The sequence below is a fragment of the Mesoplodon bidens genome (assembly GCF_964165515.1).
Source record: "Mesoplodon bidens genome assembly, chromosome: X".
In the NCBI taxonomy this organism is placed as follows: domain Eukaryota; kingdom Metazoa; phylum Chordata; class Mammalia; order Artiodactyla; family Ziphiidae; genus Mesoplodon; species Mesoplodon bidens.
In genome coordinates this window covers 1105906-1219777 of record NC_138163.1, presented here as the reverse complement: position 1 = coordinate 1219777, position 113872 = coordinate 1105906, and the positions used below count along the sequence as shown (strand labels likewise).

The 113872-nt window shown below is 59.0% G+C and overlaps 3 protein-coding genes across 8 annotated transcripts; 2 read left to right on the top strand and 1 right to left on the bottom strand.

Annotated features, from left to right (window-relative positions):
• Positions 1–2522: 2522 nt before the first annotated feature.
• On the top strand, positions 2523–17281 carry BGN (biglycan). The gene is made up of 8 exons (XM_081221882.1): positions 2523–2712; positions 12094–12353; positions 12628–12740; positions 13319–13532; positions 14110–14220; positions 14484–14577; positions 14672–14810; positions 16116–17281. The coding sequence occupies exons 2-8, from the start codon at positions 12113–12115 to the stop codon at positions 16311–16313; spliced, it is 1110 nt and encodes a 369-aa protein (XP_081078008.1). The 5' UTR covers positions 2523–2712; positions 12094–12112; the 3' UTR covers positions 16314–17281.
• Positions 17282–44073: 26792 nt separating this feature from the next.
• On the top strand, positions 44074–85502 carry ATP2B3 (ATPase plasma membrane Ca2+ transporting 3; the record flags this gene model as incomplete). Of its 5 annotated transcripts, XM_081221432.1 has the most annotated exons (21): positions 44074–44281; positions 48209–48406; positions 48589–48846; positions 49246–49371; positions 49496–49621; positions 52733–52774; positions 54331–54495; positions 54861–55075; positions 55719–55961; positions 56335–56576; positions 59105–59339; positions 63882–64061; positions 64193–64280; positions 64896–65002; positions 65300–65491; positions 67018–67231; positions 67966–68177; positions 69090–69197; positions 70259–70441; positions 74996–75082; positions 85182–85502. In XM_081221432.1, the coding sequence occupies 21 exons, from the start codon at positions 44074–44076 to the stop codon at positions 85500–85502; spliced, it is 3750 nt and encodes a 1249-aa protein (XP_081077558.1). The 5 variants fall into 5 exon arrangements, with proteins under 5 accessions (XP_081077558.1, XP_081077561.1, XP_081077560.1 ...); XM_081221435.1 differs by lacking the exon at positions 74996–75082; XM_081221434.1 differs by lacking the exon at positions 74996–75082 and having other exon boundaries at positions 49496–49672.
• A 6804-nt stretch (positions 85503–92306) lies between these two features.
• CCNQ (cyclin Q) lies at positions 92307–102802 on the bottom strand. Of its 2 annotated transcripts, none has more exons than XM_081221462.1 (5): positions 102567–102802; positions 99434–99617; positions 97820–97952; positions 96368–96595; positions 92307–92795 (listed from the first exon to the last, which is right to left on the bottom strand). In XM_081221462.1, exons 1-5 carry the CDS (start codon positions 102682–102684, stop codon positions 92706–92708), a joined length of 753 nt encoding a protein of 250 aa, XP_081077588.1. In that variant the 5' UTR covers positions 102685–102802; the 3' UTR covers positions 92307–92705. The 2 variants fall into 2 exon arrangements, with proteins under 2 accessions (XP_081077588.1, XP_081077589.1); XM_081221463.1 differs by having other exon boundaries at positions 92307–92735.
• Between the last annotated feature and the right edge of the window lie 11070 nt (positions 102803–113872).

Sequence of the window (113872 nt, the reverse complement as noted above, 5' to 3'; positions counted from 1 at the left end):
AGCCTTCCAGGCGCAAGAACCGTATTTACGGACATATTGCCCCAGACGTACCCCCAAACTGTGGGAAAGAGCTCCAAGGCGCACGGTGTCGCCTCACCACTGCCCTCAAGTTGCTCCCTCCAGGAACGTGCCCGGCCCACCACTCGGCCTTCCCACCTCATTGCATCCCTGCTCCCCACGCCCTCCACACCTGGCCCTGGGCTCTGCCTTCCACCGACAACGTCCCTCTTCCCTACTTGTCTGCTCTAAGTCATCTCCTCCAGGAACTGTTCCTGAGCCTCTGGTGCTGTGTGAGGCCCTGGTGTGCCCCAGTCCCCTCCTCACAGAGGGGACCTTACTCAGTAAGCGACTTGGCTCCCTGGGCAATGGGCATGCCTTGTGCCCATTTCTTTTCATTTGAACATTTTTTAAACAGCTTTATGGAGATAAAATTTACATACCATACAATTCACCTATTTAATGTGTACAGTTCAATGGTTTTTATTTAGTATATTCACAGAGGGGGCAACATCGTTATAGTCAATTTTAGCACATTTTCATCACGTCCAAAAGAAAACTCATACCTTTAGCTGTCACCACTCTATCCACCACCATCCCCCCTGGCCCTAAGAAACCACGAATCTACTTTTTGTCCCTGTAGATTTGCCTGTTCTAGACGTTTCATGCAGAATCATGCAATATGTGGTCTTTTTCAACTAACTTCTTTCGTGGAGCACAGTGTTTTATACGTGGTTTGGATCCTCTTTCTCCTCCTCCCCAGCTGTGACAGGGGATGCTGAAGCTCAGTGGGGCGACCCAGAGATGTTTGAATATGTCGCCAATAAACAGTAAAAAACAAACAAACAAGCAAAACCGACTCCCTGTGCCTGGAAGGGCACATGTTCTCTCCAGTCTCCTGCTCGCAACCATTTGTAACCGCCTCACCCAGGAAAACAAGAAGGAGTCGGAGTTCCCGACCTGGCCCTGCTTTTCTTACTTCTCCCTTTTCTGTGGCCCAGCCTGGAAGCTTCTTGCAGGCAGGCAGCTTGATCAGGCCACCACTGTGTCCCAGGTCTGACCAGGGATCCCTGAACTGACGCTGGTGAACAGAAGAGGGGTCTGGGCCCAGCCACTCCCCGTGGCAGAACTTTCTAGACCCTTACCTGCCTGATGGCCTGAAGCTGAGCACCAAAAGACTAAACAACAGCTGGCCGGGTGGACGGGACCCTCAGGCCTCACCCCTGTTCTCCTTTCATTGGCCCCGCCTCTCCCTGGCCTGTCCTCGGCCTCTGCCCTGTTGAGCTTTTTCTCTTTCTATGCATTTTTCTTTTCTTCTCAGTGGGGTTCTGTCCTGTCTTGTGTTGCCTGCCTTGGTTTCTTCCCTGTTCTCCTTTGCAGATCTCAGTGTTGCTCCCTGCCTCAGTTTCCCGCCCCGTCTAAACCCTCACCTTTGTCTCCCCAAAACTGCTCTTGCAGGAGTCTCCCCATGACCGAGGCTGGGTACACGGGCCAGGGGAGGAATGGGGCCCCACCCAACAGGAAGGAGGAGTCGTGCTACAGCCCTGGGCTCATCTGGGCCCTCGGGAAGTGGCTGAGCTTCCAGTGATGGCGTGGATGTCATGGCTGATGCCGGCCTCTTCCTGGGACGCTTGGTGGGCTGACTCAGTTACCCCTGTAAGTGGCCAGCACAGGGCTCAGCCCCGAGGAAGTGGCCAGCCTCAGAGCAGTTATTGCACCCTAGGGGACCTGCTCACATGGAGCAAGAAGGATGACTCGCTGGCTCCTCCTCTCTGAATCAGCTTCTCTGAGCCTCAGCTCGGGGCAGGCAAGCTGGGGAGGACCCCCAGTATCTGTGCTGCGTCCTGCCAGCCCCCAGCTGAGTCCCATCCTGAGATCACACAGATAGGACCGCTTCCTCTTTTTTAGGGAAAAGAGGCTGCAGTGGGCTGGGAGGTGGGGCGCCCAGAGTGCCCGGGAGCCTAGATCAAGCCCTTCCAGAAATCCACAACAGCTGCCACCCTCATCCCTTTCCAGGCTGGGAAGTTCTGAGAAGGCTCAGGACCAAATTCCGGGGTCCCCTCACTGGACTAGCAATCAGAGGCCACCTCCCCCTGGTCTCCCTTCCATTTCTGCCCTCTCGCTGTCCTCTGCCCGCCCTAACACCCGCAAGCCAGCTCCCGCCCCTCTCTGGGCCTCAGTGTCCCCATCCGGATAGTGGAAAGTTTGAATATCTGAGGCTGCGCCTGCCCAGAGACGCCAAGGGTCCTTGTGTGAGTTAGACCGTGTGTCCCTTCACTGTGTGCCCCAGGGTGCAGAGGGGGGGCAGGCAGAGTGGGGGGAGTCCTGGGGGGCGCAAGGGGGAGGGGTGCAGCTAGCCCAGCCGTCTACAAGAAAATTACTCCCTCTGAAGCTGCCAGGGGGGCCGGGAAGCCTGCCCCCTCCCTCCCTTCCTCCCTCCCTCTGTCCCTCCCTCTCCACGCCACCAGCCCCCTCCCTCCTTTCCTCCCTCCCCGCCCCCTCCCCGCCGTCCCCTCCCGTCGTCGGCACGCCCGCCCAGCCTTTAGCCTCCCTGCCGCCGCCGCTGCCGCCGCCGCCTCTGTCTCCCTCTCTCCACGAACTGCCCAGGAGTGAGCAGCTGCTCTCCGACGACCCGACAGACCGACAGACGCACGGACTGCCCGACCCTCAAGACTGCCAACCAGCCAGCCTGTGCCCGCCGCTTCCCCTCCTCAGGTAGGGTCCCCCACCTCCACAAGCCCCGCAGTGTCTCCGCTGTTCCTCTCGCTGCCTCACCCCTGGGTCCGCTGCCCCCTCACTGTCCTCGAGATGCCCGCGACCCTGCCAACCCCATGCTCACCCTCCTTGTCCCTCCTCCAGTTCCCCCGCTGCCCCCTCGCCGCCCTCTCCCGCCCCTAGGCTGCTTGTGGATTCCCACTGCACGGCTGCAGGCTCCTGGTCCGCGCCCCTTCGTCGCCACCCTGCGGCCCCCTGGGTCCTTGTCCCATTTCTGCCTCTTCTCCCTGCTGTCCCCCAGGCACCTTCTACATCCCCTTCCTTCACCCCTCTGACCTTACTCAGCTGTGCTCCACATCTGCCCTCTCTGCCTCGCCCCTCGGGGTTCTTCCCCTTGGCCGCTACCCCAGAGCGTCATCCAGCCATGGCTGAGCGGCTGGGACCCTGGCTCTGCCAATGGCCCCCTTAGTTCACTGCAAGTCCCAGGTGCACTTTGCACTTGGCCCTGGTTAGGAGGACCTCTGGGCGCCTGCCCAAGCTCGTCACTGGGGAGTGGTCCCCACTGCCTGGGGCTAGTCCACGGCGTGGGCTCAGAGACTTGGTTTCCCAGGCACACCCCAGGCACCCTGCCCAGATATTCCTTGCTTACCCACAGGCTAATGCCGTGCCTCCACCTCCTCCTGGGCGAGGTGTGGGTCCACAGAGTCCTGGCTGGGGGGGGGGGTCCCTGGGCGGGACTGCCTGGGCAGCTCAGTCCTCTCTGTCCCCAGAGCCCCCCCTTGGATTGAGGTTCCAAAGTGAGGTGCAGAAGGACACTCAGGCGACTGTGCTGTTAGCCAGGCAGGCTTGGCCTGGGGCCCCGGAGGGCTTCTGGAGACCATGGGTAGATGTGAGGACACCATCATCCCAGGATGGGCACCTTTAGGAAGGGGTGAGGTTCAAGAGCTCCCAGGCTAGTTGCTTTGTCCCCCAAAGGCAGCCCCCCGCTGGTGCCTGGGGGCGTCTCAGGAATGGAGGGAGAACTACGGTTCTGAAACAAAGGTAGCAACAAGGTTGCCCTCCAGAGCCGTTTGGGAGGGGAGGCGTGGCCCCTGCTGGTCCCACTCCCACCCCATCCATTGTACAGAGGGGGCAACTGAGGCCCAGAGAGGGGCAGGAACCTGCCCACAGTGGCACAGCCAGTCAGGGGCAGAACTGGGGCCAGGACTCAGAGCTCCTAACTGACAAACCCCGGCTATTGACCCCATAGCATCCAGGGAGCCCGCAAAGTCACTTGCATGTTGACGATGATAGCTTATGGTCAAGTGCAGTGCGTGGGGATTGGAGTGAGAGGGGGCAGGCCCACGGGCCATGTCCCGCAAGCTCTCAAGGTGGTTGGCATGCTGAGGGAACTGCCCAGGGACCCAGGAGAGGAACAAGGGAGAATGGAGCCCTCTGGGTGTGCCACTGAGTATGCTGGAAGGCTGGGGGATGGGAACAGCACCTCTCTGCTCCATGGATGGGGCGGGGCTGGGGCCTGGGCACCGGTTGGTGAGAGCTTCCAGAGTCGCTCCGCTGAGTGGAGCAGAAGGCTCGGGGTCCTCCAGGGCAGGGTGCTGGGTGGGGCAGGCAGGGCAGACCACCTCGCTCAGGCCAGGGAGATTGTTCTCACACAGCTGAAGTCTTCGTAAGGGCCACTCAGGTTGCCGATTCGGTGGCCAGTCCTGCCCTCTGGGGGCTCCTGCTTCTGTGCCCTCGCCCCTCCCTGGCCGGCCAGCTCTCCACGAGGTAGAGACTGACTGAGATTGAGACCAGCTGGAGATGCTCAGGCCCCCCTCGGTGCCAGCAAGGAAGGTGCCCAGGAATGTGCACCCAGGGCTGCGGGATGGTGAGGAGGGAGAGTGCATGGCCACCACCGCCATCCACATCCTGGGAAGGCTGGCGGTTCGGCAGAGGCGCCTTTCTGTGGAACTTCCGGTGTCCGGCTGCCGTGGGCCAGCGTGGGTGAGCCTCTGAGGGCAGTTCTCTGTGCGTGCATCGAAAGGAAGCCATAGTACTGTCTCCAAGCCGCCAAGACCGGGCAGTGGGAAGAAGGCCGGGAGCAGGGAGGGCCCCCATGGTGAGGCAGCGAGCAGCTGAGTGGTGCCCTGGCCACCCCGGCTGGCCCACCGACCAGCCCACCTTCACGTCCCAGGATCCGGGTCACAGAGGGCGTTAACCATCCTACCGCTTTTATGCCCTGCCCTGGAGCAGGGACCAGGGACCCCACTATGCTGATGGGGAGTCCGAGGCCCAGCCCTTTCACCAATGGGTCTGGTGGCAGTTCTGTACCAGCTCATTTTAGGAGCCCAGAAATGTGGGGTGCTGGCCCTCTGACCGTCATGCAGGGTGACATGCAAGCATTGGCCCCAATTTCCCCCCAATCGCAGCAGTGGCCCTGGCCCAACAGAGGAGCATGAATGGGGAAGGACCGGAAGAGAGGGTGTGTTCGTAAGACAAGAAAGCGTTTCCTTTCTTTAGCAACATTCCTTAGTCACTCAGGACCACAGAGCATCCCTTCCAGCGCTGGCGGCGGGCGTCCTCGTCCTCGAGTCCCAGAGGAGGGATCTGTCATGAGCCTCTTCCCAGGCCCACCCACCACCAGCCCTCCTCCACTCCCTGGAGAAGCCCCAAGGAGACAGGCCTGTCCCAGCGATAACTTGTTTTTGGCCGCCTGGGGATGCAGCCTGAGGCCGTGGCCGGCCCCCAGGGCCACCCTTGGAGCACTGAGAGCTGCGGGCGGCAGCCCAGCTCCCAGACTCCCAGTAGGGCCCGGCACTGTCTGGCTCGCCTCCGGGCAGGGCCCCAGTCCCAGCTCCGGGGCCTCCAAAGCCCCACCTGCTAGGCCACTGGGCTGTTTGTCCTTTCAGTGGCATGTCTGGAGCCCCTCTCCTTCCCTGCCAACACCCTGGATTGTTAGAAAGTTCTTCCCCAGGGTTGGAGAGCTTGGTCCCTGCCCTGAGCTGCTCACCCCTCCCCGTGCCTGTCGGCCCTGCTGGTGGGAGGGGACACACCAGCCCAAGGGCTTAGCTCAAATCCTGGGGCTGGAGGGTGATGGTGACTGTCCTGGGGCGCCCTGCTGTGAGCGTGGGGTGGGGGTGAGCATGGGCCCCCTCTGGAGGCAGGCACCCCCGGGCCCTGCCAGCTCTGCCCCCTCCTGTCCTGTCGGCTGGTGCCCGGGGCACTCAGTTCTCCTCCCACCCCCTCTGTCCCCTCTGCTCACATACTGGGGCCCACACCTGATGACCCACAAAACCTTTTCTGTGAATCCTGTCTTCGAGGAAGCCAGTGTGGGGAGAGGCAGAGGGGACTGCCCTGGGAGGACGGAGAGGGAGTCTGCTCAGTCCTGCCCCAGACCAGAGGCTAACTGGTAGCCCTAGAGCCAGGCCCTTCTCCAGGCTTCCAAAACCAGCTTCCTAGTGCTCCCTGGGGCTGTGGTTCATCTCCCCACCTTCCAGATGGAAGGTTCTGGGGTGAAAGTCCTCCCTTTACCTGGAGTCCCCAGCCCCAGGGTCCCCCAGGGCTTCCTTCACACCCTCTGGGACTCTGTTTGGCTTGTCCCCCACCCTCTCTACTCTGGGGTGGGGCAGCTCCTGGGTGCCTATGGAAACTGCCCACTTGCCCACACCCCACCAGCCTCAGCTCCTCCAGAGGCTGCTCGGCCCCCATAGCAGTCCGCAGAGCAGCCCAGCTCGCGCTCATTGGCAGGCTGGCATCGCTGACGTTCCCAAGCCCAGTGGAGGTGCCAGGGACTCAGACGACTCATGCCTGCCCCTCCCCATGGTGACACATCCTTCAGGTTTAGGGGACTGGGGCTCTACCCGGCCTCCTCACAGCCAGCTCTCCTGATCCACGGCATCTGAAGGCCAAACTCAGCAGAAACCCCAGCCTGGAGCTGAGCTGCAGGACAAGGGGCAGCGGGCTGGGAGAGGTCCCAGGCTCCATGCGACTCTGAACCGGCCCCTGCTTCTCCCCCACCAGCTGCCTCTGGGTGGCTGAGATGGCCAAGAGGGACACAGCAGTCAGAGGCCCGAGTGGCCACGGGATCGGGGATTTGGGGAACAAAACTAGGACCTGAAGGAGAAGGGCAGAGGGCAGACGGAGTCTGGCTCTGGCAGCCCTGTCCCTGGAGACGGGTGACAGGTCCGGCGACCTCCTAGGCTAGCTGCAGAGGGCTACGTCCACCCCAGCCAGAGTCACTGGCTCAGTGAGGGAGCAAGGCAGACAGGACCTCAGGCTCTGGGAACCAGGCTGAGAGCATCTCCCTGTGGGGTCTGGCACCTGCTGGGACCTAAGATGCTTGGGGGAATCTCCCGGGCCAGGCTGGGATGATGGCTTTTCCAGGCCACTTCCCTGCAGCTGGAGGCGGAGGCAGAGGGGCTGGGGCTGGCCTGATGGGTGCGCTGGGGCCGAGGAGGGGCATCTGGCCCCGCGGGCTGAGGGGAGCTATGGATGGTGGCGGTCAGAGAGCGACGCCATGTTTCTAGAGGATTCGTGATGCAAGCCAGGGGGCGCAGGACCCACAGGGCAGGGCCCTGCTTTCCGTCAGCGTCACCTCCCAGCCAGAGTGGGGGAGATGCAAGGAGTCTTCTGCAGGGACCGGGGGCTGGTTCGGCCCCCTGTGCAACCCAGGGAGCTTGGGATTCTGTGACTTTGGGCTCTGCAACAAAGTCTGCGGGGGCAGAGGGTGGGGCAAGGCACGTGTGCCCGCTCTACCATTTCGTCACAGTGTGGCCTTGGGCAAGGGTTTCGGGCAGACTCTGAGCCTCAGTTCACCCATTCATCCAGTGGTAGAAATGGCACTTCCTGCTGGTCCTCAGGAGGGCTGTGCTAAGAAATCACTTGAGTGCCCTGTCCCACCCTGAGAAGGGATAGAACACTCTCCCCTTCCCTCAGGGTTTCTGCAGCGAGCCTTCCGTGGAGGGGGGCAGGGCACCCAGCAGCCCAGGACCCCCAGCTGACCTGGCTCATCTGCCGCCTGACTCTGGCACGGCAGAAGGCCAGCACTGGGACTGCCGGCCTTCCAGAGGTTTGCCAGCAGGCTGGGGGTGGAAGTGATGGCAGTCCTCAAGGCTGTGGGGAGAGACGTCCGGCCTGGTCAGCCCCGGCCGCTTCCCTGGTGCCAGCGCTCTGCAGCACATGGGCTGGCTCTCTGTTGGCCTCCGACACCCACATCCGGGTCAAGTCTATCCCTGAAGGCTGCAGGGGCACAGGACCCAGCTTTGTCCAGTCACCTCAGCAGCGCCAAGACCCCAGCAGGGAGGAGCGCCCTGGCCAGCCACGCCTGGATGTCTGCTCCCCTCGTAGCTGGAAGGCGTGCTGAGGCCACGGCGGTGGGCTCGGGGTGACTGGCGTGCAGACACCGACGGGGCGGGGCTCAGGGCCCACCCAACCCCCCGCAGCCACGACCCCAAACACAGTTCCCCCGACGCGCACGCACACGCATAAGCCTCAAGAGACCCACTGGTGGTGCACGTCCCCTCTCTCGGGCCCAGGAGGGAGGCGGTGAGCAGCCGCGTGTCGGCTTGCAGAGCAGAGCTCTGGGCAGCGCCCCTGCCTCTGGCCTGCTAGTAGGAGCTGGGCCTCAAAGGCTTTGGCGGACAGAGGGGAGGGGGGAAGGGCGGCCCACAGTCCCAGGGACCCGCCGGGCGGGGTGGAAGACGGCACGCGCACCCGGGTTCAGGTCGGGCTGCTCAGAGGGGCCAGACACCCGGGCCGAGACTGCGGGACAGCATCAGGCATCCGGCATCTGCGACTTGGCAGCTGCGGGCCGCACATCTGCAGGCGAGCTCCCAGGGCCTGCCAGACCTCAGGCCCGCTCCCGCCGCCCTTGGCCTGGCCTGAATGCCTGGCACGGCCCCTCCGTGTTCTCAGGGGCTGCCAGTGTGTCTTGTTTGGCTGTGACCTGGAGCAGTCCCAGTTGGAGGACTGCACTGGCTTTCAGAGGGCCAGACAAGGAGAGCCCTATTGGGTGGGCGGCCCTCACTCCAACCTGTGGGCACGCGGCCTGAGGCCTCACCGCCTCTTTCCTTCGCTCTGAGGAGGAGGAGGGGCCCATCCAGCTCAGAGAACACTTTGATGGGGCTCGAGGCTGCCTGAAGTCCTTGGGGACACACTCAGGAGGTCCAAAGGCCTGGGTAGTGTGGGGGTGGGGGTGCTGGCAGGACTTGCTGTGGGTCTCACAGTAGCTGTCCGTGAGGGGCTCCCGCTTCCGGGGCTGAGGGCCCACCCGCCTCCTGCACGTGTGTGCGGTGAGAGGGACCCGGTGTGAGGTGGGGGGAGGCAGCCCTGCAGCTCGGCTTCCTCCCCCAGCCTCCATGCACTGCCCACGTTCAGCCCGCGGGCCAGAGAACCCATCACCCCTGGGCCATGTGTGGAGCTTCCGGCTGAGGCCTGAAAGCCCGGGGCCTGGAGCTGCCTGAGCTGGGCTCCAAGTCTCAGGCTGAGTGATTTGGGGAACCTTGGTTCCTCTCTCTAGGCCTCCGTTTTCTCCTCGGTAAAACGGTGCCTTCCTCCCGGGCGCCCCCTCCAGGCCCCTCCCTGGCTCCTTCTGGCGCTTGCGGGGGAGCGGGGTGGGGGGGGTCTCTTGCGGCCCCCGTGGGCTTGGTGTCCAGTCGGCCCCCTCCGCTCTGCACAGTTCTGGCCGCTGAGTCTCCTGCCAGTTCTCCCCGGGGAAAGGAGGGCTGTGCCGGAAAGTGCGCCAGCCTGCCCACTGCCTGGGCCCAGCCAGGAGCCGGGTAAAACCAGCCAGACCTTGTCCTGTGCTCTGTCACGGGGCCCTGGGGTAGGGCCTCCAAGCCCTCAGCCTCCCTCCCCCTCAGAGTGAGTCTGCACTGGAGCTGGCCCTTCCCCTCTCTCAGCCTCTTTGTGGGGCCCCAGATTCAGCAACATCAGCATAGCAGGCACGGCGGCCCGGAGCCGGCTCACCTCCTCCAGAGCCTCCGTCCCCCCGGGGAGGGTCCCGTGAGCCCACTTGGGGCCCCAGTGGCTAGTCCTGCCCTGGTTGGCCTTCCCAGCGCCTGTCCATCCTCTCCCGTGGTGGAGGGGCCAGATGCGGGTGGAGGCTCCCCGTGGAGGCCCCCAGACCTTCCCGGTCCCACCAGGCTGGAAGAGGCCTGTCTGCGCGCAGTGCCTCCCAAAGCCTCCCACCGGGCCTGGCCAGACCAGCCCCCCACCCCCACTTGTCCAGGTGGACGGTGGATCCCAGAGCCTCCCAAGGATCCTGCCGGGCGTTCCAGCCCTGACTCACCACCACCCCCGCCTTCATCCTCGCCTTCCTCTGCCCAGCCCTGGGTGTCCAGCAGCCCCTGGGCAGGGGCCCTGCACAGCAGCGGCAAGCCTGGGAGGCCTAGGCCCACCCTGCTTTGCCCTGGGGTTTGCGAACTCGTGGGAAGAAGGAGGGACTCGTGGTCCAGATAGGCCAGCCCAGGGCCTTCTCCCAACTCTTCGCCGAGGCCCTCTGGGGGCTCCCCAGGTCCTACTGGGCCAGCCTGGGGCTGGCGGGACCTGGAGTGTCATCGTGGGCTCTCAAGGCTTGAAGGAGCCAGGGAGGCTGGGCACTCCCCCGGCATGAGGGGGCCTCACTTTGATGTGTGACCGGGGCAGGTAGGCAGCTTTGCTGAGCCCGTCACCGGGGCCCGCTGGTGGCGCTCTGGACCCCCGGCCTCTGCCTGCCAAGCAGACTGCGGCCCCAGCTGCCAGAAAGGCTCCTCCGGCCCCTCACGCTGGCAGCTGCAGCTCCGTCCTCAGGATGGTGGGAGCCAGGACAGGCCACGTGACCAGCTCAGCGGGGGGCCTGAGGAGTGCGAGAGGGGCGGCAAGATGGGGATCAATGGGAACCCGAGGTGCAGAGCTGCTGTGCCCACGTCTGGAGGTGGCCACAGCCCCCAACACCTGCCTGCTGGTGGGAGGACTCCGGGGCAGCAGTGCCCACCCCCGGCAGCCAGTCCAGCCCCAGGTCGACCGGGCCTGCTGGGGGCCTCCTTTCCCCTTTGCAGCCGGCCATCAGGCTCGGGGGGCTCTCCCAGCCCCACTGAAGCCCTGAACAGCCCTTCTCCTGGCCAAGATGGGCCCCAAGTGAGGGCCTCCCTGGGGTGGGACTGCTTCACGTCTGCACCTGGGGCAACCCCAGACACCCCACGCCTGGGAGACAAGCAGGGCAGGCGCACTTACTCCTCTTTAACATGGGAAAATGAGGCTGGGGCTTTCCCAGGAAAGCGGGTAGTTGGGGGTGGTAGGAGAGGCAGGGGCTCCAGCCCCCTTCTGGGCACTGTCTTTCAGCACAGGAGCCTCTGGACAAGCCTGAACCTGCCCGCCACCGTGGCAGCAGCCTGCTCCCCTCCGGTGGCCTCTCCAGGGGCCCGGGCCGTGAGCAGAAGGAAGGGGGGGAGCAGAGGTGGGAGCCCTGGGGCTCTGCGGGCTGAGCCAGGGGAGGAAGCCACGGCCCAGGGGAGCAGAGGTGGGGGTGGGCAAGGGATGCCCCCTCCATCTCCAGGATTCCACGCATGGCCTGGGAGAATGCCCCTTTCCTCCACCTTCCCTCCAGGGCTGGCCCAGCTTTCTGCCCAACGCGCCCAGCCTAGTGCCTTGTCCTCTTGACTCTCTTAGAAAAATGTGGGTTTGCTGCAAGAGGGGCTCAGGCAGGAAAGGAAGCGACTTGTGGTCACCTAAGTCAGCCCTGAGCACGCCCACGCTGCCCTGAGCATGTGGCAGTGGCCCGGGCCACAGTGGTTTCTTTAAATCTGAATTCCTCAAAGCCTGTGGGCGGCAAATGGCTGGGTTTCCCTCTCCGCCTCCTCCACTAGCCTCACTGACCCCCCAGGCAGGCTGCGGCTGACTCAGTGGCTGGTGCGTGTGTGTGTGCGCGCGCACGCTTGCGTGAGTGTGTATGTGTGCGCTTGCGTGAGTGTGTGCTTGTGTGAGTGTGTGTGTTTGCGTGAGTGTGCACTTGCGTGAGTGTGTGTGTTTGCATGAGTGTGTGTGCTTGCGTGAGTGTGTGCTTGCGTGAGTGTGTGTGTTTGCGTGAGTGTGTGTTTGCGTGAGCGTGTGTGTGTGTGCTTGCGTGAGTGTGTGTGTGTGCACTTGTGTGAGCGTGTTGGAGGGATACAGACTTACCAACTGGGAAGACACAATGTTGCCCACTGAGGCCAAGTCCTGCCCCGGGGTCTCCTGCCCACCCGCACCTCCCTCCCGGCCCCTACAGCCCAGGGCCTGGCTGCACCGGTGAGGGGTGAGGGGTGAGGGACACGAGGCCAACACGTGCAGAGCCCCAGCCCCCCGGGCTCAGGACGGTAGCCAGGCAAGGGCCCAGAGGACAGGCATGGGCGCCAGCTGGGCACTCCTGATGGCCTCTTCTTGCCCCAGTCTCGCAGGCACGCCCACCATGTGGCCCCTGTGGCCTCTTGCGGCCCTGCTGGCCCTGAGCCAGGCTCTGCCCTTTGAGCAAAAAGGCTTCTGGGACTTCACCCTGGACGACGGGCTGCCCATGCTGAACGACGAGGAGGCTTCAGGCGCCGACACAACCTCGGGCATCCCAGACCTGGACGCCCTCCCGCCCACCTACGGCGCCATGTGCCCTTTCGGCTGCCACTGCCACCTGCGGGTCGTTCAGTGCTCCGACCTGGGTCAGTCCAGTGGGATGGACGTGGAAGCATGAGGGTGGGTAGGGGGTGACCTCAAGCCAGCTCGGGAATCCTGGTTTCAGTGTGGGAGGGTGTCCATTGGTCTGCTTGCAAGCAAGCGGGGAGCGAGAAGCCCCTCCAACTGCCGGCTCTGGCGCTGGCCCACTTGCGGCAGAGTCCCTGCGTGCGGGTCCGCGTGCGCGCGAGTCCCTGAGCTCCGCGCCACTCTGGGGTCACGGCCGTGGCTCACACTGGTGACAGTGGTGCCGGCCCCCAGGTCTGAAGGCTGTGCCCAAAGAGATCTCTCCCGACACCACTCTGCTGGACCTGCAGAACAACGACATCTCTGAGATCCGAAAGGATGACTTCAAAGGCCTCCATCATCTCTATGTAAGCCCACCCTGGCCCTTCCGAGGGGCTGCAAGGAGGTGGCAGGCCCGCAGCACGGGGGGTTGAGTCCAGATGGGTGTGGGCACATACTTGTGGAGTGCGAGAGGGGACCAGGGACCTGGGGAGTCCTGAGAGAGGTCTGGAGGCGGCTGTGGTGGGAGTGCCCAGGGTCCCAGGGCACATGTGCAGGTGTCAGCAGCCATAAGTGCAGGACAGGATCACTCAGCCCAATTCCCTTCTTGACTGAAAACTTTTCATCTTATTGACTCCTCCCAGCAACACAGTGAGAAAAGATTTCATTGTAGCCAGGGTGCAAGTGGGGAAACTGGGACACAGAGAAGCGGCAGGCTACGCTAAGCAGCAGTGGTATTGCTGGGCCTGAGCGCCAGCTCCCCGATCTCCACTCTGCCCGGGAGCACAGACGGGTCTCCTGGAGGCTGAGCTGGGGCTCAAACACCTGTAAAGTCCTGATAACTGCTAATCGTGAATCGCTAGCTCAGGCGGCAGGGGATGGGGGAGCAGAGAAGGCGGGCAGGTGGGGGCTGGGCCTTCAATCCAGCATGCGCCGCCCCCCTCAGGCCCTGGTCCTGGCAAGCAACAAGATCTCCAAGATCCACGAGAAGGCCTTCAGCCCCCTGCGGAAGCTGCAGAAGCTCTACATCTCCAAGAACCACCTGGTGGAGATCCCTCCCAACCTGCCCAGCTCCCTGGTGGAGCTCCGCATCCATGACAACCGCATCCGCAAGGTGCCCAAGGGCGTGTTCAGTGGGCTGCGCAACATGAACTGCATCGGTGAGCGAGGTCCCGCCAGGGGCAGTCATCACCCCTCCCCGGCGGTGGCAGTGGATGGGGGAGAAGGGTCAAGGAGGGGGGCTCTGCCAGCCAGGGCAGCTGGGCGCTGGGCTGTCCGGGACAGCCATGGACCAGCCAGCTGGGCCTCACGGAACTTTCTGGAGGCTTGTCTAGGAGCACGCCCCAGAGCTGCCAAGGGAAGGTGAAGAGAAACTCAGGGCCCGTAAGGAAAGGGAAAGGAAAGGGCCAGTGCGGCCAGCCAGCCAGCCAGGGGCTGGGGGGGCCGGGGAGCCCAGCCTTGATTTCTGTCACCCCTCCCTTTCTCCCTGTTCCCTCTGCCCCCTAAGGCCGATGCCAGGCCCAGTGCCCTTGGGAGTTAGTGGCCTTGAATAGAGAGGAGTTTGCATTTAGTCCACTTGCGTTAGTAAATTAGTGGCACCGTTTTCAGGGAGAGATGGGGGAGCGGGTAATTAGCAGGGCCCATTAGGGCAGCCCAAACCAGGCAGCCGACAGGCTCCGGGGGTGTGTGGGCAGATGCCCAGGCCTGGCTCCAGGGCTGAGGGGGCCTCTCTCCTAGAGATGGGTGGGAACCCCCTGGAGAACAGTGGCTTTGAACCTGGAGCTTTCGATGGCCTGAAGCTCAACTACCTGCGCATCTCTGAGGCCAAGCTCACCGGCATCCCCAAAGGTAGGAAGGCAGCCCTTGCTTCCCACTCTACCTGGCCTTCGAAGCACACATGGACACAGGTGGGGGGCCTGGAGCCATCTGGAGGCACCCAGTCTACTCAGGGAGGGCTTTGGCTGCCCCTCTCCCCACCTGGGGCAGAGCTAGGGTCTCTGCTCCACCAAGCGTGGGAGCGTGCACACACACACACACACACACACAGCATCAGCCCACGCACATGGCCTCCCCTCCTGCATTCAGCCCAGAGCATCCTCTTTTCCTGGCAGACCTCCCCGAGACCCTGAATGAACTCCATCTGGACCACAACAAAATCCAGGCAATTGAGCTGGAGGATCTGCTCCGCTACTCAAAGCTGTACAGGTGGGCTGGGGGGCCGGGGGGGCCTGAGTCCACACAGTGCCGTGTGGCCTGTGGGCCCCACCACACCGTCTTTTTCTCATCCACCCCTTCGCAGGCTGGGCCTGGGCCACAACCAGATCCGCATGATTGAGAATGGGAGCCTGAGTTTTCTGCCCACCCTGCGGGAACTGCACTTGGACAATAACAAGCTGTCCAGGGTGCCTGCTGGCCTTCCGGACCTCAAGCTCCTCCAGGTGAGAGCCAGGGAGTGGGCAGCCCCTGGTGCTGGGTTCTCTAAGACTGGGGGAGGGGAGCAGCCTACATCCCCAGGGCAGCCCCTCAGCCCATGGCCCTCCTTGCTCAGGCCCAGCACGTGTGGGGTCTGGGTACAGAGTGGAATGGGACCTCGCTGGAAGGGAGCAGTCTCAGGGATCCCTCCCTCAGTGCCAACCCCCTGCACTGAGGAAGAAGAGGGTCGGGTGGGGATGCCACTGTGGACAGTAGAGAGGGCGGGGCCCGGGGGAGCAAGGTCGTGAGGGAAGAGCAGGTCTCGCAGGTGGGTGCCCACGAGGTCAGGGGACAGTCTGGGCACGGGGGTACACAGATCTGCGACAAGACAAGGACAGCCCAGGGCACGAAGTGGGCTGATGAGGGGATACAGGGCCTGGCCTGGGGCTCTCTCAGGGGCCCTACCCCCACTTTGGCTGTCAGCCACATGGATGAACTTGGTCGTACTCGGCCCTGCTCTGGACCTCAGTCGCTGCTTCCAACCCATTCACACGTGCCAGGAGACCCGCCATTCTCGCGGGCTGGCCAGTCAGAGCCGAGTACACCGGAGCCCGCCTGAGCCCTGCGTGGGGACCGCCCACCTGCAGCGGCAGCAGCAACCCCCCCCACCCGGCCAGGCCGAGCGCGCCCTCTAGCGGCCGTGTCCTTGCCGCCTCTAGAGGGCGCTGCTGCAGTCTGAGCGCCTCCCTGCCGTCATTGGGTCCTCACTTCCTGACCCTCGTGTCCCATAGAGTGTGGCTTCAGGGAGCTGGGGGACCGGGGGAGGAGGAGGCTCTTTCTCCTCTCACGCCCCTGGGGCTCTGGACTGGGAAGCTGCTTCCCTGGGGGCAAACCCAGAGCCCAGGGAACCCCGAGGGAGGGCCAGGGACTTTATGTGAGCCATCCTTCCCGCATCGACAGTCCCACCCCACCACTCATGCCCCACGTACCCCTCACCTCACACCCACACACCCCGAGCTCCCCATCCCAGCACCCAGTCACACACCAGTGCCTTAACGCTGGCCAACACCCGCCCAACAACCATACCCAAGCCTCAGTCTGCTCCTCCAGACAATGGGAGGATCACCTCCATGCCCCCAAAGGGCCGCGTGGATGCAACACAATGAAACGTGGCCTGTGAGGCGGTGGGATGGGACTCAGGCGGGAGGGAGGGCACCAGCCCTCGGGGTTCTGCCCTCTGCTTGGCCTACCCAGGCAGGACAGACTCAGGCAGGGGGGTGGGGGCGATTGGGCCACTGCCCTGAGCCTGAGCCACACCCCTCTGCCCCCAGGTGGTCTATCTGCACACCAACAACATCACCAAGGTGGGCGTCAATGACTTCTGCCCGGTGGGCTTCGGGGTCAAGCGAGCCTACTACAATGGCATCAGCCTCTTCAGCAACCCCGTGCCCTACTGGGAGGTGCAACCGGCCACCTTCCGCTGCGTCACTGACCGCCTGGCCATCCAGTTCGGCAACTACAAAAAGTAGAGGTGGCAGCAGCCGCCAAGGTGGCCTGGGTGGGGTCTCTGGGCAGCACAGCGGATGTCCTGAGGGGGGGAAGCAAAGAAAGGGAGCGAAGCCAATGCTCAACTGCACCCAACCCAGCCCTGCCCTTGATCCCCAACCCCCCTCATCACCGCCCGACGTCCTTGCCCTGGCTCCCAAGTGTGCAGGTGAGGCGTGGGGCCTGGCCCCCATCACACGCCCCTTAGCTTCAGAGCCACCCCTGCTCCCCCATCATGACCACGCAGAGGTGCCCCCACGAAGCTTTCTTCCCATTCACCCCAAAACCAAATTGTCTGAGGCTCCAGTCCAAGGAAAATGGTCCCTGGGTCTGGGGGGCCAGGGATGGAGACAGCAGACCCCGCTGAGCCCACCCTACCTGCCTGGCACACATCCCTCCTCGGCCTGGCCTGCTACCCTTCTCCTCCCATGCCCCCTGCCATCCTTCTGTGAGTTCACGGCCATCCATCCCAGCCTCTTTGCTCTACTGGCCCCTGAATCAGTCCTCTCCGTCTCTCTCTGTCTCTCCGTCTGTCCCTCCCTCGTCCTCCCTCTCCTCTCTCACATCCTTGGGCTGGGTCTGGTCTCTGTCTCGCTGGGCTTCTGCCCAGCCCCTACCCAGGCGGGCTGCGGTGGGGGACAGCTGCCCCCCACCCCACCCAGACCTCGCCCCCAAGCCTGGATGATCCTGCAACCACGCGCTCCACAGTCCAGGGGGAGCACTGGACTCAGCCAGACCCTGAGAGTCTGTCCCCTGGGTGGGACCCAGCATCCCGCCAGAGTCCCCATCACGCTTCTCACTGTCCCCCTTTCCCCCACGATGGCTAGGTCTCCCCTCCCGCTGCCTTCCAGCCCCTGGGGTAGTGAGGGCTCCGAGTGATCACGCCCAGGTTGAGGAGGGGCTGCTTCTGAGGTCGGTTGTTGTCTTTCAATTAAAGAAACACTGTGCAGTACGGCTGCGTGTGCAGCGTCTCGGGGTGGACTGGGGACCCAAAAGAAACGGGAGCCATGGGGGTCCGCTGTGGCTGGCTCCCAGGTTCCGCCTCTCCGTGCCCAGTCGGAGCCTTGGGCTGCATATTCGCTGCTTTCCTTGCCTTCAAGTGAGGGTCCTCAGCACCCCCAGGTTCGGGGCTGGACCAGGAGGCCCTAGGCAATCAGGCAGAAGGCCCCAGGCTGCCCCCTTCCCGTCCCTTCTAGTCACTTCTGTTGCCCCGGCTATCCTCAGACTGGGCTCCTGAAGCAGGGCCGGCTGAGGTAGCGTCTGCCCTCCCAGAGCGGAGTGTCTGCCAAGCAGCCGCTGGCTGCAGAGCGCCAGGCCAGAAACTCCCCCCAACCGAGCGGGAGCCGGGAAATCCTAGGGGCCCCTGCCTGCCTGTCTTGATGGGGTTTGGGGGCTCAGCACAATACCGGACTTCGGCTAAGGTCAGAGCTGTGTGCCACACCCGTGTCAGCACCAGGGGGCGCACTCGCAGGAGAGCCAGGCCTCACGGGGACAGGGCCCAGTGCTGTGCGCACCTGCCTGTACTGGCTTGGCCTGCGCTCCCAGCACAGCGACCACCCAGTAGGTCACCCTGTGTGCCAGCACAGCCAAGCCTAGGTCGCAGCGTGTGGGTGCCAGTTCCCAAGAGAGGATCCAGGGCACAGCCCGTGAAGCCTGGAGACACAGGTCTGCCCCAGAAAGGGAGTAGGGGGGACAGTCCCCCAAGAAATGCCCCTTGGACGGCAAGCCCAGCGGGCTAAGCAGGAGACAGACTATGGCCTGGCTGCTCTTCCCTCGTTGTACACAAGGGGCCTCTGGCCCAGGTGATGGGATCCAGGGCTTCTCTGAGCGGCCGTGTGCCACCAATGAAAATAGAGCAGGCGGGGCCGCCGGGAATGCCAGCCCAGGAGAGGAGGAACCCAGAGGCGGCGCGCGCTGGCTCCGTGCACAGAACCCTTCCGCCTGGCCTGGCCCTGGGGCACCCGGCACCCCCGGATTTCTCCTTTTGGGGGTGGGAGGCACCGCTCAGTGTGGTGGCCCAGCGATAGAATGTCACCCGTTGGCATCCCAGCACTATTCTGGGCCGCGTGCTCCATGGCCCGGCAATCTCTGCTGAGCTGGGCAGGCTCAGGGCAAGGGCACTGGCGGGGGTCCAGGAGTCAGGGCCTCGGTCAAGTCCCCTCGCTGGTGGGAGGAGGGGCAGCCGGCACAGGGCCTGGCGGAGACAGAAACATGGAGCCCTCGGGCTGTTTCTCTGCGGGCAGGTCTGGGCACCGGACCCTGTGGTGTGGGTTCACCTCAGCCCCCTGTGGATCACTGTCTTCTCTCCAGGCTTGCTGCCTTTCCTTTCCTCCCTGCCTCCCTCTTACCCTGGGACACCGGTGCCATGACACGCTAGTGGGACCGGTGTAATAATGCTGGTAGGCACAGAGAAGAACCCCGTGGTTGGGCCGCAGGGAAGGTGTCCCGTAGGCCTGGTGGGTCACCACACACGAGAGGGGACAGCTCCATGCAGGCATGACCCACACTCTGCTAGACCAGAGTGTGGCTGTGAGGACCCAGGGGACCACTCAGGCCCCACTGCAGGCGCCAGGGAGTTGAACAGGGCCGCACCCCACGAGGGCTTGGGGATCATGGTTGGAAAGGAGGTCTCCGTACCCAGAGCACTAGGTCAAAGACAAACGGCCCTAGGGGACTTCCCTGGTGGCGCAGTGGTTAAGAATCCGCCTGCCAATGCAGGGGACACGGGTTCGAGCCCTGGTCTGGGAAGATCCCACATGCTGCGGAGCCACTAAGCCCGTGCACCACAACTACTGAGCCTGCACTCTAGAGCCCACGAGCCACAACTACTGAGCCCACACGCCTAGAGCCCGTGCTCCGCAACAAGAGAAGCCGCCACAATGAGAAGCCCACGCACCACAGCGAAGAGTAGCCCCCGCTCACCGCAACTGGCGAAAGCCTGAGCGCAGTCAAAAAAAAAAAAGACAAACGGCCCACTTAGCCTCACTCTGGTATCGAGTGTGTTGCAGACTATTAGATGATAGTAATAACGAAACAAAAGTTGAGACTGACTGGCCTTTGAAAAAAGCCTATGGCAACATCTCTGTCAGCCAACAGTCCCTCGTGTACACTTCCCCGTATGCCTTGTACACCACGCAAGGCTCCTCCCCGTGGAGCCCAGGGCCCAGCTGCGGTCCCAGGAAGCCCTAGGTGGCAGAGCTGCAGAGGACTGGGATGCTCTGCTGTGAGCTGTGGGCAGGTGGATGGGCGGAGGGGTGTGCAGTCCCAAAGCCTCGGTAACCCCGCAGGAAAGGGGCAGGAAAGATGGGGGAGGGGCCAGGTCCAGTCGACCTTGAGTTGAGTAGGAGCCTGCACTTGGGTGCAGATTGGACGTGGGGTGAGAGTTAGGGAGTGGGCAGGATGGGGTGTGGCAGCCCCGGGGCCTGGAGAATGCCCCCTGAGGGCCAGGAGCACGTGGGGAGCTGTGGACGTGTGGTTGCACTCAGAGGAGGGCTCTGATCCAGAGGGTGAGCTGGGGCCGTCACACGTGCGTGCACACACACACCCAGGGCAATGAAAGTCATGGCAGTGTCTCGCTCGGGGAGGGCTGTCCTGTGAAAGGAGAGGCCACCAAGGAGCTGACTCTGAGTGACACGGGGCTGGGGTGGGGGATATTTCCAAGTACTTATTGCAGGTCAGGTGCCTTCTGGATGTAGCCGGGCCCAGCTGGAGCCTAAGCTCAATCCACTGCTTGGGTTTAGACGAGTCGGGGCTTGTCGGAGGGGCAGCCAGCCAGGTGTCCTCAGGCCATGGCAGGGGCTGGGGGCAGGGCACTTAGAGGGATAACCCCTCCTTGAAGGGCCTGGGTGGTGGAGGGGCCCACTCTGAGAACTTGGGAGGTTGTTCATCCATTGCGGGCCCCACCCCCGTGGGCTCCTGACTCTGGGCTCCAGTCTGGGGACGGCAGAGGTTTCAGGAAGAGGCAAAGCCGGCTCCACTCCGGACACATGGGGCAGGGCATGGTCGCCAGGGGTGGCACAGAGCCACTGTGGCCCTGGAGAGCCCAGGGCAGCTCCAGCACTGAAGGGCCCCAGCTCCTGCTGCCAGATCAGGGCTGGTATGAGTTTCCTGGGGCCGCTGCTGTAACAAAGGACCACACGGGCGGCTTCAAACAGAGATCGAGTCTCTCACGTTCCTGGAGGCGACAAGTCCAAAATCAGGGTATCAGTAGGGCCACACTCCCTCGAAAAACTCTAGAAGAGGGTCCTTCCTGACCTCTTCCAGCTTCTGGTGGCTCCAGGTATCCCTAGGCTTGTGGTTGTGTCACTCCAGTCTCTGCCTCTGTCTTCACAAGACCTCCTGCTGTGTCTGTGTGTCAACTGTTCTCCTACCTCCCTCTTATAAGGACACTTATCACTACATCTGGGGTCTGCCCAGATAACCCAGGATTGTCTCCCCATCTCAAGATCCTGAACTTACATCTGCAAAGGCCCTATTTCCACACAGGGTCCCAACGCAGTGCAGGCTGGGGGCGGTTAGGATGTGCACGTCTCTCCAGGGGCATTTCAGCCCCTCCTCCCTGGGCTGCAGGGGACCACTGGCCGTGGAGGTCCAGGCACGCTGGTGGCCCCTGAAGCCAGGGGGTGGTGGCTGTGATCTCAGCCAGGGAGAGAGTGGGAAGAGGAGGGGGACCCGGGGCCCAGCCAGAGGGGCTCCCATTTCAGGGCTGGACTGAGGATTGCTGTCCCCGGAGGAGACGGTGACCGCCACACCAAAAGTGGCAGGAGCGAAACCGGGCAAGGGAGGGGCGACAGCTGCGGGGCCCACGGAGAGGAGGGGCCTGGAGACAGGTGGTGGCCGAGGACCTGGGAAAGAAAGCATTTGGGAAGGGGGACAACAGTGAGGGCTGAAGAGGCAGCCGGCTCTGAGGTCTGGGAGCAGGACGCACTTCACGTGCCAGTGCCAATGCTCCCGTGTGGACAGCAGCCATCAGTAAAATGAGCACCGCCCCCAGGAGTGATAATATGTCCCCGGCCCCGAGGGAAAACAGTGACACAGTCCTAAGTGAGTCTTCTCTCTTCTCTTCAGCCACTCCCAAGCCTCCCCTCTCAGCACCCATTTCTTCCTCCACCACTTCTGTCCTCCCAGAACCGCCAACACATGTCTGCTAAGAGGCTGGTGTTTGCTACTGTCCGGGGTTCACCCCCTGCCCGAGGGAAGCTCCAGCGAGGGCCCAGGGAGGCCAGGGGCCTCAGGTCTGGGATGGAAGGACTTGCCCCTGTGCCAGACCCCAGAGAGCCTGTTCCCCCGTGGGAGGCCGGGAAGGGGGGTCTGAGTCTGGGGGAAGGGCTCTCGGGAGGCCACCCACCGATTGGGGCTCCTCTTCCCCAGTGTGGGTGCCCAGGGCGCCCCATCACCCAGCCCAGTGAAGGCCCAGCTTGACCACCGGCTCCAAGCACGGGGGTGGCCAGGAGAACAGTGCCAGGCTGCCGGGGCAGCACCGGGCTCCAGGGCTGCTGAGGGGCCGAGGGGGCCAGAGCCGAGCAACAACCGGGACAGCCAGCTGGCTCTCAGAGGGCAAATCCCAGGAAAAGCGGCCAGGGTTGGAGTGCAAGGGGAGCGTGCGTGTGAGCGAGCGTGCATGACCGAAGTGTGCGTGTGAGAGAGAGAGTGTGAACAACTGTGTGAGCCTGTGTGAGAGGCATGAGGGAGTGTGTGAGTGTGACTGGGTGGGTAAGAGTGGGTGTGAGTGTGAATAAATGTGAATAACTATGTGAGGAAGTGTGAGTGCATGTGAATAACTGAACGTGTACAAGTGTGTGACTATGTGTGACTAGTGAGCGTGTAAAGGTGTGAGAATAACTGAGCATGTGGGGGGGAGGGATCGTTCTGAGTGAGCGTGTGTCACCGGCTGTGAGAGTGTCAGCACGTGTGAGTGTGTCAGCACGTGTGAGAGTTCTCAGCACGTGTGAGTGTATCAGCACGTGTGAGAGTGTCAGCACGTGTGAGAGTGTCAGCACGTGTGAGAGTTCTCAGCACGTGAGTGTGTCAGCACTGTGAGAGTTGTCAACATGTGTGTGTCCACATCCCTGAGGATGTGTCAGCATGTGTAAGTCTGTGTGTGTGTGTGTACACACACGCACACGTAAGTGTGACCTCTGCTTGCACTGAGAGGTGCCAGATCTCAAGGGCTGTCCGTGGAACAGCTGCTTCCTGCTTGAGAGACAGACCGTGGGGAGGTGTGCCAGTCTTCTGACCCAGGGAAGACCCCCTGGGTCTGCAGTGCCTTCGTGTCCTTTAGGTGTCTGTCACAGTGGCACCTCCTCAAATAAGCCTTCCCTGAGCTCCCAGCACCATCTTTCGTCTCCCCCCTTGCCATGCTCTCCTTGGGCCTTTACCCCAACTGTGATGCTTTGAGTTCATGCTCTGCCCGCCAGCTCCCTGTTTTGGGGTCCCTGCTGTGTCCTCGGTGCCCAGACCAGGCCTGGCACACAGGACACCCCGGGACCCTGTCTGTCCAAGGCAAGAAACAATTAGTGGCTGTGCCCAAGCCTCTTCTACCTGCCTGCTCTGGAGTGGTGATGCTCACCGCGGGCCTGTCACTCACACTCAGCCCCCTTCCTGTGCCGCTCCCACGCCCTCGCACTCCTGCTCGCTGCTCACGGATGGGGGCCAAGGCCTGATCCAGGTTCGGAGGCACTCACTGTCCCTGGGGCTGGGCAGCTTGGGGCTTTAAGGACCAGGGGCACGGCCGGCCAGCTCCCGCCTGGCCACTGGGTGTCCATGGGCACACACTCCGGTCTCTGTCCACAGATGTGCCTACGTGTGTTTGGGCGTATGGGGGTCTTCTCCACATTGGAGTTTTGTCTGTGTGTCTGTCTCCCCTTATGTCTGCGAATGTGTGTCCCTGTGTTTCTGCTTCTGGGTGTCCACCTGTGTGCAGGATCTCTCTGCATCCTGTATAAGGGTCTTTGTGTGATAACCTTTTGGGGTCATTGACTTTGAGAACCTGTCCCAAGCTCCAGCTACCCTGGTGCTTAGGTGTCTTCCTCCCAACTGTTAGCAGGCAGCTTCCTGAGGATCACCAGCCCCTCGGAGGCCACGGGGCGCGGGTGAGGGGCAGAGGGGGGCATGGACCCCACATTACAAATCAGCAACTCAGCTCCACGCTCCATTTGACTGTCAAGGAGACAGACCCAGGGGTTAGTCTGGAGAGGGAGCGGCAGCCTGCCTGCTCGGTGCCCTTTTTCTGAGCTCCCCGGTGCCAGGGCCCCCCAGTACCCAGCCGCGCCCACCCCCACCCCCCTTGGCCAGCGCCCTCCGGGGTCACCGCCGGGCCAAGAAGGGCGGGCACCGCCGCGCGTCCTGGGGGACAGAAGGGCGCGCACCGGGCGCGTAGCTCAGGAGCCGCGTGGCTCCGGAGCCCCGCGGCCCCCGCGCCGCGCGCCGCCCCCCGCGCCCGCTCCCTCCTCCCTTCCTTCTCCTCCCCCCTCTCCCTCCCTACCTCCCTCCCTCCCTCCCTCCCTCCCTCCCTCCGCGCTCAGAGCTGCGGCTGGAGCCGAGCGCGCCGCGTCGCCCGCCGCCGCCGGTGCGGAGCGTGGGGAGCACTCGGCCGCAGCCCTCGCCCGCCGCGGAGGGTCGCGCCCGCGCTGCCGGCCAGGCCGCCTGGTGCCCGGGCCTTTCGGTCCCTGGAGCGGATCGTTGTCCGCCGGGCGTCCGCCCGCAGCGACTAGCGACAGCGCCCGCCGGAACAGAGGCCGCGGCGGCGGCCGTGCCCATGACCGGGTAAGTGGTGCCCTGGGCGCTCGGGCGCTGCCGGGGTGGGCGCGGGCGCGGGCGGGGAGGGCGGCCCGGCAGGTGGCGCGGCTGGCAGGTGGAGGGACACGGATCCCCGCCCGCTGCACCTGCGCCCCGCGCCTGGCCTGCTGTGTCCTTGCGGCGCCGCGGCCGCGCGTCACCCCCGGGTCCCCAGGCCAGCGGGCAGCGCCCCGCACCCTGCACCCTGCGCCCCGCATCCTGCGCGCACGCGCATCTGCGTCTGGGGAGAAAGGCCGCCGGGGGCTGCGGGCGGGTCCCGGGGCGGGCACAGCCGGGGGCTCAGGGCCTGGGCTGGAGCCGGCCTCGCGCACGCACCTTCTCGGAGCCTCTTGGCACCCCCTCCGCCCCCAACCCCCGCGGCCTCACACTGTGTCATCCTTCCCGGACACACGGTCTGAGAAACCCTCACACGTTCCCGCACTGTCCCCTGCACGCCCACACAGCTGCCCGGCCCCGCCGCCGGCATGCCAACGGCAAGCACACTCGGCCACACTTGGGTAACTCCTTCTCCATCCCTCTGCGCACAGCTGTCCTCCCCCTCCTCCCCTGTGTGACCTTGGCCAGATGGCTTCTCCGGGTCGGGTCCTCAGTTTTCTCAGGGGTTTAGGATTCTGGAATTTGTAGCGCTGGCGTGGCATCTCCCAGAGATTCTCTCCTCGGACCTGGTCTCCTTCCTTCTACTGGTCCCTTTGGGGCTTAACGCCTGGCCAGGAGAGGGGTGGGGGCATGGCATGGGGCAGGGCAGGACCAGAGGGTGCCTTGGGGAGCCCAGGGTGAGGGTCTGGTGAGGTGTTGGGAGAGAGTGTGGAAAGCCTCCCTGAAGGGACAGGGCAGGGCCGCCTCCCTCAACTGGGCACTTGACATTCCCGGGGCTGGGGGGAGGGGCGGAGGGGGGCCACTCGGTATTCCAAAGGTGAGGCCATTGGGCCCCTGACCTCAAGTGGGTCCCTGCCAGCCACAGGGTCAAGTCCAGCCTGACCCCAACCATCCCAGTCTGCCTTGGCTCTGTGCAAGGACTTGAGCGCCAGCCTGGCAGGCAGCCCCCTCGTTTGCCCACCAGCTCTGTCCACTCCCTACCCACCGCAGTCACCCCTCACTAGTCTGTGAGCATCTTAAGGCAGGGACTGGTTACTAATCTGCCCTGGTTGCTTGGGTGCCCAGCACAGGCCTGGCTCAGAGTGGGCATGGGTTTCTGTGTGGCACATTCACAACCTTGACCTCACTGAACTTGCAGAATCACCCGGTGAGGGAGGCAAGGCCTAGATTTTTGTCCCCATTTTTCAGACAGGGTAATTGAGGCCCGAAGAAGGGAAGGGACACGGCCCTGCGTTAGCTGGATGGGTGGCTGGCTGGGGACACTCTCACGGGCCTCGTGGGGGGAGCACCTCCCACACGTCCTGGCACAGTTCTAAGCAGGTTTCTAGACCCTCTGGCTGAGTCTCACAAGCTACGCCACTGTTTCCATCACCCCCTTTCACAGCCAAGGAGACCAAGGACACATGAGTCACGAGAGGGGAGCTGGGATGCAGACCTGGGCAGTGGGAACCCCCTGCCTGCTCTGGCCTGCAGAGGGGAGGGCTGGGGGGCTGTCCGGGCCCCTGAGGGCCTCAGCTGAGGCTTGGCAGAGGGTCCAAGGGTGGAGCCAGCCCCTGGAGAGCAAGCCGTGTGGAGGGGGCTGGGCAGCTGTGGTCTGAGGACATGGATTGTCCCTGCTGCTCGCCTCGAGGAGAGGGAGGGCCGTGGACACAGCCAGTCTGGATCAGACCAACCTGGTCCATGCCCAGTGCCGCCACGTGGTCTGATCGAAGGGGCAGGCGTCTCTGGCACAGAAGTTGGGGGGAGGGGGTAACGCAGGCAGATGGAACTGGGGCGGCGTGGGAGGGGGCTTTGTGCAGAGCCAGAAGGAAAGCCAGTCCTTCGGGGAAGGAAGCCCCGGAGGCTAAGAGCGCACTGGCGGGGTGGGGGGGGGGGAGCTACAGCACCAGGCGGCCAGCCGGCAGGGACGCCGCAGCAGGCCCCTGAGGGGCAAAGAGGTGGCGGAAAGCACCCGGGTTTGCTGCCAGCTCTGGGCCTCATGGTCTTTGTGACCTTGTCTAAGTCCCTTCCCCGCTCCGGGCCTGGGGAACGTGGGGGTGGGCCTCGGCGGACTCCGCTGACATTTCAGGATTTAGAGCTGGAGCTTTAGACGTTGAATCATTTGCGAGCGCGGGGAGGTTGGCCGTGAGTCAGTGAGCGCTCTCTAGCCCAGAACAGCTTCTCCCAGCGCAATGTGGCAGCAAAGGGTGCTGGGGTCGGCTGCAGCCCCTCTCCCCCTCCCCCAGCGTGACTTTTAGAGAGGGACCCTGGCCTTCCTGGTGGACAAGATGAGAGTGTGCTGGGCGCCTGGGGACTTTGAGAGCCGAGCTTCGGCTGGGACTCTCGAAGCCGTCAACACCAGGCCCAGCTTCCTCCTCCCACCTTACAGGGTTGTCAGCACGTATGTGGGCTTAGCCCACTACGCTCCCTTCTGTTCTTAAACTGAGGACGTGTATATTTAATTGATGGCTGCTGTCTCTGTCAGAGGTTACCGGCACGTCAAATAATGTCAGTAGTGACAGTGATCATAGTTTGTGACAGACACTGTTTTCAGTGCTTCACAGACATTCTCTCACTTCAATGAAACAACCAAATGAAGCAATGGCTGTTACTGTCCCCGTTTTGCAGATGAGGCGACTGCGGCCCAGAGAGGTTAGACAACTTGCCCAAGGTCACACAGCCAGTAGGTGGTAAAACCAAGATTGGAAGGCAGACCGTCAGGCTCGTGAGTCTGATTTGTGCATGTAGCCATTGGTTCCGGAGCCTCTGGAAGTCTGTACTGAACTCAGCAGAATGGCGCATTCTATGAGTGAGCCGATTGTCAAGGGCACTTCCAGTCCTGGGAAGACCCTGAAGGTCAGAAGCTGAGCCACCTGGGCCCCCCATCTACCCACTGAGAGAAACAGACAAACCGTAGATTTATTTGAGTCCCAAGCAAGTTGGGGAACTAACTTCCCTCCAGTAAGTCTTCCCTGTGACCCGTCCAGGGCACCTCTACGAAGGTGAGTAAATGTCTGCTGATAAGTGGAGACCTGGGCTGTGGTGCCAAAGGCAGATGCTTCAATCTAGCGCAGGGCGTGCTGCCCGGGCGCCTCACCAGTGCCATCTCTGAGATGGGCCCGGGAGCCAGGCTCTGGCTGTGAACTTTGCCAGGCACAGCAGGCAGACACGTGGGCCGCGCAGATGTCTCCTCCCCACCTCACCCCCACCCTTTCCCAGAAGGCCACTTCTTTAACTAGGACCCCAGCTCCTGGCTGTTTCTCTCTTCCCTGCCCTGGCTAAGCTGGCAGAAGCCAGGCCAAGTGGTGCCCGGCTGGAAAGCCCTCCCCTGCCTGGGCACCTTCTGTTGGGTGGGAGGTGCTGGAAGTGGGCCTGGGAGCGCCACCTGGAGAGCAGGGTCTGAACCCACACGCCACCAGGACAGAAGACAGAGGCTCTCCACCGGAGGAGCAGAGGCTGGGCCTCCCAGACTGCCCAAGGCTGGGAAGGGGATGAGGCGAAGTTCACGTGCCTAGTAGATGGCAGAACCCAAACCAGAGCCACAGGGCGAGGGGGAAAGGCTCAGGTGGGGGGAAGGGCTGGAGGTTTCTCCTGAGTCCCGCATCCGAGGACTGGCAGGGATCTTGGAGCCCAAGAGGTTTCTGGAAACTTGGGTCCAAATCAGAGTTGTGCTAAGGGGGTGCTGTGGTCAGTGTCCTTGGGGAGCACCTTATGTAATGGGGTCCTGAGCCTGCCTCAGTGTTCTGTAGGTGGCTCCTCAGTAAAGGGGAAGCTTTTTATTCAAATGAGAAGTGCTGTCCTGCATCCGCGGTCTCGAGGCACTTTCTACAGCTGTGAGGTTCAATGTGGTAGCCACTAGCCACAAGTGGCGATTGAATGAAAATTAAGTAAAGTTGAAAATTCCGTTCCTCGTCCACACACCACGTTTCAAGTGCTCAGTAGCTACACATAGAGAACGCTTCCATCATTCCAGAATGTTCTGTCACCCCGTGCCGCTTTAGAGCCAATGCAGACCAAGTCCTCAGAGACCCTGAGGCCACTCTCAAGCCTGCGTCCCCAGTGGCTCCTTGAAAGGGAGCCAGTAAAGAGGCTGTGGACGCCTCCAAGGGCAGCCTGTCCGCACCCTGGAGAGTCTGGGGGGCTCTGCCACACTCGCCAAGGGCCAGCCCAGGTGCCTGCACAGAACTGGGCAAGGGGGGCGAGAGTGCCTCGTTCCAGAAGCAGCCCACCATGTGGTGGGGATGCTGATTCCAGCGGCCCCAGCACACCACTTTGGGCAAATCCGGATATGGCCCCTGCCCTGGGTTCAGGATCGCTCATGGGGCATGCTGGAGGCGCCTGGGCAGGTCTGCAGACAGGAGAGGCTCTTGGGTGTTTTTTTAAATAATGTTTACTTCTTTCATTTAAAAACGATGCTCTTAACATGCATGCTCTTTACAGAAAATTCATGAAATGCTGAGAAGTAGAAGATATAGGAACACCCCACCCCCCGCATCCTATCACCAAAGTGCCAGCCAGTGTTTCCCATTTCACTGGACACGTTTCTGCTCCGTTTTCTTTGCATGGGCTATTTATTTTCACATTACTGTAATTATACCATGGGCACAATTGTGTAATCTATTTTTTACTTCACACAAGCATTTTCTTTATTAATGTAATCCCTTTCTAAATGATTTTTTTCAAAATGGATACGGCTTAATTTTTTGAAGATTATGAAAGCAGTCAGTACTTATTGCAAAAATAAAGAACTTGAATGGAGCAAAGAAGGAACTACACATGATGGTTGGCTCATTTGACAGCTATTTCTCGAGCACCCAGGATGGATCAGGGCAGTCCTCGGGGCTGTAATTACAATTTTTAATGGCTGAATAATATTCTCTCAAGAGATTGTAATTCACTTAATTATTTAGCTATTTGTGGAGATCCAGGCAGTCGGATCCGTTTCGCTCTCGTGCGTGAGACTCTGCTGAGCATCTCGGTGGGTGACTCGTTCTGTCCTGAGGAGAGTGCCCAGACGGAAGCTCATTCTGCCAAAGGGCTTTACTGGGAGTCTGAAGGGCTGGCTCGCTGCAGCCTTGCCAGCGTTAGTCACTGTAATCAAACAACCTGGCACAAATATCTAGCTCCAGAATATCTACTTCAGTTTCTATTTCTTGCATTGTTCCTGATGGTGAGCATTTTTCTACATGTTTATTAATTGTATCTCTTGTTGTTCCGTTCCTCACCTTTATTTGTGGAGGTCCAAGTGTTTCCTCTTGTGGGTCTGAATAAACTTTATCCATGAAACATAGTGACAGTTTAGCATACTTGTTGCAAATAATTTTAAATCCTCTTCATTCATTGCCTTTTCATTTTTTTCATGAAAAAGGTTAACACTTTGTATCTCACAATTTTTGTGTGATTTCTTCCATTGCTTCTAGGCTTACAAAATCCCTTGGAGAAATCTGAGAACTATCCATCTCTGGGTTGGCCATGTGTCTGCGTGTGTGTGAGTGAGCGTATGTGTAGTTGCATCTTTAAGATGTTTAACTCTTTTTTTTTTTTTTTTGCGGTATGCGGGCCTCTCGCTGTTGTGGCCTCTCCCGTTGCGGAGCACAGGCTCCGGACGCGCAGGCTCAGCAGCCATGGCTCACGGGCCCAGCCGCTCCGCGGCATGTGGGATCTTCCCGGACCGGGGCACGAACCCGTGTCCCCTGCATCGGCAGGCGGACTCTCAACCACTGCGCTACCAGGGAAGCCCAAGATGTTTAACTCTTTAATCCAGGGGTGGGCAAACTTTTCCTGCAAAGGGTGAGGTACTAAATATTTTCCACCTGGCAAGCCACAAGGTCTCTGTCCTGACCATGGCTGTGTACCGATAAGACTTTATTCACAAAAACACTTGGCTGCCAGATTTGGCCCTGAGGCCGGAATTTGCCAAGCCCTGTTCATCCAAGAAAAATTTGTGTTGGGGAATAGTATGAGGTAAGGTTCTCAAGCCATAACCCATCATCCCCGTTTCTTTTCTTAAACCATTTGTCCCCTGGTTAATGTGTGATCCTGATGTGTGGTAGGGCCTGTCTCTGGGCTGTCTGTCCCATTTTGTGGACTCGGGTGTGGGCTCCCACACTGGTAACTGCCCACACCCTGCATCTTTTGATACCTGGCCTGCAGGTCCCACGTCAGTTATCTTAAAGCAAAACAAAACTCCTTTGCTCTTCTTGCTTGCCTCTTTCTCCCCTGAACTTTAGAGCCACTTGTCCCCCAAACCAAGCTCTCATTCTCTGGACCTCTTTAGAGTCCAGAGCAGCGGGTGCTTCTCTGCAGACTCGGGTGGTGTCTGGCTCTCCGCAGATGCTGTGGGTTTTCCTCACAGAGGGACACAGGGGAGGTGGGTGTGGGCAGGAGAACGTGATCAGAGCAAAGGCCCACAGCTCAGGATGGCCAGACAGCCCAGGATCGCCAGACCCTCCTGATTAAGAAGCAGGAAAACAAAGCCGGCAACCAAGGGAGGGGCAGGGAGATGCAGGCGTCACTGCCGGCCATCTCCATCCCGACCACAGTGGACCTCAAAGCGCGGGGCTTTGGTCCTCGTGCTGTGCTTTGGAGTCACCCCTCTGGCCGGCCCTGAACGAAGGTGGATGCCACCGGGCCGCTGAGAGCACTTCCTCCCGACTGGCCTGGGAACGTCCTCAGCCCCCCCGGACCACGGGACGCTGGTAATCCCGGCACGCCCGCGTCCTGACACAAACCCTAGACCGGGGAGCGGTGGTGGCCTCCCTGCCGAACGTCTGTGCACACGATCGCTGGGCACGATGGTGGCCACCGCGCAGGGAGGGCCCTTCTCTGCAAAAGGACCAGCCCCCGACCGCAAGCGCTGGGCGCCCTCGGCGGCAGCGGCGGTGCACAGCATGGGGAGGGCCAGGCGCCCGCTTCCCCGCTGTGAGCGGGCCTCCACCTGCCACGCCAGACCCGGGGGAACCTTCCCTGGCAGCCCCTCCCCACCTCCGGGCCTCAGCTCTGTCCCTCCTGGAAGAAGCTGGGCAAAGCGTCCCATCTTGGTTTGGAGCCAGGGGCCTGGGAGGGAGGCACGTGGCCCGGGGCCGGACGGTCCGGGCCCCTCGGTGCTGGGTTCCCGAGCGCTGCCCTGCGAGTGGGTGGCCCTGCCGCCGAGGGAGGCTCCCGGCTGATGTGGCCCAGTGCCCGCAGCAGGCCCGGAGGGAGGGGCTGGGACACAGGCGCCGGCCATCCTGGGCGCCCGCCAGCCCACCTGATCCCTCCCTCCCGGGCCCCTGGCTGCACGGCCCGCAGCGCCACAGCCGGTGGCCGGGCTCTTTCTCGCGGACACCTCTGTCCCGGGGAGCGGAGCGGAGCGGAGCGAGAGTCCCTCCGACCCTGCCATCCATCCGGACGGCCAGAGGGCTGCTGCCCGGGACCCCTGCCCTGGCGGCCCCCAGAGGGGCCCACGTGGCTGCGCCTGCGGGTGGCACGGGGGCAGCACTTTCATCGCATTGCACGTGGCGGCAGGCCCGCCCCCCCATCTTATCCCCCACCCCCTTCCTGGCTCTCGGCCTCACTGGGCTCCAATCAGCAGGGGCGTGGGGGGACGGGACTCGGACACTGCGTTGTTGTCACTGAGGCATTCCCATGTGACAGGGGCCCTCATGCCTCTGCATGACCCCCCCACTCCCTCCTGGCCACACCTGGGCCTGCAGGAGCTTTGTGGTGTCTTCTCAGAGGTTCGCTGGAGATACTTCTGGATTTGTGCGCCAGGGTCCTCCATGAGAAATAACTCTCAGGACCCAGCAGAGTGCCGTCTGCCTGGTTCAGATGGCAGCCAGGCCCCTGCCGTCTGGTGCCCTGGTGACCTTCAGATCCTGCCGTTGCTGCCAGTTGGGGTTGGTAAGGATGCTGGAGCGGAGCCTGAGAGCCTTGCAGATGCCCATCCCTGGGCTGCAGCTTCCGAGGCGTCCTCTGGGGTGGCACTACCAGCCCCTCTCTCCTCCATCCACACATTTGGCGGGTGTCCCTCCGAGGTCAGCCTGGAAAGGTGGCCCAAACGCTCTGGTGTGCTAGTTGTTCGTGTCTGGGTCACAGCTGGACTGGACTCCCGTATTCAGTCTGAACACGTCTTCTCTGCCCCACTCAGCACTCTTGTGCTGTTGCCAGTGGGATGCCCAAGACCAAGGTGTTTTCTCCATACTCAGAGTGGCCTGTGCCCAGGGTCCCTGTATGGTGACAGTCCTCATCATCTCTTTCTCCCAGTTGAGCTGGCTCTATGGGGGAATCAGCCCAGGTCACTGGACCTGGCTCTAATCTCCAGCCAAGCTGGGTCCTACGAGGGACACAAGGAGACCTACTTTGCCAGCACTCAGAGCCCCCCTTGGTGGAGCCCAAGTCAGCCGGCACATCTCTGGTCCCCCGTTTGGAGCCCGGCCTTCCGGACTCTTGCTGGCCACAGGGAAGTGGGTGTCCTTCCCTGACAGTCTCCCGCCCCTGACCTTCACCCTAAGAGTCCCTCCAAGCCTGTCTTCCCAAGGGCTTCAGCCTGTTTCCAGAAACCAGACCCTTCCTCAGCAGGACCCACCATGGGGCCCCCATGGATCCTGTCCCTAGGAGGACACTTGGGTCCTGGCAGTCTCCTTATCTAGTCACCCTGGGCCTGCAGCATCCCGTGGCCTCCAGCTGTCTATAATTTCCTTAATTACCTGTTTAGGACTTGCCTGCTTCTGGTGGCTTGGAGCTGGCTCTGGGGATTGGAAGCCGGCAGGGTGGGCCGTGTGGTACCATGGACAGAGCCGGGGATGTTTCGGGGAGGATTGGGATGGAGGGGCCCTCATTCGGTCCACATGTTCTCGGCCGTGGAGGCCTGGAGGACAGGGTCCCGCGTCCTCCTGGCCCCCACGTGTGTGTTCTCTACCGCTTTGGGGTCAGAGGCATGCTCCAGAGTCCGGGCCGTGGCACTTCTGGGTCCCCCCACCCCGCCACTCCCGAGACTTCAGGCCAGGCCACGCTCTGCAGGGCAGGCCCAGGGCCTCACTGGCCGCCACCTGCTCACAGGGTAAAGCAGTTGGGGTGTGGGCCAGAGTGGGCCAGACGGGAGTGCGGGGGAGGGGCGGCTGCCCCCAGCTGCCTGCTGCAATGCAGCGCTCTCCTCACACAGCTGCGGTAATTAGATAATTAGTGTCATTATGCTTTCTGCCCATCGGCTCTCTCTCGCACTCTCGCCTTCTCTGGCAGAAAAGAAATGACTGCCCCCCAGGGTAGGGTCTTGACCCCCGTAACTATGCTTCAAGGCCCCAGCAAGAAAAAGTCTTCCAACTTTCCTCGGGGACCAAGGGGTACCCGGCATTGTGAGGGCCACCCATGTGGAAGTGTGGACTTGCCTCCAGAAGCATCCTGGGGAGCGGGTTGCTTCCCAGCCCTGCCGCCAGTGCCTAGCGCTCCCCAGGAGGGATTCGGGGCCTTGGCAGGCTTGAGGATGGCCCTCAGAAATAGGGAAGCATGGGAGAGGCCCATGGGGTCAGCCCCTGGCCGAGCAGAATGCTCTGGCCTCCCTGGTGGAGCCTGGTCCTGCCTATGAGTTCTGGGCTGCAGGCAGGGCTGGTGGGTGCGAAGATACCCTGCAGGGAAACGGGCCCCCTGGGGCCCTTCCTAGGGGTGTGTGTGTGTGTGTGTGTGTGTGTGTAGTGGTGGTGGTGCCCTGTCCTTGGAGTTCACACCAATGCAGCCAGGAGGAACGAGGACCCACTTTCCGGATTCAGAAGTGGAGACTGGGGCTTCCCTGGTGGCGCAGTGGTTGAGAGTCCGCCTGCCAATGCAGGGGACACGGGTTCGTGCCCCGGTCCGGGAAGATCCCACATGCCGCGGAGCGGCTGGGCCCGTGAGCCATGGCCACTAAGCCTGCGCTTCCGGAACCTGTGCTCCGCAACGGGAGAGGCCACAGCAGTGAGAGGCCCGCGTACCACAAAAAAAGTGGAGACTGAGAGAGGTTGAGTGATTTGTGTCGGTTCACACAGCCAGGTCTCACCCCAGCACCTGCACCTCCAAGCCCTGAGGTATATGTGGACAGATTTCCGGTCTGGTCACTTTGGTGAACCCTTTGAATTGGTTTTAACTATGTGTTCATTGCTTTTCTGTGGTTTTCTGGGCACTGGGCAGATGAGCAATGTAGAATTCTCTAGAGCCAGACTACCTGAGTTCACGTTGGCCTCTGCTTCTTGCTGGCTGTGTGGTCTTGAGTGAGTTCTTTAACCTCTCTGTGCCTCAGCGGCTTCAGCTCTAAAGTAGGGATAATTACTCCTCCCACTTTAGAAGCTTGGAGCACAGAGGGAATGTAGAATCCCGCCACGGCACAGAGAAGGGTGCTCGGCATTGCCTGTGACCAGATTTCTGTCTGTCTCTCTCTCCGATACTCCCTTGGTTCTGTCTTCTGCTTTGCCTAGAACTTCTAGGACAATATCAAATGACACAGGTGAGAGGGAGCCCAGGTCCGAAGCGTCCCATGTCCCAGGGGGCCCATGGAGATGTCGGGGGTCGGTAGGTCATGGAAACTTTGGGAAGGACTCCTGGCTCTCCCAGAACCAGGGCTGACTTTAGTCATAGAGGGAAGACAAGCATCTCACCTGGTGACAGGCTGGATTCCTCCCTATACACCTGAATTACCTAGGAGACAGGCTTGAGCTCTGTAACAGAGACCCAGCTAATGGAGACAAAAACGAGAGAGGATCTCTTCTGTGCATAAAAGTCTAGGTAGGCAACCTAGGGCTGCTTGGCCATCAGGGATCTGGGCTCCTTCGATGGTGTTGCCATCCTTGACATGTGGATTCCATGTGCAAAAGATGGAGCAAAGTAACTGCTCCTGCCCCTGTCTTCACATCATCATTCCAGCTGGCAGGAAGGAGGAGAGGGGTGGGGGAGAACGCATCCTTCCCTTTAAGGACACAACCTTGAAGTTGGCTCTGTCCCTTGCGCTGAGAACCCTTAGTGCTGTCCAAGAGTAAGGCGGGTCCTTGTCCCTTTTGCTCACATCCCATTGGCCAGGACCTAGTCACATGGTCCTCCGTAGCTGCACTGGAGTTGGGGGAAGATAGTTGTTAGCTGGATGACAAGACGCCTAGCTAAAAATTAAAATACAACGTGGGAAGACAGGAATAGAAATCAGGGAAAGTCTAGCGAGTCTCTGCCACGAGCTCCTGGGGATTCAAGAGCACCTCCTAAAGCCATATTGTCTGCTCAGAATCTGCAGTCTGGAGACCAGGCCTTCCCAGGTGTTCTGGCCACCCCTTCTGGTTCCTTCTGAGGACAGGGTGGGGTCAGAGCCTCTGAGGAAGTGCATACTAGCAGCAGGGAGGGAGGGGGAACACGGGGAGGCCCTTAGGGCCACACTTCTTTCAAGTAGGGGACAAGAGCAGTGGCAATGGCTGCCAGCGAGCTTAGCCTCTCAGCTCCTCTGCCACCTATTGCGGCAGCCACCCAGCTGAGACAGGATATGGGTGGTGCCGAAGGTCCCTGAGGCCGAAGGGTGAGGGTGCAGAAAGTTCTGCTTAGGTTTCCATTCAGGTAGGGGACACTCCAGGAAGTCAAAATCCACACGGGCAGAATTGTCAGCTGATTGGCCAGTCAAGGTGGTGGAACTCCTGCTATCAGTGTGTGGCCTGGGTCACCACGGAAAGCTAGTCTGGATACAGAGCAAAAGGGCCAGTAAGGCCTGTTTGGTTTTTAATCGTGAGAAAGTACATGTAACATCAAGTTTACCACGTTAACCATTTTTCAGCGCCCAGCTGGGCGACATTAAGTACATTCAGGTTGGTGTGCAGCCATCCCCACCATCCATCTCTAGAAGTGTTCATCTTCCCCAAGGGAAACTCTGTCCCCATTAGACACTAGCCCCCCACCCCCTCCCCCAGCCCGTGCCCCAATACCCCTCCCCCAGCCCGTGCCCCCCCACCCTACTTTCTGTCTCTAGGAATCTAACGGCTCTAAGCAGCTTATACCAGTGGAGTCACACAGTATCCGTCCTTTGTGTCTGGCTGATTTCCCTGACCATGATGCCTTGCAGGTGCAGCCATGTTGTAGCAGGTGTCAGACGACCTTCCTTTTTAAGGCTGAGTAACATTCCACTGATTGGATGGACCACATCTTGTTTGTCCATTCATCCACTGATGGACATTTGGGTTGCTTCTACCTTTTGACTACTGTGAATCATGCTGCTGTGAACATGGACGTGCAGATCTCTTAGAGACCCTGCTTCCAGTTCTTTTGGGCATGTACCCAGGTGTGGGATTGCCGGGTCCTACGGTAATTGTTTAAATTTTTGAGGAACCACCATGCGGTTTTCCATAGAGGCTGCACCATTTTACATTCCCTGATGGGCTTGTTTTGTTTTGGTTTTTTTAAAATAAATAAATTTATTTATTTATTTATTTTGTTTTGTTTTTGGCTGCGTTGGGTCCTCATTGCTGTGCGCGGGCTTTCTCTAGTTGCGGCGAGCAGGGGATGCTCTTTGTTTTGGTGCGTGGGCTTCTCATGGTGGTGGCTTCTCTTGTTGCGGAGCATGGACTCTAGGCACACAGGCTTCAGTAGTTGTGGCATGCGGGCTCAGTAGTTGTGGCTCGTGGGCTCTAGAGCACAGGCTCTGTAGTTGTGGCGCATGGGCTTAGTTGCTCCGAGGCATGTGGGATCTTCCCGGACCAGGGCTTGAACCCGTGACCCCTGCGTTGGCAGGTGGATTCTTAACCACTGCGCCACCAGGGAAGGATAAGCTTGTTTTAACTGGAGAATTCTGGGCCCTCCCTGGAGCCTCTGAAGGCAGGCAAATATGTGGCATCGAACCTGGCTGGGCCTCGTGAGTCTCTGGGGGAGCTTTACAGAGCCCAGTGCCACCCCCTCCTGACTGAAGCTCTGACTGGGACTATGCGTTTTTACAGCCCCCAGGGCTGGGGGGAGTGGGGACCCCTCCAGGTCTGGTGTCCACTGCTCTAGATTAGACTAAAGCACTGGGCCATCAAGTAGCAAGGGATACTGAGGGAGTTCACCCGCCCGAGGACAGGAGCTGAATCAGGTAAACCCCGGTCCCTGCCACCTCCAGGAATCTAGGCTTGCGTTTCCCTGGGTTCTCAAATCCTCCTTGAATGGACTCTGATTACTGGGGACTTCCACTGCCCAGAGTCTGTGCATCTGTCTTTCTGCTGGCCTCACACGGTCCTTTGGGTCTGGACCAGGCTCTGGATAGGAAGCATCCTTTGGCCTTGCTGGCAGCCCCCGTGGGTCCCTGAGGCGGCCCCGGTGCCCTGGTCACAGCACAACAGGGGCAGCCCCGTGTGGGTGGAGGTGGGAGCGTGTCGCTGGGTGGGAGTTTGGGGAGAGGGTCCCATGGCGGTGATTGACCCTTTTCTGCTGTTATTGTTTTTGCCCAAAGCTGTTCCCTGCAAGAGCCGCTTGGCATGTGCACAGATTGTACCAGGAACAAGGCGGGGAAGGAACGGAGCGGGGGGACTGAGCTGTCCCTTTAAATCTGTTTTCTCTGTTTTATTTCCTTCTTTTATCCCATCCTCCTCCCACCACTAGCATAAGTGGCGGAGCTGTGAGGGCCCAGGAGCTGCAGTGACGGTGCCTCTGAAATATTAATGAGGCTGTTCTCTGCCTCGGCTCCTTCCCCCCTGGGCTCCCTCCCTGGCTGAATGCGGGGCCTCGTCCTTGGAGCCCTCATTTCCCCTGCCGGGTGGTCGCCAAGGTGCGTGGAGCAGAGGGGAGGGGGCGGGGCCGGCAGGAGGGAGAGGGCCTGGTGGGGCAGGGGCGGCGTGGGAAATCAAGGGGTAAAGGGGTGACCGGCCACCGTCCTCACCTGCCTGGGATCACTGGGATCTAAGGGGCAGGGCGAGGGCAGGGCACCCTCTCCTCACTCCCCTGCAGGCTCCCCGGCCCCAAGCCTGTCTGAAGGTGCCGGGAGGCCACCAGCCTGTGGGGCGTCCTGTTCTTCCCCTCTTGGGTCCCTGGGGCCTGGCCCAGTCTCCAGGTGCCCAGAGGTGGAGAGAGGAGGGGACTGGTATTTCAAGGAATCCCCACGGCGAGCGCCTCTGCTGCTGGGTCTGCAGGAGGGCACATGGCAGGCGGGTGGGCGGGCATCAGGCGGCGTCCTGTGCCCTGGGACACTGCCTCAGATGGGAGTTGGACTCGACTTCAGGGGGTTCTGCTCCCTTCTTGCCTCGGAGCGTGGTGTCCTGGACCGGTTGTACTCACAGCAGGGGAGTGTTCTCGTCACCAGCTTACTGACAGGAGGGCTGAGGGCCCAGAGACTTCTGGCTGGTGCCACCAGCTGGGATCCATCCACCCCAGGGAGGTGGCGGTGCCAGTGGCAAATGCCCGGTCACCAGTGTGCGGACCGATTCCACTCGGCCCCCAGCAACTGCAGACTGGGGTCAGACAGCAGCTGCCATGGGACTGTGTCTCCACAACTGTGAAGGGCGGTGAATTCTAATGCGCTGTGACCTGTGACTTGGGGGGCCGGCAGGTGGGATTCGTCCTCCATCCCTTGTCTCCCCTGTGAAGGCGCCGGGTAGAGCGCAGGACCGGCTGCTGGGGAAGCAGAAGGGCTTTCTCTCCGGGCAGCCAAGGGGCTGAGCTGCCAGGGGTGGCCTGACTCTCCTCAGGGACCTGGAAGGTGAGGCCAGGAGGTCTGAGATGGAGAAGAAGGCGTCCCCTTGCCCTCACAGGGTGTCTGTGAGGATGCAGTGAGGGAAGCATCTGGATCAGCATCCCAAGAAAGGGGAGCTTGGGAACACAACTGCCCCCATCTCATCCAGGAAGCTCCTAGCTGTCCAGGGCCTGGAGGGAGGGCCAAGGGGGCGAAGTGGGGGGCCCGAGCAGATTAAGTCAGAGGTGCTGGGAGAGCCCCCAAAGCCCGGTCCGCGGTGGCCAGGGAGGGCCGGCACAGGGGGCAGAGGACTCCTGGGTTTCTGGTTGAGTGGACATGAGTCACGGGGTCCAGGGGCAAGAGGCATCAAAATGTCCAGGCCTGCAGCTGAGCTATCCCCTGCCGTGCCTGGCGCCCCCCTGGGTAGCAGCCTGTTGAAAGTCACGGAGCCATGGGGAGGCAGGCCAGGGAGCCCAGAGCGGGTCTGCTCCCGCCACCCACCAGTGCAGGCCAGTTTGGGCCAGGATGGAGCAAAAGCCAGAAGGTCCGAGTCCCCCTCTGTGGAGGTTTTCAACTCAATTAAGCCAATTAAGGTCTGAGAGATGAAAGAGTACAGAAATGGTATGTTCCCTGCCCTTTTGGTGCCTACAAACCGTTCTAGGCAGCCAGCCCAGGCCGGAAAGTCTCTGTCAGGCCCGCAGCACTGATAGGCCCAGTCACTTCTGTTCTTGGCCATTTCGGTGATGGCTGCTGTCCTTATTCAGACGGAGGGAGGCCGTTGCCCAGGCTTACGGCGAACCCAGGGAAACAAGAGTATATGCTGTTTGGTCTCTCCAGCGACCACCAGTCACTCAAGACAGACCTTGGTTTTACTGATGCCCCCTGTACCCAGTGGCCTGTGGAGTTAACGAAGAGGAAGGTCAGCAGGACCACCGTCTCCGGCTTAAGGGGCCCCGAGCTGGGGGGCATGGCGTTCCCGCTTGTCATCCCTACATCCCTGCTCTCTGGGACGCTGATTCCGCCCTCCCAAGGCTCCCGGCTCCTCCTGGGCCGCCCAGGCCCCGCTCACTCACTCCTCCAGGACCCTGTCCCCACCCAGGGCTGACCATGCAGTAGACTTCTTGCCGAATCAATAACCATGTGTCTCTCAGAGCTGATGACCCAACTGCGGGAAAGACCCGCTCACAGGTCGTTGCCATGCCAAGCAGAGCGAAATAGAGCCAGTCGCGGGATTCTAGACTCAGCAGCAATCGGTTTTGGCGGGGACTTTCTGGAGAACGGTCCTCTTGAATTGCCGCTCAGATTCATCAGAGGCCACTGGGGGAGAGGGGACAGAAAGGTGTGGCGGCCAGGCTGTGTGCTGTGGCACGGCCAGCAGTGCTGTGCGCGTGTGTGGACAGACCAGTGTGGGGCATTGCTGAACAGCCAGCGCACGACAAAAGCTGGGGTGGGGGGGGTCCTTTGAAGGAATGTGGCCTTTTGCTTGACGGGGCAGGGGAGGACTGAAACACAGGCTCGGCTTTCCGGAGGCCAGTGCAGCTTGGAGGCAGAGAGGGTGACAGCACCTGAACCGGGCAATGCGGTGACCAGAGCAGGGTGGTGACCAGCCACCCGACTGGAGGGAGGCCTGTGGGGTGCTAGTCGGCACGTCGGGCCTGGCGGGGGCTAAGGGAAAGAGAGCGGGCTGCGGCGCAGGCAGGGTGCCGGGGATACTGAGGCGTGGAGCCACGGCAAGGCCAGCCAAGGGGCTGCGGCGAGGGCAGAAGGCCAGGCCTCGACTCCCTGCTCGGTCCCCTTACCGTGAGTCACCTTGGGCCCAGTTGGCCGCAGTGGCGACAGCACACCAGTTGGGAGCAGCTCAGGCCCTGGCGTGGCTATGTCTGGGCCGCGGCTGCTGCTGAATGGAGGGCAGGGCCACACCTGGGGACAGGAGCAGGGAGCGGGGGAGATGAAGCCGCCCTTGGGTGAGCCCTGGTTGTCGGGGCGGAGGACATGCTGTGCTGCCCACCTGCAGGTGCCCCTGGAAGTGTGCGACCTCCCCTGGGATGAGCTGCTGCCTCCCAGCACAGGCCCAAGAGCCCACCCAACCATGCGCGGTTGACTGGGTCACCCCCTGGAACCCACCAGTGTCATGTGGGCGGGGCTGGGTGCCTTTCAACTGGGTCTTCACCGAGTGGGTGTAGAGGCCAAAAGGATAAAAGGAACAAATTGTTCATCTGGCTTCCCTTTTAGAGAGAAGTGCTGGAGAGGCCCTGGTAGCTCGGTGGGTCGACTTTGCAAGGTCTTGGAATGCAGGCTGGTGGCCTGCCCGCCAAGGGCATCAGAGCCCCGGGTGAGCGCTGGCCACTCCCCTCAGCCAGGGCTGGGAACTCTGCTCAGGGACAAGTGACTCACATATTTGCTGGATGCCCCCCACCCTACGGGAACTCACAGCGCCCATTGGTCAAAGCCAAAGCGGAGCCTCCGCAGATGAACCCGGCCCCGCCCTCCCCTCCAGCAACCAACAGGCTAGGGGGCTGGGGAGACAGAGCCCAACCCCGCCAGTTTCACCCAGGGCGCTACCTTCTGGGAATGGAGAGACAGGGGCACGGACCTCAGGGCAGAGAAAGGAGGGGAAGGAAGCCCCTGGGGGGGAATGACGGCCCGGGGCGTCTGGAGAGGGCCGGGGAGCTCGGGTGAGTCGAGAGCTGCCATCACGGCCTCCGGCGCCTCCTGAAACAGCCTGCAGTCAGAAGCAGGACACCCAGGCGTCCCTGTGGCTCTGCCACTGCACCTGGCCAAGCCTCAGTTTCCCGAGCTGACAGATGGCAGAGGATTCCTGCTGTGCCCACCTGGGTGGGCAGGTGCGTTCACAGAGCACCCCAGAAGGAGCCTGCCCTGCCCCGACCTCCCGGAAGCCTGGCTTCCTTCAAGTGCCCTGAGCTCCGGTCGTGCCCCCGGGGTCCCTGCCCCCACCCCTCCTGCAGCCCCCTCCGTCGTGTCCGAGCTTCTGCCCCTACAGTCCACCATCACCCAGCAGCCCTCTGCTCGGTGGTGGCCTCTGCCGCTCGTGGCCCCATGGGATACGCCTCCTTCCTGGTATCAGAACACTCTTCCCTCCCCGGCCCCCCGGCTCCCAACCGAAACTGCGCCCCCATTGCTCTGAAGCTGTTATTTCCATCTCTCTCACCAGCGGGAACTGCTAGGCACCCATCTCCCGGCCAGAGAGTGCGGGGACCCATTCAGTTCTGCCCACCCCTCTGTCCCCAGCAGAGATGGCCAGCAGGGGCATACAGTAGATGCTCAGTAAAGATTGGTCAGATGGTGAACAGCAGGGACAGGAGGTGGGGAGATGCGTGGGAGCGGGAGAGGACGGTGCATTCGTGTGTCTGCCATCTTGTTCCCACATCTTCCGGCAATGAAGGCTGCTCCGTGCAAAAAGTGTCTAGAGAGTTAACACTTAGGTGCCCAAACTTTTAAAACCTGGCTCACTTTGGATGGCCATTTGCTGAGGTGCCTCTCTGTCTCCCAGACCTCTCTGGCGGGACTGCCTTAAGTACGTGAGATTTTTCTTGACAGCGTGAGGCCAGTGTCCAGAGGAACTGAGGCCTCCACCATGTTCCGAGACCCCCTGAGGCCTGTGGGCATGGGGGAGTGGACCTTGTTTCCCAGGGACCTTGGTCTCATCCCCTGAGGACTGTGGCACGTCCATGCTCCTGGCGTCCGCTGACCTCACAGAGAGAGGTAAGGGCTGTCCTGAGAGCAGAGGCCACGAGGCTCTGGGTTACTGTGTTTCCATGGGCGGTTCTAGATCAAAAACCTGGATTGGTGGCCGAGTTCTGCTTCCAAGAGGATCCTTCTGAGCCAGGAGCTTCCCCAAAAGTGAGGGATCGGGCCCAACTGAGCCTCACCGCCAGGAGGCTTCTTTGCTGGTGTGAAGGCCAAGGCCACGTGCGCTGAGGCTGATTTAGTCCGGGGAGCTTAGTGCACGGCCTGGGGGGATGCTGCCGCTCATGCTCAGGCCACAGGCTGGGAATGAGAGGTGGGGAAAGACCAGCAGGAGAAGCGAGGGGCCCGAGAAGGGGCGGCCCAGCAGGACCCCGTGCTCCACGCCACCAGACCCTGTGAAGGCGGCAGGCAGGGCAGCCAGGGTGCCGAGGTTCCTCAGGCAGGTGGGGTGGTGGCAGCGGGGTGTGGGGACAGCACGAGGGACGACAACTGCACGATGCTCTGCAGAGGAGGAAGGCAGCGTGGCCCAGGAGCTGGCTGGCTGTGGTTAACCTGGGGAGACCCTAGCTCCTTACTCTGCCATCTGGAGGGCAGAGGGGTGTGGAGGGGAGTGGGTGGCACTGTGCTGTGGGCCAGGGTGGTGGAGAGGTCACCAGTGACCTGTGGCTGCTTTCCACTTTCTCCTCCACCCTCCCCTTCCGCTCTCTTCCTCCCTCCCTCCTTCCCCTTCCCTCTCTCCCTCTCCCCTCCTTTTACCCTCCCCACCGCACCCCCCTTCCTTCCTTGCCCCCGACCCCAGGTCCCCTCAAGGCAGCAGAAACACCCTGCACGCTAAGCCTTGACCTAGTGCCCAGCTGGCTCTGTCCATGGCTTGGCCTGCTCCCCGGAACCCTGCACAGCGCCGGGCCTGAAACCTTGAGCCGCAGAGGCTGCGCCAGAAGACCACTGCCCCCAGGGGTTTCTAGCATGCCGGCTGCACCGGGCGAGTCTTAATCAGGCAAGCGTGGGAGCGTGCTGGAGCAGACGACGAAAGCTCGAGATTGGGCCCAGGCACAGATAACCTAACCGCGCCAGGGCAAGACCAGCCACTATTCAATCCTGACACGTCGCCCCTGCTTTGGTGTGGGTTCCCAGCTGCACTGGGGGGCAGTGAGAGCCTCCGCATCCCAGGTTGGCTAGTGCTGGCGGCGGCAGGTCCCCACCAGGAGCCTCTGATGCTGCCTGCTTCCCCACGCAGCGACACGGGGGTGGCAGGACACGGGGGTGAGCTGGCAGGTGGGCCGGGGGGCGGGGGTGCATGAGGGCCACTGGCCCGGCCTGGGAGGGCAATTCTGCATTCAGTGAGTCGTGGCTCAGACTGAGTGCAGATTTGCAGAGAACGTTCCAGGAGAGTGGACCTTGGTTTTGTCTCAACCGAGCCCCGGGCTTCTTCTCACCTACTTCTCCCCAGGTGTCTGTGCGCGGCCACTTCCCTCTGCCGCCGCCTCGCCGCACCTCACCCAGGCACTGGGACCCTGGAGGACACCCTGCCCTCCCGCGCCACAGGCAGGATGGGGGATGTGGCCAACAGTTCCATTGAGTTCCACCCCAAACCCCAGCAGCAGCGGGAGGCCCCCCATGCAGGGGGCTTTGGGTGCACGCTGGCTGAGCTGCGCTCCCTCATGGAGCTCCGAGGGGCCGAGGCGCTGCAGAAAGTCCAGGAAACCTACGGGGATGTGGGCGGGCTCTGCAGGAGGCTGAAGACCTCACCCACGGAGGGTAAGTCTGCCAGCAGAGCCCTGGCACGGGCGGCGTGTGCGCCGGGGATGCAGGGCCCTGCACCGCCCCTCACTCCTCCCTGCAGACGTTCTCTCGCCCCGGGGTCAGGCCCCGTCAAGGGCTGGGTGGGCTGCAGCAGCTTCCCAGAGGCACTCCTGACCACGACCATGACCATGATCGTGCCTGTGCGCTCCCATTTCCCCCTGAGTGGGACATACTCTGTGTGGGGCAACCTGACCCCCTGCACCTGTGCGTCCGTAATCAGCAGTTCCCGCTTGCATCTCTTCTTTGGATTAAATAGAAATGGAACGACAGAGAACAGGAAGGGAGAAGCCGGCACAGAATCGCACATGCTGGCGGGATGGGCCCCAAACTGAAACCCCAGCAGCTCTTCCAAGAGACAAGCGGGGCAGCCCCTGACCGAGTGCCCCTGGTTCCCCATATGCTCGGCCCTCTGTGCAGTTAAGGGGGGCAGGAAGAGGAGGAAAGGCTTAGGGTTCGGTCCTCTGGGGAGGGGCTTGGGGTGGGGGCCAGGTAGAGTGCTGAGTGGAGGTGGCACCAGCGCAGGCCGTCCTGAAGAGTCCAAATCTGAGACGGTGTATATCTCTGAGATCTGCTGCAGGGAGCCTCTAGGGAGCCTGGGGTGTGTCCTCTACAAGGTTCTAGGGGTGGAGGCCTGATTGCCATCTTGGTCCACCCCTCTGCCCTGTGGCCCTTTTCCCCTGCTCCAGAGCAGACGTCTGCCCTGCCCTGCACCAGCCTTCCCCAGTCCTGCCCGCTGGGTCTGCTGGGAGGCCGGGACCCCCGGGAGCCAGGCTTGGCCCCAGTTTCCAGAGGCCGGAGCATTTCTGGCCCAGCTGCCGCTTCCCCGGCAGGGCTGCTGGTGCCAGGCCTGCTCCCAGCCAGTGCCGGTTGATCGCATCAGCTCCTGTCTCGGCTATCACACCTTTGTGCACCCAGGGCCCTGGCCGCCACCCTTGTCTCCTGCTCTCTGGCCCCATCTGTGTGCAGGTGACACCTGGGCTGGAACGGGGAGTGGAGATGCCTCCTGCCCCCGCCCCCCCTGCAGAGGAGGTGGGCCTGAGGCTGGGTGAGGGGGCGCCCGCACGGCCACGTCAGGAGCTCGGAGGGGCCGCCTGGGTCTCTCCTGCTTTGTGCTCTAAAGGGACCCAGCCTGGTGTGGGTGTGTGATCGGGGCAGATGGCTCGGTTCAGGGCCGGAGGAGCTCTCGCCTGCTCTCCTCCTGGCCCATCCCCTCCCCCCAGCCCCCGGACTTGGGGCCGGGCGGGGGGGAGGCCGGGGTAGAGGGCCATTTAGCCACAAGGGCTCTGGCCTCTCCCAGATAAAAGGAAGCAGATGGGCTTCAGCTGGCAGCTCTTTCCTCTGCCTGTCAGGCCTTGTTAAATATTTAAAATGTCAAGGCCCCTGGGAACGTGCCCGATTCTGCCACAGAGGCTCTGGTGCTCGCCCGGTGCCTGTGGAGGGGCAGGCGTAAAGAAGGGCGGGTGCCCAGGTGGGTGGCCCCAACGGAGGGACCCCAGCCTGGCTTGGTCTGCATCCCGAAGAATGAGCGGTTCGAGGACCACCCTCCCATCTCTGACCCTGGGAGCCCTCAAGGCCCCAGAGTTCTCACCTGGACGTTCCCGCTCCTGCTCAGACACAGTGACCTGAGCTGGGGGGAGGGGCGACTTAGCTGAGCCCCAAGCCCCATGCACACCCCCTGGCAAGGCGGGCAGACTGGTGCTTTGGGGAGGGTGAGGAGACCAGGGCGGTGCGTGCTATACTGGAGGAGGGGACTTGCTCTTCTCCTGGCAGCAAGCACATCAATGGGCTCCGCCTTTTCAGCTATCCAAGAGGATTCCAGAAGCCAGGGAGCCTGGGTCTTAGGCCGAGCTGGGGAGACCTGGGCCCCGGCCCTTCCCCCGTTTGGCCTCCACTGGCGCTCATGGAAAGGAGAGGGCAGATTAGCCGAGAGCTGCCCCATGTGGTCCTAACCCAATTCTGATGGCATCTGGCCTCTGCTCTGGGCAGGGTGCCCACCTGAGTCCATGCCAACTGCCGGCCACTGCCCCTGCACCCAGGACCTGGGCCACCTCAGGGGCCCTGCTGGACCAGTGCGTGCTCAGGACCAGAGGGGCTGCAGCTGCCTGCAGTCACCCCGGCAAGCCCTTCGGACCCCTGAACCCACAGGAAGGCCAAGGCCTCGGGCTGGTCTAGAGCAAGGCAGAGAGAAACACTGCTGCCTGCCGCACCAAGGGCAAACCAAGGCCAAGGGACAGGCTGAGGGAAGGAGGGAGGGAGGGAGCTCCTGGGGAAGGGGCCCTGAGGGCCCAGCTTCCTGTGGGGACCAGCTGGGCATAGGGGGCAGGGCAGGCAAGATGCAGATTCCTGAGGCGTGACGAGGACCCATGGGCTCTCTAGAGGGTGCGGGGGCCTCTATCGTTCTCGGGGCCTCCAGATCAGTGCCCTTTCCCAGGGTGGGGGTAGTGGAGACCCTGAGTGTCTGGGAGATTCAGGGTTCGAGGACCTTCCTACTAATAACCCCACTTTTCACATCTCCTGTAGGTGAAGGGAGTGGGACATGGGCCCTCAGCTGGGTCCCCAGCCCTTAGGAGCTGAGGTCCTGAGCTTCTCCCAGACGCCCAACTGGGAGGCCACAGCCTCCAGAAACTTGAGCCGTGGCCAGGCCCAGGCACAGTGAGGCAGGGGGAGAAGGGCAGAGACAGCTGGGGCTCCTGCTGGGTGGGGCGGACGGTGTGCGGTCATGGCCTAGCTCGGGAGACGTGCCAAGGCGGTGCGTCTGGGGGCTTTTGCTCTTGTCAGTCCTTCCACCCCGAGGGGCCCCCTCCCCCCTCTCCCCCCTCCCCCTCCCCCTCCCCAGAAGCCACCTTTCCCTGTCCTGCACACACCCACCCTCCTTCCTTCCAACTCCTTTGCACCACACTCAGCACTTTCTTGTTCTCAACTCATCTGGGACCGGGTCTTGTGTGGCTTTCCAAGCTGGCAGGGGGCACCCCAAGGACTGGCACCCGGGCCCTTCTGGTTGCCCACCCCCTGCCCCGCCCCGCCCCTCCCCGCTGGAGGCCTGGGGAGGGGCAGCTACTCAGGTCTGGGAACTGCAATCCACTGTCTGTCCACGAGGTGTCAGTGTGGGACCAGGCACTTGGGGGCAGAGAAGCCAGAAAGGCTTGGTGGGGTGGGGTGGGGGGGACCCGTGGATGGGCCTGGAAGGAAGCAGAGTCCCAAGGGCTGAGGTCGGGGCCAGGGGACTGTGTCATCCCATCTGCCTGCCTGTGGGGAAGATGGCCAAGTGGATGCCCAGCTTTCGGAGGCAGTGGCCTGGATACCCGTCCCACATGGAAGCTTTCGGTACCTTCAGGAATGGGCCTGAGGAGACTCATGCTCTAGAAGGAGAGACCCAGCGGCCTTGGCACAGGCCTGGGTGGGAAGTGGGTCGTCCCAAGAATGCGAAGTCAGGGCCCAGCTTCCAAAAGCTGGGGCAGGCCCCTTTGTGGGTGTTGATTCTGAGCCGCTGTGTAAACCGGCCACCCTCCCTCCCTCCCTCCTAGCCCACACAGCTTGTCGGGGCTGCAGAGGAGACTGTAGTTCCTAGACCTCCGCAGGCGGTCAGGATGATGGTCCACACTTCCTTGTGCTCGGGCTCCGAGTTATCGCGTGGTCGTGGTCGCACACCCGTGCCTTCCAGGCAGCTGGAGAGGCTGCCAGCGCTCCCGCCTACATGCCCCCAGGGTTTGCAGAAGGGCTCCAGGTGCCAGGCCAGTGCAGTGCAGTGCAGTGCCCGCTTTCTGGGAGCTTTCAGTGTAGAGGGAGAGACAGGCACGGAGAAAGGAGGAGCAGGGGGATGTAGGGCTGGCCTTTCCCATCCTCTCCTTCTGTGCCTCTGTTCCACGTGCCCACACTGCGCAGGCCTGGCCGACAACACCAATGACTTGGAGAAGCGCAGGCAGATCTACGGGCAGAACTTCATCCCTCCCAAGCAGCCCAAGACCTTCCTACAGCTGGTATGGGAGGCCCTGCAGGATGTGACCCTCATCATCCTGGAGGTGGCCGCCATCGTATCCCTGGGCCTCTCATTCTATGCGCCACCCGGAGAGGAGAGCGATGGTGAGGGACAGGGCTGGGAAGGGCGGTGAAGGAGGACCCCGTGGATGGGGGTGGGATGCGGGTGGCAGCGCAGAGGTGCTGGCAGGTGGGGAGGGATAGAGCCTGAGATGACGGAGGGAGGAAGGAGCTGGCGGAGGGACTTCTGTGCCACCTCTGCCCTTCCCTCCTGTCTTCGGGCACAGCGTGCGGGAATGTGTCGGCTGGGGCAGAAGACGAAGGGGAGGCCGAGGCGGGCTGGATTGAGGGGGCCGCCATCCTGCTGTCTGTCATCTGCGTGGTCTTGGTCACGGCCTTCAACGACTGGAGCAAGGAGAAGCAGTTCCGGGGCCTGCAGAGCCGCATCGAGCAGGAGCAGAAGTTCACTGTCATCCGGAACGGGCAGCTCCTGCAGGTCCCGGTGGCTGCGCTGGTGGTAGGGGACATCGCCCAGGTCAAGTATGGTGAGCGCGCCCATCACCACCCACACCGCGAAGGGGCTCAGCTCCCACGTCAGGGGCAGGCCTTCTCCGGGGAGCACGTGGGGCGGGAGGCTGGAGGCGGGCAGCTCGGGCAGCAGGCCCGGCGAAGACAGGGCGTGTCAGCGGCTTCGGCGCCCCAGGAGCAGGCTGTTCCCACAGCCTGTCGAGGGCCTCTCCAGCACGGCAGGGCACTCCTGTGGGCCCCATTCCCTGGAAGACGGATGACAGGGCTAGGAGTGGGTGGGTACCCCCAGAAAGCAGGAGACCAAAGGAAGAGGGCCGCACACCCGACAGGACCTCCTCTGGGGGAGATGGGAGGCGACATGGAGGAAGGCCTCCTGGATGCATGGTCTGTGGTTCTGGCCACTTGGCCGGCCTTAGGAGACCTGCTGCCCGCCGATGGCGTGCTCATCCAGGGCAATGACCTCAAGATTGACGAGAGCTCCCTGACGGGCGAGTCGGACCACGTGCGCAAGTCGGCAGACAAAGACCCCATGCTGCTGTCAGGTGAGCCCAATGGGACCGGAGTCCCTGCTCCTGGAATGCCCAGGACAAAACCTGCAGGTGCTGAGCATGCCTCCCACCCAGCGGTGCAGATCTCTGTCTCAGTCTCTGTGTGTTGCTGTGCCAGGCACTCATGTTATGGAAGGTTCTGGAAGAATGGTGGTGACAGCCGTTGGTGTGAACTCCCAGACAGGCATCATCTTTACCTTGCTTGGGGCTGGTGGAGAGGAGGAGGAGAAGAAGGATAAGAAAGGTAAGGCAACAGCACCCTGCAGTTCCCAGGGCCGCCATGCCACTGGCCCCCGTATGTAGCCGTGCTCTCTTCCGCGCCTGCCTGGTGATGGCCCCTTGCTGGCCCAGTCCCTGGCTCTGGCACTGGGGAGAACCAGCCCTCAGGGGATGGGAGGCCATACCCTGTCCCCTGATTCCTTTTGGAGACCCCTCTTCTGGGGTCTTTGCCCCAGAGCCAGCAGGTTGGGGGCCCCCCAGTTTTGTGTGAGGCAGTTTCCCTCAGACGGCTCTTCCCCTAAGGCTTTGGGGGCGTGTGTGCCAGGGTTGGGGGAGTGCCCTGCCTGGGTAGGAATGGGGTTGGAGGGACAGGGACCAGCCACCTGGACTTGGGGGTGTTCAGCCCACATGGTGAGGCACTGAGGGCCCCAGGCCAACGTGGCAGCTAGGGAAACACAGGCCACGCAGCCAAAGGTGGAGGGCTCCCAAGCAGAAAGGACTAGACACCCCAAAGGACATCCAGGGCCAGAGGAAGCTGATATGGGGCCAGGGCCCTCACCCTAAGGGAAAGCAGTGTCGAGGGACAGAAGTCTTCTGACGGCCCAGCTCTGTATTCACCCTGGCCTCCCTGGCACACGGCTACCCAGCTGCCTCCTCTTGCCAGCGTCCCGAGCCCCAGGCATGGCTGGTGCCCCCTCCGCTCCTCAGAACAGGGTTTACAAAGCTCTGGAGCTCCCCCAGCATCCCCCCCGCCCCCATCCCAGTCAGGACCCTGGTCCCTTCCACGACTCAGGCCTGCATCTGCTCACAGCTCACCTTGCTCTGACCTGGGTCTCCCCTCAGGCCACTCCTGCCATCAAACCGGTAAGGAATGACGTTTTCTAGATGTGCACCCCACCTCTGAGGGAAGCCACCTGGGCCCACTAGAAGTACAAAGACACGCACGAGTACGGGGAGACCGTGTGCCAGAAGCCTGCAGCCAGGGCCCTGGGGACAGGGCGTGCGGGTCACCAGCTCCACCTCAGTCAGTCAAGGCTGCTGGGCCTGGAGTGCAGGCGGTCTGCCCAGCCCAGTAACGTGGGGACAGGTCAGCGTAAGGAAAGACGCACTAGTGTCCCCAGACCTGGGCACGTGAGGGAGGAAATGGATGAGCCGCTGTTGCCTAGACGCTTCTATGGGCCCCGTCTCCTGGCAGCCTGGGCCTGGCTTCCCTTCCTGGACTCCTCCCTGCTCCTGGTCCACCAGGCCCACCCCTCACAGCCAATGGGCACCGGCGGACCTTCGGCCACCTTGGCCACACCAGGCCCCCCTCCCCGCAGGGCTCAGCCCGGTGTCTCGCCACAGTCAGCACCCTGGGGCCCACAGGAGGGCAAATGGGTGCGTAGGCAGGCTCTGGGCCTCCTCTGGGCTGGACTGGAGTCCTTGATGGCTGCTTGGCAGGACGCCTCTTCCACATTCCTTTCCAGGCTCTTCCCCTCCCGCTAGGTCCCTTAAATGTCACCGTCCTTCAGGACTCGGTCCTAGGCCCCTTCTCTTCGACCTTGACAAGACCCCTCCAGGCCCCCCCGGGTCTCCCCCAGCCCCGGTTCCTCTCCCCCGCTTGCCGTGCTGCTTAAGAGTCAGAGGGGACACCAGCAGCAGCTGGCTCCCTGGAGGAGGGGAATCTGGGGGTGCCCTGCGGGGGAAGCAGAGATGGCCAGGCTCTGGGGAGGGGGCAGCGGCACCCACGACCCCTCACCTCCCCCACGTCTCCGCCCAAGGCCCTGGCCGCTGCAGAGACTGGAAGGTGGCACCTCGCCCTCAGCAGCCCCCCTCAACGCCCCCCGCCACCTCTCGATCTGGCCGGGGGGCTCAATGCTCCCTGTCCATCAAGGGCACTGCTGTCGCCGCCTGTTTCTTGCCTTCCGGCCTTGACTGCTTGTCGTCCTTCTCTTCTTTGGGCTGACCTCTTTCCCCTCGCCTCCCCCTCCCTCACCTCCTGCCCCTTCTCGGGCCAGGCCCAGCCCTCATCTTCCCACCGTGCTCATCTCAAACCTCCCTCCCTCCTCCAGAAGTTGCCACAGCCCCAGGGCAACACCCCCCCATAGTGCTGCATTGTCACCCACCGTGTGTCTCCAGGTTTCTCCCCTGCCCTGCCCCAGAAGTCTCCTTTACCTCTGAATGCCCCACAGGGCCCAACTGACACCCCACTGGGGCTGGGAGGGGACCTCTCCCTCCTCCCTGGGACCCCCAGACCAGACCCCACTGCCTGGGAGACACCTGGCCTCCGGTCTGTGTCCCTGGGTCCCCAGTGACATGAGCTGTTGGGTGGTGGCTGACAAGCCGGCCCACTAGCCCTTCCTGTCCCAGGCCGGTGGTCTCTGGATCCAGGGCAGTGTGTGTGTGGCCTGCAGAGAGCTCTCCCGGCTGCTGCCCTGGGGCAGGTGAGGCAGGTGGAGCTGGGGGGCGGAGCCTGACCCCCAGCTCAGAGTCTGTCACCTGCCGGCTCTCCTGGGCCGTGCCAGAGTTGCAGTCCTTCCCGGCCTCAGAAACCAGAGGCACAGCCAGCACTGTTTACCTTGGCCTGGGGAAGCTGGTCACTGCCCCAGTCCCTAGCACCCAGCTGTGGGCTTTGTGGTGGCAGAGCACATCTGTGAAGGAGCCCCGCACAGCTCCACCTGGGGCCCAGCGCGGCCGGTGCCGCTGCCGCTCCCTCCGGCGCTGTGGGTGCCCTGAGGCTAGCCGGCTCGCTCCTTTATCCTCTAAAGCGCCCACAGATTTGACTGCTAGCCACCAGGGCTTAGGAACCATCTAGGTCAACCCCCTCGTGCTGGTTCTGGGGGGAACACGCACCCCGACTGGGGGGCCCTGTTTGAGGCAGCAGAGCTGGGACCCGGCACCTGGCAGCTCTCATTACCCGTGGTGCCGGCCCTTCCAGAAACCTCCCACTGCCGACCGTGTGTGAGCCAGGGTCTGTCCAGGGCTGGCCTGCGGGTTCTCTGGAGGGCTGGAGACCAGGCCCTCTTCCCCCGCCCACCCCCTCTCACCGCACTCTCTGGCTGCACTGTCTGTGCCCCGCTGTCCTGTGTGCGCGTGTGTGCCAAGGCCACGTGGGTGTTCTCAAGTCTCCGTGTCTGTCGTTCCTCTCCCATTGTAGGCAAGCAGCAGGATGGGGCGATGGAGAGTAGCCAGACCAAAGGTAATGCGCGCCCTGCGCTCAGGATGGGTGGCAGAGGGTGCGGCGCAGGGTGGGGGGCCGCCCGCCTCGGTTGCAGGAGCAACAGCTGGAGGCCAGGTGAGTGGGGCGGGGCGGCTGGTCTGCAGACCCCACCGGAAGTGCGCAAATATGGCCCGTGAGCGAGCATCCTGGTGAGGAAACTGAGGCTCTAGAGGGGTGACTCACCCAAGACTTAATCGGTCCTGTGGGTTTCCTGGTTCAGCTGCCTTTCTGCTGAGACTTTGAGGCCTGCTCCCCTTTCAGCCAGAATGCCTGGTGGGTGCCGATACTCTGTAGCCAGGGTGAAGGGTTGTAGGTGCTGGGAATCCAAAGATGGATAAAGTATGGTCCTGGCCCTCGGGTGGTCACAATCCACAGATGTGAACCCAGGGGCAATACTCAAATGCAGTGTGGGACCCAGGAACGCAGGCAAACGACTGGAATTCAGAGGCCGACTGGGGTTGGGATGGCATTTGGGACAGGAGGACAGTCCAATGGCCAGGGCCCCGGGCAGGGACAGGGAGTGGCAGTCAGTGGGGTAGAGGCTAGAGTGGCCCAGTGGAGTAGGACCTTGAATGTCGCTAAGGCTGTGGCCCGAGGCCATGGAAAGAAGAGGCCACTGGTGAGTGGTCTCAGGCAGCCAAGGGGAGAAGGGATGGGCGGGGAGACAGAGAAAGAGGGAGCGGCTGACACTGCATGGTGACAGGAGGCATGCAGGGGCACTGAGAGCCCCACTGGGTGGGGACAAGGACGAGTGGCAGGGTTGGGTGCCCGCTGTGGGTAGGGGACGGATGAGATTACACGGGGCAGCATGTGAGGCGGTGGACAGGCCAGAGGCAGGTGTGGGGCAGGGGACACAGCACCACCACATTAGGGTCCACCAAGGGGGCTGTGAGAGGGCTGCCGGTTCCAGAGAGGAGGTGGAGAGGCATCTAGGGGAGAGGAGCGAAGGCCCCATGGCGAGAGAAAGGTGCAAGGCTTGCCCGCCAGCAGCCGGGGAGTGGGCTGAGGACTGCGCACGTGCTGAGCTGGGGCCCCGACGCAAGTCCAGGCACCCACCGGAGGGGTGTCCATCTGAGGGCTGGCAGGAGAGACAGCCTGAGCGGGGAGCGGGGGAGGAGAGTGTGGGGATTCCTGGGCCTCCCTGAGGGGAGTGGGAACGTGGCTAAGACAGCAGTAGGCAAGAGTCAGCTCTGGGTTCTGGAACATTCCATGGGCCCCAGGCCTCTGCTTTCAGGTATTGAGATTTGGGGTGTTACAGGACTGGCCACGCTGTCTGTGTGCCCAAGTTACCAGTGCTTGTGTCTGTCCTCCCTTCCCCTGCGAGGCCCCAAGAGAAGCATCTCTGTCCTGCCCAGGACAGCGCTGGAGCCACTGCCCACCTCAGGAGAGCCTGGGCTGATGAGAGAGGAGGGAGAGGACAGAGCCCCCCGTTTCCTCTCGGATGGTGTGGCATATCTTTCTCCGTGAAAGCCCCTTGTAGCCGTCACCCCAGTCACCAGGCCCTAAACTTGGCTGCGGGTTTCTTCTGTGTGTAGCTAAGAAGCAGGATGGGGCGGTTGCCATGGAAATGCAGCCCCTGAAGAGCGCAGAAGGCGGGGAGATGGAGGAGCGGGAAAGGAAGAAAGCCAACGTGCCCAAGAAGGAGAAGTCGGTCCTTCAGGGAAAGCTCACCAAACTGGCTGTGCAGATCGGGAAAGCAGGTGGGGGCACCCGAGGGAGCGGCCCAGGGGCCACCGACGGGCAGGGGGGGACACTGGGCTCCTGGACTCGAGGCCGGACCAAGGAGAACAAGTGGGAAAGGGATGTGACGTGGGATGTGGGCCAGGCAGCAAGGGCACGGACTAGGAGCAGGTGATGGCCTTCAGGGTCTGGTTCCGCCCCCTCTGGCGAGCGTGGACTGCAAAACTCCTTAAGGCCAGGGACAAGGAGCGCCTCCCCCGACTCGGGGTCAAGGGAATGTGGCTGCAGCGTCCCTTACCTCTTCCCTCTTGCTCTCTCCCTCCCTCTCCACTGCCGGCCACCCTTCCTGCCTCCACCCTCTGTGGCCTCTGATGTGGCTGGGCAGGGCTGGTGATGTCCGCCATCACCGTCATCATCCTGGTCCTCTACTTTGTGATCGAGACCTTCGTGGTGGATGGCCGGGCGTGGCTGGCAGAGTGCACACCCGTCTACGTGCAGTACTTCGTCAAGTTCTTCATTATCGGTGTCACTGTGCTGGTTGTGGCTGTCCCAGAGGGCCTGCCTCTTGCTGTCACCATATCCTTAGCTTACTCTGTCAAGGTAATGAAATAAACACAACACGAATAAGAATTCCGTGATATCAGGGTACAGACCCAGAACTTGGGGTGCAAAGCCGTTAAGCAACTTGGACGAAGCAAGGACTGGATAAAGTTTGGGATTGCTCAGGGGAAGAACGGGAGGCCGAGCAGGGACGCAGAGCTGGACTTGTACATCCTTGCCCACCTGGCTTCCTGGGCAGGGCGGTGTGACGAGCTAGCATCTGCAGGATGTGGGCAGGGTCACCGAGGGGCCAGGGAGTTGAGGTGGGGGCAGGGGGAAAGGGGGCCACAGGGAGACAGAGGGCAGGGCAGAGATCGGGGTGGGCAGGGGAGCCACAGGGCCTTCAGGTGACCTGAGAGGGGGCTCTGGGCAGCAGGGAGGCTCCAGCTGAGCTCCAGGAAGAGTGGCCACCCAGAGTCGACTGCTCGGCCTGTCTGATGAGAGTCCTTACGTCTCACAGGCCCGCTGCCTCGGTTTGACCACCACCCCACTGCCATCTGAGCTGTGCACCTGCTGCCCGAGGTCCCGGGCTGTTAGTGCTGCGAGGAAAGCTGGTGGGCGGAGCAGAATCATACATGCCGTTGTGCTCCCCCACCCCGCGAGGACAGCTGGCTACCCAAGCCTCCATCTGTGCCCTTTACAGAAAATGATGAGGGACAACAACCTGGTCCGCCACCTGGACGCCTGTGAGACCATGGGCAATGCCACAGCCATCTGCTCAGACAAGACAGGCACGCTCACCACCAACCGCATGACCGTGGTGCAGTCCTACCTCGGGGACACCCACTATAAAGAGGTTCCGGCCCCCAGCGCCCTGACCCCCAAGATCCTCGACCTCCTGGTCCACGCCATCTCCATCAACAGTGCCTACACCACCAAAATACTAGTGAGCTGGGAGCAAGGGCAGGCCAAGGCGGGGGTAGGATGAGGGGAGGGAGCTTGGCCCGGCTATGGCATGGGCTGTCACCAGGGGCTTAGTAGGCTCTCTTAAGGACTTTTGAGCCGAGCCACCATCGTTTCTGGGGTGCTGGTCTCCCTCCTCGTCCCCGGACACTGGGCGGGGCCTGCAGGTTCTGGAAGCCCTTCCCAGCCCAGTGAATCGTGGAAAACCTGCCCATCTAGTCCATACTGGAGGCCCTCCTTGGCTCCCTGCCACCACACCTGAAAGACGTGGTGGCCGAGGCTGGGCTGGGGCCCGGGGACAGTAAGGATGGTGGCCTTGGGCCTCCAGGGCCATGCTGGTTCTCCTCACCTCGCAGCCTCCAGAGAAGGAAGGCGCCCTCCCACGCCAAGTGGGCAACAAGACGGAGTGCGCTCTGTTGGGCTTCGTCCTGGACCTGAAGCAGGACTTCCAGCCCGTGAGGGAGCAGATTCCTGAAGATAAGCTTTACAAGGTGTACACCTTCAACTCGGTCCGCAAGTCCATGAGCACAGTCATACGCATGCCCGACAGCGGCTTCCGCCTCTTCAGCAAGGGCGCCTCGGAGATCCTGCTGAAAAAGTGAGTGGGCAGCAGGACCCAGCGTGGGGCTGGCTAAAGCGTATGGCATTTCTGGCTGTATTATTGCGGTAAAGTAGACATAGCATAAAATTGGCCCTTTTAATCACTTTAAAGTGGACAGTTGAGTGGCATTAAGTGCATTCGCACGGTTGTGCGCCATCACCACCACCCAATCCCAGAACAAGTTCATCCCCCCGAAGGAAACCCTGTGCCCATTCCACAAGCTCTCCCATCCCCCTCCCCCTAGCTCCTGGCAGCCACTAATCTGCTTTCTGTCTCTGTGGATTTACCTGTTCTGGACATTTCATATGAATGGAATCACATAGTATGTGGCCTTTTGCACCTGGCTTCTTTCACTGAGCGTAGTGTTTTTAAGGTTCATCCAAGCTGTGGCCCATATCAGTGCTTCATTCCTTTCTATGGCTGAATAACACTCCATTGCTCAGGTCGACCACATTCTGCTTATCCGGTCATCCATCGACAGACACTTGGGTTGTTTCCACCTTTGGCTACTGTGAATCATGCTGCTTTGAACGGTCACGTACGAGTTTCTGCTTGAACGTGTGTTTTCAGTTCTCTTGGGTACATTCCTGGGAGTGAAATTGCCAGGTCATATGGTAATTGCATGTTTCATTTTTTGACAAAACGCCAAACTGGTTTCTACAGGGGCTGCCCCACTGTACTTCCCCATTAGCAGCGCATGAGGGTTCCAGCTTCTCCTCCTCACCAATGGGTTATTACCTGATTATTATTATCGTTGTTGTTGCTGTTGTTATCGCCATCGGGATCTCGTGGTGGTTTTGATCTGCATTTTGCTGATGACTAGTGATATTGGCACCTTTTCATGTGCTTATTGGCCATTTGTTTGTCTTCTCTGGAGGAATATCTATTCCAGCCCATGCCCATCTTGGATGTGAATTCTTTGTCATTTGATTGTTGAGCTGTAAGAGTTTCTATATGTTCTGAGTATTAGATTCTTAACACGTATCTGATTTTGAAGTATTTTCTCCCATTCTGTGGGCTGCTGTCTTTTCACTCCCTTGACAGATTTTTGCTCACTGTTTTGATTTGTCCTTCGATGCGCAAATGTCTTTCAATTGTGAAGTCTAGTTTATCTCTTTTTCTCTTTTGTTGCTTGTGCGGGGTTCCTTTTTTTTTTTTTTTTGTGGTATGCGGGCCTCTCACTGTTGTGGCCTCTCCCGTTGCGGAGCACAGGCTCCGGACGCGCAGGCTCAGCGGCCATGGCTCACGGGCCCAGCCGCTCCGAGAGGCATGTGGGATCTTCCCGGACCGGGGCACGAACCTGTGTCCCCTGCATCGGCAGGCGGACTCTCAACCACTGCGCCACCAGGGAAGCCCCGGGGTTCCTTTTAGAGGTGGTGAAAATGTTCTCAGGTTGACTGTGGTGATGGTGGCACAACTGTGAATATACTAAAAGCCATTGCATGGGACATTTTAAGCGGGTGAGTCGTGTGCTGTGTGAATTATATCTCAACAGAGCTGTTAGGGAAACTGAGGTGGGCGGCACACAGCTCTGCCTCCAAGTGCACCATGCCCCGCAACCGCTCAGCATTCACACCTCCCCTTGGCCTTGGCCTCTGCAGCGCCCACGCACCCTTCTAAGACTTGGCCTAATTGTGCCTCAGTGCTCACCCCCGGCTTTCTGGGGCCTTCAGGACGGAGTCCTGAGCAGGACCTCTGGGCTCCTCCCCTGGCCTCCACAGCCAGCTTCTTTCCTTCCTCACCAGTCTGCTCGGGGCCCCCATTTGTCCGTCTGCCATGCCAGCCTCTGGGGCCCGTGTTTTCTCTGCTCCTTACTTTTCTGCACCTGAATCCTGCCAGCCTTCCCCATCCCAGCCCTTCTGTGGTTGCTGCCTTGTCGTGGCCCTGCTCTGTGGCATTCGGTTTTTGCTGATGTCCCACCTGTCTCCCTAAAGCGCAACGGGGCAAGAGTGACAGCCCCCCAACTCCCATCGAGTCCGTGCAGAGCTGTGGAAACAAAGTACCATCATCCTGGTGGCTTAAAACAACAAAGACCTATTTTCTCCCAGTGCTGGAGGCCAGAAGTCCTCAATCAAGGTGTGGGTGGGGTCGCCCTCCCCCCAAGGCCTCCAAGGGAGGATCGTCCCTTGTCTGTCCCAGCTGCCGGTGGTGGCTGGCCACCCTTGGCCTCCCTCGGTTTGTAGCTGCATCTCTCCAATCTCTGCCGCCATCGTCACACAGCCTTGTCCTTGTGTCTGTGTCTCGACATGTCCGCTTCTCTCTCTTTTTTTTTTTTTTGCGGTACTCGGGCCTCTCACTGTTGTGGCCTCTCCCGTTGCGGAGCACAGGCTCCGGACGCGCAGGCTCAGCGACCATGGCTCACGGGCCTAGCCGCTCCGCGGCATGTGGGATCTTCCCTGACCGGGGCACGAACCCGCATCCCCTGCATCGGCAGGTGGACACTCAACCACTGCGCCACCAGGGAAGCCCCTTCCTGATTATTCTTAACAAAACCTTTTCCTCTCCTCTTGTTCTGTCCGCCCCAGGTGCACCAACATCTTAAACAGCAACGGGGAACTGCGCAGCTTTCGCCCTCGGGACCGGGACGACATGGTGAAGAAGATCATTGAGCCGATGGCCTGTGATGGGCTGCGCACCATCTGCATCGCCTACCGGGACTTCTCCGCTGCCCAGGAGCCCGACTGGGACAACGAGAACGAGGTTGTGGGCAACCTCACCTGCATAGCCGTTGTGGGCATCGAGGACCCCGTGCGGCCCGAGGTAGCCAGAGCCCCTCTGTGAGCTGCCCGCTGGTCGGGACGGGTGGAGGGGCCACCCTTCTTCTCATCTGGCCTTGGTTGTGAGGCCTTTGGACATAAATGCACGGAGGGAACTGCCCCTTTCTCCTGCCCTCCTGGCCGTCATGCCACTCCCTGCCAGACTTTATAGGCAGAACAAATGGCCAAAGTTGGACCAACTGGGGAGGGTGGGCGATGGCAGAGCCTCGGGTTCCTCCAGGGGCGTGGCCATCCTGCCCCACATCAGACCTTCCCCGGCACACTGGACCCCCACCCTTGTCCTCTTGCCCTTGCACCCTTCAGGAGGCTCGGTCCTGCCGTCTGGAAGGCCCCCTCCTGCTTGGCCTCCGCCAGGTAAGAGAGGGCGGCAGTTAGTACCTCGACGGCTGCCAACGCCTGCAGGACTGGTGGACCAGAGGGGCTGGTGAGGGAGAGGCAGGAGCCGGGGACAACTCCCAAGGCTCTGGTTCCGAGAACTGGGTAGATGGTGTTGGGGGGGGCTGGGGGAGGGGAGGGCAGTTCTCAGTCAAGGGTTTGGTTGGGGCCGAGTGAGGTTCGGGACATCCCCATGGAGATGTCACGTGGTTAGGTCCTGGCCAGAGGGACATTCTCCAGAAACATCTTTTCATGAGTGATGGTCGTGGGTGCAGCAGAGCAGAGGTGGGAAGAGCCTGTGAAGGAGACTCCAAGGAAGGGGCCGGGCGGGGAGGGGAAACTGTGAGGGGCGTGTGGCTGAGCAGGGCAGCCAGCGTGTGGACACAACTTCACCCAGAGCTTTGCTGAACAGGGAACGGAGCAACAGGGCAGAGGTGGGTCAGGGTGCAGACAGGAAGAGCAATGGAGACGGTGCTGGTCCTTCAAGATGCGAGACCCCCGAGGGAGAGAGCCTGCCAGGCTGGCCCTGGAGCGGGGTGGTGGCGGCAGCTGCAGGACACCAGGCCCCAGAGAGAGTGTGCAAGGCACGGAGGGTGCAGGTTGTGAGGCAGCGAAGGACCCTCTATCTCCCAGGGCCTCTCCAGTGGTGCCCACCTCGTGTCAGAAGCACGGGCACCTTGATGCTGCCAATTAGCCTGAAAACATGTGTGTGCACGGGCTGCCCTCAGCTCTCCCTCGGGAGACAGGCATTCACGTGCTGGATCAGGCACCACAGACCCTCCATTCAGAAGTCAGGGGTCATCAGCAACAGCACATCCCCAAATTCCAAGGAGACAGGGACTATCGTGTGTAGAGAGGGGGCACCCGGAGTTGGCCCCAGGAGGAAGCGGGTGGTGGCAGAGGCAAGGGGAGAGACTTCGAGCCAAGGAATGGGCCCAGAGAAGGCAGGTGGGGAGAGGAGCTGCCTGGGAGAGCAGGGGCACAGGATGCCGCTGAGGGTGGCAGGGCTACCTCCAGGGACACAGGGACTGGGCCTTTCCCTTCGCTGGACCAAGGAGAAACTGAGGCACAGAGGAAGGCTGTGTCCATACGGCGAGCCGAGTCCTAAAGCCATGTGGCCCTTGCATAGACCTGATGGCCTCCCCGTCTGAAAAGAGCCATTCGCCACCGCCGGCCCCCAGGTGGCCGCTCTAGGGTGATGGCTGTTCTCTCCTTACTCCTTGGGAGGTGTCGACAGTAGCAGCTCTAGACTTTTCCATCCAGATAACTGGGGCTGAGTGAAGCTGCCGGAAAGCCAGAGCTCCTGTTGGAATGTCTCACAGACCCAGGAAGGCGACATTCACGGACACCCAGGGCCTTGGCCAAGGCCATTTCAACAGCATCATAACAAACCCGCCCAGCCCTTCCACCTCCGCCCTTTGCCCGGATGAAGGGGTGTGAGGTGTGAAGTGGCTGGCAGCCGCATGGCACAGGGAGCCCCTCTTGCCTGACCCCCTGGGCCAAGGAACCCTGCAAGCTTCCCCTAATTTCCGGCATAAATATTTGTTGCAAACTGAAGCTCTAGTCATCGATGTAAGGTTGGAGGCCTGAGATGCATTTGTAGATCTCCAAGACAGAGCTGCAGAGGCCATCTTCTGGCCCATGGCGGCTCATTTACAGAAGCGCCAATGAGGCTAGACTGGGGGCTGGACGGGGGTGGGGGGCTAGATGGAACAGTCCAGAAGGGCTGCACATAGGTGGGGTGAGGCCCACCCCTTCCCCCGGTCAGTGCTCTTCTCAGAGAGGGCTATTATTGTTTTTAGACGTTTTCATCTTAGAGAAAACATGGATAAAAGTCCCCTGAAGGTCACCATGAAGGCTCAGCCTCAGTGGCTGCCCCGGCGCGTATAAGCACAGGGTGAGAAAGCCGTCAAGGCCAGGCAATGGGCAGTTCGTTTAAGATCCAGAAACGGCCTTGGTAAAGGGGCCCGGGGGACAGGATAGCTCCTCTCTGGCTGGAGAGTGGCTGAGTGAGAGGCTGGGCAGCAGGTGGGGAAGCCAGGCAGAAGCCCACGGGGACCAGCCAGCCATGCAGTGGCCAAGGAGGGTGCCCCAAGGGCCCAGGGGAGCCCCAGGTGCTGACGGCAGGCGGGGAGGCCGATAGGGTGCTGTTAAACTTGCCAGGATGCCTGGGGGCCTGGGACGGCTACAGCCTGAGGAGGGCCTGGCAGGGGCGTGTCTCTGCCCTGGGGAGCTGCATGGACCCTGTAGGCAGGCTGTACTTATGCCAGAGGGGCCTGGGGGCTCCTGCAGACACCTGGCTGCCTGCTGTGCTGCCGGGAGTCAGCCATCAGGCCGGGACCACAGCTGGGCCCAGTGGGACAGCAGGGAGGCAGGCGAGGAAGGACAGTCACCTGATGAGGGAGAGGGCGCCTGCAGACGGAGGGAGCTTCCTGCCACCTGGCTTGGAGGCCAAGGGCCTTTCAGACCAGAGACGGAGCCGGGCCTGGGCTGAGCCCACACAGAGGAGGCCAGCAGACGCTGGATCTGGGGCTCCCAGGGCTCAGGCTCATCACGGCCACTTGGTGGCAGCAGAGGGGCTGCTCCCAGACGCGTGGGGCGGGGTGGGGAGTGGGGGTGCGGGGGTGGCGTGGGGCGGGCGGGGAGCTTGCTGGAAAAGGAGGTGTCTCCCCGCAGCTCATCCCCTAGCTCTCAAGAAAGCGTCCCTGAGGCTGAGTGAGGAGACGCATTACTGGGGGTGCGGGATGCAAGCCCCCTTCCCGGGGCTGAGCCATATTTGCTGCAGGGATCGTAAGGTCACTCTGTCCCAGCCCCGAAGTGGGAGCCCCTCTGGCTGGGCCCCGGGTCCCCGTCCTCTTCCCACTCTCTCCCTGGCTGAGATCACAGCCTCCACCCCCTGGCTTCGGGGGCCAACAGCGTGCCCGGACCTCCCAGGCCAGTGGTCCCCTGCAGCCTACCTGGCCCCGCCTGCTGCCCACCTCCCCTGGGGGCTCCCAGCTGCCCTGACCCCCTGGCGCCCAGCCCCAGCTCCCCTGGCCTGGCCACCAGGCCACACCCGGGACACCTCGTGCTCACACGATTCCTGGGGCTCAGCCTGGCGGTGCCCGCTGGAAGCCCACAGTGGGGTGCGCTGGGCCCAGCGGACACAGCAGGGAGCCGGGGGTCCCCGGGCCGCACCCCCGGCCCCGGCCGCATCTCCGCGTCCTCCTCTCCCCTCCTGGCCCCTCAGGCGTGGCTGGCACGGCTCTCCTCCGCGCTGCTGTCTCAGCCTCACAAGTCCCCTCCTCATTGGAACGGGAGTGTCTCCACTCTCTGGGACAATGCCATCCCCTCCCAGCTGGCCTCCGCTCCCTTCAGCTCATTTTCCACTCAGCACTAGAGGGATGTCTTGTTCTTCTCCCTTTTCCGGAATCTAATCTTATGTTTGGGAAATGGAGATGTACTAAGTAACCAGAGCGATGTCCCATTTCCCCCAATGAGCAGTGAGAATACCTTGTCATGTCAAGCCTACGGCTCTAAATGTCTTAGGTTTTATATGATTTTTTTTAAAAAAGTGATGGGGAAACAAGTGAGGGCTTACCAGAGCTCGGCCAACAAGGCCAGAGCCTGCCTTCAGTCAGGGCCCGAGACGGTCCAACCCGAGGTGGGTCCTGCCAGCTGGCAGGGCAGCTGGGGCCAGAGGTTCCTTTCTTGTCCTTCCGGAGCTCACTGGCACGACCCCCGCCAGCCGGCCTGCTGATGGGACTGGTCCTGGCTCGGCTGCTCTGGGTCTCCTTTTCCCCAGTGGAAACTGAGGTTGAAAGAGCTGGGTGATTTCTCCGGTCACCTTGCTGGACACGGCTCTGATGGTGCCCCTTGACAGTGTTCCAGTGGCTTCTCCCAGCCTTGCTCGTGATGTCAGGGCCTGGGTCTGAGTCGTCGGTGGTCCCCGGGGCTGGCACAGGGAAGGAGGCACCTGGGTTTGGGGGCACCCTGCTCCCTGCGGGCCAGGCTGACAGCCGGGGCAGAGCTGACAGGCCATCTCTCCCGCCTCCTCCAGATCGCGTGGTGGAGGGAGAGGTGCTGCAGATCTGGATGGAGGAACGGGTAGAGCCCAGACACAGCTGCGTCGGCCCGTGACGGCCCCACCCACCCATCTTGTCCCTTCCAGGTCCCTGAAGCTATCCGCAAGTGCCAGCGTGCTGGCATTACGGTCCGCATGGTGACCGGGGACAACATCAACACAGCCCGTGCCATTGCGGCCAAGTGCGGCATCATCCAGCCCGGGGAGGACTTCCTGTGCCTGGAGGGGAAGGAGTTCAACCGGCGGATCCGAAATGAGAAAGGCGAGGTAGTTCCCGGCCCATCAGCCCTCCCTCGAGTCCACAGTTCTGGCACTTTCTCCACCACCGCCCCAGTTCAGCCCTGACTGCCCGCCCTGCCACCGAGGCTCTGCAGCGTCTGTGTGCTTTTCCCTCCCAGATAGAACAGGAGCGTCTGGACAAGGTGTGGCCCAAGCTGAGGGTCCTTGCCCGATCGTCTCCCACCGACAAACACACTCTGGTTAAAGGTAATGGAGTGGGCTCACTCCTGCCCCCGCCCTGCCCCTGCCCCGGGAGGCGGGACGCAGGCTGGGTGTGGCCATCACCCCTCGGGTCGTCGTCTGCTCCCAGACGCCCAAAGCTGAGCTTCCAGTTGGGTCTCAGGGTGCTCAGCTCTGGACCCATTGCTGCTGGAGGCTTTGTATCTCAGCCACTGGCCCTCCCTGAACCTCATCGGGAAAATGGGGATAATAATGGAGACTCCCTCAAAGGGCTGAGCTGCCAGAGCTCGAACCTCCACTTCTCTGTGCTCACAGTATCAATGGAAGACGCCAGTAGAGGCCAGCTCTCTTCATAGCAGCTGGGGAAACTGGGGCCCAGGAGAGTGAGACATTTATCCAAGTTGCCCAGTGCCGAGCCCCTGCCTTCTACCAAATCCCATCACCCTGTATCATCTCACTGGGCGATGGGCCAGGGTGGGAGAAGGGGGGTGGGACTGCCAGTCAAGGCACAGGACTTGGTCCCAAAGATGGTGGAGAGCACGGAGTACTGGAGCCAACTGGCCCCCCACGGCCCCCGGGCTAGTCAGCCAGGGCCACAGATGGCAGCAGACCTGCCCTGCCCTGCCCTGATCTGTGTTCCAGGGATCATCGATAGCAGCACCGGCGAGCAGCGGCAGGTGGTGGCCGTGACCGGGGACGGCACCAACGATGGGCCAGCCCTCAAGAAGGCGGACGTGGGCTTCGCCATGGTAAGCCACCCGCTGTCAGCCTGGCTCACCACGCCAGGTGGGGCCTTGTGATGGAGGACGTAAGCTTTGTGCAGCAGTGTGGGAGCTAGCGTTGAGGCAAGTTGCAGAGTGCCAGAAGTTTCTTTCTCTCACATCTTGTCCACCTGGGCCTCTGCAAGCTCTGCCCTGTTGGTGGCTGCTGCAGCGGTGGCGCCCTCTTCATTTGTGAGCAAAACCTCTCTAGTACAAGGACACGTTTGGAGTGGGTGAGGGGAGCTGGGGAAGGGGCCCCGTGGACACGGTGTGTGTGTCCCCCAGGGCATCGCGGGCACTGATGTGGCCAAGGAGGCCTCGGACATCATCCTGACGGACGACAACTTCACCAGCATCGTCAAGGCCGTCATGTGGGGCCGCAATGTCTACGACAGCATCTCCAAGTTCCTGCAGTTCCAGCTGACGGTCAATGTGGTGGCCGTGATTGTGGCCTTCACGGGTGCCTGCATCACTCAGGTGGGCACTGGGGGCCACTGGGCCCAAGGAAGACCCCGGGCTCTCCCTCCCACGGCTGGGCTCCTCCCGCCTGGTACACCTGGACCCCAGTGTGCAGAGCAAGCCCAGGGGACCCCGCCCCCAGCAGGGTGAGGGCTGAAGAGCCCCTACCTGAGGACCCAGTGGTGGGAGCCAGGGGTTTTTTTGTTGCAGACTTTTTTGGTTGAGATAGAATTCAGCCACCAAAAAACTCACCGTTCGAGAGTATACAATTCAGTGACTTTTAAGTACATTCACAGTGTTGTGCCATCATCACCTCTATGTAGTTCCATCATGTTTTCATCACCCCAAAAGGAAGCGCCATCCCCATGAGCGGTCCCTCCCCACTCCCCCTCCACCAGCCCCTGGCACCCGCTCATCTGCTTTCTGTCCCTACAGACTTACCTATTCTGGACATTTCAGCTACATGGAACCAAATCATAGGTGGTTGTTTGTGTCTGGCTCCTTCACTTAGCACAATGTTCTCGAGGTCCATCCATGTTGTAGCAGGTACTTTATTCCTCTTGATGGCGGACTGATGTTCCATTGTATGGAGCGAGCACCTTGTGTTTCTGCATCCCTCCATCAATGGGCATTTGGGTTGTTTCCACCTGTGGCCGCTGTGGACGTGCATGTGCAAGTCTTGGTAGACCTGCATTTGCACTAGTCCTGGGTCTGCTGGGAACTCCGTGGTTAACCTTTGCAGGAGCCTCTTCCCCTTTTTCAGTTCTCCAATTCTCCCCATTAGTGAGTGTCCAGAATTTGTCTCCCTTTCAAAAGTATTTTTTAACTGAGATAAAATCCACATAACATAAACTGTACCATAATAGCCATTTGAACCAAAATATACCATCCAGTGGTTTTTGATGCATTGCCCATCTTGTGCAACCATCACCTATACCTCAGTCCAGACCTTCTTCATCACCCCTGTACCCACTAAGCAGCCACTCCGCACTCTCCTCTCCCCCAGCCCTGGCATCCACCCATTCGCTTTCTGTTTCCATGGATCTGTCAGTTCCAGAAGTTTCATAGGAATGGAATCCTATAGGATATGGTCCTTGGTGTCTGTCTTCTGCGAGGCTCATTTTTAACCAACAAGTCAGAGGCAATGAGAAGGAAGGTCCAGTGCAGTTTCTACCGCTTCCTGGCCCTTGGGTGAAGGAATGCATCCGTAGGGCTCTTTTATGGTCTGGGGCAAGTGACAGGGGGTGGCAGCCTCCCGCTAACAATTTGGACCACACCTTCTAGAACACTGCCAGCAGGTGAGAGAAGAAGGGAGACTGACAACATTTTAAGAGCAGGAATCTGAAAGCCCAGCGAAAACTCTGTGCTAACCTTAAGAAAACATAGGGATGGAGATGTCACGTTTTTATGGGAGGGTTGGATTTGTTGCATTTTCACTTGAATTCAATTCCAGTGACATTGACCCCATGCTGAGTCTCTTCCCAGGAGTGGGCGGCCGGTGGGGTTTCCAGGCCCATGTTGGGGTAACTGGCTCCTCTCCACAGGACTCTCCTCTCAAAGCCGTGCAGATGTTGTGGGTGAACTTGATCATGGACACGTTCGCCTCTCTGGCCCTGGCAACGGAGCCGCCCACAGAGTCGCTGCTGCTGCGGAAGCCATACGGCCGGGACAAGCCCCTGATTTCACGGACCATGATGAAGAACATCCTGGGCCACGCCGTCTACCAGCTCACCATCATCTTCACGCTGCTCTTCGTCGGTAGGTTGGCCCAGGGCACCCTGTGCTGCGGCCAGCCCCGCAGGCCCTGGCCCTGTCCGGCAGTGGCCGGGACAGACGGGCACCTGGGGACCCGATATCCGGTGAGGACCCCTCGGCCCTCACCTCCCTGCCGTCCTGGGAGTTTTGTTCTCTGTGTGGCATCGGCTCCTTTTAGGAGATTCCTTTATTTACATGGGGGCGGGTTTGTCGCTTTGTCTGTGTGGCCTCTCTTCCTGACATCAGAGGGCCTCCATGGGTCTGGGGACCCTTGACCACGTGGTGGCTTAGCTCTCAGCACACGTTCCTGGGAGTAGACTCAAAGTTCAGTGCAGGCATGGCGGTGGCCAAGGGGCAAGAGTCACCACGTGAGGGCCCCCAAATGGCAGCACCTGGGGGTCCTCTCACGGGGACTTTCTCTGCTATCTCGGGAGCAGAAGCTGGTCATGGCTGACCCGAGAGCCGTTCTTGAGGCAGCACAGAGGAGGGCCGAGCCTGCCTTGAGCCTTGCAGCTCCCGTTCCTTCCCCAGCTCGAGCCAGTGTGCAAATGGGTCTTAATGTCTTCATCCCTGTCCTGGGGTTTCAGTGCCAGACGCCTCCGGTCGGGACCCGGCCTTGGCTGTGAGCTCCCGTTGCTTAGCCTGGGGGCTGGGGGGCTCACGACTTCCACCCATGTCGCCCGGTGGTGACGCGCCCACCTGGGCCCGGCTCCCCTCACGCGGCCCTGGGCTTGCAGGGGAGCTCTTCTTCGACATTGACAGCGGGAGGAACGCGCCCCTGCACTCGCCGCCCTCCGAGCACTACACCATCATCTTCAACACCTTCGTCATGATGCAGCTCTTCAACGAGATCAACGCCCGCAAGATCCACGGCGAGCGCAACGTCTTCCATGGCATCTTCGGCAACCCCATCTTCTGCACCATCGTGCTGGGCACCTTTGCCATCCAGGTAGGAGGGGCGGCTCCACTTTTGCAGGTCCCTCCGGGTCTGCCACTCCCATTTCTAGAACTCGATTCCTTGGCGGGAGGCCCTTAACTCCAGGAGGCACTGAGCGCTCAAAACTAGGGCGTATTGATAGAAAATGTGAGGTAGAGCGAGGCCAGCAGGCCAGGAGAGTTGGTTTCTTGCACTTCTCAGAGGGGGGCCAGCCATGGCACGGGGACCACCTGGGGAAGCACCCGGGCTGGTCAGCAGGCAGGAGGAGAGCGGGGAACCCAGAGCAGGAGCTGAGGCGGGAGGGGCAGGCTGAGCACTTGATGGTGTGAATAATTTCTGGGCTCTGGGGTGAAGGGCTGTCCACCTTGTGGTCTGGGACCCAGCCCTGGGTGGTTAGGGAGGGGGACAGTGGCCTGGAGGGTGAGAGCCCAGGAACAGAGAGAGTTGGAGTGTGGGCTTGGGACCAGTTGGTCTGTAGTTGAAAAGCTCACCCCGGGAAGACGACTCCTCCCATGGAGGGGCCATGAGGCTGCACGAGGCCGGTCAGAGTGTCTGGCATATGCACGTTCAAGCATCACGTTCACAGAAGCCGGGAGCGTGGCTAACACGACCGAGCCACACCCGAAGGCTGGAAAAGGGACAGTCCGGGGCGCCTGGGTCAGTGGGCACCTTGCACCAAACGAGGCCACGTGCCCATCCGGCACAGCACCCACGGCCTGTGGTCAGCTGCTCTGGGAAGCTTCTTTAGGCACTGGCTGAGGTGGGGATGAAGGGACGGAGGCCAGAGAAAAGAAGGCTCCCAGGAACTGCCTGTCTACCTGGGTGAACCAACAACCCTTCTGCCTCCCTGAGCTGGGCTCACAGGACAGGGGGTGCCCCGAGGGCTAGAGGTGCTGACCCACCTCCCGCCACCCCCTTCCGCAGATTGTCATCGTCCAGTTCGGCGGAAAGCCCTTCAGCTGCTCCCCACTGTCTACGGAGCAGTGGCTCTGGTGCCTGTTTGTTGGTGTTGGGGAACTGGTCTGGGGACAGGTAAGTGTCTGCCTCGGTGGCTTTCCCAGCCCTGCCCGTTTCCCATTTGTCTGGGGAACTGTGGGCAGCCCAGGATCCCCTAGCCTGCCTCTGGGACAGGCCATGACCTAGGTACAAGGCCACAAGTGACAGCCTCAGCAGAGATCATGCAAAGGGCCATGGCTGGGATGTCACAGCCCCCAGCAAAACCACCCACCACTCCCCTTGCCACTGTAGGAGCTGAAAATCGTGCCTTAGAATTGGGTGGCTTGGAAAATGCTCACATATTTGAAGCTACACAATACCTCTCTGAACCTTCCAGAGGGCAAAGAGAATGTCTCAAGGCCACCACATCAAAGTAACACAGACAGGGTGGCTTCAACAGCAGGTGTTATTCTCTGGAGGCTAGGTGTCCAAGATCATGCTTACATAGGGCGGGTCCAGGAGAGGCCGGGCACGAGCTCCCAGGTCCCCCGCCAGGGGAGTCGCATGGCAGTGCAGTTTCTCCCAGTGGTAATGTGTGATGACACGCACGGGTACCACCATCAGGGCAGCTCCCCTGAGCGGTGCGGTCCGGGGACTTGAGTGGAGTCGTCCTGGAGGCCTGGGGAGCCCGTGTGACTTAGTTACTCAACTCTGCGCCCTGGAGGTCAAGCTGGTACATGCGACCCAGGGACCCGCCCCAAATCACCCCGGCAGTGTAGCCTGCCTGCCCTTGGCCCCAGGTGAACCAAGACCCTCTCATCAGGCAGGGGCCTAAAGGTCCCCTCCCATGAGCCAGGCCAGGGCCACACCTCGGTCTGGTGAAGCAAGTCCCTTACATCACACGCTGTGCAGGAAGGTGGCATGAGCCACTCCTCTGGGCGTCGGTGGAGGAGGATCCACCGGCGCGCACACTGCAGGGAGCAAGCACTGAGGAAAGAGCTGCACACAGTGCCGGGGCCTGTGCAGGGGCAGGCACACACACTGGCCTGGGCCTCGGTCCGCGGGAGGTGGGCAGCCTGCGTCCGTTCCCGGCCCCAGCAGAGCTCCCACCTCTGATGGCCACTTTTGCCTGCTGTCCCTCACCTCTGGTGACCCAGGTCATCGCCACCATCCCCACCAGCCAGCTCAAGTGCCTGAAGGAAGCGGGACACGGGCCCGGGAAGGACGAGATGACTGACGAGGAGCTGGCTGAGGGCGAGGAAGAGATCGACCACGCCGAGCGGGAGCTCCGCAGAGGCCAGATCCTCTGGTTCCGGGGCCTCAACCGGATCCAGACGCAGGTAAGCCGCCAGGCTGCTCGGCCACTCTGGCTCTCCCGCCTCGCGAGGGGGGCAAGCAAGCCAGAGGCAGAGAATGGGCGAAATGAGCCTGAGAGCAACAGGGAAGCCCTTGGGTCTTGCCGCCATGATCACAAGGGCAGTTGCTGGATGTGCCAGTTGACAGTATGTCTCCAAGATGGCCCCTCCCTGACGCCTCGCTCAGAGCCCAGGTGGCCCTCCCCGCTAGTGAGCACAGGTATCAGCTAACAGCGTGTGCTCTGACCCAGAGCTGTATCTCAGGGAGATGGGGGCACGGGCCACCCACTGTCTGAATAGCTGCTGGGACTTGTTTTCTTTGCTGGGAGCCGCCCCAGGTCATGGGGAAGGGGCCTTCTCGGGATGAGGCAGATGCCTGTTTCAAATAGCCTTTGGTGAGCTCACCATTCATTGGGTTATATTGTGCATTCTGTGGAAAGACTTCATTTGGGAAGTGAACTCTGGTCACCAAGTTGGTCCGTTCTGTTCATCCCAATCTCCAAATATCAGTGCTGGTCAAGGTCAAGGCCGTCAGTGGCTGTCCTCTATAGAGTCAGACGACAGCCACGACAACTTCCCAGCTGTGGGCACTTGCAAAGGCTTCGTGAGAGTCTGCCTGACAGAGCCACCCTCGCTTCCTGCCCCCAACTCTTCCCGGCCAGCCTTCTTGCCAGAATGTTCCATACTTGCTGTCTCTCTGTGTCCTTCCCTGGCACTCACTGGTGACTTCATCATGGCCTAACATCAGCCCTCAACACCCCAGAGGCAGTTCTCACCAACGTCTGCGAGACATCCTCCCGTCCCTCCATCCCTCCTGCTTGGAGACTGTTTCCCAGCGCCCTTCCGGAAGTGCGGTCCGCCCTGCTCTCCTGGCAGCTCGCTGTCCCCTCTCCATCTTCCTTGCCTGTCACTCCCACCTCCCACTGAGACCGTGGTCTGCCCTGTCGCCTGGCTGTGACCCTAGCTGCTGGAAGTCCCGCAGTCCCGGGGCACTGGTCTCTTCTTGCCAGTTCCCCGCGGCCTGGCCCTCCCCGCACAGCCTCCAGATGGCGACCAGGCGCCCCTCACGCACCACTTTCTCCTCTGCCTCACAGCACCCACTCTGGGCTCAGGTCAGCCCAGACCCAGGCCCCACCTCCCCAAGCCCACCTCCTCCCGCCCCCCAGCTCCTGATCCATGGCTCCGTCACTTCTACTGCCCAAGCCAGAGCCCCGGAGCTGTCCCAGACCCTCTTCCCGTATCCCCACACACCTGGCACATTGGCATGGCCCTTCGAACGCGCATGCCCGGTCCAGCCACCTCCGGCCCCGCCCCCAGCATCTTCCTGTTCCAGCTGCCCGCGTCTCTGCCTGGACTGAGGCTCCTGGGGTCCACCCTGGACCCCTGCAGCCTATTTGCAACATAGGCAGCGTGTGACACCCATCACTCCCTGCTCCTCCCGGGCCTTTCTCCGTGCTCTGTCCTGGACCCACAGCCCCACTGCCCCGAGACCCACCGGAAGGAAGAACACCACCGGGCGCCTGCTTAGGCAACTTCCCGTGTGGGCCCCTTGGCCTGGGCCAGGACCTGAGACCACAGCTCTCCCCAGTGTCCGCCTCCAGCCTGTCACAAATCACCATGGGCTCATCCCAAAGAATCTTCCATGCCAGGCGCCCAAAGTGCCCTCCCAGTGCACGCGGCTCACCAGCTGCTGCCACACAAGCCCTGGGGGCCTAGTCTCTGGGCGCCCCTCTTCTCCCCAGGCGCCAGCCTCAGCTCCCCAGCCAGAAGCTCTCAGCCTCCCGTCTGCCTTCCCAGACTCCCACTCCACTCGCCCGCGTTGCTGTGCCTCCATGCTGGCCCCTGTCTGGGCCCCAGGCCCCCGCAGCTCCCACCGTGTCCCCTGGGGCCCCTCCTCATCCCACGGCGGCCCCGTGACGCCTTCTCAGAGTCCCAAGGGGCTTCTCCGGGCCTCTGGCTCAGCCCTCCCAGCGTCCCAGGCGCCTTGGCCAGCGTGGCGGGGGAAGGTTGTCTTGGGCCCGGCCAGAACACTGAGCGCCCAGTAGAATGGGAGGAGCCTTTGTCGCCAGCTGTCCAGGTTTTCCCCGTGGCCTCCTGGCTGCTCAACTGTGAGCACCCACCCACCCACCCATCCTGGCCCCGACGGGCTCTGGTGTGTCATGCTGGGCGGGTTCTGCAGCAGAGCCTATTTGCTTCCATCGATGAGCCAAAGTCAGTGTTAGCTTTTCTAGCAGCCAAGACCACAGCCCTGCCCCGATCCTAGGTGTCCGGGAAGAGGTCTCTGGTGCCCCAGCCACCTGTGCGTCTGTGTCTTCTTACTGCCTGCGGGCTCTTGGACCTGACACTGCCACCCCGTTGGTAGAGTGGGTCCCCTCACTCAGAGCCTTGCAGTTCCGGGCTGGTCGGGTCCCTGCTTTCCACACGGGGAAATGGGGCCCAGAGAGAAGGGACTTGCCCAAGGTTACCCAAGTCTCCTTCCCCCATCCCTTAGCCCTGGCCTCTCCATGGAGCCACTCATTCCTCCCCTTGACTTTGTCCCATCAAATCCACCACACTTCTCAAGAATGCCGAACCAACCAGTTGCTTTAGTTCACTTTTTAAGAGCGTTTGTTCATTTTGATTCAAAATACCTGCTTGAAAAGCAGAAATAAAGTCTAGGAGAAATAAAGCCCCTCAAGTTGCATACACCCCATGCCAAGAGAAACATTCTCTAGGCAGCCAGCCCTAGATTTCCAACTTTGGCAAAACACAAAATTGCTCCCCAGATTTCGGAGACCAGCACAGCTTTTTATGTTGCTAAGTGAAGGCATTTCCTGAGCTGCTGCCTGCTTTCACCATCATTCCATGCAGCAGCCAGGCAGGGAGTCATTCCAGAATAAAAGAGTCCTCCAAATGCAGGACGTGGAGCTTTTCGAAGTGCTCAAGACGTGGTCTGTTTCGCATTCCATTCTAAACCAAAGAGAAGCTTCAGCAGTGACTGGGCCTTGTTCCTGGCCCAGTGTGGGGGGCTTCCAGGGTAGGGGTGGGGCGGAGGGATACTTCTGTGGTATTTTGACTGATACCATCATCGCATCGGGACACCATGCGGAGAGGCCCAATCAGAGGCAGGAAAGGCATTTTTCCCTTCCCTTGTCGCCTTTGCCACAGTAAGAGTCCCCTCTTGAGACAGTCCCCTGTCTCCGTAGCCTTAGAAACATCTCAATCTAGGGAGGAGATGCCCCCCCCCAAGACACAGCGACATCACGGCATGGGTCATCTTCCTTCAGTGTGTTGGGGCACTCGGCACTGTGCCAGTCCCCGTGGGCACTCAGTGTGCCTTACTTCTGCTGGGCAGAAGGGGGCTCAGCGGTGCGTACACAACAATTAGTCTGTCTGGCAGCGCGTCCAAGGGTTGAAGTGACGTCCATCTTCGCTCTGGTTGGGATGGGGGGAGTCTGAGCACTCAAGCTGCCTTCTTCCAAGAGCCCGGCCCCATGTCAGACACACCACGGAACCTGGCGGCTACCATGTAGCCCCTTGGGGGCTTGGGGGTGGGGGCCGTGTCCTTGGGCCCAGAGCAGGCAGCCAGGGTGCTCTGGGCTCCAGAAACGCATACTTGCTCTGCTGCTCACATCATCCAATGAACTATGTGGCAGTTTCTAGAAATCAGATCCACCTTCTAAGGCCAAAGATTCCACACACACTCCCCACTAAGAGGGCATTCTCTAAGAAGCGGCCCAAAGTACGCCACAGCAGGCTGGCCTCCCAGAATCTAGACACGCGGTCTTCTGATGGGGGGACATTCACAGTGGCCACCCTGCCACGATTCCTTGGGACCCCACGCCTGGGTTTGCTCCACCCCCAGGCCCCCCTGCCAGCCAAAGGCGGGTCGGGAAATCCAAAGATACTGCCTCTCTGGCAAGTTCACCCCCATGGCTCTCATTTCGTGAAGGCTCCTAGGAGGCTTTAAGGGTGGGGGACAAAGTAAAGCCATCTTTGCTCCCCAGACCCAGGCTCTCCACTCTCCCTCTTGCCCTGCCTGTGGCTCTGTGGGAAGGCATTCTGATGAGACAAAGCAGGAGCTTTGGGGAAACCCCTCCCCCTCTTTTAAAATCCATCCTTACCCTGAGACTTCCCACGGAGTGCCCCCTAGTCACTTGGATGAGCCGCAGAAGGAGAGTGACGGCCCCGCTTATGGCAATGTGAACAGAGGACGGGCCAGGGAAGGGTATTTATTGATGAGTGGCTTGCAAGGCTCATATCGTGAATGCAAATGGCTCTTTCTAAAGTGTTTGCGGTGTGCCCAATCCATCGTCAACCCCCGCGCGCCAGGTCTTCTGAGCGCTAATCATTTGCTCAGCAAAGCCTCTCTTGGTGGATGACGCAGAGGCCAGACCCGGCCTCGGCCTCGGCCCCAGCAGAAGCACCGAGGCGACCTCAGTGAGGCTTTGCTGTCACGATATGCACCCAGTGTGGCCCCCGTCCCCACCCAGCCCCACCCCCGTGCGGTCGAGGGGACTACAGTGCAAGCCAACCTTTATCTCATTTTCTCTCCTACAGATGGAGGTAGTGAGTACCTTCAAGAGAAGCGGTTCATTTCAGGGTGCTGTGTGCCGGCGGTCCTCGGTCCTCAGCCAGCTCCATGACGTAACCAATCTTTCTACCCCTACTCACGTAATTCTCTCTGCTGCCCACCCCACCAGTGCCGCTGGGAGTGAGTCTTGAGTCCCCTTTTCTCTCATAAATGGCATCTCTGGGGGAGGAAAAAGCCTCCTGCCTCTTCCTTCTCTTTTTTTCCAGTCTTGCATCCTCCGCTCACCGAGGCTTTTCCGTTCTTTCTTTATCGCACTGTTCAGTCCTTCCCGCCCAGACGGTGTGTCTCTCTAAAGCCATATCCTCTTATGAAATGTACTGAATCCATGGCACTGCTGGACCTTCTGTTCTTTTCTTTGGTTTGGGGGGTTTTGTTTAGTGCTCCTTCTGTCGCTGGTTTTTTCTTTTCTTGAAATTGTCTGCCTTTGCTGATGGTTCTTCATGAACTTGGGCCGCTTCTGGTGGTGTCTGGTGTCAGTCAGGTTGGGGCCTTGGTCAGTGTTCTGCGGGGCAGCTCGAGGGAGGTGCGCAGGCTCAGGGCTGCCCCTCAGGGACTGGAAGGAGAGGCGAGTGCCTTTGCAGCGTCATTCGCCGTGGAAGAACCCAGCCCACCCAGTTGGGACTAAAGCAGCAGCTTCCAGAACTCTCCTTGAGGTGGTTTCCAAAGGCAGTACACCTAAGCCACCGGGCGTTAGAAGTGTCCCCAGGAGCCCTCCTCATGCCTCGAGCCCGCCCTCGGCCACGTTTCCTTTTGTCCCCAGCGCATCTTCGCTCTTTCCAAGCAGGCCTCAGGATTGGAAGGTCTTAACGTGATCTGGTCCATACTCTCTCTCCTTCTTCCTTCGAGAAGCTGGGAGAAATTGATTCCTTTCTATACGTCCCTCCAAAAAGTTCCCGCCATGTCTGTCACATTTTAAAAGGAACCCAGGGGCTGTCCTAAAGAGGTAGAAAGTTCCATATTTGCTCACATTTCTTTACAAAGACAAAGGGAAAGCCACTAGACCATTGAGCCCACCACCCCACGGTCCCCATAGTGAGAAACAATGCAAGGAACAGTGTGGGCCCCCCACTGCCCCCCAGGGCCACCTGCTTCTCACAGCAAACTCGAGATTTCAAAAGCCAAACAATACACCTTCAAGTATGAGCCCAGAGCCCCTGCCAGGATGGTTCACTGCTGCCTGTTTCCTTTCCTTCTAGTGGGACCCGGCAACTCTCACCTCCGTGAACACATCACCTCCCCATGGACGGGAGTTGTTAACTATGCTTTTTTCCCACACCAGACTCTGGGATTTTCTTTTTGCTTGATTTCTTCTCGTTTCCTTTTTTCTTTTGCCTTGTGTTTTCTTTTTTGTTTTTTCTTCTCTTCTTCTTCTTCTTTTTTTTTTTTTTTTTTTTTAGGAACTGGTAAGAGGTCCCCAGTGGAGGGCGTCCCTCCTCTTGCTTAAGCTGTCCTTTCAGACCACTCTGCCCTTTATGGAAGGGATGTGGGCTGCACTGGTCCCCACTGGGGCCACCTTGTCCCCTTTGGAAACAGCGCGCACGTAAACACACACACACACACACACACACACACACACACACGAGCGTGTTCCCCATCCCACAGGCCACACACATGTCCAGCTCCCTTGAATGTTCACTGAGCCACCCACCCGGGGCCACAGACACTGGCTGACGGCCGTCACAGGTGAGCTGGAGAGCTTGTCCCACGGGGTACTTGGCACCAGTCCACCTGGGGAAGCCCTCCCCTGCCACTTCCTTCACGTGTTCCTTTGCCATCTCTCTCTGTGCCTCCTCTCTGTCTGTCTGTCCATCCGCCTGTCTGTCGACTTGGGGGAAGGCAGCCCGTCCCTCCTCTGCTCACTCCTAGGCCTTCCCCACGCTCCTGCTGAGGCCACGCTCTCTGGGTGCCTCAGGCTTCCTCCCTGGGGACAGCCTCTTTCTCCTGTCTCTTTCTTGGCTCCTACTACCTTCCTTCTTTCTGTGGCCACCTGTCCTGTCCCCCTTCCCACTGCCGGGAGCCCAGCAGTGTGGGGTAGGAGCCGCTCCCGGGGGACCTAAGTAGCTCCTGGCCAGAAGAAGGGTCACTGTTCCTTCCACACCACGTGCCACTGGGAGATGAGCGCCTTCTGCCTGAGGAGGGTCCCGATGTCCTGACTCACAAGGCTGAGCCACTGCCCCTCAGAAAGGACCCCGCTGTGGAGGAAGATGCTGGATGGAGGGCCAGGTGACACCAGGGGACGTTCCTGCTTCCAGAAGCTGCCAACCAAGACCACTTCCTGCCACCATCACCGGTTCCCAGTCCAAGCTTCAAAGACCCCGAGAAATCACCAAGCCTGGCACCCACATCGCACGAGTCAGGGGAAGGCCTGGCAGAGTGGAGGACAGCCCTAGGCCTTCAGTCTCTCTCTCAGAACTTACCAGAAGAAAGGCAGGGTGCAGTGGTCACGGGGCACGAGGTTTCCTCAGGAAAACCCAGCTCCTTCAGGAAGTCTGCTGTCCTCCTTGCCTACCCCCTGGCCCGGCTGCGCCTCATCCTGAGCACCGCGGCCAGTCTCGGCCCAACATCACTTCCAATGAGAACCTCAGGCTGCGTAGGTGGAAGGCCTGGGTGTGGACAAGGAGCCTGAAGGCCAGAGTGACAGGTGACATTGCTCGCCCAGTGCAGGCCCCGGCAGGTAACACCAATGCAAGAAGTGGCTAGAGTCCGAGGGGGAGGAGAGCCCCTCAGAGGAGTGATGGGGGGAGGCTAAAGGTGCAATGACCCTCGGGGCTCAGCGCACCCACATTCACGGCCATGCACACTTCGTAGTTGACCTCTGACACACACCCCCCCAGGCTTCCCATGCCCACATGTGCACACGGGTCTTTGCTGCTTCTGGAGTCGGGAGTCTCAACGCGGTCCCCACTCCCCTGGCCACACATGATGACCTCCCGGCTCCAGAATGGCCTTGGCTGCCTCCCTACTGCTCACTCAGCCGTCTGTCCTGCCTGGTTTAGTGGCTGCCCCACCACAGCCATTTCATGGGACCTCAGCCATGCATGGCCTTGAGGCCACCCACCTGAGTGGCTTAGGAACAAGCATTCTTTACTAACCATCATCAGCCTTTTGGAAAGGAAGGGGGTGTGAAATCCTGTCCCCTGTTGGTGTGTCAGTCACCCTCATTCCTGCCCCAGTCACACTCTCACACAATAATTCTTCAGGAAGCTCAGCCTCATTCCCCAGCTGGCTGTCAGGATCCCCAAGGTGTAGGCAGACAGGAGGTGTCTCGTCACTCAGGTTTACTAATGAGCAGCAAGCCCAGGCCGCCAGATGGCTGCCCCCAGGTGCGAGGGCAGCCACACAGACACACCCAGGCCCTCCCCAGCCTCGTATCCACAGCCTGTTCCCCAGCAGCCTGGCCCTGCAGCAGCAACACTGGGCCTCTGTACTCCAACGATTACTGTCACAGGGGCAGGTGGTGAGTTTGGTCAGATGTGACCAGAAGGACTCCCTCAGGGCCGTTCAGTTCTGATCAACCATACCGAAAACATCATGGCAGTTGCTTTATTTTAATTGGCTTTTGCCAACTTGGCAAAGCCCAGCCCGGTGAGACCCCGGGGCTTCCGTGCACACACCCTTCTGGAGCCTGGGGAGACATGCCCCTCACACACTCCCAGAGCAGTAGTTAAGCCAGCCCCACTGAGGAAGGAGCCCTGCAAAGTGAAAGCTGTCTTGTTTGCTGGAATATGCTTCCTTCTCAGGAAATCCATTGATTTCGAGGCAAGTCTGCCCCCGTGGGTTTCTGGGAATCGTGTATTGGCATTTTTGGTCAGCTCTAGGAACAGTATCAGCCCTGCCCGAGCCTTCCTGCAGCCAGGCACCCTAGCACATGGAAGAACCTTCCAGGCAATTCCTAAAGCACATGCCAGCTTGCAGCCTAAGGCAGACCCTGGAAGCCCTGATCCAGAGCCCTCCCCTGTAGACACTTCCGGGCCGACTCCTGGGGCTGGGAAACAGGTCCCAGGAAGCTCAGGAGACTTATTTGAGGCCCTGCAGCTGGAGACAACCAGGATGAGAGGCAAGGCTGAGCCCCTGAGAAACCCAGGACTCTCCATGCCTGGGTCAGTTCGGCGCGACATCTTGTTGACGCTGGCCACTGAGTCTGGCCTGTCCCGGTCCTGGGCACACATGCGTGCCCACAGAATGGGAGGTGATCTTCCCAAAACTCACAAGCCACCAGCATTTCCGGCTTGCCGACACACACAAAGCCGTGTCTTTGGTTTGGGATACGATCCTTCAGTGAAAGGGCCAACTCTGGAGTGTGAATTTTCACGTCTCCTAATTCCGCGGTGAGGAAAGGGAGCCTTCCCCCTTGCCCCCCCTGTGATTGTGGGTCCATCACCACACACACGTCTTTGTGTTGCTGTCAAGTCATGATGCACCCTCATGCCTACGGGGAGGGCGTGGGACTTGGGAACCTAAAGTTCATGGAGGCACCATGGCTCTCCCTGGCTGCTGTGTTCGGAATTTGCTCTAAATCCAAAGCCCCGATGCCAGGGAAGCTGCCAGGTTCCTTCCTCCCCCAGAAGGCTCTGGACAGTGGTTGGTACGGAAGGACAGGGCAGGAGTTGGATGGAAGAATTCTGAGTTCTGTGAGCTTCACAGTGAGACAGAAGGGAGGGTTCAGAGGGTGCCGACCCACCCCCAGGGCCTGCTCCTCCCACAGTACGAAGGTGTCAGACCCTGTTTCTGTTGTGGCCATTGTCATTGTTGTTCGGTAGCCTTTGCTTTTATTTTTCTCTCCTTTTCTTTTCCTTTAAGGGGCTGGGTGTTCCTTCATCCTTCGCTTTCCTCCCTGCTTTCACGTCCCTTCTCCGCCTCCACCAACACCTACATTGCAAACGCAAGCGATTAAAGTTCAAAACGAAAGCGGGGTACATCCACTTTCAGCCGTGACTCTCACCCCTTCTGCTTGCAACTCTTCATCAGTAGCATGGTCCCATGGCAGAGTCTGACACAAGCATCCTTTCTCCTTGTGGCCGGGGTAGTCCTGCGGGTCTGGAGCATCACGTGCCCCATCCCCGCTAATGGAGCTCACGGTGAGGGGAAGACAGGCCAGGGCTCACATGCGGGGGCGAGGGCCGGGCAGCGAACAACAGAGAAGTAAGTTTGCGCTGAGTGCAGGTGGTCACCGGCCTCAGAGGAAAAGGAAGCGGAACGAGAGAAACATTAGCGGCACTATTTTAGATAAAGGTTGTCCGGGACGGCCTCTCAGAGGATGATTTGTGAGCTGAGTTCCAAATAAGGAGACAAGGCCAACAGGGGATGATCTGGTGGAAGAAGAGTGTAGGCGGGGGACAGGGCAGGGGTGATGGCCCTGGGGGACACTCAGGCTTGCTCTTCCGAGCAACGTGGGCAGAGAGCACTGGTCGGGGGAGCTATGGTGGGAGATACGTGCCAGGCTGTGTGGGCCGCCTACTCCCAGCACCTATCTACTGAGCCCCTGCTGCATGCGGATGCTGTGCTGGGTGCTGGGGACATCAGGGGCCTTATGTTCCAGTGACAGGAGACAGAGGAGAGGATAATGGGATGTGTGGGGTGTTTGAAAGTGAACCATACTGGGGAGAAAAGAAGGCAGAAGAGGTGCCGGGGTGCTGAGGGAGATGAGTGGATTGTGGCTGTAAATGGAAAGAGCTGAGGGGGAGCCATGAGGCTCACTGGGGAAGAGCCTTCCTGACAGAGGGAACAGCCAGTGCAAAGGTCCTGAGGCAGGAGTGTCGGGCTTGAGGAAGAGCCGGGAGGCTGGAGAGGGTAAAGGAGAAAGAGGAAGAGAATGGCCCGAGGCAGGCCCTGGCAGGACTTTTCCTTTGAGGGAGACACAGCCACTAAAGTGTTTGGACCAGTGGAAGGTGTGACACGCTCTGACTTCCGCTGGAAAAGATTGCTCAGGCTGCCATGCTGAGAAGAGACTGTGGACGTCAAGGGTGGCAACAGGGAGACAAGGGAGGAGACGTGGCGGGTGGGAGGTAAAGTTGAAGAAGCAGGCAGAGCCCTGAGTCTGGACATTGAGGTGGGAGCTCCTTAGCAGGCAGATGGCTAGAAGCACCCAGGAAATGCATGGATGTGGATGGAGAAGAGGCCCAGACAACCCTGGGGCCCTTGGCCATGATAGTGGATGGGCAGCAGCAGGGGGACCTGGAAGCAGGGGTGGGTGTGGGGAGCACGGGGCGCCCAGTGGACAGGTCCCTGGGGAGTGGGGGCGGAAGAGAACAGGGCCAAACGAAGCTGGGCCCCTGCATACCAACAGCTGGAGGGGCTGCAGCCCCGAGAGAGGGGCAAAGAGTAACCTAGACGAGGGGGACAGAGATGGCAGCAAAGGAGGAAGCAGGATGCAGTGTCAGAGGCCAGGCGGTGGGGTGCAACAGGCCTCACTCGGAAAGGGGAGGGAAGCCATGGGACAGCGCCCAGCCCCAGCCACACCTGCTCCTTGTTGGCTATAATCTAGACGTCCTCTTTACTGGCCGGTGCTTTTCACGTCTTTCTTTACCTTTAAATTCTCTTACAGTAACCTGGACTTGGGGGTGTGCTACACTGCGCAGCCCAGTGTGCACGCCACCAGTCAGGACCCAGAGCAGCTTCAGCAGCTGCTGGGATGTTTGGAGTCCCTGCTTCTACACAGCAAGGGCAGGGCCTGACTCAGCGGTCAGAGAGAAGGACCAGAGACCCCAGGGACGGCAGCCACACAGGCTGAAGCCCGGGAAAGATCCAGGGACCAGGCAGGGGGCATCTCTGCGCTCGGGGCTCCACCCTGGAGAGGTTTGGGAAAGAGGGGCCCCAAGACACGCTGACGTACGGCACTGGGTCTGGTGCCTCCAAGTTTCAGCCAGAGCCCTGCACCACGATGTGAAGACTAGGCGAGGGGCAGGGTCGGCAGGGGTCAAGGCTGAGGGTCCTCCTGGACCTCCTGCAGTTCCAGAGGCCCGTTAGCCATCGACGGGTGGTATAGGAGCAGCAGACGCAGGTGGACGCGGTGCACGGGGCATTGATGGCGTCGAGGTGGGCTGTGCGCTGTGGGTGGCACTCACAGCCTTGAGGGCAATGACATCCCTTTGGGCGTCCTAGAGATGGACAGGTGGCCTGAGGACCCTGCCCTGGCCCCTGGGACAGTCCCAGGCCAGGAGAGGAGCTTCAGGAGGCAGTAAGGGTCACACACTGGGGAAGAGCACTGAACCCACCCAGCTGTGACCAGGCTTTCGCAGGGACGCACTGAACTCCACCGTGGGGATGTCCTCAGACTCCCAGGTGCGAGCTCAGGCCTCCAGGGCGGTCCTCTCTTAGAAACGTTTCCCAGTTCCCAACAAACCCGTGTCCCGGGGCTTGACTGTGCCTTTCAGCGTGGAGTGGCCTGAAAACGCCCCATCATAAGACCAATCCCAAGCCATGTGTTAAGAGCCCAAGATTTGCATGCAGGGAAATGGAAGCTGGAGGGAAGCTGACTCACCGTCAGCTCTAAGACGCTCAGGATGACTCAAGCCAATGGCGCACGTTGGAGTGGGCAGCCCTGGCACATTCTGCTGGTGATTGAGCGGCCGCTCTGCGCCAGGCTCTGGTGACAGGCAGCAAACGAGGCTAGTGAGGGGCATCAAAGTGAGTCTTTGATTACACCTGGGAGGAGGTCCCTGAAGGAGCCTTCCAGGCCAGAGCAACAGAAGCTGGGGAGGGAAGAGCCGGCCACCCTCTGGGAGAGCTGAGGATGAGTTTGAGCAGGGGCCTGGCCTGATCACATGACCCAGGTCCAGGTGAGGGGAAAGGATGTAGCCAGGGGCACCGGGGCACTGCTGGCAAACTTACCACAAAGGCCTCCAGGGTCAAGGGCGGCAGCACACTGCTTGCTCCCATTTCTGTAGCTTGAGGGGGTGGCTGACAGCCGGAGTAGATCCCCCACCACCACACAGCCACAGCCAGTGTCCCATTGGCTCTCCCACAATCCTGGCACCAGAAAAGGCCCAAATTATGAGGCCACATCTGCCATAGCTACAAAAAGTGAATTGTTTCTTTCCATTAAAAATGTCAAATGATTGTCAATTTCTGTGTCACCCTGGTCTCAGAAGCCAGTCTGGGGAATGAAGGGGCCGACAGCAAATGATGGCCATCTACGATCTGGAAGATGTGGCTTTACCAAATTCAGAGAAAATCCTAACTGGATTTAAGACATGGAATCAGAAAATTCCAATTTTATGGAGCCCTTTGGCTCTTTTTTTTTTTTTTGCACTTGATTGTGAGGTTCTCCTGGTTTAAACTGACCTAGGAGCACTGAGCTTGGCTGAGCGAGGCTGACCCCGGGATCCGGACGCTGCAGGGCTGAAAGGGATTCATGGTCTAAACCAGGGGGCAGCCATGAACATTGGACATGTCGTTCAGAGGACACGGCATGGCTGTGTACCCAATAAGACTTTATCTACAAAACCAGGTTGAGGGCCAGAGTTCGCTCTTGGGCCACAGTTTGCCAACACCTTGTCTAAACCAAGAAAACCCAACCCTAGAACCTTGGACCTGGAAATGGCTTTAGAACTCACTTTGTGTCCACGCACTCACATAGGAAGGCTCTGGCCTCCGCATCTCAGCACAGGGCCAGCTGGCTAGTGTGGGGCCCAGCTGAAGGCTTCCCATTGATTCTGCCTTCTAGAAACATGAGGGAGCCCAGGCTGGGGGCTGAAGGAAGGAGCAGAGAGAGGCAGCAAACCCGGTGAGACTTGAGCACATGTGGAGGTGAAGGCAGGGCAGCCAGTGGAGGCCAAGGGGCTAGTTCTGAGAGCAGGGTCCTGTGGGAGGTACGGAGGTCAGGGGTGCCTGAGCTCAGCTGGGGCCTCGGTAGCTGGGGAGCAGGGCACTGTGGGAAGCTCTTCCCCGGGCAGGGGGCACTTGTGCTGATCTGAGGTCTGCAGATGCCAGTGGGGCAACCAGGGAACAAAGTGTAGAAAATGTGAGTGGGGGAAGAATATGGCCCCCAACCAAATTCCAGGGATTGAAAGAAGTTGTGTGGCTTGGAGAGTGAAAAGGAAGAGGGTGAGAAAGGCTGGAGGTGCGGGTATCAGCAGAGTACAAAGGGCTCTGATGGCAGGAGATGCAGGATGGAAGGGTCTGAGAAGGGAAATGACAACCAGATCAAATGCATCCAGCTGGTGAATCAGGACATCCGAGCAGGACAGGCTTGGTCGGTGTAAATTAAAAATGGGGCCATTTTCCATCTTGGATGCCTCCAGATGGGGGACTGGCAGGCTCTTAGGCCTGGAGCTCTGACGAGGGGCCTGGGCCGCAGTCCCTGGTTATAGCCAGATGAGCCCAGAGCTGTGGCCAGGGCGAGGAGGTGAGCCTGGGGGTATGCACAGGGAGGAGGGGGACAGGGACAGGCCAGGGCTCTGGGCACTCTGGGACAAGAGTAACGAGCAATGGAGGAGATGAAGACAGAGAAACCGGTGAGGTAGGAGGAGGGCCAGACAGGGGCAGTGTCAGGGGAGCCAGGAGAAGTTCCCAGACAGAGGGGCAGGCGGCCCCTGGGGGATCAAATAAGATGGAGACACAGAAGGGCCGTTGGACTTAGCAGCACGGAGAGTGATGGGCAGATGTGTCTGGACCTGGCCAGCACAGGCTGCTGCCACAGGAGCTGGGAGACAGAGGAGAGGACGCTGAGAAGCCAGGGAGGGGGACCAACTCGAGAAAGGCCTGCAGTGTGCCCATAGGCTGGGGACTTTCTCTTGCCAGAAAGTTCCTTGGACTCTCTGGGAAGAGAAAGTGGAGAGCCCACTGTCCAGCACTTTCCCTTTGCCCAGTCATCTTTCTGGGCTCCCACGTTGGAATCCCCCCCAACCAGTGCAGGGGAAGGGGTGGGAGGGAGCAGCCAGGAGTCCCGTGAATCCCTTGTTCTTGAGTTCCAGAACATCTGCCCAGGTCAGCCTAGAGAAAGCCACTGCCATTTGTCCTGCATGTGCATCAGGTGACGGGAGGGAGACTGCAGCGGGGCAGAGGGCTCTGACTGTTCCAAAAGACGAACGTTTGTCACGCAGTGACCCCTGCCATGGATGTGGGCGGAACTCACCGCTGATGGTCTCCTTCCCTCTTCCTTCCTCCCCCTCCCCTCCCTCCTGCTCCCTGTCCCTCCCCCTCCCCCTCCAGATCCGGGTGGTGAAAGCATTCCGTAGCTCCCTCTACGAAGGCCTGGAGAAACCGGAATCCAAGACCTCCATCCATAATTTCATGGCGACGCCCGAGTTTCTGATCAATGACTACACCCACAACATCCCACTCATCGATGACACGGACGTGGACGAGAACGAGGAGCGCCTGCGGGCCCCGCCCCCACCCTCCCCCAACCAGAACAACAACGCCATAGACAGCGGCGTCTACCTGACTACGCGCGGCACCAAGTCAGCTACCTCGTCAGTGTTTTCTTCCGGCCCCGCGAGCCCGCTCCACAGCGTGGAGACGTCCCTCTAAGCTGAACTGCTCTCGGCACGGCACGCGCACTCCCCGCACACACACGCACCCGGGCGGGCCGGGCGAGGGCACCGGCCACGAGGAGGGCCCGCCACGCCGCTGAAGATGCTCGAAGGCACCTGCCAGAAGCCAATCCATTCTAGGCTTCTTACTCAGGAGGACCAGGAGGGGGAGGAGGAGGAAGGAGAGACCAGAGAGCAAGAACAGTTGTGTTCCCCCCTTTTTCTATGGAAGCTTTTTTAAACGAACACTGTAATTCCACCAGATGTTCCCTGTTTGGGCTGTGCAGTGCGGCAGAGGGCTGCTTTCGGGTTATTGAGAGCTTCGTGGCACCTGCTGCAGAGCAATTGGATCAACAGGTACAACAGGCGAGCACCGCTCTGCAGGAAGGATGCTCCCGCCCAGATGGTCCACTGGCCCAGCACCCCCTCCCCAGGACACGTGCAGTCAGTCTGTGTGTGCATGTGTGCGTAGCCACGTGTGTGCGCGTATAGACGTGTACGTGCACATAGGACCAGATGCATATCTAAAGAATAAGGAACTACTTAACGGCATGATATTTCCATTTCTCTTATCGGGTGTTTTCATTTTGAAATTTCATTATTTATCGCGGCAGGGTTTTTTTCAGGGAACTAGACTGCAAGAATATTCTTCTGGTTGCTTGGGACACCCTCCCCCGCACTGCTCCCCTCCCCCGAGTCCGCTCCATCCTCCGTACTCCCAGCACAGTTCCTGGGAGGGCAGGCGCGAGGCCGGAGCAATTACAGTTGGAACAGTTGGAACATTTGCACTTTGAGACCCCTGCCTATAGAGGAAAAAACACCATTGGATGGAATTTTTACTTAAAAGGAAAATACCAAAGTATTGATGAGAATGATTCCCTCCACTAGGCCGAAGGCCGAAGGGGGAGTTTTGCTTTCGGTTTCCTTTGGTTCCAACTCCAGTTCCAAGTCCTGAATTCTGGCCAGTGGGTAGGCTTTCTTTGTCAGAGCCCCAACTTCAAGAGCACGAAGCCAGGCCGCCTGCCATGCCTGACCTCCTGGAATGATCCAGAATCCCCAGAGCAGCTCCAGGAGAGCCAGGTCCACGGGTGGAGGTGGGGAAGAATGCAGAGAGTCAGAAAGAAAGCGGAGACAGACGCACCACCCAAACCCAGGAGGAGCCTTTGCGGCCACAGCGCAGACCCCAGCCCCCTGGGTGCCTCCACCTGGACTCCCGCTCTGCTTTGGCAAATGCCAAGAAGCTGTCGCTGAGACGCCCATAAAGCGACTGGGAAAAGTTCTCAGTCACCAGCCGCCAAAGCGCAAAGCACTCTTCGGATCCTGTTCAAGGATAACTGTGACCCACGAGGGCATGGATTTGGGTCTGCAGCCGCCTACGGCGACCTCGGGGAGGCCAAGCCCCTGGGAGCGATGTTCCCTCGTCTCTGTTGCTATAATGGTGCGTGCGGAAGGCTGAGGAGTTCAGCTCTGCCACGTCATCGGCTGAGCACCTGGTCTGCAGGTGGGGAGAGCTGGGCCTGGGCTCCCCAGACGGTTCCCTCGGGAGCCTCTCCTGGAAGTGTGGGCACGCGGCGTGCCAAGCCTCAGTTTTCCTCTAATGCGCGACAACCGGGGTGGGAAATGCAGAAAGAGCAGAGGTTCTTTTACCTTCAGAATTCTTCTGTCTCACATTTTGCAGGGAGGAGGTTGGGGTCCAACCACGGCTAGTACAGGTGCCTGTCGCTCGGATCTGGGGCTGAGCCGCTGGGGGACAGCTGGGAGCTGAGGGGTGGAGGGGCACGCTCAGCAGCTGAGCAGCAGCTGGACCAGTGGCAAGGCTGGTTCGCCTATCCCGTGCCCATCCCGCAGCCCCTGGCCAGGGCTTGCCTTGCCTCCACTTGTGTCTGTGTGCCTCCGGGCAGGCGGCGTCCCAAGCGTGCTCGGTCCCCGCTGTTAACATTACTGCCATGTCACCCCTGAGCAGGAGTAGTCAAATCTCGGGCAAAGGAATTTCGGTTAGAAAAGCAAATCCCACTTAAAATGCCAGCTACCGACAACTTAAAGCCATCCCTTTCTTCCAAAGGGCACATTGAGAATGTTTCCCATTTGTAAATTGTTCCCTAATGTGCTTGTTTAAACAACAACAAACAGGGCAACTCAATTTGTTGAGGGTCTGTGTGTTCTCAGACAAGAACTGAAATTGGAAATGTTTAAATTGAAGAATATACACTGAGTAATGCTATGCTCACGGGCTTCTTTTCATCCTCTGTTGTAGACACAAAGCCTTGCTGCTGCTGTCCAAAGTTGCCTCCTGTACACGGCGATTGTTTAGTCCCTAGGTTGCCTTTCCATGGGGTGTGGGGTGCAGATCGCTGCTCTCATTTCTGTGCGTCTTCAGACCCGGGGCCCTGTCTCGTCGGGGAGCCCCTCTCTCTCAAGCATTATCTTATATGGAATGGCTTGGTCAACTGTGTTCACTTATTAAATCTGTTTTACATTTTTATCTGCCTGTTATAAAGATGAACAAAAATATCTTAATGAGGAAGACCACAGATGCATAATAATTTAAAGTCTGTAGTTGAATTTCCTAATTTAAAGAATAGACCAAACTTTCTGTGTATTGAAAAAAAAAAGAAAGGCTCCCACAATCTCAGTCTGGGTAACGTGTGTGATTTATTATTTGGTGAATTCTCCTCCAGACCTGAAGAGAAGCATCTTCCTCCCTCTACCAAGCTGGGGTGAGCCCCGGGAGCAGCGGGGGTCCCCTGGGGCTGTGGCCACCTTGCCAATCCTCATGGAAGGAGGAGAGGGCTGGACCACCCTGTGGGGTCAGGTTCGCATGGTGGTCCTCAAACTGTCTTGACCTGGAAGGGCCTGATGTGAATCTCCAGAGTGGCATCCTCAGAGGAGGGTGGGAGCAGGGAACACCACCCAAATGCCAGAACCCTGGCACACATGCAGACGGCTTCATTTTTAATTGTGAGAAAGTACACATAACATCAAGTTTACCACGTTAACCATTTTTCAGCACCCAGCTGGGCGGCATTAAGTACATTCAGGTTGGTGTGCAGCCATCCCCACCATCCATCTCTAGAAGTGTTCATCTTCCCCAAGGGAAACTCTGTCCCCATTAGACACTAGCCCCCCTTCCCCTCCCACAGCCCGTGCCCTCCCTACCCCCCCAACCCGTGCCCTCCCTACCCACCAGCCCGTGCCCTCCCTACACCCCCAGCCCGTGGCCCCTACCCCTCCCCCAGCCCGTGCCCCCCCACCCTACTTTCTGTCTCTAGGAATCTGACAGCTCGAAGCAGCTCATACAAGTGGAGTCACACAGTATCCGTCCTTTGTGTCTGGCTGATTTCCCTGACCATGATGCCTTGCAGGTGCAGCCATGTTGTAGCAGGTGTCAGACGACCTTCCTTTTTAAGGCTGAGTAACATTCCACTGATTGGATGGACCACATCTTGTTTATCCATTCATCCATTGATGGACACTTGGGTGGTTTCCACATTTGGCTAGTGTGAATCACGCAGTTGTGAACACGGGTGTACAAATACCTATTTGAGCCCCTGCGTTCACTTCTTCTGGGTAGATACCTGGAAGTGGAATTGCTGGATCCTATGGTAATCTTCTGTTTAATTTTTGGAGGGACGGCCAGACCGTTTTCCACTGCACCAGCAGCGTTTTCTATTCCACCCAGCAGTGCACAAGGGCTCCAACCACAGATTTCCTCTTTAAACCAAAGCCATGGAAAGAAAGCCCATTACTGCACTCATTCACTTGCTCCGAGCGTCACTGTCCCATTCATTCCTTCGCTCACTAGGCATCTTTGAACACCTGTGCTGGGGACAGCCGTGCTGCACCAGTAGAGCCACGAAGGCAGCTCTGGCCCAAGATTTGCAAATGACTCCTGCGGCAATGGTGCCAAAAGTCCCTGCGTCCTGTTTCCTCATATTTCTATTCCCCCACTCTGCCTGTCACCCTTGTAGACTTGGCAGTGCCAGAGAAAGCATTTTCCAGGGAAGCTGCCAAGAAATGAGCAAAATGGCTTCTAAGTTCCCTTCCAACCACCAGAGTCCATACTTCCAAAAAAGACCAGAGACAAATGGCAGAAAACAGCAGGCAAACAAATAGCAGGGAGCTCTTGCTTCACTGAAGCACAAGGCCATCTCAAATCATAATGCTAAGTAAGTCTAGGTTGGGCCAAATGCCATATCAAGACAGCTGCACCTTCTGGAGAGACCTCATTCATTTATGTCTGAATTCTCTTTTTCATGGACTTCCACTATCAAATATGACCCAGGTTCCCATGGGAAGAAACTGGTACTTAGCCAAATGCCTTGGGGCAAGGAAGGTACTCTAACACCCATCCCTTCACGAAGCCGGAGGCCATCTTTACCAGCTGGTAGCCTGGGAACGGGGGGGGGGGGGGGGGGGGGTTGTGCCATGAGTTGGGGGAAGGCCCATGTGTGAGTTTCCTAGGCTGCTGTAACAAAGTACCACAAACCGGGAGATGGGGGGCGCTAAAGCACAGGCGTTTCTTCTCTCCCAGTTCTGGAGATCAGAAGTCTGAAATCAAGGTGTGGCAGGGCCACGTACCCTCTGCAGCCTCTAAGGGAAGATTCTAGTTTTTTCCAGCTTCTGGCATCGCTGGCAGTCCTTGGCTTGTAGACACATCACTCTAGTCTCTGCCTCCGTCGTCACAGGGCCTTGTCCCTGTGAGTCTGTGTCTTCACCTGGTGTTCTCCCTCTGCACAGGCCTGTCTCTGTCTCTCTCTCCTCTTCTGATAGACACCAGGCATATTGGACTAGGGTCACCCTACTCCTGTAGAATCGCATCTTACCTTGACAACACCGCAAAGACTATTTCCAAATAAGGTCCCATCCACAGGTTCCGGGGCTTAGGACGTGAACATATCTTTGGGGGACACCACTCCCCATCCCGGCTGGAAAAGAAAGAGATGGGCCGAGCCCCACATAGAACCTGCTTTGCCTGCTCCTTCCTCTGGCTTGACAGGCCGAGGAAGGGTCAAACATTTATCACTTTACAGTAATTAAGATGTGCTCTGGAATGAAAAGCTCCTGGAAGCTTCAGGTTCTAGAAAATCTTATCTCAATCTCTCCTTTTTGAACCTAAAATAAAGGAGACGGAAGGCTGTATATCTTTAATCCATACTATCTTTTACAAAAGCCTCAGTAATAGGAAGCCAAAGCAAACAAAAGAAAACCACCCTGCACCAGGTTTTAATTCATACTCTATGGCTGAACTGTCCTTGCAAAGCACATACAAAGCACAGCTGGCCGTGTCACATATTCCTCAAAAGTGTCACATACGTCCCAATACCTATCCTTATCTCTGTTCCAATGACAACACACACTGAAGGTGGGGCTCACAGCCTTAGCGGCATCAGGAAGACACACAGACGACCCCTTAGTGACAAGCACTGAGCTGACAGGCCCAGAGGCCAGCACACAAAGCCAGCAAGTCCCCAGGGCAGTGTGACAGGCACACACATGGGTTGAGGGATTTAAAATAGCAGTCAGCAGTCACAGTCTGAAATTGTTTGGTCCAACCTGCTCGATTTACATAGTGGGAAACTGAGTCCCATTGAGAGAAAGGAACTTGCCTGATACCTGGTAATCGTGAGAGGAAACTTAGGGCCACAGAACCTCCAGAGAGGCTGCTGTTAGCCCCGCAGCCCAGAGCTCGCCCTGTTCAGCACGGTGGCTCTCGGCTGGGGTGGGGACACCAAGGGCAGTGCTAGGCCACGTGGGGCAGGCAAGGCCGGGGTGGGGGGGAGCTGGGCCCAGCCTGTGGGGAGGAAGGGGGTGATGGAGGCAAGGTGCTTTTTAAAAAGCACAAGGCAGAAAGGACTGGCAAGAGAGCCGAAGCCGCCCTCAGAGGCCTGCCAGCCAGGTCCCTCACCCTCCACTGTCCGCGCTCAGAGCCCGGGCCCTGGGCTTTGGCACAGACTCTGTCATCAAAGGGTGCCCAGTTGAGCTGGAAAGGACACAGTAGAAAAGGGGACATTTACTCATATCCTTCACCCTGAAGACAAATAACACAATCACTTTGCAAACTCAAGCAAGCCCTACTGCCTGACTTGTCACCCATGAGTGACCCCTCCCTCTGCCCCTCACCCAGTGGACCCTGGGCGTGCGAACCAGCCCCCATAACTGTGGGTGCCAGAGGGCATGGTGGCCAGTGACCAGAGCCTGCGCTCCCCTGGTGACAACCTCGCAAATGTGGTGAAGTGCCTGGGACAGTCCCCCAGCGCCCATGCCATCATGTGTTGAAGGATGGTCCTACCAGCATGCGCCGAGCCCAACGGGGGTTCCCAGGGAGAACCGCCCAGGCTGGCCTCCTTCCCCCAGGGCACACCCAAGAGCAGCCCTTCCTGAAGCAGTGCCACTTGAGTGGGAGTCGGGGGGCAGGGCACGGCTCTGAGATTCCCTAGGCTTGGCCTCTTGACTCACTGTCTTGGCATTAATACAAATTTGTAACTTTCTAGATACACTTTGGTCTTCTTGAACTCAAATGATACTGCTTAACCCCTCTTTCCAAGATGTAACCTCACTTTCCAAGCAGAATGATTGCCAAGCCCTGCAAGGGTGCCAGCAGAGGAGGGAGGACACGTGGGCCCTCCTACGGGACGTCATTGTGACACAGGCACACGCCGTGCCATCCTGCCTTCCAGAAGTGGTGGAGGGCCTACCCCAGGCACTTCCAACTGGAGAGCATTTGAGGGGAAATCGAGTCTGGATGGCACCCACAACCCCCCCAGGGCAGCACGGGCTACAGAGCAAACACAGGGTGTCCCCGTTCATTTGTATCTTTTATTACACAAAATAAAATTCCATCTATGTTGCACATTAATTCAGTCTATAAATCAGGCTTTTAGAAAATCCCCAGGGGCGCAGTCCCATCCTTTCTTTCATTTTCCTTCCGATGATGTCACCCTCCACGGCAGTCAGGTCCTCTCAAAGGACAAAAGCAGACGCAGCGCCTGGCCTCGGCAGCCCCTCGCGGTGCACTCCCAGCCCGCCCGCTGGAGGCGTGGCTCCTGTCACTGTCCAGACCACGGCTGCCGGGGACAGTCATCGCCTTCACCAGCCCTTCCAGCTGGTCCTCTGGGGGCCGGCGTTCACGGCCCTGTGGCGGTGCCATCCCCAGGCTGCCGAGCGTCACGGACTTCTCTTTGGGCAGGCCTGGACCAGGGCCTTAGGGGATCTCTGTGTCCATGGTATAAATCTGAATGAGATCAGACACAATGTTATCAATGATTGGCTTGGTAAGGTCTTCACTAAACACCTAGAAAGGAGAAGGAAAACAGGTTCTGGTTAGACTCCCTCTCGGTTAAACAAGGCATCTGCCACTAAGCACAGAATCACAGTGCACAGGGGTGGGGGATGGCATGGGGACTCGGCTATTGGAAACGAGGGTGGCTCTCTGCACAGCCGGTTCAGGTCCAGCCTGCCGAGGCTGATCACAAAGCAGAGAACATTCCAGATGGAAGAGGCTGTGGTGATTGTCCAACTCATACACGAGAGGGGACTTGTCCTGGGTTACATGGGAAGCTGGTGACAGGTTCCTGCCTCCCCCTGGAGCTCTCAGGTCCACAGTCTCTGGGCATGGGAGCAGGGGTGGGGAGTTCATTTTCAGAAATAGGCTAGGTCTCCTGGACCCCACTCTACCCTAGGCCAACCCCTAGGGAACACGTGGACCTGCTCTCTAGCCTGGACCAGAGCACGTCTTTTTTTTTTTTTTTTTTTTTTTTTTGGCCACACTGCACAGCTTGCTGGATCTTAGTTCCCCGACCAGGGATTGAACCCGGGCCCCGGCTGTGAGAGCGCCGAGTCCTAACCACTGGACTGCCAGGGAAGTCCCCAGACCACCACCTGACTGTGCCACAGAGCTTATAAAATTGCAACATGAGTCCCCAGGGGCCCAAATGAAGAGGGCTTAGCTCTGCACGTTCCCAAGGAAGGTCTGGTCCTGGCCTGGCTCCTGGGAGGGGAGCTCTAGGCCCCTGCCTGATGAGAGGGTCTCGGTTTGCCCAGGGCCGAGGGACCTGGGAGCTCATATCTGGTCTCTCCTGGACCTGTCCTCCGTTCCTTTTATCTTTGCTGATTTCAACCTGTATCCTTTCCCGGTAACTAACTGGAACTCCCATAACCACGAGCATAATGGCTTTTCTGAACTCTGTGAGTCCTCCCGGCAACACATCGAGCCTGAGGGTGCTCCTGGGGACCCCTGATGACACGGCAAGTAAAAAGCAAAACAAGGAGCACTTGGTTGGATGCCGTGGCCCCTGGGCCAGGGGGTTGCTGCCTGGGGAATCAAGGTACCACGAAGGTCAAGGCCCAGGGCTGAGCTAGGGCAAAAGCTGGACCTGAGTCCACCCTGCTGCACGGCCACCAAAGGAAGCCTGAACTCTCCACAGGCTGTCACTTCAGGTGGGAGATAGTGACCTGGAAACACCCCCTCCCTCGACCACTGGCTCAGGAAGATCAGCCGTCACCCCCTGGACTCTGGTTGGAAAATCAATACTTCAGAAATACAGGCTTGCATAGCACAGGGAGATCAGCTCGGTGCTTTGTGACCACCTAGAGGGGTGGGATAGGGCGGGTGGGAGGGAGGGAGACGCAAGACGGAGGAGATATGGGGATGTATGTATATGTATAACTGATTCACTTTGTTATAAAGCAGAAACTAACACACCACTGTAAAGCAATTATACTCCAATAAAGAGGTTAAAAAAAAAAAGAAAAGAAATACAGGCTTGCTTGTCAGGGTCCACGAGCTGTATGCTCTTGGAGACCCCAAGCCAAGAAATGATCGTTAAAAAGTAGTCCAGGGCCGGGACTTCCCCGGTGGCACAGTGGTTAAGACTCCGCACTCCCAATGCAGCAGGCCCGGGTTCGATCCCTGGTCAGGGAACTAGATCCCACATGCGAGCTGCAACTAAGGAGCCCGCCTGTTGCAGCCAAGACCCGGCGCAGCCATGTAAATAAATAAATATTTTTTTAAAAAAGTAGTCCAGGGCTAAAAGCTGGAAACAATCCAAGTGTCCTCCATGGAGGAACGAACCAACATGACGTGGCCCAGCCGTACCACGGAACAGGACTCGGCCTTAAAAAGATGGGAATTCTGACACCTGCTGCAACTCGCTACTGCTTTAGAGCCAGAGCCTCATCCACCCAGAGGCCCGAAGCACCTGGGCACAAACGGCCACCCCCGCTGCCACAGCTGCCATGCTCAAGGGCAGACGAGCGACTTCAGAGAAGTGGTGGCTGAGAGCAGGTGAGCAGGAAGGGTGTCTCACGGTTTAGAGGAAGCATCTGGGGGCGGGGCAGGCGGCCCATCAGCAGCCACACATCACCAAGCAAGTGGCCCTCACCTGCTCAAAGGATGCCCGACCGCTCCCGTGCATGGAACCCAGAGCCACCCGGAAAGACAAGAGCGAGGGAAGTGCAGGTGTACCGCCCAGAGGGGCGGCCTCGTCCAGGAGAACGATTGCTGGGTTAAGTGTGTGTCGCCCAGAAAAGAGGCCCGCGGCGGAGCTGTTCCCCGTGCTCTCCTCTCATGAGGGGCAAGGGGTGACGGCTGAGAGTGGGAGGCAGAGGGTGCTGTGGCAGCTCCAGCCCTGGTCATGGGCAGGAGCAAGTGAAGAGAAAGGTGAGCAGCACGGAAGACACACAGAGGAAGCCAGTGATGACCCGGCAGATTCAAGTAGCCCAGGATGGGCCAGGAAGCAGCGGCCCCTTGCGCCGCCACCTGATTCAAGAGAGTGGGGACATTGGGCTCACGTGATCTGGAAGTCCCCAAGAAGCCCGGCACGGAGCAATGCTTTTGTCCACACAGCCGCCCTTTGCCCCCCACCTGCCCAGGCACTGGGCGTGGGGCAGCTGATGAAGCAGATAAGGTCCCTGGCCTTGGGGTGGTGGCGGGGGGGTAGACAGGCAATAAAGGACAATGAAGCACAGAAAGAAGCTGTGACCTCCCAGGAAGGGCGAGCAGGCCGGGGGGAGGGAGCCTCAGGAAGGGGGAGGCAGCCACTGTGGGTTCACATGGAAGGGGTGGTGCCCAAAAAGGAGGAGCCTTCCGTCACCCCAAAGTCTGCTTACATGGAACCTCATTGTAGGACAAGGAGGGACAATGGGGTGTCATGAAGAGAGGGGCAGCAAACTTCAAGTATAGGAAAGGAAAAAGAGAAAATGATGTCAAAATCCCATTTTAAGAAACAGTGGGACGACCCAGGGAAACCCGCTAGGACTGCAGCCTTTCTGACACACACAGTTCACCCAGCTCTCAACAAACTACTCTTGGCATTCAGTACGTCTGGGGGAAGCGGGGTGTCATCTGTCTTACCCATCTATGCATCCACACCCCCATCTATTATCCAACGACCTCCTTTTCTATCATCTCTCCATCCCACCACCCACCATCACCTATCCAGCCACACATCATCTATCTACCTACCTACCAACCGGTGTCTTTTTAGAGCACCCCCTATATGTCTTCTGACGTGAAGCCAGACTTATTAACCTCGGATCAATGAGAAGCTCCCACTCAGTTCAAAAACAGGGCTTGGTTGACCTCAGTAGTTCTCAGCCAGGGGTGATCCCTACCCCGAGGCACTTGGCGACGCCTGGCTGTCCTGCCCAACATCCTGCATCCGGCCCTGAACGCCCACAGTGTCGAGGGGGAGAGCCTGCCTTAGACGCTTAGGACAGAGTATCCTCAAGCTTCAAGGTTCCCAAGTAGCCCGTATCTTTCTTTGTGGATAATTACTACAAAGAAATGTGACACCAGGTACAGGGACCTCAGGCAGAGAAGAGGGGGACACACGCCAAGGGGGACTGCCAACGCAGTCACCTCACCTGCCACCATGGCTTCTCGGCCTCGGCCTCAGCGGGCACCTCGACCCCATAGGCCTGCAGGGCCAGGTGGAGCACTGCCACGGCTATGTGCTGAGCTTGGAACCGGAGGCACAGCCTCCCGTGGTAGCTGTCCCGCAGCAGGGCCCAGGCGGTGATGGAGACGGGGCTGCGCTGCCAGCTGTAACGGTTCAGCCAGTTCTTGAGTGACACCAGGTAGTGGAGCAGGTACTGCAAAGACACGCCAGTCAGCTGGCCCCAGCCACCTGCCTCCTCACTGTGAGCCTGCGGCCTGTCTGCCCACCAGCCACTCGCCCCTAGGCTGTCACGATGTGTATTCACCACAGATCGGATGTCGCCTCCCGGTGCCATTGGAAAAAAGCCCCAGTGCCTTCCACGGGCCTTGCCCCACCCTCCTGCCAGGTTCACCTCCAGCCCCGCCTCGGTCCCCTTGGGCCCACCTGCTCTCAGCCTCCAGGCCCGGCTCCCAAAACCCGCTCAGCCGCTCTCAATGGCCACCCCGCCACTGTCCCTCTCCGTCAACGTGGCCCTGTGCTGGCCACCATCAGCGATCATTCTGCTCATCCCCTTGGCCCAGCTCAAACATTAAAACTCCAGAAACAGCGTCCCGATCTGCACGACAGGGCATGGCACCCACAGTCCAGCCTGAGGCTAGGGGCCAGCCAGACACCGGACACTGGCTCTCGGGGCACTAGGGCCTCTGAATGCCCTCCAGCTCGGCCATCTGTCGGCACCCCCTCTGCCCGAACACCACGCTGTCCTGAGCCCACGGGGAGTGCCACTGAGGAGGGCAGCCCTGCACTGCATGCCGACAGAAAGCACTACGGCTGGGAACCTCCACCAGTGGCTCTGGGACTAGGGAGGCGGTCGGGAAGGCCCACGTCCCAAGCCCACCCCTGCCTCTCTGCAGGCCGCCTTTCCAGCTGCGCACAGGGGCCTTCCGAGTGCTCTAGGGGTTCACGTGCCCCTTCTGCTGCTTTTCTGAAGCAATTCTTCTGCTGGGACGAATGCACTCCTAGCTGTGAATGGTGAGTGACCAGGCTTTTCTCGTGGGTTCATACACACAGCTGAGCTGGCGTGAGCTCTGAGGCGGGGCAGCAACTCCTGGCCCAGGGACTCGGCAGGTCAGGAAACGGGCCCTGCCTCCCCGTAGCCCAGTGAACAAACAACTTATACGGGTCTGGGGACGGGCACGGGCTTCAGAGGGCACGCGGATCCCGGCTTGCAGCCACAGCCGAGCGGGCGGAAAGGCAGCAGCTGAAATTAGAGCTGCCTGAGGGACCCGGAGAGTGGGGACGCGCGAGGCTGCCCGAGCCAGTCACTGCTCCTCCTCAGGGCCCCGCGTGGCTCCAGGCTCAGGGGGCTGCACTTTCTGGATAAAAAGCAAACAGCTTCATGCCTCTGGGAACTGTCGGCAACCCCCCCAGCACATACCTTGTGAGGGTGCTGGAAGGAGACCTGGAAACGCAGAACCCGCAGTACGAACAGCTCACACTGCACGATGCTGTCCCGGAGCTCCCAAAAGCGTGAGTCCAGTTCCAAGGGCTCGCTGTCCGGGTGGAAGTACCTGTGCAGAGAAACAGCATGGCTGACGGCAGAAGTGGGTGGCCCCAGGAGCCCCCAGTCATGGGATATCCGGATGCAATGCCAGGGCCCCTGTGCTGTTGATCAGCATAGGGTCACCATCAACCACTCTCCACCTACGGGTCTACGTATGCGATAGAAACGGTAACCAGAGACGAAAGAAGCCACTTCTAGCATTAGCCCCATGGCTGTCCCACCTCCTCAGCAGGACGTCGAGTGTAAAGATGGGCTCTCTGCAATGTCTCCAGAGGAACAGTCTTTGCACCCGGGGTGGCGATGCCCGGGGCTCTCACTCTGGGCCCAAGGAAGGCATTTAAACACAAGAATGATGCCCTCAGAAATGTAAATGTATTTTAGTTTTCCATTGTCTTTCATTCCAGATCTTTCTGTCCTTATTTACACCTTATTCGTCCACAACACTCCCACCTATGCAAGATCACCAAGCTGGACGGGAATGGGATACACACTCAAGTGATCCCAGTTCTCTGCGCTGACTCGCCCTTCCCCACGCCTCCCTCCTCTTCCGATTTCCCCACAGAACCACAGCGGTGCCAACGTCCTATTAGAGCGCCCCGCCCCGCAGCTTCCCCTCGTGCCCGCCCGCCCTCCCCGCTGGGGCCCTGGCAACTACACGTGGACTCCAGCTGCCCTTCCGCAGTTGCCTCTCCTGTTTTTCTCCTACTCTTTGAAGGTACACCATGAACCTGTCATGTTTACGGGGTGGGGAGTGCTTTTCCGTTAACTGTTTCTTAAAAGAGAAGCAGCACAAAATAGTTTTCTTCCCTATCGATTAGAGTTCCTGGAAAGGCTATGACGCACTAACTTTCCATAAATTGCTTCCTCCCAGGCCCCGGGACCTCGGCACAGCCTGCCCAGCCAGCTGGACCCCCGTGTCCTTCCCCAAAAGGAACACAGCCGCTCGGGCCCAGGACTGCGAGAGACACCCCTGAGCAGCTCTGACCAAGTTTCCACACCATGTAAATAGGACGGTGGCCCCAGAACCCAACTGGTTCCATCCAGCCTGTCCAAGACTCCACGAGAATCTTTTTTTTTTTTTAGAATAGAATTTGATCTTTTATTTATTTTTTTAACACTCTTACTGGAGTATAATTGCTTTACAATGGTGTGTCAGTTTCTGCTGTATCACAAAGCGAATCAGCTGTATGTACACACCGTGCGAGCTCCCTCTGCTCCAGCTGTGCCTGCCTGCGACGCTAGGGACACCCTCTTTCCCACTCCCCTCTGCACCCCACCTGGCCTCTGAGGCTTCCCAAAATGTGGCCCCAGCTTCTCTCGTACAGGTGCCCCTGCTTCTGGCTCACTCCTGCCTTTGCTGTTAGTGCTCCCGGCCCCAGTGCAAGGCCACCCCGGTGCCTCCTTAGTTGGACTGCTGCCGCCTGGGGGGCAGGGCCTAGTGAGATCCTTCTCTGGCCTCCCATTCAGGGGGACACCGGAAGCAGCTACCTGTTGGAAACGTTGATGATGTCACGAGTACGCAGGTGCTGCTCCTCCACTTTGCCGGCCAAGTAAAGGGAAGACATGGCCACCAAGTAGGGGTCATAGGCGTCCAGGTCGATCTCGCAGGAGAACTTATGGTATATGGCACAGGCGGTGGCGATGGGGATGGACCGCATCCCTAGCTTGACACCTACCGAGAGAAAGCAGGCAGGGGAGTGCTTCATCCAGGGCTCACTCCCTGCAAAGTGTGAGGGGAGCCGCCAGGTTGGGCCCTAAGGGTGCACATCCCTGTTCTGACAAGACCGAGAGCTCAGGGCCCAGCTGGCAGGGGCTGCCGTGCCTTCCACTGGGTCCTCGACCGGAGGGATTTAGACGCGAGCTTCTCAGACTCTAACGTGCTAACAAGCCCCTGGGGGTCACGCTGAAGTGCAGCATTCCCTTCAGTAGCTCTGTGGGCTCCACACTTCTCCCAAGCCTCAAGGCCACGCCAGGAGAAGCAAGGCTTCAAACTACTGCACCTGGCATATCCCTTTCTGCACATCTTGAAAAGGACCAAGTTGTGTGCCTGTTTCCACCTTAGCAGGCATTTAACTAGAGGTTGCCCCCACCTCTGCAGCTCACCTAACCAAAATCCTGCCAAGGTGACAGGAGGAAAAAGGCCTCTGAGTATCAAACAGATGCCACAAGTCCCGAGGTCATAGTTTAAGATTATACTCAGCACTGGTTTACTAGTCCACAGGTTAGAAAAGGCAAGAAAAGCAAGCAGGGTGACTGCCAAAGGCAACCGCAGGCAGAGCAGGAGAAAAGCAACATCAATGCCCACAGCCAGGCTCGAGGGAAAAAGAGCAACATACTGAAAAGGGAACAGAACTCAAAAAACAGAGCATGATGGTTTGATTTAGGGGTTAAAGCCCTAAATCCCCCAGACAGCTCCTAGGGAAATCACTGCATTGGGTCACAGAACCAAAAGAAATTCAAAATGACCAGGGTTAATAAGGGAAAGTTAAATGACATCCCATAGACTGAAAGAAGGTGGAGAACAACCAACAATCATTAAAATTGTGTTCAACATCCTCTACCTAAAAAGGTGTATTAGTTCCCCAGAGCTGCTGTAACAAGTTACCACAAACTAAGTGGCTTAAAACAACACATAGTTTTTTCTCTTACAATCCCGGTGGTCAGAAGTCCAAAATGAGTCTTAGGGGGCTAAGTTCAAGGTGTCGGCAGGGCTGGTTCCTTCTGGAGGTTCCAGAGGAGAACCCACTCCCTTGCCCTTTCCAGCTTCTAGAAGCGCCCGCAATCTTTGGCTCACGGCCCCTTCCTCCATCTTCAAAGCCAGCGGTGCAGCATCTTCTAACTCTGCTTCCATCATCACGTGGCCTATCTACTCCTCCTGCCTCTCTCTCTCTAAGGATGGGTGTGATTATATTGGGCCCACCAGATAACCTAGGATAGTTCCCCAACATCAAGATGCTTAATCCCAGCTGCAAAATCTCTGTTGCTACATGAGGTAACAGTCACAGGTTCTGGGAATTAGGATGGGGAAATCTTTGGAGGACCGGTATTTAGCCTCACACAGAGGGCAAGGGCATATGCAAAACATTTTAGCATTAACTTTTAGCATTTAGGTTTTAGCATTTCCAGGTTTAAACTTCAGTTTCATAGATAGTTCCTACATGGGACCACTCATTCTCAGAGATGTCAGATTAGGTGGTATTACTGCACATGACCCTCCAAGTCTTGTTTTTTATATAGCAAACCCTCAAAGGGTAGCATGCTTCCCTGGTTTACATGGATCCTCCAAGCAGATGAATGGGGTATATGAGGGGGCACTGCCATCCTTCCTTATACACTTTGCAAAACTTCCTGGAAATTAAATGTACAAATCACTGGGATTAAGGGTCCTGCGCTATTTCCGAAGACTCTGCCCACCTTGACTTGAAAGCGGACTCACCCAACGCCCTCCTCTGCAGAATGCACACAAAGTAACAAAGATTGCCCTCCTCCACAGAATGCATACAAAGTAACAAAGATCGGCAACAGCTATCTGTCAGCTGAGGAAACCACTATTGACAGATAAAGTGTTTCTACCAGAAGCCAATCAGCTACATCGCCTCGCCTTCGGAGCAGGAGTGCCCAACACTACGGTGTGGATGCCCTGGCAGGGTTCAAAACACAAGTTGCGCCCCGGCTCCTAGTTGTTTTGTTTGGGGTTTTTTTGGGGGGGGGGTTGTTTGTTTGTTTGTTTGTTAGACTTAAATTTGCCGGAGTTCCCTGTATGTTTGTTTATTTATTTATTTGCTGCATTGGGTCTTCGTTGCTGCGCGCGGGCTTTCTCTAGTTGTGGCGAGCGGGGGCTACTCTTCGTTAGGGTGCGCGGGCTTCTCATTGCGGTGGCTTCTCTTGTTGCGGAGCACGGGCTCTAGGCGCGCGGGCTTCAGTAGTTACAGCACTGCAGGCTCAGTAGTTGTGGCGCACGGGCTGTGTTGCTCCGCGGCATGTGGGATCTTCCCGGACCAGAGATGGAACCCGTGCCCCCTGCATTGGCAGGCGGATTCTCAACTACTGCGCCACCGGGGAAGCCCCTGGGCCCTAGATGTGATGGGACCTCGTCAGCAAGGTTTGACAGGAGCCTCACCAAGGGCTCCAAAAGGCTCCGTGTGACCAAGTGCCAGCATCCCCGTATGCTGCGAGGCAGGTGTGTCAGAAGGCGCAGTACACTCAATCGAGATGCGGGTGCCCCGATTCCGCCACCTTCTAGTTGGGGCCTTCTAGGCTCCACATCCTCTCTTTGGACCTACGCGCCCGCCCATGAAATGGCCATGACCGCATATGCCTCGCAGCTCAAAGCCTAGTGTGCAGGGCGTGGCGGAAAGGCAGAGGCCGGTACCCCTAAGCCGAGCCTCCCAGCCTCCGCTAGGGCAGGGCAGGCCCGGTCTCTTCCCTCCGCTCAGCCACGCCAGCACTGAATTTGGCGGGTCCCATCTTTCGGGAAGCGGATCCTCGCTATGCCAGCCCCTGCCTGCCCGCTCGGTGCTCCCGCGGCGGGCTGGGGCCAGCTGGGTGAAAGTGCAGCACTGCGGCTCTGGCCTCCACGTCCCGTCCGCGCGGCGCCAGCCCTCTTCCCGGCTGCGGTTACCTGCCTCCATGATGAACCTCGTCACTCGGAAGTGCACCCTCGCCTGGGGTGCTGGCCGCCCCTCTGCGTCCAGTGCCGCGCCCCCTCCACCGCAGGTCCCCGGGCCAGCTACCTCCATGAGGTCCCGCCCCAGGGGCCCAGATCCCCCGCGGGAAGGAGAAGGGCCCGGACGCGAGGCGGCCGGCTCCCGGGGTGCTCACGGCGGGAGCGGAGATCCCGCCCCGCCCCGGCCCGGCCCGCCCGCCCGCCAGCGCGCCAGCGCGCCAGCCCGCCAGCCCGCCAGCCCAGCCCAGGCCGGCCCGCCCGCCCCCCGGGTGGGTAGCGCAGCTGTCCGCCGAAGGCGGGTCCGGCCGAATACGCAGGCTCAAGCTCAAGCGCAAGCGCAGAGGCTGAAGCTGCCTGGCAGCTTGAGAGCGCCCGCCCCGTCCCCTGCATGCCGCATACGTCGCCTTTGGAGCCTACGCCCTTGGAGCCGAGGCCCCGCCCCCGGGAGGCTGACGCCCCGCCTCCTGGACACACGCTCCGCCCTCGGGAGACGAACTGCGGCAACCGGAACCAGCGGGGCTACTCCTCCAGGGTGAAGTGACATTACAGTCCTAGGGTCAGGGCACGAAAATATCACCCTCCCCGGCACCTGAGCTACAAGTCCCTGCGGTCCGACTAAGGTGTCCCTCGGGGCTGGTGGCCCAGCGTGGCTCAGGACGGGGAGAGCTGGCTGTCTGCCAAGCCGCGGCGGGGGGGCAGGGGCCGGGGGGGGGGGTCGCTTGTCTCCCAACTGGAGAAGACGTGGGGTTCAATGTCAGTGTTCGTAAAACCCGAATCCAGGTTTGTCGGAGTTTCCCAGACCTACAGATGAGCCCTGAAGGAAATGCTGTGCACGAAATGAGGGCATGCGGGCTGTTTGTGTCAGGGTTTTCCAGGGGCCCAGCATCCCTTGGGGATCTGGTTGCTGCTCGACTTTTCAGCCTGGCAACACAGTAGGAGCTTAATAAATGTTTGCTGAATGAATGTGGTTGAATGTCCAGCTCACAGTGACTTCCCACGTTTCGTCTGTGTCTTCCACAAGTAGGAAACTGCGTCAGGAGTCAGGCATGTAGAACACCAAACGGACCCCCAAGCCAGTGACAGTTACTCTGGGCATTCTGATAGTCAGACAATTGCTCTGATTAGAGAGCTGGGAACTTTGAGAGGAAAAAAGCCACCTTTTCCCACCCACCCACTCAGGCCAACCTTAATCTCCTTCCTCAGCCCCCACCCGCCTACTCAGCTCCCCCTCCCCCAGCCCTCTCTCCACACCAGCTGAGTTGGTTTCCTGGCGCAGCTGTGACAAATGACCGGCAACCTAGGTGGCTTAAGACAGTAGAACTTTATCCTCACACGATTCTAGAGGCCATATGTCTGAAATCAAGGTGTCGCCAGGGCCATACTACCTCCAGAGGCTCTATAGGAGCATCCTTCGTTGTCCTCCAGCTTCTGGTGGCCCCAGACGTCCCTGGGCTTGTGGCCGCATCACTCCAGTCTCTGCCTCCCTCCTCACGTGGCCTCCTCCCTTGTGTCTGTGTCTCTCCTTTTCTGTCTCTGTCCAGGGCAAGGGGCAGGCCCTCTGGGCTGAGTACCTCTGTGTGGGCGTGCGTGTGCACGCGAGTGAAGGGGCTTGGGGGCCCCAGCCTCCTGGGCTGCTGACCCCTGTCATGCCTTGAGCTCTCTGTCACTGCTGTCTGCCCCTGGGCCGGGAGCAGCGCCACCCTCTCCCCTCCTAAAGGCGCTGTGGGTCCTGGGAGATGGGGCCACTGCCTCCGAGCTTCCCACATCTGTGCATAATGCACACGCCCCCCCCAACGCACACACACACACAGATGCACGCACACGAGTCAGACACTCCCCCCACGTACACTCAGGTGTGCACACGCACGCACACACCCTGATCGTATCACTCTTCCCTCTGGCCCCTGGCCCAGCGGCCTGCCTGTCCCCTTCTGGCCCGCTGTTTGCTGGTTCAACAGCCCTGCTGGGACCCCTCCTTCTCCCCTGGGCCTTCTGTAGTGTGAGGAGTCTGGGCTCAGCGAGCAGTAGGTGCCTGTGAATGTGACTCGAGGGAATGACTCAAAGAACACATTCATTTTGAAAGCACTGGGTCACAGGGCACCCTCCTGGCAGGCAGCCTGGGCACAGTGGTTGACAAATGAATCATTCACTAGCCACCAGTTGGAGCCAGCAAACCTCGAAGCACTGTCTCCTCTCCCACGGGCAAGCCACACCCACCACGGGGGCCATCCCTTCCCTGCCACCTGTCACCACTCCCAAAGGTGGCATCTCCACTCTCATCCCCCGTCTCCTGACCTCACCTGGGGATCATCTCCAGTCCCTGCACAGAGAGAATGATCAATAAAGGCAGGGCGGACTTGATCTCAGAAGAGGATTCTGATATTTGCCAACGCCTCCTTATCTACCCCCTGACTGTGCGCCTTGACATTAAGTAAACTGCAGCCTCCTTCTCCCGATGGCGCTGTCACCTAACGAGGGAGTGAATGAGTAGGTCACGCTGAAGCTCACGGGATGAGGCAGAGAAGGGGTAGAGGTGTTCAGGGTGCAGAGGAAAGCCTGTGCCCACGTGGTCTTCAAAGGCAGGTGTGATCTCCAAAGTGCCCGCCCTGCCCACCTCATCCCCAGGGGCCTCCACCCGAGGAGCGGTCAGTGGAAGCACAGCCTGGTCCAAGGCCAGCCCTGCCACTTGTCCTTGGAAACTTCTCTTTCCACTGTCACCACTTCATCCCTCCCTCCCCCCTCTCCACTGGCACCTTCCGGGCCAGTGAGGGCAGGTGCTCAAGCCTCCCTCTCCCCATAGGCAAGCCCAGCAGCCTCCCTCTGGGCCCCTCTCCCTGCCCCCACTGCCCTCTGCCCACCCACCCTTCTCAACACCACATCCCTGAAGCCACTCATGTCCCTGGATCCCATACTCTGCCCTTGGCCCCTGCCCCGCATATGGCCCCTGCTGCAGGAGACTGTCCTCCCACCCCACCTGCACCCCATCCTCCTCTTAGTCTATTCAGGCTACCATAACAAAACACCACAGACTGGGGGGCTTATAAACCACAGACATTGATTTCTCACTGTTCTGGAGGCTGGAATTCCAAGGTCAGGGTGCCGGCATGGTCAGGTTCTGGGGAGGACCTTCTTCTGGGTTGCAGATAACCAACTTCTCGCTGTGTCCTCACATGGTGGAAGGGGCAAGGGAGCTCTCTGGAGCCTCTTTTTTAAAAATATTTATTTATTATTTATTTGGCTGTATCGGGTCTTAGTTACGGCATGCGGGCTCTCTAGTTGCGGCAGGCAGGATTAGTTGCCCCACTGCATGTGGGATGTCAGTTCCCCGACCGGGGTTCGACCCCACGTCCCCTGCATTGGAAGGCGGATCCTTAACCACTGGACCACCAGGGAAGTCCCCAGAGCCTCTTTTATAAGGGCACTAATTCCACAGGGCTCTGCCTCATCACTTCCCAAAGGCCCCACCTCTCGGTACCATCACCTTGGGCCTTCAGACTTTACCATATCAGTTTGGGGGAGGGCCCATTCAGACCATAGCACTCGCCAAGGTCAAGCGTCACCTCTGAGCTGCCTCCCACCTGCAGCACTGGTTGCAGTTGACCGCTTAGTACAGGGTCTGGCTCCGTACTTGAATGTCTCACTGCCAACAGCCTTGAAGCCTCATCCTCCCCGTGCCCTCATGCTCCACGACTGGGCAAGCTGATCAGAAAACCCGGGGGGAACTTCCGGGGAAGACGGCGGAAGAGTAAGATGTGGAGATCACCTTTCTCCCCACAGATACATCAGAAATTCATCTACACGTGGAACTGCTCCTATAGAACACCCACTGAATGCTGGCAGAAGACCTCAGACCTCCCAAAAGGCAAGAAACTCCCCACGTAGCTGGGTAGGGCAAAAGAAAAAAGAAAAAGCAGAGACAAAAGAATAGGAACGGGACCGGCACCAGTGGGAGGGAGCCGTGAAGGAGGAAAGGTTTCCACACTCTAGAAGCCCCTTCACTGGCAGAGACTGCAGGTGGCGGAGGGGGGCAGCTTCGGGGCCTCAGAGGAGAGCACAGCCACAGGGGTGCGGAGGGCAAAGTGGAGACATTCCCGCACAGAGGATCGGTGCCGTCTGGCACTCACCAGCCCAAGAGGCTTGTCTGCTCACCTGCCGGGACGGGCGGGGCTGGGAGCTGAGGCTCGGCTTCGGTCGGAGCGCAGGGAGAGGACTGGGGTTGGCGGCATGAACACAGCCTGAAGGGGGCTAGTGCTCCACATCTAGCCAGGAGGGCGTCCAGGAAAAAGTCTGGACCTGCCGAAGAAGCAAAAGACTTTTTCTTCCCTCTTTGTTTCCTGGTGCGCGAGGAGAGGGGATTCAGAGCGCTGCTTAAAGGAGCTCCACAGACGGGCGCGAGCCGCAGCTGAAAGCGCGGACCCCAGAGACGAGCGTGGGACACTGGGGCTGCTGCTGCCGCCACCAAGAGGCCTGTGTGCGAGCGCAGGTCACTGTCCATGCCCCCCTTCCGGGGAGCCTGTGCAGCCCACCACTGCCGGGGTCCTGGGATCCAGGGACAGCTTCCCCGGGAGAACACACGGCGCGCCTCTGGCTTGTGCAACGTCACGCCGGCCTCTGCCGCCGCAGGCTCGCCCCGCACTCTGTGCCCCTCCCTCCACCCCCCACCCCCAGGCCTGAGTGAGCCAGAGTCCCCGAAGCGGCTGCTCCTTTAACCCCGTCCGTCTGAGCGAAGAACAGATGCCCTCTGGCGACCTAAACGCAGAGGCGGGGCCAAATCCAAAGCTGAAACCCGGGAGCTGTGAGAACAAAGAAGAGAAAGGGAAATCTCTCCCAGCAGCCTCAGGAGCAGCGGATTAAAGCTCCACAATCAACTTGATGTACCCTGCATCTGTGGAATAAATGAATAGACAACGAATCATCCCAAATTGAGGAGCCAGGAGTCAGTGCTGTGCCTCTGAGGTAGGAGAGCCAACTTCAGGACACTGGTCCACAAGAGACCTCCCAGCTCTACATAATATCAAACGGCAAAAATCTTCCAGAGATCTCCATCTCAACACCAGCACCCAGCTTCACTCAACGACCAGCAAGCTACAGTGCTGGACACCCTATGCCAAACAACGAGCAAGACAGGAACACAATGCCACCCATTAGCAGAGAGGCTGCCTAAAATCATAAAAAGTCCACAGACACCCCAAAACACACCACCAGACGTGGACCTGCCCACCAGAAAGACAAGATCCAACCTCATCCACCAGAACACAGGCACTAGTCCCCTCCACCAGGAAGCCTACACAACCCACTGAACCAACCTAAGCCACTGGAGACAGACACCAAAAACAACGGGAGTTACGAACCTGCAGCCTGCAAAAAGGAGACCCCAAACACAGTAAGATAAGCAAAATGAGAAGACAGAAAAACACACAGCAGGAGAAGGAGCAAGATAAAAACCCACCAGACCTAACAAATGAAGAGGAAATAGGCAGTCTACCCGAAAAAGAATTCAGAATAATGATAGTAAAGGTGATCCAAAATCTTGGAAATAGAATAGACAAAATGCAAGAAACAGTTAACAAGGACCTAGAAGAACTAAAGATGAATCAAGCAACGATTAGAAACACAATAAATGAAATTAAAAATACTCTAGATGGGATCAATAGCAGAATAACTGAGGCAGAAGAACGGATAAGTGACGTGGAAGATAAAATCGTGGAAATAACTACTGCAGAGCAGAAGAAAGAAAAAAGAATGAAAAGAACTGAGGACAGTCTCAGAGACCTCTGGGACAACGTTAAATGCACCAGCATTCGAATTATAGGGGTTCCAGAAGAAGAAGAGAAAAAGAAAGGCACTGAGAAAACATTTGAAGAGATTATTGTTGAAAACTTCCCTAATATGGGAAAGGAAATAGTTAATCAAGTCCAGGAGGCACAGAGAGTCCCATACAGGATAAATCCAAGGAGAAATACGCCAAGACACATATTAATCAAACTGTCAAAAATTAAATACAAAGAAAACATATTAAAAGCAGCAAGGGATAAACAACAAATAACACACAAGGGAATCCCCATAAGGTTAACAGCTGATCTTTCAGCAGAAACTCTGCAAGCCAGAAGAGACTGGCAGGACATATTTAAAGTGATGAAGGAGAAAAACCTGCAACCAAGATTACTATACCCAGCAAGGATCACTGAAGTGAAGTGATCACTGAAGAAATCAAAGAGGAAATTAAAAAATACCTAGAAACAAATGACAGTGGAGACACGACGACCCAAAACCTATGGGATGCAGCAAAAGCAGTTCTAAGAGGGAAGTTTATAGCAATACAATCCCACCTTAAGAAACAGGAAACATCTCGAATAAACAACCTAACCTTGCACCTAAAGCAATTAGAGAAAGAAGAACAAAAACACCCCAAAGTTAGCAGAAGGAAAGAAATCATAAAAATCAGATCGGAGGGCTTCCCTGGTGGCGCAGTGGTTGAGAGTCCGCCTGCCGATGCAGGGGACACGGGTTCGTGCCCCTATCCCGGAAGATCCCACATGCCGCGCAGCGGCTGGGCCCGCGAGCCATGGCCGCGGAGCCTGTGTGTCCGGAGCCTGTGCTCCGCAACGGGAGAGGCCACAGCAGTGAGAGGCCCGCGTACAGCAAAAAAAAAAAAAAAAAAAAAAAAAAAAATCAGATCGGAAATAAATGAAAAAGAAATGAAGGAAACGATAGCAAAGATCAATAAAACTAAAAGCTGGTTCCTTGAGAAGATAAACAAAATTGATAAACCATTAGCCAGACTCATCAAGAAAAAAAGGGAGAAGACTCAAATCAATAGAATTAGGAATGAAAAAGGAGAAGTAACAACTGACACTGCAGAAATACAAAAGATCATGAGAGATTACTACAAGCAACTCTATGCCAATAAAATGGACAACCTGGAAGAAATGGACAAATTCTTAGAAATGCACAACCTGCCAAGACTGAATCAGGAAGAAATAGAAAATATGAACAGACCAATCACAAGCACTGAAATGGAAACTGTGATAAAAAATCTTCCAATAAACAAAAGCCCAGGACCAGATGGCTTCACAGGCGAATTCTATCAAACATTTAGAGAAGAGCTAACACCTATCCTTCTCAAACTCTTCCGAAATATAGCAGAGGGAGGAACACTCCCAAACTCATTCTACAAGACCACCATCACCTTGATACCAAAACCAGACAAGGATGTCACAAAGAAAGAAAACTACAGGCCAATATCACTGATGAACATAGATGCAAAAATCCACAACAGAATACTAGCAAACAGAATCCAACAGCACATTAAAAGGATCATACACCATGATCAAGTGGGGTTTATTCCAGGAATGCAAGGATTCTTCAATATACGCAAATCAATCAATGTGATACACCATATTAACAAATTGAAGGAGAAAAACCATATGATCATCTCAATAGATGCAGAGAAAGCTTTCGACAAAATTCAACACCCATTTATGATAAAAACCCTGCAGAAAGTAGGCATAGAGGGAACTTTCCCCAATATAATAAAGGCCATATATGACAAACCCACAGCCAACATCATCCTCAATGGTGAAATCTGAAACCATTTCCACTAAGATCAGGAACAAGACAAGGTTGCCCACTCTCACCACTCTTATTCAACATAGTTTTGGAAGTTTTAGCCACAGCAATCAGAGAAGAAAAGGAAATAAAAGGAATCCAAATCGGAAAAGAAGAAGTAAAGCTGTCACTGTTTGCAGATGACATGATACTATACATAGAGAATCCTAAAGATGCTACCAGAAAACTACTAGAGCTAATCAATGAATCTGGTAAAGTATCAGGATACAAAATTAATGCACAGAAATCTCTGGCATTCCTATATATTAATGATGAAAAATCTGAAAGTGAAATCAAGAAAACACTCCGATTTACCATTGCAACAAAAAGAATAAAATATCTAGGAATAAACCTACCTAAGGAGACAAAAGACCTGTATGCAGAAAATTATAAGACACTGATGAAAGATATTAAAGATGATACAAATAGATGGAGAGATATACCACGTTCTTGGATTGGAAGAATCAACATTGTGAAAATGACTCTACTACCCAAAGCAATCTACAGATTCAATGCAATCCCAATCAAACTGCCACTGGCATTTTTCACAGAACTGGAACAAAAAATTTCACAATTTGTATGGAAACACAAAAGACCCCGAATAGCCAAAGCAATCTTGAGAAAGAAAAATGGAGCTGGAGGAATCAGGCTCCCTGACTTCAGACTACACTACAAAGCTACAGTAATCAAGACAGTATGGTACTGGCACAAAAACAGAAAGATAGATCAATGGAACAGGATAGAAAGCCCAGAGATAAACCCACGCACATATGGTCACCTTATCTTTGATAAAGGAGGCAGGAATGTACAGTGGAGAAAGGACAGCCTCTTCAATAAGTGGTGCTGGGAAAACTGGACAGGGACATGTAAAAGTATGAGATTAGATCACTCCCTAACACCATACACAAAAATAAGCTCAAAATGGATTAAAGACCTAAATGTAAGGCCAGACACTATCAAACTCTTAGAGGAAACCATAGGCAGAACACTCTATGACATAAATCACAGCAAGATCCTTTTTGACCCACCTCCTAGAGAAATGGAAATAAAGACAAAAATAAACAAATGAGACCTAATGAAACTTAAAAGCTTTTGCACAGCAAAGGAAACCATAAACAAGACCAAAAGACAACCCTCAGAATGGGAGAAAATATTTGCAAATGAAACAACTGACAAAGGATTAATCTCCAAAATTTATAAGCAGCTCATGCAGCTCAATAACAAACAACCCAATCCAAAAATGGGCAGAAGACCTAAATAGGCATTTCTCCACAGAAGATATACAGACTGCCAACAAACACATGAAAGAATGCTCAACATCTTTAATCATTAGAGAAATGCAAATCAAAACTACAATGAGATATCATCTCACACCAGTCAGAATGGCCATCATCAAGAAATCTAGAAACAGTAAATGCTGGAGAGGGTGTGGAGAAAAGGGAACCCTCTTGCACTGCTGGTGGGAATGTGAATTGGTACAGCCACTATGGAGAACAGTATGGAGGTTCCTTAAAAAACTAAAAATAGAACTACCATATGACCCAGCAATCCCACTACTGGGCATATACCCTGAGAAAACCATAATTCAAAATGAGTCATGTACCAAAATGTTCATAGCAGCCCTATTTACAATAGCCCGGAGATGGATGAATGGATAAAGAAGATGTGGCACATATATACAATGGAATATTACTCAGCCATAAAAAGAAACGAAATTGAGCTATTTGTAATGAGGTGGATAGACATAGAGTCTGTCATACAGAGTGAAGTAAGTCAGAAAGAGAAAGACAAATACCGTATGCTAACACATATATATGGAATTTAAGAAGGAAAAAAATGTCATGAAGAACCTAGGGATAAGACAGGAATAAAGACACAGACCTACTAGAGAATGGACTTGAGGACACGGGGAGGGGGAAGGGTAAGCTGGGACAAAGCGAAAGAGAGGCATGGACATATATACACTACTAAACGTAAGGTAGATAGCTAGTGGGAAGCAGCCGCATAGCACAGGGAGATCAGCTCGGTGGTTTGTGACCGCCTGGAGGGGTGGGATAGGGAGGGTGGGAGGGAGACGCAAGAGGGAGGGGATATGGGAACAGATGTGTATGTATAACTGATTCACTTTGTTATAAAGCAGAAACTAATACACCATTGTTAAGCAATTATACTCCAATAAAGATGTAAAAAAAAAAACAACAAAAAAAGAAAACCCGGGGGGCTCCCTCCTTTGGCACCAGAGGGGAGTTCAAACCCCACCCAGGAACCCTCACCCCAGCCCCAACCATGACAAAGAACCCCACCAGTCTCCTTTCTGTGCTCGCAAGCCATTTTCCCACCACCCCGGGGGCCTCAGTACCTGAGGAAGGACCCCTTTCATAACCTCCTGATGAGTGTCGACCATCAGTCTCCACATCCAAACCAAATTTGGGTGGGGGTCCATCCTGTCACCACAGAGTGACCACAACACACTCCTTCCTGCCCCAAACGCTTTCTCCTTGTGGATCCCTGTTCTCCTGGCTCCTCGTCTCCGCTCCCCCATCAGCAGAGCGCCTGGTGAGCCTGTAGCCTTGCCCTCCCCCCCACCCCTCCCTCTCCAGACAGAGCGACTTTTGTAAAAGAAGCGAAGTCTGATCAGTGCCCTTCCCTCTCCGAGCCTGCAAGAGCCATACTGGCTGCCAGAACGCAGCTCTGTTTACCTGGCAAGTCAGGACTTGGTTTTATCAAAGAAGGTGGAACTTTCCTCACAAGTGTGGACACTGGTGGGTTCTTGGTTAACCTACTGCCTGGGATTATTTCCTTTTGACTAAACGAGTTTTGAGTAAAGACAGACTCAATAGAGAGAAAAATGGAGGGAGCTCTGAGCACCCCTGAGATCTCATGTGTGGCCAAGTTGGGCCTCAGGAGAAGGGCTGAGAGTTGGCGTGAGGGTCAGAAAACGCATCCCAGCTACAGACGTGCACAAACAGATGCTACGAACCAAGAGACAGAAAGTGGATTAGTGGGGGCCAGGGACTGGGGAGCCATGGGGGTGAGTGGTAACAAGCACAAGGGTTCTTTGGAGGGTAATGAAAATGTTCTGGAATTAGATTGTGGTGATGGATGCACAACTCTGTGAATGTATTAAAAACTGTTGAATTGCACAGCTTAAATGAGTGAATGTTACGGTATGTGACTTATATCCCCATAAAGCTGTTATTTAAAACATTACCATGCACGACTGTGCCAGCAAGGACAAAACCCTCTGGTGGGGAGAAAGGGTCTCAAAGAAGAGCCGGAAGATGGGCCAGCAAAGAAAGTCCGAGGGCGGAGCAGAGGTGGCAGAAGGACCGTGCCCTGTTTCTGGAGCCAGGGAGCTCTTCAAAGACAAGTGAACTCACAGACCCTCAAAGTCCCGAAATGGGGTGAATGATGTCAGTTCTGAACCACGGCACTCTGCTCCCCCTTGGGGAGGGGAGCTTGGTGGATTGTTGGAGATAGGGGAACACCCAGGCCTGGGGATGTTCACGCTTCCACACACCCAGGATCCGCCAGCCAGAGTGGGGGCTTATGGGGACATCTTGACCCGAGTCCATCTCACAGGTGACCTCCTTAACCCACAGGCCATATGAAGACGGAAGCAGAGCTTAGAGTGATGTGGCCACAAGCTGAGT

Excerpts from the sequence above, each read along its gene's own strand:
- BGN (XM_081221882.1), top strand. The coding sequence starts at position 12,113 with ATGTGGCCCCTGTGGCCTCTTGCGGCCCTGCTGGCCCTGAGCCAGGCT. Across the intron at positions 13,533-14,109 it reads GCGCAACATGAACTGCATCG|AGATGGGTGGGAACCCCCTG; the intron begins GTGAGCGAGGTC and ends CCTCTCTCCTAG. Across the intron at positions 14,811-16,115 it reads CGGACCTCAAGCTCCTCCAG|GTGGTCTATCTGCACACCAA; the intron begins GTGAGAGCCAGG and ends CTCTGCCCCCAG.
- CCNQ (XM_081221462.1), bottom strand. The coding sequence starts at position 102,684 with ATGGAGGTAGCTGGCCCGGGGACCTGCGGTGGAGGGGGCGCGGCACTG. Across the intron at positions 97,953-99,433 it reads ATCATCAACGTTTCCAACAG|GTACTTCCACCCGGACAGCG; the intron begins GTAGCTGCTTCC and ends TTCTCTGCACAG. Across the intron at positions 92,796-96,367 it reads CCGAGAAGCCATGGTGGCAG|GTGTTTAGTGAAGACCTTAC; the intron begins GTGAGGTGACTG and ends TCTCCTTTCTAG.